The sequence below is a fragment of the Megachile rotundata genome, chromosome 7 (assembly GCF_050947335.1).
Source record: "Megachile rotundata isolate GNS110a chromosome 7, iyMegRotu1, whole genome shotgun sequence".
Classification (NCBI taxonomy): Eukaryota; Metazoa; Arthropoda; class Insecta; order Hymenoptera; family Megachilidae; genus Megachile; species Megachile rotundata.
Genome location: NC_134989.1, coordinates 5299791 through 5443969, shown reverse-complemented (window position 1 = coordinate 5443969; position 144179 = coordinate 5299791). Strand labels below are relative to the sequence as shown.

Here is a 144179-nt window from a genome sequence, read left to right as displayed (position 1 = left end):
TCTTTACACTTGGAAGACAACTTACACTCGCTGTTTAACACAATTTTAAATAAATATTTTTCGAAATCTATAGTATTATACATGCGATGTTTAAGTATAGTTAGACGCGCATAGAAGTTAATAATAGAAAATAATAATTTCAAAAAATGTAATGAAACTTTTAAGTCAGAAAGTTTTACAGTTGCTAAAGACTTTCGAGTGCGAAAGTTTAACACAGTTTCGATATGACATAGAGCAAAGTAATATAGGATTAACTGTGTTTTAGGATTAATAGTACTTTAACTATAGGTTACAATAAAGTTATTTAACCCTTTGACTTAAAGTACTGCGTTACTCCTATAACGCACATTACATGTCAGATATGGCAAATCAAAATTATATTAGCTTGATTGAGTCTGATGACTTGAGTCCTTGGCTTATAACATCCAATCAGACGCGTGGCACACGTTACAGTTCAAATATGACAAACCTAAATAGTCATAAAGATCGAGTTTTTGATATCAATTCTAATTTGTATAACTCAAGATCACTAAATCCAAAATATACCTAATATTTCAACATTTTTCATTTAGCACTGCGGTTAGGTAGATCTGATTGATATAACTGTTGAAAAGTTTGTAGAAGGACTGAATTTTTTGCACTCGAAAGGTGACTCATGCTTGCCATTTGGCTTAACTGAACAATATGATATAGGTATAATTTAATTAAATCTAGAGTGCTGGACATATGATGTACAAACGCAGTGGAACAGACACCAAGGGGAACTAATATCACAAGAATAATAACTGCAAATGATTTCATTAAGTTTGACGACAACAAATTTTAGGATTGGTTTCAATAGCAAAAACTCCTTCGAAAGGGTGTAATACCAATAATTTGCATAATCAAGAATCCTTAATTCAAAATATATTTAACATTTCAATTTTGCTTAACATTGTAGCAATAATCAGTGTCTGCAACTGCCGAAGAAATTGTAAACTTATAAGAATCAAATATCTATAATGTGTGAGAGAGTAAATTTCGATGTCGATAATGTAAGCGAAAAATTAGAGTAATCCAAGGACACCTTTGTTTGCAAATGAGAATAGATGTGGGGAGGACGCTTATGGAAAATGGAGGGCAGAGAATTTCGGGTGGAAGAATGTTTGGAAGCTGACAAGATCGGTCGCGTTTAATCGTTTCTCGTATTTGCGTAAACCGATAGCGAGCGAGAGAAACCGCTCGTTTGCGTCTGAACAACACACGATAAGGTTTTATGACCCGTCAGTCATCGCCGGGACGAGCCGCGCGAACCGAACCACCGAATTGATATCATCCAGCCAGCTCCGACTGACGTGAATTCACCGTTCAACCGAAAGGCGAAAGAAATTTACTTCGTAAATAACCGAAAGAGGTGGAGGAACAAGGAGAGAAGGCGGTTACGTTCTATTCTATATAGATATACTCTTGGCAAATAAGTCTGCGCTAATTCTCTCGCGTGAGAGATAACCGATGCTCCTTCTGATTGGTTTATTGCTGGCCAAATTCTGTTTCACGATGTTCGATTTGATGATCGTTAATATCGTCCATTTGTTAAACGATTAGTAATTGAAGACTCCTGTAAATGGTTATATTAGGAAAGCAATTTGTCGAAAATTTATTTTGTTGATTTGGATGTTCTAATTGTAACTAAAATTCAATTGAACTAATCTAGATATTGTAATTGCGATCGAAATAGATGTAATTTTTAATTTTATACATAGATATTAATTTAATTTAATTTATTTAATTTCGATGATTCGGTGATAATTCAAACTTGGTTTCATTAATTTTGATTTTCTAATGTTAATTAAGACTTGATTCAATTAATTAAAATTAATTGATATTAAGTGATATTAATTAAAATTTGGTGTTATTACTTCTGATATTGTAATCTTAGATTAATCAAAGTTACATTTAATTAATTCTGATATTAAAATGTTATTTATTTAATTTCGATATTCGAATGTTAATTAAAATATTGATTTAATTAACTCTGATCTTTTGACCTTAATTGAATTTTATTTAATTAATCCTGATAATCTATTTGGCAAAAGGGAAGCTTCTATTGTTTCTTTTGAAACAACCTGCATAGTGCTACTTCATGTGTTATTTCATTAAAAAATCAATTTTTAAAGAAATAATGAACTTCAAAAAATTCAAATTTTTAAAACGATAATAATCGTAAAAAAATGAAAATTTTCAGACAACTAAAATTGCCATATGAATGATAACTCACAAAAGATTCAAATTTTCAAAAGAACGCAAAAAATACAAAAAAGTGTAGTCTTTCCACAAAATGATAATTTAAAAAAAAGTTAAATTTCCAAAGAATAATCTTCAAAAAATTTGAATTTTCAAAAAGTTGATAATTTGCAAGAAATGAAAATTTTCAAAAAAAAATGCCAATTTTCAAGAAATTAAAATTATCGTATGAATGATAACTCGTAAAAAATTCAAATTTTCCAAAAAAAATACGACAAAAAATGTAAACTTTCAACAAAGCGATAATTTTCAAAGACAGTAACACGGAGTCGTGTTATCAGTTCTGTCTCCGATCGATCATCCATTTTCAGATTTCGCTACGCCCCCGAATGATTCGTTATATTTCGGCCAATTATGCGGAGCCGAAGGACCGGCTTGATTTTGATAAATGACGAGTAGGGTGGCAGGGGAGGTCGTGTAAGAATTTAAGGAACCGATGGTTCGGTTCGCATGCCACGCAGGAAGAATCGAACCGTGAAGGCTCGTCTTTAGGGTGGATTCTCGCGGCCGAAAGACGGCCATGCATCGACGATGCTGGAGGGTATCGTTCATCATTTCATTGCGGAAGCAAGCCAGAATATTCATAGACTACACTTGCAAGCCCCCTCGAACCCACGGCACGGCATCTTTCATCGGAAAAAGAGAACGGAATAAGGAACGAGCGAGAACGGGTAAAAGGGGTCGGTGATATATGACGGGCCAGCACGTGGCTCGTTTCACACCTTCTTACAATCTTTGTCCTCACTGTCTTCGTGGAAGGAACTTATCTTTATACCGGTCCTTGAACGTACTTTCTGTACATGTATAGCTGCATAATATGTGTGTATACACCTACGTTGTCGCATTCTTCACCCGAAGAAAATTATCGCCGTGTCGCTTCTCTTTATTTTTTTCCCCATTGTCACATAACGCCGGTTAAATAACAGCGATACCGTTGCGTATCTTTGACTTCTTTTTACGATTTCTTGCTTTATACGTACCCTTCGCTTTTTCGCGTTTAGATAAATTTTAATTCCTTGTTTATTTCGATATTAACGCAGATTTCTAAATGATTTTATGATATTCGCAGTAAGTTCTGGGATTACGCTTTTGGTTTTTAGGAGCTTTCGAAAAATGCGCAGTTGATGGATGAGGGGATCAGTTTCTGAATTTTTTATTTGCGAAATAAGAATTTTTAAGTTTTATGTATACTAGGTATCAATTCTTCAGAATGTAAATTACTCAAGTTCAGAAATTTAGAAATTCCAACGTTCTCAATTTCGTGAATCCTTAAATTTTTCATTTTTCATTTTCCAAACTTCTCAAAGGCTTTTCCTAAATTACTAAATTTCAAAATGTGTAAACTCTTAAATTTCTAGGTCACCAAATCCCCAAATCTTCAAATTTTCAGAACTCCGAATACCTCAAATTTGAAAATCACCAAATTTCTAAATCGCCAAATTGCCAAATTTTCAAATCCACAAGTTACCAAACTTCTAATAGCCCAAATTCCTCAGATTTCAAAATATCCCAAAGTTCCTAAAATCCTGAAATATCCCTAAATTCCTCAAATTCTTAATATATGCTAAAATTCCAAAATTAGCAAATTTGCAAATTCTATCGGTAAATCTAAAAATCCTATAATCCGTCCGAAACAAAGGTCTTAGTTGGGCCAATGTGTACAATCGTGTCCTTAGCTTAAAGTAACATTATTAGCTATCGTATAACGAGAGGACTAAGTATAATTGGCAACAAGGATTAGGAAACTCAACTGCGAGCATATTCTTTTTTTTTAATACTCTTTATAGGAATATTAAGATCGGTGTAAATAGGGTGGGGATAATTATTTTAGGTACAGGCTGCTTAATCCACGCCACGGTGGGCAAATTGTAATTTGCGGCATCACCTAAGCCATTGTAACTTATGCGGAGCTTCAGGTTAAATGAATTCTCCGGACCATAGGCAGACGTACAATGCTTTTCCAGTCATTATTATCCACATAAGAGATTATTAGGGGACCATTATAAAACTGTTCCTGCAATGTTCCTTCAAATCCCGTGATGATATATTACAGACTCGCTATATACTTATTCAAATGCAGGTATTTAATTAAACTTGCTAAGAGATATTTAATTTCTAAATGTATATTATTTTAAATACATTTCGAGCAATTTATTGGATTATAAAAGCCGTTGGAAATTCATATTTAATTTAAATATTTTGATTGTTAAGTTGGCGATTAAATTTGCGAACTATATAATTTTGCTGAAAGTTTCAGCAAATAAATTTAATGCAGAAAATATTATATATTCAACAAATAATTTTTGTGTATTCACAATTTAACATTTAGTAGCCTTTATGCATTAACAATTGAACATTTAGCAATTTTTATGTAATGTAAATTTTACTAGGTTCAATATTTTGTCATGCGTATTGTAATATTCTGATTTGTTTGCAGTAGAAAATATATGTTGACTTATGTTAAATAGTTCAATAAAATTATTTAGTGCCATTCTTTTAAGCTTATGTCACTTTGACGTAAGGAAGCAGATATCATTTTTATAGATTGAGAAATTGGACTGGTTTAAAGTAATGAAAAATTTACTTAATTATAAGTAAATTATACAATGTATTATGTAGTGATGCACTCATTATTTCATAAATTATAAACAAAATATTTCAAAATAACATTTAATGAATTTTTTGTTGTTCATTTTGAATCGATTTGGTACTCTTACTTTGTAATTGTATATTAATATTGCATAATATATAAATTATATATAAATTACAAACAAAGTACACTATGCATCATTACTTTCCTTTCAATGTATTTTATGTATAAACTAATGAGTAGATAGCTCATTAGTTCATAAATTATAAATAAAATATTGCAAGGCAATATTTAATGAATTGGTTGTTTGCTTTTAATTAATTTATTACTGTTATTTTATAAGTATGTATTAATTAAAATTAACTAAATCATTAGAATCATTTAATGCCATTCTCTCAAGCTTACTAGACTTTGGCACAAGGTAATATCATTTCATTAATTTCCCTAGGTCGAAAAACTCTACATATAAGACAGTATTGAATTTGCTCAACTATAAATAAAGATTCTTCTACAAGGACATGAAATTATAACCAAACATCTGCATCAAATAAAACAGTCATTAACAAAACCGAACATATCTCCTTTCAAAGCAATCGAATTTAACAGCAATAGATCCGACAACCTTTCTCTAAAACAAAAAAAGTCATCAGGAATCATCACTTCTGTTCCACCCGAAAAATCGTACGAAAGGACCAAACATTCCCTAGCTTGATCTCTCCTTCCTCGTACGATCGTTACTTTCACTCGCGGCTGGTTTCTGAGGAAGCAACGTGGTCCATACAGGACGAGATGACGATTTCGGTCACTAGAGGCACCCTGTGTCTCGAAAGTCACCAAAAATGGACGGGAACAACGATGACAACAACGGCAACGACAACAACAACAGAAAGGAACAGGAGTATCGACGAGAGACGCGCGAAGTGGATCTCCTCGATGTTGTGTGTTCGCCGGCTCCGAGAAGGACAGCGAGCTGCCATGTTGGCTCCGGTTCTAGGCGCCGCCCCGAACTAGTGCTGCGATTGGCTGCCGCGGTCACGTGACACGGTCGCAGGGTAGGGGTAATCGGTTCGCGGCTCCTCGCACACAGTCGCGGCGTATCATTCGCATGATGCTGTCACGCTTTCGCACACAGACGCATTTGATTCTCCGACACGAAGCTGTCCGAAGGCAAAAGAAACCACACACGCGAACGCCCGATTGTAGTATTGTAGCCTGGAAACATTGTCCGCGGAGAATCGAGTCTGTGTGCGCACAGTTTCTGTAGCGACACACACAGACGCGTGGAAACACCACCACCTAGATCCAAGTAATTTCGTGAAGGACTCACGGTCCTCCTCCCTTCCTCAGGGTCGAATCGAGGGCAAGAACGCGTCTTCTACTGGATAGATCGTAATTTCGAGCGTGTTTCGTGCTTCGCTTTTGCGGGTTCACTTCGGGAATCGAAAGGGAAGGCTTTTGTATTCGAAATTGCCAGTTTTTGATTTGGATCGCTGTTTCCTTCCCAGACTGACGTGCGGATTGTTGTAGACGCAACAAGACGAAGAGAAACAAACGTCGACCGCTTCTGCCTCGTACATTTTTCGCTGAATGTTCATTTTTGTGGACATCTGTGTGTCTGAGATTTGGAGATTGGCGATGCAAATTATAACCATGAATTTTTATTTTTGTGATAACTTTATTTGATCGTAACTAACTTATTGAACTTACTGCACTAATATTGTATGCCCACTTAATATGAAATTTGACATATTTTCATAATTTAATGAATTTGTTAAAAATATTGTTTTCGTTTATTACAAGTTTCCAAGTCTATTATTCTGGTTGGAGGAACACTTATAAATTTGTAAATTTTAATTTATGTTTCTAATTACATACTTTCTGATACAATTATAGTATGTTATGTACAATGGTATTATATTTAGTTTATACATCTTATGTATTATAATATATGTATTACTATAATATAATGTAAATTATCTTTGAACCTTTAACTTCTTTTGTACAAGTGTGTTGTTGTATAACGCGTAATATTTCCACCCGTGATGATAGCACAATATAATGCGTAGAGGTCTAGCACGTTGTAATTAGAGGCGGAAATATAACGCGTGGCGATATAGCGCGTTGTGATTTGATGTGTGAAAATATGAGGCGTGACATTTTCAATGAGTAATAATATTATGCGTGGCGGTATAACGTATAGTACTTTCAACATATAGTAATTCTACATGCGGCAATATGATCCGCGGTAATATATCGCATGGTAATTCCATACGTAGCAATATAACAAATGGTAATACAACGCGTTCTGATATAACGCGTGACACTTCTAACAAGTAATAATTTTATACGTGGCGATACTCCACGCGGTAATATAACGCATGGTAAAACGTAAACTAAAGCATTGCAAACTAAAGCATTGAACTTCCAACAAGTAATTTCAAATGTGGCGATATAATCCGAGACTTCTTCACGCATGACCATACCAAATTCAATGTTTTCTGCTTTTGAAAACGTATTAATTTGCAAAATTAAAAGCCTCTCAATTTAAAAATTTCAAGATTTGTGAATGCGTTCATTGGTAAACTAAAAAATTTCAAATATATTCTTAATAATTTTTTCCCATTATAATTTTTGATTTCCTCTAAAATTCCAAAATGAAAATTATTTCTACCTCTTAATAATTGATATTTCATATAACACATTTTCATTTTCCGACATATTTTAACTGCACAAATATTCATAGCATAATTGTGAAGCATATTAAACAATGCTTTTATTAATTAAAAATTTTAATTATTTATTGTTGCACTTTATGCGAATACTGCATTATAATCATAGTATCAATAAAGCAATTTCAAGTAATATAAGTATGTCAATATTTGAAGCTTTAGTGATAAACAGCATTAAAATGCATGAAGTATAAATCATAGCTTGAAATGACCCTTGTTTTCTCAAGTTTATCAAGGCTTAATAAAATTCTTTAATATTCCACAAAAAGCTTAAATTCGACTCGTTAACAATGTAATATTGACAGATTTATAATGATCGATTAAAGTGATTGATCAATACTTTTCCAAAGTTTTTACGATCATTTTTGATCAACGTTTAATTTTAGCAATTGATATATGGCATCTGTAATTAAAACCTTTTAATCCTACTCCAAAAAGTTTGTCACCGTTAATTCTGACAAATCACAGTTGTCAACTGTGATTCGTTTTAACTAGATCGTACATATGTTAAGGTCACATTCAATATATCTAGAGGTAGAAATTTAATGAAAATTTCTTTTCCTGTTTCAAGTACCTTCACAAATATAATAACTACACATTTTATGTATAATTTATTCTCGATCGTTATTAGGGAAATTCGCAATATTCTTATATTAAAGACCCCATTTTTTCTTGGAACAGCTACACAAATTTAAACTTGATTTTATTTTAATTTAAATTTATTTTAAATTTAATATAAATTTCGATAAAAATTTTACACTTTAATAATTGTAAAAAATACATTTCAGGTTTGTTATGTTTAATTAAATTTATATGTGGGAGCATTAGTGATGTATTAATTAAATTAATTTATAAGTTATGTATCAACTTACTTATATTACCATGTATTATACGATTATAATTTATTTTTTGTTTGATGATAATTATTTTAATTTACAATAAAAATTTGCATAACACACAAAGATCTTCTTTATGTATTATATATTTATATTTTAAGAAAAGATTCTAATAAAAATTCTTAAACTTAATGTTTATCTCATCGATTTATATTACACGTTATAAATCACTGTTACAGTGCATCGTTACATTTATTTTGCATCATAAAATTGAAACAAACGTCAAAAGGAAAAGTTTAACGGCACGTTAGTATTAATTTTGAAAACAATGAATGTGCAGTTTTTTTCGCCAATCCTCTTTTTTCGCGTTATTATTAGCGAAAAGGTGTAATCGTTGAAATCACTAATGCTTGCGATTTGCGTACGTTTATCATCTGTACTGACAGTTACACGTAACCGACGCGTTCCGTTCGTTTTTACTTGGATTAGTCACGTACGAGCCTCGAACATTTGCCAATAATAAAAAACTTCCTTATCTTGCACGCCTCTTTTTATCCTTTTAATCTCAAACAGCACTCATTAATCTACCAATACAATGCCAGTAATAATGTTTTTTATCAGCCATCAGTAAAGATTCGAGCAGTTCTACATATATCTTTGTTTCGCGCAATTTCGAGTGTTTGCAGTGTTTTTCCGTTTCTTTTTTTTCCATTTTTGTGGGATGGTAATTTTAACAATAAAATCTCTTCTTTTAATACCTTTGGTCACTGACTTAATTAAAAATTTTAATCCGTTAATCAACCCTCGCACGTGAACTACCGAAACACCTAACCTTAAATATAAAGTATTCTTCCGTGTGTATCTTAATATTTACACATGAATATACAAAAACTTGTATAAAGATAAATTGTTAAAAACTTTCGTTTTATTTTATAATAAAAGTGTATTATATTTTATTACATTTGTCACGAAAGTCACAAAGGATTTAATTTTCGAGAATAAAAAACTAGTACTAAATCTCGTATTCTTAAAAATACCCGACACACATTTCATGAGAAAGCAATTAGAATATTTAATTACAGAGAAAGGTTAATGCAAGGCAGACAAGATTCTTAAAGAAGGCACGATATTCGTAACGGAGAAGTAGAGAGTTCTTTGTGATTGAAAATTGATGGAGTGGAATCAAGAGGGCTGAAAGAGGTCGGTTAAGGGGATGACGGAGCTCGCGGTTCATTTATCAAAACACGCAAAGGGTGATGCCGTTTACACGTGCATGCAAAATTCTCGAATAAAAAGATGGATGGCACCGGATAAAAGAGCAGTTCCGACGCTTAAGTTCTGTGCACCTCGTTCAATGTTAGCCATTACACCATTTCACGCTCCATATTACATTTATTGATTAGAATTCAATCATACATCAGTTTTCAACAGTTAAAATGTTGTCTTAGATCAACGTTTAAACTTCAAACTAAGATCATAAATAGACTTTCAGTTGTATTAAAATAATGAGTACAAGGTTTAATTACAGAGGGGTCAAACAGGAATCAATTAACCGTAGCTTTGTGACACATTTTACGATAATTTATATTTTTATTAAAATTATGTGTACAATGTTAAATAACATAGTGGTGATCAATTATAAAAAGAAATTTTAGTAAACCATGATTAACAATTTACTTTATGCTGGTCACTATAGTTTGATAAAGTCTTAGTAATGAATACAACGTTGAATGATATAGATGCTCAATTGAGAATCAATTTTAATTAACTACTAGTAATAGTTTGATATATTTTATGATAATTTAGATATTATTGACGTATTGTATACACTGTTGAATGACATAGCAGTGATCGATTAAGAATCAATATTAATGAATTATTATTATTATGATTTCCATAATGTGTCTCTACAATATCGATATTTAATAAAATATATTATGTATATTTGCATATTATGCCAAATATTTTCTATCAAACGTTTTTATTTAATGTAGTACTCAAAGAAATTTGTATTCAATTATATTCAATTTTGTAATGTTTAACCTTGACAGTTAAAAAAAATGAAAGAATATTTGTATAATGTTTACTATTACATTTTAATAATGTTCATTATAGAAATTTATATTTAACGGTTTTGATATAGCATTAAAACCAAAATATTAAATTAAATGTACTACCTTAAAACGTTTATTTCATTAAATGTATGTCAAATGTATTAAATATTTAATTTCTTGATTAATATGATTTTTGCAATATCCCAACTTGATAGATTGTGCTCATTAAAATTGCGTCTGTAGAATAGAATCAAATATAACTTACAACTCCTTCGATTTTACAAAAGTCATAGCAGAGGAAAGAAGTTGACATTGACGTCAAAGTTCAATAAAATCATAAAACAATAAATGTTGATAACAATAATGCTGATGGTCTATTGGCACATATATGCAAATTTGACAGACATTTTTGAAGGAGTGTCTCAAGTTCCGGTGAAAATCGGCTCCATCGAAAGCTCGTTAACGAGATCGTTGACTCTAATGCCACTAAGCCGTACTATCGCCGAAAGGCTGACCGAGTAAGAAGCCAAGTTTTCGCCTACTTTCCGTTCATCTTAAACAGGATTAACCTTAAACTGGGAATAATCCTTGCCGTATAATCGGCCGGTGCAAGAATAGTCCCGGAATCGACCGATTTATTCAACGCGCCTCTGTATTTGCTCCGTAATTAATGGAGCCTTTAACAAATTAAGCACATCTGTGAACCCGTCCCATTAATTCTGCTACGCTGAGAAAAGAAAACTAGCAAAAAATTACTTTCCCTCGATCTTCAAATAAATTACGTGTAACCCGTTGCCTTACGACTCTTCCGACGATTAAACACTGTGAAATTAATTATTTACAGCTTGGATAAATGAAAAATGAACGAAGAGAAATATCATTTGATCTTGAGTGAAATTATTGTTCGAGTTTGCGAGATTCTGGAACTTTGACGCTACAGTGAAAATGGACGTATGTGGCACGGCAGATTATCGGGTCGTTTGCTGGAGACAGTACCGTCGCTAGCGCCATGGTGGATAAATAAGAAACTTACTATAAAAACTGAGATTGAAGTTTCGTACTTTGGGACTTTTTATTTATTATAATTATAGTGCGGTGTATTTGTAATAGAAATTAGTAAAGTAAATTTTAAATTATGTATTACGTAGAGTGTGGACTTTATAGACTTTATTTATTTATTATTTTATACTTTGTAGTATAAAATAATGTTATTTTATAGGAATAAAATACGTGCAGTTCTCTATAGGAATGCACGAACGTCTACAGTTTAATAATAATTAAATAAAGTAAAGATAACATAATTGTAAAGATTTACTTTAAAAAATAGTAAGATTTATTACACATTCATTTGTAATTGTTTCCTAAAATCTTGGAGGTTTTTTGAAAATTTTTTAAAGTCCTTTTGGGGTTATTAAACTTTTCCACAATTTCAAAAAATTTGTAGTCCTGTCATTATAAAATTTTTCAGTACAAAGTTTCAAAGTTTCAAAATTAAAAAATTGAAATATTCTGAAATTCTCTGAGGTTCTGAAATTTTAGTTTCGAAGTTTCAAGATTGTAGAATTTCGAAGGACTGAAGTTTTAAAATTCCAAAGCCTTAAAGTTTCAAGGTTGTAAAATTTCAAAGTATCAAAGTTCTGACTTTCAAAGTTTACAAATTTCGAACTACTAACATACCGAAGTGGCAAAATCCTGAAATCCTGAAATCCTAATATTCCAGAGACTTGAAATTCTTAAGTTCCAATGCCGTTCCACAAATTCCAAAGACCTGAAATTCCTGAGCTCTTAATTTCTGAAGTTCCATACTCTCAAAATTTTAAACCTGAAATTCTGAAGTCTTCAAATCTGCAAAATTCCAAAATTCCATAGTTTCAAAACAGCAAAATCCTAAAGACCCAAAACAACAAAATCCTAAAAATTCCAAAGCTATAAAACAGCAAACTTCCAAAGTCCGAAAACCTCATTCCCAATCAGAACTCACCGAAAATCGTTCAAGCAGTCCATTAAATTATAATACATATAATCAATTCTATTCTTGAGTCCATTCTATTCAAATCATCAAATTTTTTCAGTTGAATTATCTAATCAAATATTAGCTCCTCAGCAAACACCAAATAAATCAAAACATTAAAATTAACATCATATCCACAAGTTACCCTCGCAAAGAACTTAATTTCTTACCTCGCAACCATAAACTTAATAAAGCGATCAAAGTAACTCCGGCTGAAGAATATAGCTTCTGAAATCCGAGCCTAAAATTCTGAACGCAATAATAATAACGATAATAACCGTGCAAGGCTTACCGTGCTCGCGAAAGAAGGTGATTCGCGTATGCAAACGGGGAAGGGGATGAAAATTCCAGTCGAACGAGTGCCCGTGGACGATTACGAAATTTTTAATAAGCCAAGACACAAGGGAAGCGTTTCTTGATAGAGCCCGTCGGTGCTTGCTGTTTCGCGATCCTCTCCCCTCACGTGCAACATCATCCCCACCCGAAAGCACGCAACCCCTCTTTTCCTACCCCCAAAACGCAGGCTGAGCACGAGGGGGTTGAAAATCGCTCCGCCCAGCCACGTGACTGTCGACCAGCGAGGGGTTCGCCGTCGTGGAGAGGGTAGCTCGGACCTAACAACCCCCTCCACTATTCTCGATTTTAACCCTCTTTCTTCCTTGGTCGGCTTCTCGACGACTTTATGCCTCATAAAAATGATATAAAATTTGTAAAGACGGAGCGCCGTAACGACCGAACGGCTTCCTTCGATGGAGTGGGAGATGAGGGTAAGGCTCAAGAAGAAAGAAGACTCGCGGAGAGGGGTAACAAACGAAATCGAAGCTGAAGAAGGATCGTGTTCCGGTGTCCTTGACGATACTCGATGTGATTCCGCACCAACATACGATCGATCAAGTGTAAATTCTACTGTATCAGAACATAAAAATCGTAGAACTCTTACGACTACTTGAATCTTGTCTGACTTGGATGCAGTTGTAGATGTTGCGATTCGATATTTACTTGACTAATTTTGTGCCGGGAAGCTTGAGTAAAAGTTTTGGAAGTACTTTTCACTTATTTGTGTTATTTCGATGAATTATGCTGTGTTAAGAATTTTTTCAAAGTTTACTGAGTTAAAATTAAATCCTTAAACTGAGTTAATAAAGTTAATCTTGTGGGATTCAAATGTAGTTAATAGTTATAATAATGATGTAATTTGTAGGAGATCTTTTAGAATTTTGAATTATTGTTAGATCTCTTTATGATCACTGGCACATTTATTAGATTGCACTTGTTTATATGAAATAGGTGACTTGTATAAGATAGCTCATATCTGAATTATATGAAACTATTGACATTTTCATAAATATCTTGCATTCATGAATTTTAGTCCCTGCTTACGTGATGACATGTGGAGATATTTACGTTAAATGTCTCTTGTAAATGATTATTCATTGATCAATGATTACTAACATATTATTTATAACATATAGCTACACATAGCTAGATTATTTATAACATATAGCTAGGTGATTGTTTTATATTTATACTTTTATTGCATATACCTTTTTTATGTATTATTTATTCTTCATGTTTCTATATGTACACGGATATGTTTAATTAAGTGAAATTTATTAGGTAGAACTTTTTTATGTGAAATAATTGATATATTAATTATATAAAATGATAAATTAATTGTATGATATAATTAAAGTAATTATGAAATAATTATTAACTAATTATTAACTACATGAAATTAATTATTATTGGTATATGAATTATTAAAAATAGTTGGCGTACAAACCATATCACCCTAATTTAAACCTTCTCATACATGGTAACTACATATAGAAACATTTATATTAATGTACTTTTATCGATAGTTATTAACTAAGTGTCTATTCTCATTATTATATATAACGTTATATTTACACCTTCATTGTACATACTTGTTGTTATATGTAATTTTTATTTATGATGTCTATATACAAGGACATATTTAATTAAAAATTTAACAACAATTTCGCAACAATGTCTAAGATTTCTAGAATATGTTTCGAGCTACAAGTGTCAGATAGAATAAAACTGATTCATGCTTCACAGAATTAATATTATTGTTTATTTGTATAAATCTAAACTTGCAATGTGAATTCACCCTTAACACTTTTATTGATAGCATACGCTATGTTCTGTAAATTGAAGTAATACCATTTGTCAAAAATCAATGAATAGCTGTACTGAATAACTATCGATGTAATAAAACGTTCTCTTTTAAAAGAGGAGACTTGATAGCAATAAATACTAGATGAAAAATAAACATTTGCTTTACTATTGGAACAAACAATGCAGTATTTAAAATTTGTATTCATCAATTTTTACAATTCTGTAATTTAATAGACAACACCTTAAGTTATCTATTGAAATTGAAATTGAATGTATTATACTTTATCATTAAGAAGGGAATTTAAAGAAATATATCCAAACTAACGTTAATAATTAATATTATAAAGGAAATTGTGAACTGTTCAGGATTAACTACATCGAACAAAAATGACAAAAATTGGAAAAAGTGAAATGACAATAAAAATAGGAGACAAATTTTGTCATTAATCTTAAACTATTTAAGGTAAAGTAAGAAATAAATTTAAATTTGAAATTAATGGACGATATTTTTCGCAATAGATATTTTAATGTGTCTTGCAACGTATGGCTATTTTCACTGCGGCTGCTACGTATTGGAACTAAAGCTGACAATGATCGATAAAATTACTCAGCACATTGACCTTCATAACGTGTGTCAAGGTTATTGAAATCTGTAAAGTGAATTTTTATAACACTAATAACATAATACTTTCCATTGTTATCTACATTGAAATTTCATTGACACTTTTTGTTACGTTATGGAATTTCAGTAACTAATACGATGTTGGGATATTAAAATAAACGATATTTAAAAAGTTAAAAACGGTCAAATTAATGTAATTGCAATGGTTAAAAATTTGATGGTAGATTGTTTAAGGAACTTTCTTCTTCTGGGTGATTAAATCAGCCAGCGTGTACGAAATACGAGATCGTTAATTACGCGGCGACGGAACAAACGCGTATCTCTGTCGATGCGTTTTTATCGCTGTAAACGATGTATTTTATAATAGTGCAATAAATTAGGTATACCTTTTATCTGACAGTCAAATAATTAATAACAAAACAGCGTGAAGCGGTCATAAATTGTTCTAGCAATATTGTATCTTTCATGCGATCATTTTGTTATGAACAAGTGCTACTATAACGCTTCTAAGATTCTAGATTTATAGATTTGTAGGTTTGTGGATTTGTAGATTTGTAGATTTGTAGATTTGTAGATTTGTAGATTTGTAGATTTGTAGATTTGTAGATTTGTAGGTTTTTTAGATTTTTAGATTTTTAAATTTTTACATTTTTACATTTTTACATTTTTACATTTTTACACTTTTACATTTTTACATTTTTACATTTTTACATTTTTACATTTTTACATTTTTACATTTTTACATTCTTACATTCTTACATTTTTACATTTTTACTTTTTTACATTTTTACATTTTTACATTTTTACATTTTTACATTTTTACATTTCTAAATTTCTAGATTCTCAAATTTCTAAATTTCTAAGTTTCTAAGTTCCTAAGTTTCTAAGTTTCTAAATTTCTAAGTTTCTAAGTTTCTAAGTTTCTAAGTTTCTAAATTTCTAAATTTCTGAATCTCTAAGTTTCTGAATCTCTGAGTTTCTGAATCTCTAAGTTTTCAGATTTTTAAATTTCCAGATTTCCACATTTCTAAATTTCTAAGTTATTAAATTCAAATACTTTTATACTTTCAAATCAATGAAATAAAAAATTATCAAATTAATAAATTCTCAAATTCTCGTAGTCCAATTTATAGAAATTATTATGTCTTCAAATTCTTGAACTTTTTAAATTCTCATTTTGTAAATTGCTAAAAGTTTAAATTACTGCAATTTGTAAATTTCCACATGTCTGCATTTGAAAATTTTCAATTTCCTAATTCGTCCAAATTTAATCCTGACTTACAACAAATATAAAAAGTCAACAACTGTGAAATTATTTTAAGAAATAAAAGATTTTTATCTTTTAATTTTGATATCAGTAAGCTCATCAACAATGTTACTCATAATGAATAGCTTATGAAATAAATGCAATAATAATATTAAATTAATGCTTTATTACGTGACAATTACTAATATTCCACATATCAAAATGATTGATTTAGATCGCATTTTGTAAACGTTAATTAATTTTGAACACTCTAAAATGGATTAAAAATAAGTATAAGAGGAAATGGTATGTTAATACTAGTAAATATCAATTTCAAATGTCTACGATTCAAGTAATCAGTCAATTGTACTTTGGAATGATTGATTTCTATTTTCATTGCGTTACCAGAAATTTTTTCAAAAATATCACTTATCACAAGAGTCATAAATTCGGTCATTTTTCGACATCATTTCTAGATATCGTTGACCTTTACCGATATACTCGTTATTGCAAATGTCAAATGCGATAAGAATCCAAATAATTGATCACCTTGCAATAAATAAGTAATCAACGCGCGTGCTTATCATCCCGCGAATAAAGAAAGGAAGAATGTTGGCTCGACGATAAAAATCACGAGGTTCATTCGGAAACAAATTTCGCTTTACCTGAGAAAAATCGGGAGATTTACTAACATGAGAACTTGGGAAGACGGAAATATTAGGATTTTTTCCTAATATTCTCCTTTTTTTAGGAAATTTGCGAATTTGATGGTTTCAAAATTTGTGGATTTCGGAATATGAAAATTTTTTAATTCTGAAGTTGGGGAATGTTGGGAATTTGGGAATTTGAGAAATTGGGAATTTGGGAATTTGGGAATTTGGGAATTTGAGAAATTGGGAATTCGGGAATTTGGAAATTTGGGAATTTGGGAATTTGGGAATTTGGGAATTTGGGAAATTAGGAGTTTGGGGATATGAGAAATTGGGAATTTGGGAATTTGGGAGTTTGGGAATTTGGGAATTTGAGAAATTGGGAATTTGGGTATTTGGGAATTTGGGAATTTGGGAATTTGGGAATTTGGGAATTTGGGAATTTGGGAATTTGGGAATTTGGGAATTTGAGAAATTGGGAATTCGGGAATTTGGATATTTGGGAATTTGGGAAATTGTGAATTTGGGAATTTGGGAGTTTAGAAATTTGGGAATTTGGAAGTTTGAGAAATTGGGAATTCGGGAATTTGGAAATTTGGGAATTTGGGAATTTGGGAATTTGGGAAATTAGGAGTTTGGGGATTTGAGAATTTGGGAGTTTGGAAATTTGGGAATTTGGAAATTTGGGAATTTAGGAGTTTGGGAATTTGGGAATTTGGGAATTTGGGAATTTGGGAATTTGGGAATTTGGGAATTTGAGAAATTGGGAATTCGGGAATTTGGATATTTGGGAATTTGGGAAATTGTGAATTTGGGAATTTGGGAGTTTAGAAATTTGGGAATTTGGAAGTTTGAGAAATTGGGAATTCGGGAATTTGGGAATTTGGGAATTTGGGAATTTGGGAATTTGGGTATTTGGGAAATTAGGAGTTTGGGGATTTGAGAAATTGGGAATTTGGGAGTTTGGGAATTTGGGAATTTGAGAAATTGGGAATTTGGGAATTTGGGAATTTGGGAATTTGGGAATTTGGGAATTTGGGAATTTGGGAAATTAGGAGTTTGGGGATTTGAGAATTTGGGAGTTTGGAAATTTGGGAATTTGGAAATTTGGGAATTTAGGAGTTTGGGAATTTGGAAATTTGGGAATTTGAGGAATTGGGAATTCCGTAATTTGGAAATTTGGGAATTTGGAAGTTTGAGAAATTGGGAATTCGGGAATTTGGGAAATTAGGAGTTTGGGAATTTGAGAATTTGGGAGTTTAGAAATTTGGGAATTTGAGGAATTGGGAATTCCGTAATTTGGAATTTTGGGAATTTGAGAATTTAGGAATTTGAGAAATTAGGAATTTGGGAATTCGGAAATTTAGGAATTTGAGAATTCAGGAATATGAAAAATTGGAAAATTGGAAATTTAGAAATTCGGAGAACCGAGAGTTTGAGAATTCTTTAATTTTGAAATTTAAGAACTTTGGGATTTGGAGATTAGGAATTTGCGAATATTGACATTTGGTAGTTTGAGAATTTGAAGTTTAAAAATTTCACAGATCTTGAAACTAAAGAATTTTTAAATTTCGGAATTTAGAGTTTATCCATTTGCAAGTTTAATAATTTATGGTTTTAGAAATTCAGTAATTTAGAAATTTGCGAATTTGAGGATGCAGAATATTGGAATACAGAGATTTAAGAATGTGAACATTTGGTAACGTGTAGATTTGGAAAGATGGAAACTTAAAAGTATAACAATTTGCAAACTTAAGAATTTGAAGAACTTACCTTTTGAAAATTTAAAATTCCCCTATTATAATAAGAAACTTGAGGAGCGGTCATTTGACCTATTTGGTAATTTCAGTGTTAATAATGTAGGTGATTCACAAAGTGCCTGTAAGCTGATTAAAATAATTTGATGATGGTGTGACATCGAATGAATCTCGTGGGCAGTTAAAAAATCTAAGACTTTTGTCTTTACACGGCAAAAGTTACATCAACAATGTCTTCAACGACACAGATTCATCTTGAAGATACTTCCGTTTATATGGTCGCTCCTTAGGTCACTTGAATTCGAAGAAACTTCCCTAAGGAGAAGTGCGCTGATGAAAAGCGCATGGTCTGCCTTTCGATTGATTTCTATTTTTTTAACATGTCATATATAGTTGACATATATACGAAATAAGGGAAAATAGGGCTTGAATTTAGGAAACTAAATTGACTAGATAGAATACTTCGTTTATTCTGTGGTATTTCCACGTCTACAGAACAAAAATGCCTTTTTAACAAAATATTGACCGCGAGACCACCAACGTCCTCGCCCTTGACCATTCATCGCCCTTCTGCCCTCGAAAATCTTTCTCCTCCGACAATAAAAGCGCCCTCACAAAATGGCCATAATCCGCTTTAGTCGCATTTATTCGAAATAAAATATGGTTGACATGGCCGTGAAAGTGTTAAAATCTGAAAAAATGATGAATCGCGAAGGTTCAATATGAAAAATGGTGGGTAGCTCCTCCCCCACACTCGAAGTTCCGCGTGTAGCGCACGTTGCCCGCGGGTGTACCAATGACGCCCGCGGAAGGTTACCGCGATCGTTGGTTCTTTGTTCGAATTCCTAGGCAAGAGAGGAGGCGCGAGAGAGCACAGGTACATACAAGGAAACGTTATCGCGGTACTGATACGAATCTCGAAAATGATATTACCAGCGAAATATCGATTGTTTGCCTTACGGACGCTTTACTATCGCTAATAAAACACGGCCGGCTCGTGTCGGCGGCAATTGATCTGCCGCGGTCATAGAACTGCTTCGGTACTGATAGATCCTTTATGGTACCCGTACCGACCAACCCAGACCTGTTTACTCAGACTCTGGTATGTTAAATAGGCCATCGATACTGTTCTCTTTTTTCCGCCGTGGAAACTAGGGTACATCTTTCAACGACAGAATTTCAGTCGCGACTTCGTTTGATTTTACGAAGCGGTTTATCGTCTTATCGTTACAGAATCGTTGCTGTTGCGGTGATAAGTTATATTGTAAATGACGTATTCGCACTCGTGATAGCAATTCGGTTTTTTACAAAAACTCCGCGATAATATGGCGTTCGTGCGAAACCGAGTTAACGAGAATATGTTGGTCTTTGGTTCAGTGGGTCAGGCATTTTGTATGGAAAATTTTTGTTGTAGAAATGGACGTATTGATATATAGGATTAATTGTATGCTTTGATAATTTTTTGCTGCTATATTTTTGCGTTGTTTCGATGAATTCAGGAATTTAATGAGACGTTATATTTCCGTATGTTACAGTGCCGCGGGATATTTCACCGTGCGTTAATTCGCACGCGTTAGAATTGTGGTCAGTTCGATCCAATACGCGTTACAGTGCCACGTGTTAAATAGGCACGCGTTAAATCATTCCGAGTTAGATTTGCTAAGTATTTAATTTACCATACGTTAAATCACCACGCGTTACATAGCCACGCGTTAGATCACTACGCGTTAGATTTGTAATGTGTTCGATTTATCGCGTATTAAATCACCACGCGTTAGATCGCCACGCGTTAGATCGCTACGTGTTACATCGCCACGCGTTAGATCCCTACGCGTTAAATCGCTGCGTGTTAGATCACTACGCGTTAGATTTGTTATGTGTTCGATTTACCGCGTATTAAATCACCACGCGTTAGATCGCTATGTGTTACATCGCCATGCGTTAGACCCCTACGCGTTAAATCGCTGCGTGTTAGATCGCTATGTGTTACATCGCCATGCGTTAGACTCCTACGCGTTAAATCGCTGCATGTTAGATCACTACGCGTTAGATTTGTTATGTGCTCGATTTACCGCGTGTTAAATCGCCAGGCATTATTTCGCTACGCGTTAAATCGCCACGAGTTAAATCGCTCCGTGTTAGATCGCCACGCAGTAGATCGCCTCGCGTTAAATCGCTACATATTGAATTGCCACGCGTTAGATTTGCCATAGGTTAGAACTATTACGTTTTAGATTTGTTACAAGTTAGATCGCCACACGTTAAATTGCTACGCGTTAGATTTGCACTACATTCGATTTACCACACATTAAACCATCACGCATTAGACAACCACGCTTTAAATCGCCTCGCATTAAAATTATGACGCGTTATAGTTGCCAGGCGTTAGATACACTATGTATTAGATCACCATTCGTTAAATTGACACATGCTAAATTGCCTCGCGTTATTATAGATGCGCGATAAATCGCCACGCGTTATATAAATTAAAATATTGTTTGTAAAATAGTGTAAGGTGGCTGGTGATAGAGGAAACATGTTTGGATGCTATCAAAATTCCTTATAAAATGTTTGACTATAGTTCAGAACTTGAATACGAATTCAAAAAATTCTTGAATACAAAGTTCGCAATTTTCAAGAGATTTAAATTGTTACATTCAGAAATTCACGGTTTTTCTAGTTTTCAAGTTTTCATTTTTCTATTTTTTCTAGTTTTCAAGTCTTCAAGTTTTAAGTATTCAAGTCTTCAAGTCTTCAAGTCTTCAAGTCTTCAAGTCTTCAAATCTTCAAGTCTTCAAGTCTTCAAGTCTTCAAGTCTTCAAGTCTTCAAGTCTTCAAGTCTTCAAGTCTTCAAGTCTTCAAGTCTTCAAATCTTCAAGTCTTCAAGTCTTCAAGTCTTTAAGTCTTCAATTCTTCAAGTCTTCAAGTCTTCAAGTCTTCAAGTCTTCAAGTCTTCAAGTCTTCAAGTCTTCAAGTCTTCACGTATTCACGTATTCAAATATTCAAATATTCAAGTCTTCAAGTCGTCACGTATTCAAATATTCAAGTCTTCAAGTCTTCACGTATTCAAGTATACAAGTATTCAAGAATTCAAGAATTCAAGCATTCAAGTATTCAAGTATTCAAGTCTTTAAGTATTCAAATTATTGAATTTTCCATTTCTCAAATTTTGAAATCTCTAAATTCCTAAATTTCCAAATCTACGAATTCTCAAGTTCTACCAATTACCTCTTCAATTACCAGCCTGTAAAGTTGCCAAATTTCTCAAATATCCAAATTCACAGTATCAAAATATATCATATATGCGTACCAATTTATGAACTAACACAATGTCCTACAAAACGAGTTTCTACAAAAGGCTGGGTTCCTTGTAATCCATCTGACGAATAAAACGTCAAAGTATAGCGAGAGAGGTTCATGACAAGACACGAGATTTATGCCGTTCGAATCCAGCGATTTGTCTTCTTACGGCTCACTTTTATAAGGCCGTGCCCTGCTTCGGTGCTTGTTGGCGTATTAGGAGAGATCAATGAAATTGAATTTGTTTCGACCTTACGATCCATTGCTTTCCTGCGAACGTTTTCAAAATTGCACACGCCACTTTTCCTCTCCTTTTCATCTAAGAACATCGAAAACTCCGCCATTTAAGCGTGATTACCTGTGAAAGTTAGATGAAAGTTCAAACTGCATTATAATGTGGAACCAGACATGACCCGAACTGTTGTCAATTTGGCCACTAAAGGTACAAAATGAATTCTTTGTTATTTTTAAATATACTAATTATTGAATTATCTTCTTAAGCAATAGTAAATTACTATGTATGATTTATTAAAACTTATAGTTTTTTTCTGTATGGAATTTTATAAATAAACGTGTTGAATCTCAAGGTGTCTATAATGGGAACACCTACCCTTTTGAAATAAAAATTCTGAGTTTTCATATCGTTAAGATTTTTAGTTTTTTTTTTTCAATTTTTATCCACGCTTTAATTGCTGATCATTTGACTGCATCGAGAATTTTGAAAACTAAATTTTATTTACAGAATTAAGAATTACTGACGATTTGTCTATATATTCAAAATTTAGATGTAATATTTAGATGTAATATTTTCCAAAAATTTAGATGTCCAGGTTTGTTATTATGAATTATTTGAATTTTACACTGTAAAGTTTTCGATATTGGACAAAGCATTGCAGAGACTTTATATGTTTTACACACAATTCTGTTAAATCTGTATGGTTCTTTCAGTACAGTTCACGATAATCTTAAATAGTAATATTAAACATGAAAAGTAATCAGTAAATGCCACTTTAATGACACGAGAAAAGCTTTAGAAGTTCAAGAAGTCTAATCGTAATTTTTAAGTGTAATTATTAAATGACCCTTTCAAGTCGAATTTTGAAACTAAAGATTACAAAGTGAATACAGATACAAATGATTCATTAAATCTAACAGATATTCTATTTTGTAAAGTACAAAACTTATAAAGAAACTCTGTACTTATAAAGAAACGTGTTCGATGATATAAAAGTCCTTAAGATGACGATTTACTGTACGTATCGGTAGGTTGTTGTCCTTCATGCAAAATAGTCGGCCATTTCGCGATATTTGAACAACATACGATGTCGGTTGTTGGATGGATGGTTATATCGAAGTCTGGCTGTTAAACACGTAACCAACCATTCGTAGCTGATAAATGTCTATCTTATCCTTTTATGGCATCCCGGCAATAACCGAGTTTATGGGTATCGTTTCACCGATATCAAGCAAATGACAAGTATAAATAATAGTAGCGTTAGAAGGACAATTAGAGTTTTGATTCCTTTTTAACGAGATTGCGTTGCTTACCTTTTTGTAACCTTCCATTTTTTCGTATCAAAGGACTATGTGATATCTATGGATCTTTATTGTACTTTATTGTACTACAAGATTTGTAAGGTAATTTGACCTTAATGCAGTTTGAATTTATTGGTCAAAATAAATTATATAAAAATGTGTATAATAACATATATGTATATATAATACATATACTATGAACATTTTACTATGAAGAAGTAAAGAATGACTACGAAGAGTTACTACACTTAATACGAAGTGGTCTACTACGAAGTAGACCATGTACAGTAGACTTCTGTTATATTGTCATGGATAGAATTAATGCAATGGACAATTCTTGGGGTTGGTTGTACATTGGATTAAGAGAATATATTCGTATGTATAATTATTATTATATTACATTAAATTTATGTGTTATTAATATTTGTATTTCATTATATTTTTATACATATTTTTTATTATTATTATCTCGATTTTGCGACGGATACTGTAGATGATATTTCTATGTCTAAGATTCTAAAATCTCCAGGTAGTAAAATTCAGTTGTTCAAACAATCCTAAAGTTCTCAAGTTTCAAATTTCCAAAATTGCAATGTTACAAGAATTCAAAATTTGAAAATTCCAGAATCTCAAGATTTTATGTCGTTAAAGTAAAATGTTAAAAAATTCTAAAATTCAAAAGTTCCAAAGTTCGAAACTTCAAAATTTCAGTTTCAAAGTTTTAAAGTTTCACAAGAATCAAAAATTCTAAAATTTAATTATTAAGAAATTTTCAAATCTTTACAACTTCAATGTTTCAAAGTTCAAAAATTCGAAAGTCCGAGAGTTCCAAATTCCGCAAGTTCCATAATTCAAATATTTCAAACTCCTAAGATTCTACAACCACATAATCCATAAATTCAAATAAAGAAAAATTCTAAAATCCCAAATTTCCAAAGTTTCAAAATTAAAAAATTTGTCAATTCTAAAAATTCTAAAATCCCAAAGTCCGAAAGTTGGAAACCTCAAAATTGTAATTCCACAAAAATGTTAAATCAGCAAAAATATTTCATGTTCAATATCGCGATGGTCTTAATTTCGTGCACACTATTATAATGGCGGATAAGTGCTACTTTGCAAAACTCGATGCAAACAGAAACATCTCATTACGGCAATATAACGAGATTCTCCCACATCTTACCAATAAATGATATACAATAAAAATTAAATTCTTTCTACATTAAAAAACCCTCTGTATAGATTAAATTCTTAACTTTCCCACATTTGATTTTATACTATTATAGGTTTTAATATAAGTTTAATATAAGTTTAATACAAGTTTAATATAATGCTGGATGATATTCAAACGTCTTTGCGTCTCGGCGTCTCATAAACTTCTGCCCAGGGCACACGTGCAGGATTGCACACGTCGAATAAAACAGAAGTCTATCGCTTCGTCGAAAAGTTCCGTCGTACCTCGTATAATACATTGTATATCACATCACGAATTATGTTACATTCCCTACACTATAAATTTTATTAAATCAAAATATATTATAAAATACATAATTACAACTGCATTTGCTACTATATGACAGCCTATTTTAGAAAAACGATTAAAATAAAAATTTTTCAATTAGATAATTACTGCTCATGAACGCGTAAAGAATTATAATAGCATGTATTAGATTTTAGTTCTATTTCTTGGTAATTATAATATTGGCTTTTGCCATAAATCAAATTATATTGTCATGTATCATGGAAGCAATTATGAATAGTCGGCGACCGTGCGGCAGGCTGCATGTTCAGGTCAGCCGCAAAGCCTGCCTGTCGATCGGCTACATCCAGCGATAATCTATAATCCTTCAATTGCTGCTGCATTACAATAAATAGGAGTATCCTGCGTATTGATATGCTCCCTGTTCCTGTGTACCTCAAAATCAAGGGTTTCCTCCACTGTGTCATCGTTATTGGAATAATACAGTTTGTGCTATTTCTACTAATCACGTGCACATTTGAACATTGTTTCAAGTGACCTTTTCACTCAAATTTCGAATAAAATATTTGTGAACAAGCAATACATTTTGACTTCTAATAAAATATTTAACCCCTCAAGAGTTAACACTTAAGAAAGGTCACACTTCATCGAAATAACATACATAGCACACTGAGTCGTTTAAAACCCCAGACACTAAAAATGTTTCCTCAGCTACTATTCTAAGCTATTATTTTAATTTGAAAAAAATGATAAATTATCTTTGAAAGCTGCTTTAACACGTTTTTCAGCTGATTTCGGTAAATTTAAATGTTGAATATGAACAAAAATTTAGAAACGGAAAAATTGAAAAAATTACGGTTTTACAGAAAAATTCAGTTTTCTTCGATTGTAATATGGTGAGCTAAAATTTTAGTGAACGTTCTTGAGGTATAATAGTAGAGGAAAAAAGGAATAAAAATACCGATATTTCAAAAAAGGTATTTATTCAGATTTTCAGGATATAAAGGGACTAAAATTGAAGCTTATATTGGCTGTGGTTGTTTCCGCAGTATGACCGTTAAGGGTTAATTCGAATTGATATTCGAGCAGTATTAATATAAAATAATAATCTGAAATATCGTGTCAGAATTTTCAATGTTTCCGACGCTGCGTGTTATCGTGTCTTGCTATATACGGCAGTATCTACTGTAGTGGCGAATTATTGCGCGTTCACTCGACTGCAACATCGATTCTCTTTGGAAATCCATGTAAACTTGACAATTTCTTAAATTCTAAACTTTAATTGTTCAAGTTCACGGACTTTCGAATTTTCAAATCGTTAGGTCAGGATCAAATTTTCATATTTTATAGTTTTTGCATTTTCAAGTTTTTTAAATTTGCAAATTTCTGGCTCTTATAAAGTCACAAATATCTAATTTCTCAAATCCCCAAATCTCTAAATTACTAAAGCGATTTTTGATCATTCAAATTTCTACGTTTTCTCCTCCCTAAATCTCTAGATTTTCTCATCCCTAAGTCTTTGCATTTTCAAATTCCTAGCTCCACATATTGTTGTATTCATAAGTCTATAAATTTACAAATTTCTATGTCCCCAAATTCCTAAATGACAGAAACTCAAAGTCTCTAAATTCTTAGGTTCTCAAATTCTTAGATCCGCAAATCTTATATCCTCACATCCCTAGATTCATAAATTTCTGTGTATCCAAGTACCTATGTCGTCAAATCCTTCGATTCCTAATTCCTAGATACCCAAATCTCTGCACTTAGATTCCTAATTTCTAGATACTCCAGTCCCTGCACTTGAAAATCCCTAGATCCTCAAATCCCCAAATTTCCAAATCTAAAAGTTTCGAAATCTTAAAGTCCCCAAATCTCGAAGTCCCCAGATTCCTAAGTCCCTGAATTCTTAGGTTGCCATGTCCTAAATGTACAATTTCCCATATCAAATTCTCTCACATTTCTAAGAGTCCAAATCCCATATCCCCAAATTGCTCAGTCTCCAAATTTCTACATCCCAAAATTGTTCAGATTCTAAATCCCTAAATCGCCAAATTCGGAAACCGTTCCCAAACCTTGAAATTCCTAAAAATCCCTCAAATAGTCAACGAACGTCCACTTCTCCTTCGATTATTGTATCTTCCCTAAGTAAGCCAAATTCTTGTACGATCGTACCAAACACATTCGACTCTGTAACAACACGAGCACCACGTACAAATTCAACTATAAACGGGTCGTGTTAAAAAGTCTTCGTCGAGTGAGGGTAACTCGATGCTCGGCGGTCGCATTCTTAACAGACATCGACCATTAATTCCGGGCAGACGGCAGAGTCGTCCATAACTCGGTCGGTCGCTTCAAAAATCAGGAAACAGTGTGTACCCTCTGCCCCGCGTCCCTCGGATATCAGGGATCCCACCAGCACGGGCGTCGCTCCCACTCCGACCCGTACAAGTCACACGTACACACGGGCACAGGACGCCCACGCCGCGACGCGTAGGCGTGGCCACCTTATCATTTGTCTCCTCTACTTTTGCCCGAGGCGTTAGGGGATCCCGGGGATGGCGGTCTGTTCCCGACTTGACGTATGTACTGCCGCTACAACCTCCCTCCCTCTTCCGCCCCCTCCACCCCTTTCGCACTCCCCCCACACCCTACGTATCGTTCTTCCGTTCGTTTCCTGCGTGTTGCCCGCCGAAGTGCTCCGACTGGCCCGCTCTTCTTCTTCTTCTTTCCTGGATTCTCTCTACTTTGAACGTCTACGAAGCCTTTTCCTCTTTCGAGAGCACGGAATGATCTGCTTTGTCATTCGCCGCGTTTATCTTTTTCCCCGATGCCCTTCGAGACTGCCCTCCACACCGGCCGGACGCTGCCCTTGCTCCCTGCCGATCCATCGACGGCAATCAGTTCCTCATCGGAGTTATGTAATTGTGTTTTTATGGCGATTTACGCCGGCGCGCGAACAGCCTTGCCGTTTATGGCAGGCTGATCCGTTACGGTTTGTTCTGGGTTTACACCGGGTTTGTTCTGGGTTCCGAGAGTGTTGGTTTTCTAGGATTTTTGTTGGATAGGGAGATGTGCCGGTTTGTGACGAAGTGGATGGCGTAATGTAGTGATGAGATCTTGTAGGCTCAAGTATCATGAGTGGATGGTAAGATTTGCGTTGCTGCCGGATGCCAACTTACCAGACGCACACGGCATAGATTTTCCCTTTCTATTGTTTTTAGTAGTTCGCTTCCTTAGTTTTTGTTTTTATTTGAGATGTGTGAAATATAGTTTCGTTCTTAGTTTTATGTCAGAAATCTAGAACTACTTTTGTTCGCATCACACGAAAATAAATATTTAGAAAGTGTTTGTAGTAGTTTTTGGACAAGTATTTGCAGCTTGTTTTTATTTCATATTTAAGTAAATGTTTACTGATTAACCAGTTTTTATATTGTTCTTAAACAATTGTTTTAGCATAATGTTTATAATATAAAATACTTCTTTCCAAGCCTAAATATCATTACTTAAAAATGAATGTCGTATTCTAAGTTTGAAAATATCAAAATCATGAATGTACAAAATTGGTTAAATTGCATTTTTATTAATTTTCTATCAAAAAGACTATATATTGCTTGTGTTATTTTGTTCTTTATCAAATGGACTGAAGTTTTCAGAAACTTTTTACGTAATTTTTAAGTCTGCGAAGTCTGAATATGATATGATTTTCTTTGTTTTTGATCGAATAGTGATTTCATATCACACAATAAGTTTTGAGTTTCACATAACCTTTAAATTTCTCAATGTTCATATTACATTTACGTAATACTGTAAAAAGCAACAAGGAAAAAAACAGTTTTAAACAATGAACAAAATTATGAAAGGTAACTGTAAAATTACTTATAGTATCATTCGCATAATTATTATAAAATAGTCATCATTCAATCTATTTGAATTTTAGCGAATTTTAACCTAATTTTAATCTAAAATTTACATTTTAAATTTCAATTTTGTAATATGTAAACGGAACAGTGAAAGTGATTTCATTTCTTAAAGTTTTGTGATTTATTTATAAATATGGTGTTTATACAAGAACTAATATCAATTAATATCGAAGAAAGTACTGTTAACTATTTATAGTTTTTATAAGCAACAAGTTTCCATTTATTTCGTAAATAAATAACATTTCTAGAAATAGAAGATTGTTTTTCCAGTTTTGGCACTTGTACCTTTACTTATGTACACTTCACAATTAACGAACTAAACAAAGTAAAAAAATTGAACATTGCACAAAAATTTCATAATTTGTTAAAAAGATTATACACGTTATTTAGAAAAAAATAGTAAAAACCATGACTTAAACAGTAAACTGTCCTCATCATTTTTAACCTGTAGCTTAAAGATGCTATGAAAAATTCATATCTGTTATGATGCGATAATTTATTCATAATTTCTACGAACTCAATAGTACAAACAACTTGTCACATTGATTCAGTATTATAAATAACTTGTCACTCTAATACAACATTATAAACAACTTGTCACGCTAATACGATATTATTTGTCATATTAATGCAGTATCTACAACCTGTCATGCTAAAATGATATTTACTAATTTATATGATGTATTCCTACTCAGTTCTAATATTCTATATAAAACATATTTCTAGTAAATTCTGAAATTACGCGGTTCGAATCAAAGTGATTTCCACAAACAGGTTAGGTAGCATGGTCATCTACAGCGATTATAATGATAAGACGAATATAGATAAAAGAGTGCTCCGAAATGGACGAATTAGGTGAAACATTTAACTTCTGGAATTTTTTCTGATCTGATTACGCAAAAAAAGTTGCACATGTAATAATCGTCGCAGTTAATCGAACAACGGTATTTCGAAGATAATCGATTTAAAATCAGGTCGCTCATCAAAGAATTTTTCCAATCTCTACAAGATCTAGGAATTACCGAAAACAATTGCGAAAGAAAAAATGTTATTCCTTTATCTTCGTGTTCATCTTACAAATCCATTGCTCCGCGAGTATAAATAAAGAAAAATGAAAATTTGATCGCCTGTCGATGTAAGACCATCGTTTTGTTCAGATACGCACGAAATGCGCGACATGCTTCCGCTCGAATCGTCCAGCACAGAGGCAGAGTCTAGTTTATAAGGATAGATATTTGCTTCGACAGATAAGACAAGCGATAACTGCATACACTCGTGTCTCGAATCACGGTATCTCGAAAGAGATTTTCCACTTTATATCTGAATTTTACAACATGTAGAAAGATGGCGGACGGTAGGTACAAGCATGACGAAGCAATTTACGAAACGGTTAGCACGTATCCTAACTCCCTCGTCTTCTCGTACATCAAAATTACATGGTAGGAAATGTATTCAGAACCCTAAATGACACCTACTCGCTCAAATCGCAAGAAATCAAACCACTGCACGGTCCCAAGCGCGTCCGCCGGAGATTAAGCAGCACGCATGAGAATTCAAGACGACAAACGTCAACGAGAAGGAACAAATGATAATCAAAAGGTGCGCGAGGCTCTTGGAGCACGGGACGTATCTGAAGAGGGAAGAAGGGAAACGCGAAGGGTGCGTGTGACCGAGGGAGAGCCACGTTGGTGTGCCCGTAGGAGGGGCAACGCACGGTGCCCTGGAGGGGCGACAACGGCGAGTGGGGTGTAGATGAAGAGAGGTGCGTCGACGATACGGGACACAGGCGAACCTGTGACTGTTCCGGACAGAAAAGAGAGACATAGGCGTGAGAGATCGTGGCAGCAAGGAAGAAGGACGGAGCGTCAACCGATAGCGATATGGTAGGGATATCGGAGAGAGAAATAGCGGGTCGCCCATACAAGAGGGGAGCTGGACGGGGCAGAATACAGGCGTGAGAGATCGCGCAACGGGGCGAGTTCGAGCGAGAGACCGAAAACACGGACAAAGATAACGTTACAACCCCGAGAGAGACGAACAAAGATAACGTAACAACCCCGAGAGAGACAAAACGCGAGGAAGCAGTGGGGAGCGGTCGTGGGAGCAAGCAGGAGGGTAACTATGGTAGCCAGAGGGATGAAACGCGGGACAGAAACGCGGGCGGAGGGAGCAGGAAAGACATCGAGGGAGATAATAAGAGCAGAGTGGGAGAGCAGAAGAGAGAATGAGCGGTTGGAGGGGAGTAAGAGCAAGCGAGCCAGGGAGAGGCGCAGTCAGACAGTCAGGCAAGCCGCCCGGCAAGCAAGGAAGGCAGGCAGGCAGGCTAGCAGGCAGCCAGTGCACCAGCCAAGACCACTAGATCCGCTCGGCTTACCGACTTAGAGACTTAAGCCGGCAGGCAGTCCGAAAGGCTCAACCGGCTAAGCCTGGCGGACCCACCTACTACCGACGCGCGGCCACTACACGTTCCATCTACTACGAAAACCGGCTATACTACCGCGACCTGCAGCACCACTCGCGCTTTCTTACGCTTCCTCTGTCTGTCCCTCTCTCTCTCTTTCTCTATCGTGTTCTCTTTTACTGTCCGTACGTCGTTCCTTAACCGGCCGCCGTTAAGGTGAGAAGAACGAACTGCGACGAGCGTTGCGGCGACGTCCATCTACGACGTTCCGTTTCATCGGGATGTCTCGCGGTGACTTTCGATCGGGAGGTAGTTCGTGGCCGGTATTCGCCGATTCGTGAGACGCGCGGATAAATAATCCTTTGGTGCCGTGAACCTAATGAGTGACCACAGTCCGAGGTGTTCCCATTGATCCCGCGGGTGCTGAGCCTGGATAAGTAAGTTCTTTGTGATCTACCGACTAGGAAGTGTGCAGTGACGGGATTTACCACGTTTCGCGAACATCATCTTCGAGAACAGGCTACTTTGCCAATCGATAGGCTGACGACTTGGACGAGTACCGACGCTAACGTGGATCATCGAGTACACGAGGATTTAAGCGGTCGATCTGTGATTTGTTTAACGCGATCAGAAGTGGGCAATATAAGTAGGGGCACGCGAGGACCAGCTAGGAAGAGTAAATAACCGCGGTGTATCTACGACGACCATAGTGCTGTTTAACCTACTTTCCAGATTCTAAATCTCCCACTATTCACATCTCTTGATCTTTACGTAACGCAACGTCGCTCGTCGTCGATTCGTGGTTATCTAATTTATCAGTTGCCTGTACCTAAGTGTCGGAGCACGTGTGTTCACCTGGATCTTTTGACGGTGTGGTCGGATTCGCGCGGAATTCCATGGAAAGACACTGCGTCGACCATTATCATCCAAATCTGTTCAGACATACGTACCTTCCAGAAAACGGCAGGAGTAATTCCGTCGAGTTCGAGCCAACGCGGAGCGACGGCACGTTTCGAACGTCTCGCAAACTTGGCCTCTGACGAGCTGCCCATCTAATTACCACCGAAACTTATGACGACAACTGCTAGAAGCGAACAATTACTGGTGTCATCGAGCTTCCGTTGATTGAACTCCTCTTCGTCGACGCAAACAACGAATGTCAGCGTGTTTGATAGCGGTGCAAGCGAACATCTGCCGACGGCCGTCGCCAATGGAACTATTCAACTAAGGACTATTTAACTAGAAGAAACTGGTCCACGAGCCTTGTCCCGAGTGCCCGCAGGAAAACTCTTCGGGACGCAGCAACGTCTCGTTCGACGCGATATCACGCGGTGTACCTGGCCTCACGAAGGCCTAGTTGATCTTGCGTTGCGTTGTACAGATCAGTCAACACGACGTTAACATTCTATAGTATGGAGCAGGGGGGCGGTGGCGGGGGGAGCCTCGAACTAGCTGTGGGTGGAGGCGGCGGCGGGAACACGGATTTGTGTCTTCAGGATCTCGTTACGGGATCGACGGCCGGTCTGTCGATCCAGCATCATCAGCACGCGCCCACCTCGGCATCCATGGTTGGTATACACGGTGATCATCTCCAAGGAACCATACATCATCATGATATCCATGGAAACTCACACCATGATACCACCATGGTCCACAATTCCACCCACCAACTGCATCAGCCGTTGGAGAAACTTAAACGTGGTGAGTCGGACACAATACTGGAGCTTCCGTGACTTTGTAACTTTTGCGTCACGCGATTCGTTTGTGGGCTTTGTACACGGGGAGAGGAAACAGGGGAAATGTTTGATGCTATTGTGCTACACAGTTGAATGTTAGGTACGATGAGGATGCGAAGTCCTCCTTTCAAACTTAAACACTCGTGGTTAGGATTCCAAGGTGTAGTCAGGTTTTGGAACCGGATCGATAATTATGAGTTCGTGGGTAAAATAAGAATTGTGATTAATAGGTTTTGAGGTAATTTTGATAGTTACAATTGATAGTACAAGATAGTTTAAGAATAGCAGTGTTCAGACATTCTTATACGCGAAGACACCGAAACATTATTTTTAGCGATTGAAGTCAATTTTTATTTACTTTTTTTTGGAGAAAGGAATACCTCTTCTTCTAAAACTACGTTATATCTTTGTAACAAGGTATATTGTCTGAAAAGGACAATGAATATCTACACACATGCTTGTCATAGATATTAAATAATTAACGGAAATTACAAATTGTACTTTGCTTTCACAATAACTATGTAATTCTGTTTTTTATTTTGATGGCAACTATAAACAATTTTAATTAATAATTCAATTTTTAAGAACACGCTGTTTAATGTCTCAGACCTCAAAGCTGATTGAAATTTTAAAACTCTTACAATAATTAGAAACTTGAGTTTGTAATTACTTGTACGTTTAAGGCATTGAATAATAAATGTACTAAGATTGAGAAATCTTATCAACATCCGGAAATTTTGTTTATTTATTATGACAAGCAATCATGTATTACAGCGTTCTACATACTTATTACGTATTATAAAATAATCTAATCATTAGTATAAGTTTAACTTTTACTAATCTTCCTTCGAAACCTATAAATATTATTGCAGATAAAAAATCTATAGATAAAACACATTACTCTATTCCTTCAAATATGAGCATAAAAATAAATTGATTAGTTATATTATATTTGCTTTATCTCTAAATGAAACTGGCTGATTTAGAATCTAAATAAAAGTTCTTGGAATGTGAAATATAATTTTCCTTATCTAGAGAATTATTCAGTTGATTACAACACACATAGAAAGTTTAAAGAATAGAACTATACTATCGCCATATATGTTGATTTTGAATATCATCGTGATAAAGATCTGTGTATAATCTGATTGTGAGAATCAATTTCCTTTCTCCAGAATTTATTCGTTCTGTTAATATTTGGTACTTAATATACACGTTTTATGCGTGAAATTTTAATATTTTGCAACTTGTATTAATTATTTGAAATACTATAATGTTAACATGCAATAGTGTTATGTGCAGGTAGACTTCTTTGAATAATAATTAAAGGTGCTTGCTCTTTATAAAGAAAATCAAGTTTCTATATTTTTATATTGCTACTTTCTCAAATTTTAATTTTTCAATTTCTATATCTTCAAATGTATAAATTGGCAGATTTTTTAATTTTTAAATTTTCTATATGACTGCATTTTCTCAAATTTTAACATTTTAATTTTTATATCTTCAAATGTACAAATTGGCAGATTTTTTAATTTTTACATTTTCTATATGACTGCATTTTATCAAATTTTAACTTTTCAATTTCTATATTTTCAAATGTACAAATTGGTAGATTTTTAATTTTTAAATTTTCTATATGACATCATTAGTAAATTTTCTAATCTCTGAATTCTCAAATTCTTACATATTTAAATCTGTACATTAGCAAGTTTTCGAATCTTCAAATCTCAAGATTTTTAGATTTCCTCATTTTTAAATTATTAAATTTCCCAATGACCAAATTGTGAAATTTTCAAATCCCTAAATTCTGAAATTGTTAAATTATCAGTTCTCTTATTTAAAAATTTTTCAAATCCCAAATTTAAATTTTCAAATTCTCAAATTTCAATATTTTTAAATATTCAAATTCTCCAATTTCCAAATTTCTAAATTTCTAAATTTTCAAATCCTCAAATTCCCAAATTTCTAAATTTTAAGACTCCTATATCTTTTTGCTCCTAAATTTCCAAATTTGTAAGTTCATAAATTAAAAAATTTCTAAAACTTCACATTCGTAAATTAAAAAATTGCAGAATTGACCAAAGTCCAGTAAATCTCGAAACTCTCTCTCCCCAAGTTGCCATTTTTCCCAGAAAAACCTACCATAATCCCATAAACTTAAATATCAATCCCAGTTATCAATATACATATAATTTCTTTATTTACCATGCCTCCGCGATTTTATTAAAATAATAACACCTAAAACAAAATTGCAGCAGAAACCCACATAATTCACTACTGATTTTTACATATTTTTTATAAAATAAATCCTCATGATCAAATTAAATTTGAACTGTAAAAAAATGATTACAAAATTTCGTTAACAGAAAAATATATAAATAATAATACAAAAGTTATACACTCCTTAATTTTTAGCTAAATTGAAATATACGGAACCTAACCTCTACCGGAAACAACTTTCGGCAGCGTGACATAAACCGCACTTAATCACTCAATCGGAATTTTCACCGGAACAAGAGTTGATGTAATGCTTTTAGAAAGCTGCCATTAACACAAGTGGTTTAACTCGATTATCATTGTGTTTAAGCAATAGTAGCTTGTTTCGAGATTTGTTTATTATTTACATCGGTCAAGTTATATCCAGATTTGTTATCTGATCGCATAAATTACCGAAAACTGTTCAACTGGCGTCAATTCGGATTAATTCGAGTGCAGAATAAGCGTGTACGTGTTTGAAGAAGGCGTGGGATGTGTAACTGGTGTTCTTTTGTGTTTCGATCGAAATCCGATAAGGAGAACATTGCTTTCTCTGTGTCGTGTACAACGATAATCGTTTGTACGAGTTTGTCAATTCATGTGATTTTGCTGGCCGCGATATCATCGATATTCCATCATTCGTACGACAAATACTCGACGCCTTTTTGCTCTGAAATCGTGCACTGCGTCGTTTGTGTTATCGCGAACATCTCAGAAAATCTCGTATCGCTTGACACAGCAAATTTGCACGTACAACATTCGCGGAACAAGATTGATACGTCTACGCTGCTTTGTTTCCAACTTTGTTTGTTGCAAAATGAAAATACAAAAATTTGGTGACGAGTGCATTGTTCATTGCAAGTCGATTCGAATGCATCCGGTATGAATCACGTCCGTTGTTATAATATAGGATGAGATAAAATAAATTCAAGTGTAGCAGCCTCTTCTTTCTATAAAGTTAATTGCAGAAGTGAAGGTCGTTGGTATTGTGGCCTTTTAACAAGAAAATAATTCCGTTTGCCTTTAATGAGATTTGTTTAATTTTTTGTTTGAAAACTAAGAAGAGGAGTTTGGAATTAAGAGAGAATTTTAATAAAGAAAACTGTTATTTGCTTCGTGTTTAGTCAGAAAATTAAGAATTGCTTCTCTTTAGTAAGAAAATTCGAAATTGCTTAGTTTTTAGTAAGAAAAAAAAATTGTTTTAGTAAGAAAAAAAGAATTGAATTGGTTTTTAGTAAGAAAATGATAAATTATTTTTAACGGGAATATTTGTATCATTTCTATAATAAGATATTTAAAAATCATATTTGTGACTTATTTGTTTCTAATGATTTTTCTAATAAAATTAAAAAAGGCATTCTATGCAGTTGAATTGATTATTGAGAAGGTAGGGGATTTTCTTAGATAACGACGCTGTTGTATGATTGAACGCTGAACGGTTCGAATTTCCCGCCATTTCAGTCATAAGGTTGCAGGTACTACTCACTGAAATGTGACTTCAGCATAGTTTTCATTTTAAATAAAGACATTGTAAATTGATTTATATTGTACTATTTTTAATACAATATATCAAAATTTCAAATCGTCTAAAATAATTAAGTATCTTCTATAAGAAACAGAAACACATATTTACATATGTGGAATTACTAATTCTTTATTGAATTACGTTTTAAATATGCTATATAAAATAACGTGTTATAAAAATTCTCGTATTTTGTCAACCATAAATGAGTAGCACGTTTCATAATTAATAAAATTGTTATAAACATTTCGTATCAGTCGTAACAATAATATTTTATTGTACTTTCTCAAAGCATTGCAAATTTATAATATTATATTATTTTCTTCTAAATAAATTTGTTAAAAGGGCAATACTTTAATTTATTAATATTATTATTGGAAGTCCAAAATTGCATCTTTTTAATTAAAATACATGATTTTCTTAATTTGAAGAAAAAACTTGAATGTTGCAATAAATAACAGCAAGAAGTAATAATAATAATAATAATAATAATGAAATATTTGCTATAAAAAAATTGATATAAAGGAAAGTGATGTATCATAACCTACATCGTTTTAAAAAAATATAATATAACATAATAGTCTAAAGTAAGAAATATTTCATAAAGTTTCCAAATTGTAAAATTTACTATTTATTTATATTTGACCAAATACAAAGCATTGCTATATTATATTTTGCTTATTGCATATTCCATTATTTTACACAGTATTTGTAACAAAATACAATAAATCCATACCAATAAAAATGCACTTCATTTGTTTATATACGCTCTAAAAAATATCTTATCTAAATAAACCCATCTAAATATTTACGATCTTACTTACGTATAAAAGTTCCATAAAAAATATTGAAAACCTTTTTAATTAGACACCGCGGTTAATAACATAAATCGAAGTAGTTATATTGATTTTATTGCAATATCGTAGAACGTTGCCGTGCGATAAAGTAACATTGTACGTTGATTTTTGTCAAGTGCTGCCAAGCACAGATAAAATATTAGTACGAATAGCGTTGATAAGCACCCATCGCACCGCGCCCATCGTGTTATTCGAGCTCTGATACGACACCACGAATAAAATTTCGGGCTTGCTCTGTTAATGCACGCAGAATTAACTATTTATCTGTACTGAAATAAAACTGTTCGATGAACTACTTGATTCCCCTCGCGTGTTTATGTATTTGTGCATTTACGTTGTGTACAAAGATACTTATATTTTATACAGTTTGACACATACAAAGTAATGCTATTTTCCTTTTAATTATTAACTATGTTAACAGGAAGGGAATTAACTATGTTAATAACTAATTTCAGTTATTAACTATTAGGTCAATCGTAAGTGGTGAAAATTTTAGAGTTTTCTAAGGAAAATGGAGATTTAGGAAAGGAAGGGTTGGTTTCTGATTGATTAAATTATGAAATTTCGAACCACAGAAGATGAGAATTTGGGAATTTGGAAATTTGTGAATTTGAGAAATTGGGAATTTGGGAATTTGGGAATTTGGGAATTTGGGAATTTGGGAATTTGGGAATTTGGGAATTTGAGAATTTGAGAATTTGGAAATTTGTGAATTCGGGAATTTAAGGATTTCAGTAATCGTAATTTGGGAATTTAAGAATTTGAGTAATTGTAATTTGACAATTTAAGAATTTGAGTAATTGTAATTTAAAAATTTAGTGATCTGATCATTGAGGACCTGAAAATTTGAAAATTTAAAAGTCAAAAAACCTGGAAAGTTGAGAGTTTGGAAAGTAATGAATTTGATGATCTAAAAATTTCACAATTTAAGAATTTCGAAATGTAAAGATCTATAAACTTCAGGATTTGGAGATTTGAAAATTGGAAATTTAAAAGATATGTGGATTTATGATTTCGAAAAATGTGGGAATTCGAGAACTTGCTAATCAGAAATTATGATAATTTGAAAACGTGGCTAATTTCGAACATGGTAACTTGATAACATAAATATTTAGAAACGTACAAATTTAAACACTGCAATCTTCTATCATTAAGCACCCCGTGAACATTCAAGATCCACGTAAATACGAATGTACACCTCCTCGTATATCGCCGATATCACTAAAAAAGCCGGTCCAATAAATCGTACAGATTCATAACCAACATTCGAAGATATTCCAATTTAGTACGACTTCCCCGCTTATCTGGATCTGTCATGGCGGTGTTAGGATGTTTTTCGAACGAGAATCGTGCGCGACGGCCTAATTTTTCATTTAAAAATACAATCCACGGGCTCGCATTGCGTACGAGTTGAGACCGAGATAAAAAGCAAGGCAACGACTGCGTGAACAAACATTGAAGCCAAATTCCGTATCAGCCGACGGTGTTTCACCGGTGAAAAGCCGCTATTTCATCGGTCGTGGAAGAATTCAGCTGCACGTAGTGCTGCGACCAGAGGACGAAGACGATCTCTCAGTGGCGCCACCACCTGTTTTGTGATTCATTAACTCACCGGCTTATCGGGATAAGGCAGACTTATCCGGGGCTCGATCCCGACACTGCGGCTAAACCCGATCTTATTCCAATGGCATCCCACCTATCCCCGTTTCAGTTTCACTCCTGGAGCTAATAGTTACCACTTCCAGACCACAGGTACTCGATTCTTTGGAAAATCTCCCTATGTATTTTCCTCGTTACGTATCTTTCGATCGAACTAAATTTCATAGTTACCCAATCAGTTACCAGTTTTATAGTTATCCAATTAAGTGGATTTGAAATTAATATGCTTGCTGTAGATCTGCTGGATATATTTGAATAGCGTTGTTTAGGTTAATGCGATCGCTGCCGACGTTTAAGGACAATAGAACATGTGGTCTTATGTGGAGAGATGTGTAAGGGTTCTGAAAGATCTAAAATTTACACCTGATAAGAGACGAAGTTCTATAATGCTGATATGACATCCTAGCCATTGAGAAATAAAATTTTATTGATATATATGATCGTGATTGAAATACAAAATCTTAACCATTCTAATAGAAGGTCCTGCTGATATAAATCTCAATAATTGAGAACAAAATCAGCCATGCTAGTATAGAACTCTAACTATTGTAACATTAGATCCTAACCACTGCAGTATAAAATTCGAACCATTCTGATATAAAACCTATACTGATATAAAATCCTAATAGTTGAGAAATAAAATCCTAACCATGCTATTATAAAATCCATTGTGACATTAAATTCTAGCTGTACTGATACTAAATCCTGACTATCGTAATAAGCATCCTAATCATTGAAACCAAACGAACCATTGTTGTATAAAATTTTAAGCATACTGATATGAAACTCTAACTACACTGACATAAAATCCTAATCATTGGAATGTTAGATTTAACCATATTAATATAAAATTTTAACTACTGTTATACAAGATTCTAAAGACTGAAATGTAAATTCTGATCATTGTAGCTTAAAATTTTAACCATATGGATGTAGAATCCTAACCATTGTAATATTATATTCTATTAATATAAAATCCTAACCATACTAATCAACCAACTAATAAAATCTCAATCACACAAGATCCCAAACATTGAAATGTAAAATCCTAACCACTGCAGAATAACATCTAACCATTCACATATAAAATGCTAAAGATACATTTATACCTAACCACTAAAATATTAAATTCTAACCATCTAAAATCCTAACTCAAAATAGTCCGAATCGACACAATATTTTAAGAATTGAGAAATAAAACCCTAACCATACTAATATAAATTCGAAACAATTGAGAAAGAAAATATATAAACGTACACAAAACTGTCGAATAAAGTCTTAATACCATCACGAGGAATTTTAGAGAAAGGAGAACCCTTTCGTAAAATCTGTTATCCCTTTCGACCAATGCGAATATCCCAATATTTTGTCAACAGGCTGGCATACGGCCCGATACTAGCTTTTCGATCGGAGCCCCCGTGGTCATTAACTACCCCTTTATTATAGCTAGGTCCGGTGCGATCGGGTCTGGCAGATGCGCCGAAGTCAACCCTTGTTGCCTTCGTCTAATGGTGTTGACAAATTGCTCGGCTAGCCACTAGGTCTCCCTAGGGAAGCCACGGATAAAACTCTTCTCGCCACAGACTCATTGGCATTTAGACGTGCAATCTTTCAGATCACTGCGCCATTGGAATGAGACGTATCGAGATCCCTTCAGACACTATCTTGAACCCTATGAATTATAACCGGTGCACTGACTATGAGTAACTGAAGGGGTGTTTGCTGAACGGTGACACATTGATATTGTTTTCATACCCCAGAGCTCTAAGAAAACTTATAGTAATACTGCTAATAACCGCAAAATTAAATACAATAATAATCATATCAGCGACAGTAGAGGTTAAAATAATTATAATTACCACCATAGTGGTGACAAATGTGATAATACTGACGCCACATACATGTAGGTAGATGTATTCTAGAAGATTTATAATCTGAGAATGTAATTTTTAGTTAGATGATTGTAGTTTTGATAGGTGTACAATGATGAATTTATGTATCTTCTTTTTTTGTTAGGTCTTAATGATGTTTTAAGATCTTAAAGCATTTTATTAACACGATACAAGTGCTCGTATAATGAAAAACAGTTTTAAATCAGTTTTAAGAGGGAAGAATAGTATGCTACTAAATTAAAAGGTAATTTATAATTTCTAGTATGGTTTATAAACTGAGTGTGATTTATTAAGTGTGAGTTATGATTTGAATTTACTGGATCGTTCGATAAGTTTTTTTTGTTTAGTGTATGTGTAATAACACAGTTAAAATGAAAGTCATGATTATGATCATTTTTTTATAATTTAAGAATCATGCAATTTAAGCGAAAATTAATTTGTAATATACGATAAAATTACTTTCGTTAATATCTTAGTTCAAAACTCGTTTATTAATAAAATAGATTATTTTATTACACGAATGGTAATTATTTTATTTTTTATAATACATGAATAGTAATTTGATTGTTTAGATTATTTTTATCCTTAATATATTTCAATTGATCCATAAAGATTCATAAACATAGTTTCATATATTTTGTTTCGTTCAATCATGATATTCTGAAAGTTGCCGCCATATTGCTCGAAAATCGCGGCAAATTCAAACATAAATGAAGTCCTAACGCAATTTATATAAGGAAATATAATAAAATAAATTCCTTAGAATCACTTTGAATTACCTCTAGAGAGCAAATGTTTTATAAAAATAAATATTTCTGCCTTAGGGTGACAACTTTTTATCTATATTTTCAAATTTGTAAATTTATACATTTATAAATTTATAAATTCTGAAATTCTAAACTATTCAGATTCTCAAACTTCAAAATCCTCAAATTACCATAATTCAATTTTCTGTACGTGCAAGAAAGATGAAATTTCCAAATTCATACATTTCAAGTATTTATATTTCCAAATTCTTAAAAATATTCGAAATTTTCACATTCACAAAATCTGAAACATCTACATCTCCAAATCTTCAAATCCCAAGCTTCTAAAATATCTAAATCCCCAAATTCACAATATTTCTAAATTCCTAAATCCCCAAATTCACAATATTTCTAAATTCCTAAATCCCCAAATTCACAATATTTCTAAATTCCTAAATCCCCAAATTCACAATATTTCTAAATTCCTAAATCCGCAAATTTTTAACCATCCAAGTCCTTAACACGTTGAGTGCGGCACCGATTTGGCTATACTTTCCGCTCAGGCGACAGCGAGAGGTATTTGATGCCGGTACGAATGTTTCGTACGGGGCCGACTATCTTCCGCAATTGGTTGACTTCGGTCGGCTTGATTTTCCACGTCGTAGTAGATGGGTTGTATGACGTATAATACCACACTTTAAGAATACTACACTCTATCAGAACTCTATTCGAGGTGTCATTACAATGTTAATTTGCTTGATGTTTTCGCTTCGGTGTTCGAGGTTTTCCGCCTTGCCAGAAAGGCAAAAGGACGATCACCAAGAGATGATCAGTCGAAAAAAATCACGAAAACGTAAAGATTCACTTCAGCAGAGGGAATTTAGTTTTACTTTACTAAATTTTAATATAAATGTTTTAATTGTCATTAATAATTTAACCCTTGACAATACTAGTCTCACGCACCGATGTCGACCAAACGAAAAGTTCGAAACGCTGTCAGTCCCTAGAACCCGCGCCGCCTAAACGGAAAGTTCACTGTCAGTCCCCAGGGACTGACGTAGCACTCAACGTGTTAAATCTCTAAATCCCCAAACTTCCAAGAAATAAAACTTTCCAATTTTAACATTTTCTAATACATAAAACCTCAAATTTCTAAATTTTTACATTTTCAAATACCTGAATCCCTAAATTTCCAAATGTTAACATTCTGAAATAACTAAACTCCCAAATTTTTACGTTTCTAAATTCCTGAAGTCCCAACTTCAAGTTTGCGAATTTTAACACACTTGAAACTGTGAAATTTCTTATTAGTAGTTTGTAACATTCCAAATTTAAGAATCCAAAAATATCATATCTGCATGAAACTTTATAACCTCTCGACTTCACACACCGTGCACGCCATTGCCCGGTGAGCTGATAAGCGGGCATCCGATCTGCCCATCACCGTGATAAATCATTATTGGCCACGTGCAGATTATAGACTCGCACGAGACAGTCGAAGCGTTTGTTGAGCCGAGCTATCAAGCCGATTTTCCGGCTCGATTTTCTCGATCACCGGTGTTCTAAGCGCGACAGCAACCAAGCCGGTAGGATCAACATAGAAATGAACTGATTTCCTTCCCATTATCTCAGCTGCCGGTGTAAGGTAGAAGACTGCCTACCTCGGAGACGAGGTTTGTGTACTCAGTGGGTTTCGATTGAAGTGGGATGGCTCGGTGTTAGGGGGTTCGTTTCACCGTGGAAAATTCTGTGCGTGCCGATGTGTGAGAAACGAAAGGAAACCGTTGCCGTCGCAAAAGTTGCGCTCCTCGAGGGTGTAATCCTAGATGTGTTTCAAAATATGCCAGCTCTTTCCACGAACTCTGTTCCTTTCAAGAACGTGCAACGTCTTTTTACACTGTTATATAATTCTGAAAATTTGATCAATTTTATTTATAGGAAAGATTCATAGAAATTCTGCTTTTTTCTTGACATTGTGAGAACTTCTTGTAACGTGTATGTTTTGTTAGTTACATAATTATTCTTGAAATGTTGACAATTAACATTGTTTTAATAATAAAATATTTTTGAAAATTATTAAGACATATATAACGAAATTTATTAACGAAAATTTTGTTGAAATTGTCATTTTTCTTGGCATAAATGGATTTTTTCTTACAAATATTTTGACGAATTTTTAAATTAAATTTCCTCAAAAATTAAGTCTATATGAATAAATTTGACTATATTTTCGACTTATCTTTTTCCTGTAAAATCATCTCATTTTCGATTGCAACACTCTGCATGATATAAAATTGCAAATCATAAGTTTGATAAATATTAATTATGATGTGATGTTTGATCTTCAATATAAACAAACTTCAATCACAAAAATTTCATACATATATACATTTGCACATAAAAAATCATATTTTTACTTACACTATAACGTTATTTCCATCTATTCATATAACACAATATATAAACCCAGCTATTTTTTAAAAACGTACTCCCATCCCTCATTTTGTTCATCTCAATAATTTTAGGTTATGAACCTAACCTATAATTTCACAACAGTCAGTGTACCATACATACTCATATCAGATTCAATCGTATATTTGCTAATTGTTATTCTATTGTTATGTTACAACAATATCTTACATATGCAGATAATAATTTTGCAATTACAAAAACAAAAAGTGTTAATAAACTCTGCATGAATGTATTCATACAAAATTCAATCTCATATTTGATACTCGCTATTCTGTTACATGTGTATATAACAATTAATTAAAACAACAAAAAGCTGTGTAAAGACAACGAGGTCGTGAAATAATTAATTTTCATGGTGGTCACACAAGGGTTGCCGCAGGTAGCGCCAAGCTGTCTGAAACCCTGTCAAAGATATTCTATCCGCAGACTTTTCCGAAATGCTTGTGACACGCGTGTTAAAGTCGAAAGACACACTGCGTGTCAGATTACTTATCGGTTCCATGTGCTCGCCCTTTCTGTCGACTTGAAACTAAACAAATTGCTTGACAAGCGAACCCTATCCACGAAATTGCCAGACGTGTCAATGACGGATAAACAAATGTCCTATTTTCCTTGACACTTGTACATGGATACAAGTTTCTGGAAACAGAAATTTTGGGAAACTTGCTAAAAATTCAAACTTAAAAATTAAATTCTTAGAAATGAGTACAGTTGGAAATTGGATGAAATTAATCTCGAAATTTCAAACTTTCAAAAAGTGTAGATTTTTAAAACATTCTTAAAAAGTTTTTTCAACTTAATAGTTTAGGAATTTGGGAATTTTGAAAGTTCTGGAATTTGCAGATGTGGAGAGTTGTAAATTTGAAAACTTGGAAGTTTGAGCGTTTGCGTGTTCAGAAATGTGGGGATTTGGGAGTTGGAGAAAATTGAAAAGTTAGGAATTTACAAATTTCGGAACTTCTACAATTTATAGATTCTACAATTCAGAAAATTGACAAAGTTAATAATTAATAATTCGGAGCATCACCAAATTTGATAATTGAGAATTCAGAAATTTGTCAAAATTAAAAATTGAGAATTCGGACAATTACCAAACTTAACAATTGAGAATCCAAAAAATTGTCATAATTAAAAATTGCGAATTTGGACAATTACCAAACTTGACAGTAGATAATCCAAAAAATTTGTCAAAATTAAAAATTGCGAATTTGGACAATTACCAAACTTGACAATAGATAATCCAAAAAAATTGTCAAAATTAAGAATGGAGAATTTGGACAATTACCAAATTTGACAGTTAAGAATCCAAGAAATCTAGAATTACTATAAATATTTCTCAGAAAAAAACAAAAACAAACTAGAAGTAAATACTGGACAATATATTGTATGCATATTTTAAGAAAAGTCATACAATTTAATAGAGATAATGTTCAAATATGCGAAAATTGTACAAAAATTTGAAAACGGTCAATTTGTACTGATTAGTGTTAACACAAAAAGTGAATTTTTTGAGTCAACGTCTAAACCCTCGAATTATTACGATCTCCCTTCAGAATTTAACAAACAAGCCTACTAAAAACAATCCGAACAGCCCTCAAGTCTGAAGAAAGCTAAAAAAGAATTCTATCCCATTTAAAATCATTTTTTACATACACAGAAATATACTTTCGTGGAAACCAAAAATACCGTTGATCAACGCTTTCGGAATATTTCTAAACGTCGCAGTGTCTTAAGTCGTAGTACAAAATACTCGGGTTGGTCGTTGTCCCAATGACGAGCATCGCCCAGCACGCTCGGCTAATAAACGACTTCCTAAGGAAGCCAAGGATTACGAGATTAGGCGAGGAGACCGAGAAGCAGACTGCGACCTTCTTCTGGAGATGGTGCGCAGCTTGGTGCTCACAGGTGTTCTCTCCACACTGTCGTACTTCAACCCCTGACGTTTACCTCCCCTGTAAACGGAGGTCGCGGTAATTATTGGCCGTGCGGCTGTGCTCGTTTGTCATTTGGAAATCGCTTCGATGAGGACACGCCACACACCTCGATACGTGACACACTTCGGGTTTTCTGGACCGGGACAGGAAATGCGTGCGGTCAGCTTCTTGGGAAAGTTGCGAGATTATGGGGGATGAAGGGGATACACGATATAGTGCTGGCTTATTTGTGGCTTTGTCCAAGATCAAGAATCGTTTGTGTATAGCATTGTAACTTAGTGGACGGTTATTTTTGGTATTAGTTGAATTTTTTTAATTTAATTGTAATAGTTAATTAATTGCAATTTAATTAACTGGTGGTTGTTGAACTTTTATAAATTGGTTTTTTCATATGTTTTTAGCGGATTGGATAAGATATTTGGTCAAATATATCAAAATGATTTTTAATAATAATCGTGGTGAAAATAATTGCAATTATTTGTAGGAATAAATTTTAGTGCATCACAGTTGCATTTCGGTACGGAAGGTAATTGTTTTATTAAAATGCTTGTTAACGAGTGTTTAAATATACAGATTTTTGTGAAATAAGTTATAAGTATTTCTCAAATTATCAATTTTAATAAAAGAATTATTGTTGGCGCTTTAAAAACATTTGTATTTCATAATACATTTTTATATTCCGTTCATATTATGAAAAGGATAAATGATGATTTAGTGTTGGTTTATTTCTGGCTTCATCGAATATTGGTGTTTTTAATTAAATTTTAATTACTTGATTTATTGCTTTATTTGTAGTTTAAGGAAATATCGGGTAATTGTGAGATGGTGCATATTAAGAATTGAAAATGTGAAAGGTGTTATTGTGAGGGATATTTGTTAATCTTGTTATTTGTGAATTTGGTGATTTGAACATTTTAGTCATTTTTAAATTTGGGAATTTTAAAAATTGGGAATTTGGGAATTTGGGAATTTGGGAATTTGGGAATTTGAAAATTTGGGAATTTGGGAATTTGGGAATTTGGGAATTTGGGAATTTGGGAATTTGGAAATTTGGAAATTTGGAAATTTGGAAATTTGGAAATTTGGAAATTTAAGAATTTGGGAATTTGAGAAATTGGGAGTTTGAGAAATTGGGAATTTGAGAATTTAGGAATTTAGGGATTTCGGAATTTAGGAATTTAGGAATTCGGAAAGTTTGAAATTTGAAAATGTAGGTTTTTGGGAGATTTGAAATTTGAGAATTTAGAAACTCTGAAATTAAAGGTTTAGAAATTCAAAAATTTGAAAACCTGGAAGTACGAAATTGAGAATTTAAAAATTTGGAAATACAAAAATTTCATCACTAATAATCATTATTAAGACTGTATAGTTATAAGTATGACTTCCAAAACAAAGTACAAGAATTTCGCGCGAATGACTAATTTCGTGCGACTTTCGAAGGACCTCACAGCTGCGCAACACGGATATTTTAGCGACCCTTGTAACCCTCTTCATCGCTGAGTTACAACTCGACACGGTCTACTAAACACCCACAATTTTTACAGCACATGTCATTTTATTCATGCTCGCACATTAGCTTCTCATTGGCCGACGATTATTGACGAGGTCTCATGAGGCACAAAACATTCTTCTTTTTCGTAGTGTTCGTTTTTTTACGCTTTGTCATTAATCACAAATGTGCAATGACGCGAGATTTGCATCGCGACCGCAAATGCAGCTGCTATAATCATGAAAGTACAGAAATAGAGAAGTAGTATAGTCATTATAATTTATTCTGAAATTTCATAATCATTTTATGTATAAGTAAATTTCATTTATTGAATAATATAATTCATTAATAATTTTCACTTATTAAATAACTTAATTCGTTAATAGTTTTCATCTAGTGAATAATTTAATTTGTTAATAACTTTCATTTATCAAATAACTTAATTCGTTAGTAATTTTTGTTTATCACATAATTTAATTCATTAATAATTTTCATTTATTAAATAACTTAATTCGTTAATAGTTTTCATCTAGTGAATAATTTAATTCATTAATAACTTTCATCTATCAAATAACTTAATTTGTTAATAATTTTCATGTATTAATTAATTAAATCCGATACCAAATAATAAAATAATTTATGCCATTAAATTAACTTCCAAATATTTTCTGTAGATGCAATAGTGAAGATTTCATGCTAAAATATAAAAAGAAGAATTCCGTTATTATCCTTAAAAAGTCATTGAATAAAATTTAATTTTCACTGTAATATTTATAACAAATTTGGTATGAATTGTGTAATAAGATATAAATACGATTGTTGCCAAAAATAATTATCGGTCTTTAATTTATTTAATTTAATAATAATTTAATTAGAGTATCATATACCATAATTCCTTTAAAAGTAAAATTAAAATTTATCCATTGAATTAATATCATTTACGAGAGATAGCGTAAACGAAAACGGGAATATCGGTTTGATCTTTCTTTTTTAATCAGAGCAATCGTGTGAGCGCGGTTTAACATGCTGAGTTATTAAAACCATTAAATGAATGTGTTGGGAAAGAAAATATTACCGTAATAGTAAATCAACAAACGGGAAATGTCAGCCTTGGCCAAATATGTCTTGATCGATGCTGTGGATATTGGTCCAAGCTTTATTGCAGCACGAGTAAAATTTCCGTGTAATGAAAGCGGTACTGAAATAACTCTTCGATAATTTTGTATCAAAGATTACGATGCAGTGGCGAGGATTATGAGCTCTTGAAGCTGATTTCGTTGGCATGTTAGTTTATTCGAAAACTATATAAATTATATAAATATACTTGTAAAGCTTTTAATTATATAATTCGTTAGATTAAAATATTCAAACGTGACATTGCGTTTCATTTTGAAACATAATTTTTACGTTGTAAGTATTCGGAAATTATTAATCATTTATTGTATAAAGGAGGAAAATTATGATAAATTACTGTAAGTATAGTAATATACAGAAATATAGTAAATATTAGTAAAAATATAGTAAAATATTAAATATTAAATGGCAATATTTAATATGATATGCAGTCAGTAAATGTCTCCTTGATGACCCGAAAAAGAGGTTATAAGTTCATGCTCACATTCTCCAATTTCTCAAATTTCCGAAATCCCAAATTCCCAATTTTTCAAATTCGCAAATTCCCAAATTCTCAAATTCCCAAATTCCCAAATTCTCAAATTCCCAAATTCCCCAATTTCTCAAATTCCCAAAATCCCAAATTCCCAATTTCTCAAATTCCTAAATTCCTAAATTCCCAAATTTCCAAATTTCTAAATTTCCAAATTTCCAAATTTCCAAATTTCCAAATTTCCAAATTTCCAAATTTCCAAATTTCCAAATTTCCAAATTCCCAATTTCTCAAATCCCCAAATTTCCGAATTCCCAATTTCTCAAATTCCCAAATTCCCAAATTCCCAAATTCCCAAATTCCCAAATTCCCAAATTCTCGAATTCCCAAATTCCCAAATTCCCAATTTCTCAAATTTCCGAATTCCCAGATTCCCAAATTCCCAAATTCCCAAATTCCCAAATTCTCAAATTCCCAATTGTCTAACACCGATAGTAATTTTTAAATATATTAATTATTATAAGTCTCTTTCAAGCAATAGCGAGTTGAATTTTGAGACTAGAGGTTCTCCATGTTCTATTAAAACTTACAGATGTTCTATTTTGTATATAATGTTACAAAGATATAAAAGTCCCTAAGTCGGTAATGTACTATATGCAGTTTGTTGTCCATCATGCGAAATACCTCATATATTTATTATTAAATAAACCTTTTAAATACCTGAATTAAATACTTAAGAATCTTAATACTTAAATTGTGAAATTAGAATGAACCTTTTAATACCAAAGTGTAAAATTATACTTTCTGTTTCGTTCGCAACTTAACAAAGAAATACAAAAGTCATAAAAACTTTTATGGAGGATTCACTGAAGAGTAAAGTTCGTATATAAAAAAGAAAGCGAATTCTTTCGATCTCGACAAAAATCAATGGGGTTTATCCGAGTCGAAAACAGCACGCGGCGTCCTCGGCGTCTTCTTGGTCGACGACGTCGCATGCACAGCCGCCCCGTAAAATCCATGTGGATTAGCTGGTCCACTAATATATCCCGCTAGTGTAAAAACGCGACGAAGCAGCTGAAATATTCGTATCGTCGTCCCCGTTCCTCCGTTGCATCCAAGTCGGATATGGCCGGTTTGTCTTTGACATAAAATAACCCGAAGCCACAAGGAAAAGTAATAAATTTGTGAGTTACAACCCGTCCCTTTCGACCCACCTCTCATTCCCTCTTTCTTCTTCTTTATTTCTTCGCGCATTTTCTTTTGCTTCGATATTTGTCCTCTTCGCGCGTGCATTTCTTTCTCCGAGTGAAAAATATGGGACACGCTTTGTTATGGAAAAATGGAGGTCTTGTTAACGGTATTAGATTTGTCGGACGTATTATAGTTATCATTTTTTTTTTATTTTAGTTTTCAGACTACATCAGAAAGTTTATGAGTTTCGTTTTGTTTTTTGGATGGAGGTTTACGTTTATAGAATATATTTATATATTGAATTTTTGGGGAGTGTAGTTATCGTTGAGTTTGTAGGTTAGATTTTCTATTAAAGTTATAGGTTTAATTTGAGTTAAATATACAGGATGAGTTTTTATAGGTTAGATTCATAGGTTAAGTTGAGTTTATAGGTTAAATTTCAGATTATGTGAACTGTACAGGATGAATTAAGTTAATATGTTAAATTTATGCATTAAGTTAAATTTATAGCTGATATTTACAGGTTGAATTTAGTTTATATGTTTAATTTATAAAATAAGTTAAATTTATAGGTTAAATTTGTGTGTTCAATTAAGTTCAGAATATAAAATACATTATTGAGTTTATAATTAAAATATTTAGATTAAATTAAGTTTATAAGTGAACTTATAGATTAAGTTAAGTGTATAGGTCTTTATAGAACGAATTATATTCACAGATTAATTTTATGAATTGAAATATATTTTCAGATTATATTTATAGTCTCCATTTGTAGATTCAATTTATAGGTTATATTGAGTCCACAGTTTAAGTTTAAAAAAATTTATAAATTATTAACAATTGCAATACAATTCATCGAACATTATTAAATAAAATATACAATAAAAATCTTTAAAAAATATTAAGATAATTTTTATGACGTCGATATTGTTCAAAATTGCATAGAAACCTTAAAAGCATTTTATTTTATTTTAAACTTTAATACTGATTTTTGAGACAGCTCTTAATTAAAATCGTAGAATAAACTACATATTATTTTAATCACAACTACATATCATTTTAAATTTTAACTATACATGTATCATTTTAAACTTTAGACTCTAACTACATTTCATCAAAAGCTTTTAACTTTAACCATATGTAATTTTAACCTTATGACTTTGACAACATATCAAATCTATTTCACTAGTATACCCCAATGATTTTCTTCTGTTTCTTTAATACAATAATGAGGAAGAATAATAATTAATTTACATCAGTAAAAATATGTTCGAAGATTATTATAACCTTCGAACGTAATGTAACATAACGGTAACATAACAAGAGTCCTATTTTATGTACACAGTTTATTCGCAACACGATACAGACCGTTAAGAAATAACACCGTTTGAAAATTCGATGTCTATTTTCCAGTTAGAATTTTAATGTCAGAAACATTTCACCTGTCCCAAGGAGATATGTGTTTTTCTGGGTATTTTGCGACGGTCAGGGATCAATATACGATTTTCTCGGTAAACGGAGAGAACGAAATATCGTGGAGCCAGTGACCAATACGGGTGTCGAATGTTTGACAGGAAAGGGTGGGGTAGTTCTTGGTCGCGTTTCACCCTTCGAGGATCTTCCGTTTTCTGGTATCGTATAACTCTGCCACGAATCCATACTAGCCAACGGTACAACCGTTAAATGATACGACATCTTAAGCCTCCAAGAACTCTGCAGGGGATCCCGTGGGAACTGTATTGAAGAATATATCGGTCAAAATAGGAAGAAACTATAATGGCTCTTTGTTTCCGAACGTCAGACATCAGGAAAATGATGTTGTTATTCGTATTTAAGATTCTACTGTACGTTCAACCACTTCAGTGGAGCCTTTATTTTCTACCATTTCATTATTTTCTTCACGTGTCGTTTCAAATGTAAATTTCAATTTTAACAAATTCAAGATGTTCAAGATATTCAAGATATTCAAGGAATTGGGAATTTAGGAATTTGAGAAATTGGGAATTTGGGAATTTGGGAATTTGGGAATTTGGGAATTTGGGAACTTGAGAAATTGAGAATATGGGAATTTGGGAGTTTGGGAATTTGGGAATTTGGGAATTTGGGAATTTGGAAATTTGGGAATTTGGGAATTTAGGAATTTGGGAATTTGGGAATTTGGGAATTTGGGAATTTGGGAAATTGGGAATTTCAGAATTTAGGAATTTGAGAAATTGGGAATTTGGGAATTTGGGAATTTGGGAATTTGGGAACTTGAGAAATTGAGAATATGGGAATTTTGGAATTTGGAAATTTGGAAATTTGAGAATTCGAGAAATTGGGAATTTGGAAATTTGGGAATTTGGGAATTTGGGAATTTGGGAATTTGGGAACTTGAGAAATTGAGAATATGGGAATTTTGGAATTTGAAAATTTGGAAATTTGAGAATTCGAGAAATTGGGAATTTGGAAATTTGGGAATTTTGAGAATTGAGGAATTTGAGAATTTAGGAATTCGGAAAGTTTGAAATTTGAAAATGTAGGTTTTTGGGAGATTCGAAATTTGAAAATTTAGAAATTCTGAAATTAAAGGTTTAGAAATTAAAAAAATTGAGAATTTGGAAGTACGAAATTCAAATTCGGAAAATAAAATATATCAGAAATTATTAAAACATATAAATACAATTTTTGTATTTTTATTATTTTAGAATGTTACGATATTTCATTTTAGAATATTAGTATGTTCTATATTTTTATTATTTAGGGATGTTAGTATGCCTTATATTTTTATTATTTTATGATGCACGATTTGATTATATTTTTTTTATAGTTTAGTAAGTTTTTTAATTAACGATCAATTGATAATGATCAATTTTACATTTTGCAATTTAAATTATAGATTGTACAGTAGGTATACAGTTTTTGACATTTTATTTTTGTCTGAAATCGATAGCTAAACATTATTTATTTTCGACAAATATTGAAAGATATTTAATAATAAACATTATTTATTTACAGCAACGGTTGAAAAATATTTTTATTCAAAATTACTTAACTGTTCATACTAAACATTATTAATTCAGAATAACTTTGGTGAAGTATTTTTATTTTAAAATGAATAGCCAATAATAAACATTATTTATTAGCGAACAGTTGAAAAATATTTCTGTTTAAAATGAACTTAATAATAATCATTCTTTTTGAACAAAGTAAAAATATTTCTTATATTTTTCATAGATATTTTATTGCAATAAAATGTTTCATTACAACATTCTAAAGTATTGTGAATGTCAACTAATATTTTTTAACTACAATAAAAGACTTCGCATAAATATTGTTCAATTTACTACTAGATTTGCTATTTTCATTTTTATGTTTCTTTTACAAGAATAAATAGTCCTCCCAACAACATATAACTTCCGGCACGAATTTCCACTTACTAGTTTCAGTTTTACAAAACGTGCATAGAAACATTTCACGAGAAAGAATCAATCCTCCAAGAAAAATCGTGTTAACGCTCTGTTGAGAAGTAGAATATCGAAACGTGAGAAATAGTGATCTATAAATTTCAGGTTGCTCGAGTCCCCGGAATAACGTGTGTCGGATCAGGATGTAGATTATAAGATTAACTCTAATCTTGAAATAATATACAAGCTTCGAAACTGGGAAGCGCTAGAGGTGTACCTACACTGGTGTTTCGACAAAACAGAAAAGAAATATAGATTTTTAGTGCGGTCGCAGAGAGAAACATTGTCGTGTTCCGTTGGATAATTTCGAAATTTTACGCTGTTATTCGATATGCACAGATTATCCAGATATTTACGATGATTCGACAAGCGCGAAGAATAGAAACTACACGGGGTAATTGTGACAGAAACCCCATGGTGTTTATCATGGCACGCGTTTATTATTTTGGGAACTCGTTTCTGAAATCGAGCGGGAAACGACGTGAAAAATATACAGGTTACTTTCTTCTTTGTTCTCGATCTTCTTTGTTCTGTCTTCTAGTGGTTATTTCGAATTTGATAATATTATATTTTGATACTCCCTTTACGACGATTTTTTGAGAATCATGTATTACTGATGCGGTTTTTCGCATTTTCTTTTTGAGAAGTTTTATTATTGGGCACGCGATACCGAGTGAGCTACAGTAGGAAGGTTCCATGCAGTTTAGAAATTTGAGTTATGGAATTTATTAATTTGGGAATTTCGGAGTTTGCAAAGTTACGTATTTCGGAATTTTCAAATTTAGGAATTTGGATGTGGTGGAAGTTTGAGAATGTAGGAATTTGAATATTTGAAGATTTCAGAATTTAAGGAGCTTGAAAATTTGGAAATTGACGCTTTCAGAATTTAGTGTTTGGAGAGTCTAGAATTTCAGAACTTTGCAAGTTGATAAATTGGTAGTTTGAAAATTTTGAATTTTTGGAAATTTAGGAATTTAAAAATTGAGACACTTGATCATTTGAAATTTGGTAAAATGGTAATTTGGGATTTTGAGAATTTGGAGATTTGAGAATTTGGAAATTTTGGAAATTTTGGAAATTGGGAAATTGGGAAATTGGGAAATTGGGAAATTGGTAATTGGGGAAATTGGGAAATTTGGAAATTCATAAATTTGGTCGTTTGGAAAGTTGGAAATTTGATAATTTAGTAACTTAGTAATTTGATTATTTAGAAATTTGGTAATTCGGTAATTTGGTAATGTAGTAATTAGAGAACTAAAAAATTAGGAAATTCGAATAACTCAAGAAGTTAGGACTCTGAAAATTTAGTAATTTAAGAATTTAGAAAATTGAAAATTTTATAATTTAGAACTCTAGGAATAAAAAAATGTAGTAATATATGAATTGAAAAATTGAGGTATTTAAGTCTTCAGAAACTTGAAAATTTGTGTCCTTCAAATTCTAAATAACGATTCTAAAAATGTACTGATTATGCTTCAAATCGAACTACATCGAACATCATTTTTAACAATGTTTTATCATGACAAAACAGTAGAACATAAAATTCCCTATTTTAATCGAAATGTATTTGAAGTTTCATAAAAAAGAATAGATCTTGAAGGTTGTAATTAACGTAATACCATTGTCGGGTCGTATCGAGTCAACATTGCTTGTCCGTCTAACATCCGTTTATTTACAACGTGTTATGTCGTTCACATTCTTCTATTCCGTGAATCGTGATAAGTAACACGGAGTCCATGTTTCGAGGTTGTTTGTCGAGAGAGGCATCGTTGATAACGCGACATCAACTGCGGTGCGCTCGCTTTTCCTCGGGGACTGCCCTGGCAAACAAACCACTCACCCTCTTCAGGGTGGAAGCTTATCCACCTATGGCCATTCGTAGCTCTTTACACGTGTTCTCTATTCGGTTAACCGATCAAATAGGTAACCGATCTGTTTGCACGACGTAGATTAAGAAACTATTTCGGTACAGTTTATTTAAGGGTAGAATGTTTGGAAGCGAATTCACAGTTCTGCCAAACTATTTCGTTCTTGGGATGGTAACCATTTCCTTGTTATGCATTGTTAATGTTAACCAGTTAAGTGTGTTTGACGACTGTATCCGTTATGGAGATATGACAGAATTTTGTATCATAACGACTATATCGGTCATGCGTAAAATTTTGTTACAATTTGATATTAAAATTGTAATTTTAGCGAAAACTAAATTATATTCATACATTGTAATATGTTTAAAATGTTTAGAGGTCAACACGAAATGAAATAAGCAAATAAAAAGTGTAAATGATTTGAGATGGATTCATAAATTCTTGAGAGCTAACTCGTCATCGCTTGATTATCGCGAAACACACTGGTGCGCGCTTTGCAAAAAGATCGCCACAGTTAACTGGTTAAGGAGTTGTTTAATATGGTTTAATTAATTTGGGGAGTATTACGTAATATAGTAGAATTCTTTTTGAGGAGTATACTACTTAATATAGTATAATTCATTTTAAAGAATAGAGTACTAAATATATTTCAGTTTATTTTAAGGAATATACTATTCAATAAAATATCATGGTTGCTTATTATGGCATACCTAATTTTAAATAATAAATTTAAACAGTAAATAACATAACAAATATTATATTATTTAATATAGTATAGATCATTTTATGGAATACAGTACTTACAAGTACTTGTTAATATAATATATTTTATTTTAAGAAGCATACTATTTAATATAATGTTATTTTAAAAAATATATTTCTTAATATAGTACAGTTTCTTTTCAAAGAAAGTACTGCTTAATACAACATACTTAATTTTAAGGAGTATATCATACAATACAACATACTTCATTTTGAAAAGTGTACTGTTTAATATAGTATACATCATTTTAATGAGTATACTATTTAATATAGCACAGTTTATTTCAAGTAATTCTTTAGGTTCACTTATTATACTGATTTAGAGCAGTGATCAATAATTTGAGAATTTTTAAGTAACCTCAAGTTTAATTTTTATTATATTCAAAAATTAATTTTGCTACTAAAGAGATATATTAGTTTTGTTATTACAAATAGTACTAAAAGAATATTTGTGCGCTAGTTAGTGAATACTAAAAGAAATCTTTATTATTTGTAAACTATCCAGTAAATACTAAAAGAGAGCTGTATTATTTGTAAACTATTCAGTAAATACTAAAAATAAGCCTTATTGGTTATAAGTTACTTAGTAAATATTAAAAAGAAATTTTTATCTTTGATTGTTTGTTGCTATTCAAAGCTTGTAAATTATATAACAATAAATACATTATTATTATAAAATTCAATGTATTATTGAATATAAATATATATTTACTATGTTTAGTAAGCATAACATGCTTATTTTTGTGCAAAATTGCTATAAATTACTTTCATTGGGCTTCTAACAATAAGTTAAACGGAAGTACATTAAAATGTCCGTTGCGCGGGAAATTTAAAAACGAATATATGACAAAATTGAAGAAAGCAATAAATACCAAATTTAAAAGCGTCTTTAATTCTCGCAGTATTTGAATACCTACATTTCATCAAATTGACAACTGAATTTACGACCTCTAATACTTTACTCGAAAACAATAAACAAAGTAATAAAACGCAATACGAAATTGAATTTAAGATATAAAATTAAATTTACACTTGACAAAAAGATATTAATTCCAATAGCGCTTACCTAGATTACAGCCATAAATTATACAATTTCAATAATGAATTTTGTTTAAAATATACTTTGCAAATTCAATTGCCAACCTAGGAACATCATGTTTATAACTCTAACCTAAAAAATCACAGTGGCAATGAATAACGTGTAAAAACTAGAATTACATGAAAACTCGGATTACAAATTAGAATGTAGTAACGATTGCAAGGATCTCAACTCCCCTCTCAATTCAAAATTTTTGCACTGACAAATTTCAGCCCACAAAAATATTGTCCATCACATTTTCGAGTCCCAACTGATTAATGGCGGAGAAAAAGAGGCTCGTTCCCTCGAGGTAAATAATTTGAAAGTAACCAGCAATTTGCTACTCTGTCCGCGGTTTCTATTCTTAAAGTCGAAAGAAAATGTGGTCGAAACTGTTCGTAAATAATATCCTGCCTCGGTCCCCATACCGGGCGTTTAACAGACGACTAACATGCTCGTTAGCTGGTAACACACTTGGCAGTATCCTGGAAGAGTGACACGCGCGTCTTCGTGGTTCGCAGCCGACACTGTGGCACTAAATCAGACCGAGTTACGCGCCGACTAATTGTGAACCACGTCCCTCCTCTTTTGCCGCCCCCGTGGAAACCAAATATAACTAAACGGAGCGAAACTAAACGACCTGGCCGATTAACTTCATCGTCGCCTGCCACGGCTACACATTCTCAACACTCGGTTAACTGCGTTCGACGGATATACACGTCAATCTAATATCTTTATTTCGATGCATTTCACTTTATTCGTGTTAACGAGTTGTTCACTTTCTTATGAAAGTATGTATTGATAATTTTATTTTTATCGACTGATATCATTCTTTATTTTGCTTTCTCGTGAAATTTGAATTTTTTTTTCTTAATTTTTTATTGTAAATTATGTACTATTATGATGTGTTATAAATTCTTCTATTATGAGTTATGTGCTGTTATAATCTAACATAAATTTTTTTGGTGTAAATTATATGATATTATGTTCTTCACTTATATAATTTTCTGTTATAAATTATATACTGTAATTAATTTTCTGTTATAAATTTTTCTGTTACAAATGATGAACTATTATGATCTTCTACTATACATTTTTCTGTTATAATTTCCTGTTATAAATTTTTCTATTACGAGTGATGTGCTATTATGATCTTCTATTCAATATTTTTCTATTATAAATTGTAAAGTATTATCGTCTCCTATTAAAATTTTTCTCTTATGAATTATACTTCATATTTTAACTCGTATTTTAAATTTATAAAAGCATTTATAGAAATTTATAGAAGCAGTTAAGTATCCAAGATGAATATCGACACCAAATACCTAAATTCCTAAACTTGAAAACTGGTAATTTCATAAAATGGAAAACGCAATTCCGTATCTACTTGCACGCACCGTAGCAATGCCGTCAGTTCAACAAACACCAAATCTGCCCGTAACTACATTACATCCCTAAACGATAATATTATTCTTATACGGTCTCCCCTTTTACATAAAAAATCAAATCTCTATATATATACTTCCACTACACATATGCTATCCGTATGTATACATATCTATACATTTTGTTAACTCAAAAAAAATATACTTGACACCTCAACAACAATTGAACCTCAAATAATTTCGTATTTCACACAAAACAAACTCCTCGATTATCAAAAGTTGCTCAAATAACAAGATCGCGAGAAAATCTATATTATCTGTCTTAGTAAAATTTTTATAAGAGTAATGATTTTTGGCAAAGGGTGCGAGGGTGCGAAAAGTCCCGAATTAATATCAAAATTAATTAGTAAATAGTGGAGATTACGGTTGAGCTTAGACGACGTTGCAAGAGGGTATGATGCGTTTTGCAGTATGCGCGCAGGGCAACTTCCGGGAAGACATGAACGAGGGTTTGACAAGGCTCGATTTGACGGGTCATGGAGCTCACACCCCCGGTGGCAGCAACCCCAGTACACCGCGTGCAACACCCACGACACCCTCCAGTGGATTTTCTACCGCACAGTCCAGGTCCCGCAGGAACTCGACACACAGGCCGGATATTCGAAAAGGTAAAACACCTTGACACTTTACCACCAACTTTTCTGTATTCTCCCCAACCCCTGTTTGCGCTCTCTTTTAACTTACTGTGCTCCTTACCGATCAAATCGTGCCTTTAAATGAACTGCTTTCTGGAATTTCCTTTAGATTTTCGAAGTAGTATAGTGGTATTTAGTTGAATAGTTTGAGAGATGTATCCCGACGACATGAGTTGGCTTGTGAGGGGATCGACCCAGGTGTTTAAAGCTCCGGCTCCGATTGGTCAGTGTAGAAGAATGGACGTCTAGACTCACACATATTTTCAGCGACAGGAACAATTAGCTACAGTAAACACAGATACTAATTTCGCAAAAAACAATGACAGTTGGTAAACGTCTTGAGAGTGAATGAGATGATGCGATTGCATGATGCAGTTGTTATTGTCATTATTGTTCTTATTTGCCGAAATGTAACGCTGCAAGTGTTCACAGTAAGGATAGACGTAGCATCTTTTACTTTGGGTCGACCTCCTCACGTGCCTACTCGTGATTGACATATATAAATGAATTAAAAGTATAGAGTTTAACGGGCAAATGACTATCCATAGAGCGGTGTGTGTACGTGTGACTGACGCACACTTGGGATATTGATAGGCAAGCTACTTGAAAAGTGAAATCCTTGGAAAGGTTCCTGTTTATATGTTTGTGGATTTCGCGAATTTTCTAAATTATTAATTTCTTGAACATTGAAATTGCTGGTGGTTTAAATGTCTAAATTATACAAACTAAAAAATTTATTCGTATGACGAAAGATACAAATTCGGGCATCAATCAAGCCTGATATCAAAGAGATTTAAACGGATAGAATTCTCTGGTTATTCTCACGGATTCTGAAATCAAATGATAATAGAGAGTGTCGTCGGGTGCAACGCGAGAAAGGTGAGGAAAATGCTGCCGTCGTTTGTTTGCACGTTTGTTCGGCACTTAGCCGGCACTCTCGCAGCCGCCCCAAATCCCCTCAAATTGAAATATCTCTCGGAGTCTTACGGCCCTGGTTAACAACAAACCCCGGGGACGGATCTCACTTCACTCGTTGTAATCCCGAGACGAGGGCGAGGCCTCTCGTCCTGCTACTTACCCGGGTCCAGCACGTTCCTCTTCTTGCCGCTAGTAAAACTCCAAAGACGTTACCAACTTAAGATTCTTCATCGAGTTGAACGAGTTAGAAGACATCCTGCGAACTCCTCTCCATGAGTTCGCAGTTATTTTTAGAGGCAGACTTGAAGATTAATTTTTATTTCGGAAAGATTATCAAAGTTATGTCACGAACTTCTTGTAAAATTTCTTTATATTATGGCAGTGATATGTGAACAAGTATTAGTTTTAGAATTGAGTGATTGTATCGTAGAATTGTTGGGGAAAATATACTCTAGTGAAAAGTATATTAATAATATACATAGGAAGAAAATTAAAAATTTAATTATTTACAAATTTAAAAAATTGAAAATTCAATAATGTACAAACTAAACAAAGAAAAAATGTACAAATACTGAAACTTAAATGAGGGAAATTCAAATTCACAAATAACAAATCTAACTAACCATGAGTACACACTAGCGCACTTGCACGTGGACGTTCAGTTGCTCTCCTCATATCAATACTTTATTACTGAACAACGAAACTACATAACTAACTACCTAATACTAATTCAAAAAATAACTACTTTTAAACTAATTAGATAAAACCACAAGAATATCCAACAATTCTCTCCAGTATCTAAACTTATCCCCGAAGAAGCCAGAAATATCATGTTCTCATGAAAGTAGGTTGTATTTCGAGTATTACAAGCGTACAGATTAGGATGATGTTGAATAAATTGAAAAACATTGATAAAAAAGTTGGTCCGATCTTGTAAGTCGATATCGGCTCGACCTCATGTCCGTTAGGTACGTCGGTAAACAGACAGGGTCGTTTCGACCCATAAGATAGTTAGCGGCATCATCAGACGCAGTGATAGCGGTGCTCTTTGAAAAAGGAGGCAATCGATCACGGTGCTGTCAATACGAGTAAGGGAGCCCGGCGATTTGCTGTTGCGGAGTCAGGGGGCAAAATACCCTCACCTGTCACTGTCACGGTCATGACAAACACATTCGTGTTATTCTGGAACAGCCGGGCACAGTCTGGTAAAGATTACCGATCGAACAATCTAAACGGTCCACAATTACAGTCATAATTCGATGTCAGTAAATCGGGTCTGAACTTTCGTTTATGTACGGGTCCTATACTCGTGAACGTTTTACAAAATAAAAACGTAACGATGTCAACTCACAAGTTGGCACGTGAGGTCGATTGAGGGTCTAATTATTCATCATAATCACCATGCTATAAATTCATACCTTGCCGCATTCTTCTTGTCAATCAATTTCTCATGTACACACTGTTTAGGCCTACTGTTAGGCTTCAGAATACGAGGTCTGTCCCAAAAGTATCCGACCTTCTTTAATTTCTTCGCACCTGACAATTTTAGCGTCATTTGCCGGGTATGAGTATCAACTGCAAAGTTTTACGAACTCCCACGATATCGTAGTTTTCGTCGGGACGCCTTAGTTCATGTGCAACGTGCATTTGTTTACGAAGCGTTTTTTACGTTCGTCGCATTCTGTTGTTGTGAAAAATAAGGGAAGGATCGGAACAACGAATTTGCAACAAATTTTCCTTAAAACTCGAAAAGAGTTGTGCGGAAACCATCGATATGATCAAGAACGTATTTAGGAATGAGTATATGAGCAACACACAAATCAATGACTGGTATAAGCGGTTCAAAGATGGCCGCACATCTGTTGATAGTAACCCACGCTCTGGGCGGCCTTCCACGACAACAACACCTAACAATAGTGAACGTGTGCGACTTGCGATCAACGATAATCGTCGATTGACTGTGCGAGAACTAGAATGTGATCTTGGAATACCGAAAATTAGTTTTGGCCTCAGTTTTGGTCAAGCGGTGATTGGCTTCTTCATCACGATAATGCGCCAGCGCATGTATCGAATCTTGTGCAGCAATATTTGACGAAGCACAAAGTTATACAACTCCGTCAGCCTCCGTACAGTCCTGATGTGGCTTCTTGCGATTTTTGGTTGTTTCCAAAATTGAAAATGCCACTCAAAGGACACCAATTCGACGATAAAGAAACGGTCGAAACTAATACGACGAACGCTCTAAAGGCTATTCCGAAAAACGAGTTCCAGGAATGTTTCCATAAGTAGAAAGGTCGTTGGCAGAGTATTCTACAATCAAATGGGGACTACTTCGAAGGATGTCACCAGCCTGATGACGCAAGATAACACCAGCAGAGAAATATGAAGGAAGGTCGGATACTTTTGGGACAGACCTCGTATACCATAGAGAAGGATTAGACCTTCGGTTAGATTCTTTACCCGTAGCAGCAATAACACTGAAGGAGTCGATAATTCTATCAAGTGTTTTTAGTTTATTATTATTTACATCTGTATCAGAACCCTTAATCTTAGCAGTGGAGTTTTTCATTTACAGTTCTCTATTTATGTCAAGGTTCTTGCTTTTACTATATGCTGTGATTACTTTTTTTGCGGAAAACCTAAACGCATCGTACGTCACTTACATCTACATTTCCACCCAATCTTGTACAGATGTCAACCCACAAGTTGGCGCGTGAGGTGGACCCAAAGTAAAAGAAGGTCTATCCCTAACAGGAACACTTCTAGTGTTACATTTCAGCAAATAAGAATAATGCTAATAATAACTGTATCACGCTATTCACATTATTTCATTTATTGACTGTCATTGTTTTTAGTCTAAGAAAGTTTGAAATTTATAACATTTCAAACACGAAGGATTTGAACTTCAAAATGCTTCAAGCTCAAAACGTTTTATGCTTGAAACGCTTTACACTTGCAAAACGTTTCAAATTCGAAATGTTGAAAGTTGGGAAATTTTAAATGCAGAACTTTACTCGAAACACCTTAAACTTGAAATGCATCAAATTTAAAATGAAACTTGAAACGTTTGATCAAAACATGTGAATCTGGGAACACTTAAAATTTATAACGTTGGAAACTTAGAATGCTTCAAGCATGATACGTTTTGAGCTTGGAAAGCTTCAAACTTGAAATATTTGAATGTTGACGTGTTTGAAATTTGAAACCCTACAAAATTAAAAGCACTTAAATTTGAAACGTATATAATAAATTTTATTTGTAACGTTTACAATAAACTTTTCTTAACACGCTATGTGCTAACTTTTGTTAATAATGATAGGAAAATATCATAAAATAACACTTATGCATATCAGTTTAATGCTTAAAGTTCGAAGAAATTGGCTAGAAAGATCTTTCAGTAATGTTCGTAATGTAAAATGGCTAATCGCTAGCTTTCGCAAATGGTGACTGACTTCGAGGCACATTATTGTATGTCACGAATAAATAAGTACCTCAAAATAGTGCTCATGGCATATCAATTTGTAGATTAAAACTTTGTAGATTAAAATTTGTAGATTAAAATGTCTATTCATCCGTTTGCATAATATTCTTAATAAAAAATAACGTGTTTTGTATTGTAACAAATAATAGAGTAATCATTTCATAATTTAAAGCTGTTCATTAACGAAAATTGTACCGTCTTTTTTAAATCACCGTATATGTATATAAGGTTATGTCAGACATTTTATACTTCACAATCCGCCATTTTTTGTAACAACCTAATATTCATAACCTTTCCTTATATTGTACAATATAAAACAATTTAATAGATGATTTGTTTCAAATTGTTTTCGACATCGTTCAAATTTTGAAATCTTAAATTTAAAAACGTTACTTAGCGTTTCATGTCGCTATCAAAAATCTGAATAGTTTTCCGAATTTATTTGTTTAGAAATTAGAAATAAAAATTGTAAATGAGGTTCTGCTTTCGGAAAGGAATATGAAGTTATTTTTTATTTAATTGTTTGGGTTAAATTATTTTAAATAAGCTAATTAAATAAAATAATCCTCAGTTAAACTATTCAAATTCTAACTAGTTAAATTATTTTAGTTAAATTGTTCAAATTGAATTATTCTTAAATAAATTATTTTGTGTCAGTTAAATTACTTTATATAAATTATTGAAATTAAACTTAGTTAAATTATTTAACATAAATTATTAGAATTAGATTATTTTTAGTCGAATTTCAGTTTAATTAGAAAATGCAAGTAAACTCTACTATTAAATAAAAGTTTATTATACGGCGACAAGTTTTATTGCAATTTGTATTATCATTATAAAGATGTTACGAAAAATAAATATTGTAAATAACTTCACAATAATTTCATAATATTTTTCCATTATAATTTGTTTATCAATCAAATTTGAATATCTGTCGATGACTGCAGAGATACTTCGTGGTGGTCGATAACTCACCGATTGCGTTTCAAAATGAAATCTCGAAACGTTATTTCGTCACTCGGTTTCGGACCAATCGTAACACCGCGAAACACCGGGACGAATGGTAGCTCTAGAAAGAACGAACCTGGTGAATTTTATCAGCGATAAAATTCTTTCTTTATCATTACAGGCTAATTTTTATCGTCTGCAAGAATAGATATAATATTTATCGAATTGTTTAAGGCTCCAAGGAATAAACTCTGATGCAGCGCTTTGAACATTAACCTCAAAACTGTCTTACATAAAGTTATTATATGTACTCTTACTATACACTGCTATTGCTATTCTAAACATTTAACATGAAACTTTATGGTACATTAGGTATTCTTAATAAACGTGAGTGTTTCGTTACTTCTTTAGACTTTGATACTAAAGTCGATGATATGATAGAAAATTCTCTGGTCGATATTTCTCGTTTTATTCTTTTAGAAAATTAGAGTTAGACAAAGTATTTAATGGATTTCAAAGTTAAGTAGAGTATTTGGTGCATTTTAAGGTTTGATAGAATATTAAAGGGATTTTGGGATTAGGCAGACTTGATGGATTTTAATGCTAAGAGAAAGGCTCGAATTTTAAGGCTAGGCAGAGTACAGATTTTAGAGTTAGGCAGAGCATTTAGCAGATTTTACAATCAGGCAGAGTATTTAGCAGATTTTAGAGTTAGGCAGAGTATCTGATGGATTTTAGTATTAAGCATAGTATATGATAGATTTTAGTATTAAACAGAGTATTCGATGGATTTTAGTATAAAGCATAGTATTTGATGGATTATAGTATAAAACAGAATATTGTGCAGATTTTAGAATTAAGCAGAGTATTCAACAGATTCTAAAATTACTCAAAGCATTTAACAGAATTAAGAAGTAAAACAGTTAGCAGATTTTAGGTGTAGCATAAAATTTGTCAAGAGTATTGACAATAATATTATATTATAGTGTATGATCGAAATAATCGAGGTTGACGGATAAATGTTTTTTAGGAATAACGGTAACAAAACAATTGAATAATTCAAACAAAACTACAGAAATCAACTACAGAAATTTATGCAACAACTTTTCGGACAACGTAATACTTCAACCGTTACGACAAGACTGACCCGCGACGCCAGGCTGTTTTCCTCATTCTCTCCCAATTCCCACGTAAAAAGAAACAAATGCCATCTGATCCCTTGTCCTCTCGCTAATTTTCCGCGCCAAATCACAGTAACGCCAAATTTTCTTGGCGCCAATTGTCCGAGTCGCCCGCTCGACCGATCGCGCCCGATCGTACCCGACGACCCCCGAACAAACCGATCCCTCAATAGTATTGACAATAATATTGACAAATTTTAGGGTTACAAATTATTTGAAGCTTTCGATTTTCAAATTTCGAATTATTTGAAGCTTTCGAATTTCAAGCTTAGAAAATAATGTTCAACCCTCATAAATTACCAACACTAACAAGAAAATAGCAATAAACTTAATTGTATCAATAAAAACTGTATTATGTCAATAATATCAATCCCTTTAAAATTAAACTCAGAAACTGAAACTCTTCTCCCCAAGTATGAAGCCTTGTTTCACAAAAAGAGCAAACCCGCGTTTAAAATCGCGTATGTAGGGTAAGCTTTATAATTTTCGCGTGAATTGTTGTACTCTAACACTTTCAGGTGTTTGGACGCCGATAGAGGTGAAAGACGAATTGGGTACAGCCGGAGGGGTGGTTTCACCCAGTGCTGTCGGTGGTGAAAACGACACGGACGATAAAGATGGGAAAAAGAACAAAAGCAAAAGAAGACAAAGGACACATTTCACGTCATACCAACTTCAGGAACTAGAAGCTTTGTTCACGAGAAATCGGTATCCGGATATTACCGCCAGGGAAGAGATAGGTGTGTACACGAATCTTCCGGAACCACGAGTCAGGGTGAGTTATAATTTTATAATCAGTACATATGTAATACCTTCAAATTCAAAATTTAGTGTCATGGGCTGTTTGGGAGGGTTATTTTACTTAATTAATATATTAGTAAATTTGTATTCGAGCATAGTAGAGTATATTGCCGTTTGCATGGTATTTCACATAGTTCCTCACCATTTTAGGACGGGTTTCATGGAAATCAATAGGGATTTTCTTATTTCGTAATTTTAATTTCTGTAATTTTGTAACTTTATAAATTTTCCATTTCCTCAATTTTCTAATATCACTAGAAATTCAAATTTGTAAATTTTCAAATCCCCAAATGTTTATATTTCTAGATTTTCAAAGCCATGATTGTCTACAACTTCCAAATTACAAAATTTTCAAATCTCTGACTTTTTAAATTATCTAACTCTTAAGTTCTTGAATTTCTAGATTTCCAACTTTTCGATTTTCTAAATTCACTATTCTTCAAATTTTCAAATACCTGCACTTTCGAATTTCTATATTTTAAAATTTTTGACTTTCTATACTCCCAAATTTCTTAGCAAATCCTATACTTTCTAAATTCCCTAATCCCTTACTTTTCAAATTTCCAAAGCTTCAAAATTATAGATTCCCAAATCTCTGAAATTAGAAATTTCATAATTTCATACTTTTCAAATTCTGAAACCTCCAAGTCGCTGAAAATACCAATTTTAGAATTTCTAAATTTTCACATTTTAAATTTCTAAACTCCCAAACTCTCAAATTCCAAAACACTAAAACTCTAAAATTCCAATATTTCCTAAAATATTAAAATCCTAAAATACTAAAAATCCTGAAATACTAAAAATCCTGAAATACTAAAAATCCTGAAATACTAAAAATCCTAAAATACTAAAAATCCTAAAATACTAAAAATCCTAAAATACTAAAAATCCCAAAATCCTAAAATTCCAAATACAAAATTTATTTAAATTTACCAACTAACAACACTCTGTATACATAAAACTATTTTCATCAATCATGGCAACATACTCTCCCACTATGTATATTAAATATAAAAAGTCTGTATGTCATAAATTCATATACATATTCATTACCAAAGAAAAAAATAGAAAATTTCAGAAATTTCTGTCATTCACAAAATATCATTTAAAAACAAAAATTATTAATTACCAATATAACAATAATCCTTAAAATAAAGATCAATTTAATTTGCTGTTAGCAGAAAGAGATTAAGTTCTACGATCACCGGCAACCACAAAATGATGACTTAATTTAACGCCGATTAACGATGTTAAAACATCCAATAAACGATCGATCAATTATAATGGCACAATGACATTCAAAAACGACGATAATGATCGAAAGGAACATTCAATTGCAAGATTATACAAGTTAAAATCGATTCAGCAACGTTGGTTAGTGATGGAAGCAAATTGTGCATGTTAACGTTTCATTAAAGTGTTATTTTTCATTAAAAATAAGGGAAAATACTTATTTCGTCGCGTAAATTTATAGTAATAAATCACTTTGATCGATAACTAATCGATTTCAATGAAGAACTCTAAGTAACTTGATGCTCACCGCTTTGACTTTTCTTTTTGCTGTTTCTTCTTCGATATCGCTTGTTTTCTCGTTATCGACCATAATCGAGCATTATGGGTCTATCGATCATTATGTTCGATTTCGGACAAACAATTTTGTTACAACAGAAAATTCATTTATCTGTGTTTTTTATTGGACCGAACAGTTATGTCCGTGTTTTCAGTAGATTACATTTATTGAAGTTTATGCCTTGACACTGTTTTCTCTTTACCTAACTTGATTTGCGAACTTACATTTTAGGGTAATTTGTTAAAAGCTTCATAAACTTACACAGTTTCTGAAAAGTAATATCAAACAAAAATGAAAGTCGAATGAAATCCTGAGTGTTGTCCCGATTTACGTATATGTAATTGGTAGCACTGCAATATCTTACGATTTTCATGTCATTAATGGCACGAAAATGATATCATTATATGATTAGTTTACGTTCAGTTTAATTTAACTATTATATATTATGTAAGGTGAAGTAAGCTAAGTTCGTAAACATGCTGAGATCGTGCTGAGTTTTTCCTTATAACTTAATCATCGCCAGTTGCTTATTACAAAGTTATTAACAAGAAAATATTTATAAATATATCAATCTAAACTAATCTAACTGAATGTAGCATATTTTATAATTTAACGGTGGCACTTCATCAGAAGATCATACTGGGACGTACAAAACTCCAACCACAAAAAATATTACAAAGTATGTCTTTCAAAGAAACTACTCATTATTCTAATTTGAAAAAAATTATAAATAATCTTTGAAAGTTGTAACATATTATATAAAAAAATTTAGAAACGTAAAAAATTATGGTTTTCATAGAAAAATTATAACCTTTTTTCAATTTTAATATAATTAGTTAAAATTATATGTGCACACTCGTGGCATTTAACTGTTTGAGGAGAAAAATAGCAAAAATATCAGGATTTCTAAAAAGTTATTTTTTATGTAAAGTGGCTGAAATTAAAACTAAATTGACTGCAGTCGCATACCCCAGTGTAACCATTACGGGTTAAAAAACATGTTAAGTAAAGTTTGATTAAAATAATATTCCGGTTACACAACTTGAAATTTAAAATAATTTAAATTTGTTCAGCTTGATTTATAAATTCATCCATTACATAATTCTTGTTAGACATAGCCTAAAATACGAATCATACGGATTTTTGCTATCAGATCAAGTACAAAATCTTGATTCCTACAAATCTTTTATGGTTAACGATTTTTTAATGTACATTAAGGATTAAATTTTAGCGAAAAGTTACTCAGGAACATGTTCTTCACCCTTCGACTTATATTGTGACGCACTCGTGACGCACATTAGGGTTCAGATACAACAAACTTAAATTTGCACCATAAGTAAAATTGGTGTTTAGTACTCATCATAATTTGCAAAAATAATCAAAGATCCCTGAATCCAAAATATATTTCAGCGTTTTTCATTTATCTTAACATTGCAGTAATAATTAATTAACTCTGACTGACTACTGAGAAAATAGTAGGTTAAAAAGTTAATAATATGTGTCTAGGTCATTAGCACTAGATATAAGAACATTTAAAGATTTTATTATTATTATTATTAAGATGAAGTGGGGTAAGTTCGTAATCAGGCCAGGTGCATATACAAGCTATTTTTATTACAATATGAGCCAAATTTCTCCATTTAGTATGTTTGTTTCCTTCTTTTGTTTCACTATATCCCCTTTTATATTTCAGCTTAGAGTACTTGTTTGCAGTATAGAGTACTTGCATAATGCAGTAAAACGCATTTTATAGCAGATTTGTTGGTAATTCTGCTCTTGCCCCATTGCATATGAAATAAAGTTTCAAAGTATTTAATTTCAAGTTACGCTCTTACCCCATTTTCGGGGAAAGTGCAGAGTAGTTTACATTTTAAACAATTTCCTATCAAAATTAAAATGTACAAGGAAAATGAAGGTCCTAATTAATATTAATTAAATAGTAGTATTTGTGCAAAGTGTTCGATATCGACAGCGTTAGGTATTTACATAGCGGGCTGAAAATACTTACGTTTAAATACCAATTTTACAAAAACCAGTCTGTACCTACCCCACTTCACCTTATTGAAAAAACGATTAATAAATTGTATAACAAGATTTGTAGTCACATTTCTTCTTAAAAACGAATTAAAATTTGTTGTTCAATCGAATATTTGAATTCGTCGTTTCCCTGAGGTGAATAAAAATTCTTGATCAAGACTGATCGCGTTCGAATCGTAGTTAGACTCGAGTTGATCAAAGTAGCAACAGGAAGCTACAATGGACGCATTGATGCCTTGAAGTATCGATTACAAAGCCAACAATTCATGCTCTTTCTAACTGATACCTCGAGGACTCTCTGCAGACACGATTCGCTGCCAGAAAATGCCATTTTTTTATTTTGAATACTTTCATAATTTCGACAGAGTGACAGTTTTCGACCTTCTTCTTGCTCATGTACTTAATAAAATAATTTGAAGGTGAAATCATTTGCAACGCATAGTTTATTTAACACTTTTTTATGAATCAGTAAAACTAAACTTTGAAGAACAAACTGAAAATGAATTAATTAATGGAATCTGTGTTGGTCGATATTGATTTATGAATAACAGTGGACGTTAGTCGAATAATGGATAATAAATCAAATTTTTTAAATTGCAAGTTAAATTTGAATTTGAAATTTGAAATTAAAAGTACAATTTTATATTGGAAATTAAAAATATAATTTTTTATTGGAGATGAAAGTTACAATTTTAGATAGTAAATTAAAGTTACAATTTCATGTAGTAAGTTAGAAATACAAAAATTTTAAATAAATTCAAGAAGATATGAAATTTAATATGTAATAAATAGGATTCGTTACTTGTTATTCGAGTAACTGCACTCAACAATAAAAATAAAATTTGACAAAAAAAAATTTTAATTATAAATTGAAGTAAATATTTCACTCAAATTAAAGTGAATATTTCATTATCGAATAAATAACCATGTTTTGGAATATATAATAATTATATGATAACAAAGAATAAACTTTAGCAAGTATAGTTTCTTTAAATATAAAAATATTTATCAAGTATAAGTTTATAACTAGCAATTAAATGTAAGTATTACATTACATTTATCAAAGTTGTTGATGACTACCTCAATTAGAAAAATTGCCGACGTTCTAATTTTCGAACTTGACTATTTCGATAATGGACATAATCTCACCCTAAACACAAGCGACGGATTTCACGTACGATCTTGTTTCCAAGAGAAAAAACCCAGAAAGACATAATCTTAATGAGAAAAATCGCTCGTTTTTCGTGCGGTCATTTTTCTTTGTGTTCTCAAAAGCAACGAAGACACATTGCACGGAAAAAAGACGCTCGTGTGCATTCGGGGTAAATGGTAAAACGGTTACAAAGGGCAAAATGGCAGCATCAGGTAGAACAAACGTAAGACAAATGCAGTGGAAGTCGTTCAGGTGGTAACTACTCGTTCTGCAGTTTGAGTTGGATCAAGTTTCACGGCATGCTTCTCGACTTGACAATCCCGGTGGTTTCGTGCGTTTCAGCAAGGCCTTTAGGAACGCTCGTATCAGCAGATGAGAACTCGGACGAGGAACGTAGGAATCGGGGTTGAAGGGAAACAGGGATGAAAGTGGGCAGGTATGGGGTCACGTGGGGTTGCGCAGCTCACAAGGGAAGCTTTGCGCCGATAAGCTCCCCTGGATTTATAGGAACCACACCAGAGCATGGTACGGTGTTCCCGCCACGCTGCTATATGCCATGTACCAAAATGCTGCGGATCCCAGCTGTAGAGTTTTAGTGAAAAACCACCGCCTGGCCGACGCGACCGAGCTATTTATTGTTAAATTTAATGCGTTTGCATAAATATGATAGTCTTCCCTTTCTTACAGAATAAATTGGTGAAATAATTTATTAATGGGGTGGTTTTTTGGAATGGTGATATAATAAATGCTGTATTTGTTCATAGATGAGAATAACAAGAATAAAAATAATAATATAGCCCATATTACATATTAATAATAATATTATTGTTGTTCTTATGTATATTATATGTGATGATATTTAACAAACAAAAAAATACAATATTCATTGCATCGTTATTTTTATAAACCACTCTATTCATACAAATAAAATATGTGATTTATTTTGCAAGAAATAGATTATATCATTATAAACTATAACCTCATTGTTCTTGTTTTTACTTCAATTGTGACCAAACGGTATAACAAACGAAACATTACTTTTGTTTTAATAGTTTCTTTGACGAACCATATTCCTCTCGTACTTCAAATTTTCAAAATATACGTTTCACCAGAAAATAGGCATAATTGAACATATATTACAGCTTCTTTATTATTTTACATAAAACCTGTTTCAATTCTACCAATCACGATAGTTGTACAAGTCGTTGAACCGTAGCACAACGTCGTGTCATTCTTCTGTGAATACTTCAACACAAACTTCCGCACGCTAAAATTTACACGAAACGATTCCAACGCATTTACTCAATTCTAGTCGTTGCATTACGCTTAATTAATCCCGATGCAACATTTAATGTTCGCCGATAAATGCGTGAAAGCTTATCTATTTTGTCCACGGATTTACCGGTGTTTCGAGTAATACCTGAATGGTGATGCACAGCCAGTAATCTCGTAGCATCAGCTAACTCTACCGACAAAAGAATAGGGTCCCTGTTCGAATATATCGCATTTCTTCTTATTTCATTGTGGACGTAAATTTGTAATTCTTAGACTTAAATTATGTATTTCATAACTTTATCGAAGAAGTGAAACTTGTTTAATTTACTATCGTAAGGGATATTAGGAATAGTCGTACAGGATTGATACATGATTGATACAAGATTAACACAAGTTTAACACAAGATTAACACACGATTGATGCAAGGTTAATACCAGATTAATACAGAAGATGTAAAGAAAGCAGATATTACATATAGTTTTAAGTATTTAGGACAGGTGAATTAAAATGATTGTAATTGAAGACCTAAGAGTTCTGAAACGGCTAACAAGGTTAGGACGCCATTTTGTAGTGAAAGACATAGCGCAGTATTTGATTGAAAGAAGATGAAATACTTTAAGTAAAATATGCAAGTTGCATCAATTTTTATTTAGTTTTTGATTAACTTTTGTATATTATGATTAACTATCGTTTGATTAACAAAATATTTTGTTCATTGCTATATGTAATATTACATTAAAAAGCAGCAAATCTTTCTCTTTTATTAAAAAATAGTTTACCTTACATTTTGGTTCTAAAAATTTGGCCCTACTATCTAGAAACATAAAATATATTAATAAGAATATTCCTTAGTTTAAAAACGAAAAAACATATTAATAAAAACATCTCTCTATTTAAAAATAAACCTTGCCGCATTCGACGAGTCCGACATGTAATTCATTTAAAGTTCAGATCCTATAGATCTTCCTCAAATTAATATGCTTCATTTAAGCCTGATTACAATTTGCATAATCAAAGATCTCAGATTTCAACTTTTTGTATTTATCTGAACATTGTAATGAATGATTATTTCTGATTGACATAACTGACAAATAGATCATACAAGGAATTAATAATCTCGCTTCTACATCTCTCCTTTAAAGATATCAAATTAATTGCATTAGTAAATTACTTCATCCAAAAGTCTTAAATCACTGAATACGAAATCAACGGTTTTGATTAGGCCAAGGCATTTCCTGCGCCTGCCCGATCCGATCATACAATCTACGTATGAAAGATTCTGCAGCCATCATACGAGAGGACTGGTAGCAGAAATGGAGAAAGAGAAAGACAGAGAGCTAGTTAGAGGAAAGCAGGTAGATAGAGAGGAGAAACTGTGAGGGAAGCTAGGTACAGTTATCTGCAAAGAGGCAGGCGTATGTTTCGGTCGGTGGCAGCAGAGCGCGGCTGTCCGAGATAATCCGCCGGTGATTAAGACCATAAATCCATCGGCGGATTAGTATGGTTGCACCGCACACCGCGTGGCGGCGTCGTCGCACGAGCTTCTGGCTGCAAGCACACCCTTCTCTCTCGCTTGCACCCCTCTATCGGTGCATTCTCTCTGTTTCCGTTAGCCCCCGTGTGCCCCGTGTAGCTCCGTCTCTTTCCGACAGCCTAGCTTTGTCACACGTCGCTGATCCGTATTGGTACACCTCATAGCGAGAGGGGGTGAGGGGGCAGTTAGAGCGAGAGGGAGGATCCGTACGCGTAATGTTTAGGAGGGAGGAGGATAAGGGTTGGAGGGGCGAGCTTACACGCCATGGGAATGGGAAATGGGACGCCACGGAATATAGGTGGACACTAACCGGTATGAGAGTGAGGATTACCGGGTGTCATCCGTATTCGGCCGGGTTAGCGGCTGTCAGCGGCCAATACCATCGCTATATATCAATTATTACCTTTGCCATTGCAACGGCCGGTTGCATTCCGATGCACGCGTTGCCGCACTGCGCTGCGGTCGTCCGGATGCATATCTCTTCCGTAGGCCGATTTGCATCCGGTACGCGACCGCCTCCGCCCTTGCATTTTCCCTCTGTATATCGCTGTCCCTCCTCTCCCTTTTTCGCTAACCTCCCGCCACGGTTACACGGGTTTAACGTCGAACCCGTTGCTGCCGGCAACGCGTGCACTTGCCAGCTCGTAAGTTCTCGTGTGCACAAAGGCTCAGCCCTGGCTGTCTTCGGGATTTTAGTCGGCGAACGCGAGGATTCCGCGGCGTTATGAACCTCCACGACCGAGCAAAGATCCGCAGATTAACGGGCCAGTGATTGAGCCTGTAATGGCGGGGATATCTGTTACCGTGATACGCCGGATTTCAGGGATAAGCAACACCGGGTTCTCGAGTGCTCCGTTTCAGTCGAGATTGGCCCTCCAAGGTTTTTCTGCTTGGTTGAACTGTACAGTCGAGTACAAATATGGCTTTCGAAAGATGTCGCAGAATTGAGGCAACTGGATTGTGGCAATCTTCCACTACTTGATTATTAAAAATTACCAATGATTTAGCTTCTATAAGAAAATATGGCAGTTCTGTTTGAAACAATTGTGGTGATCTTCTATTTGATCTTCGTTGATCCTTGTTAACAAATGTGGCTTCTCTAGGGAAAATGTGGCAATTATGGTTGATGCGATTATGGTGATCTCCCACTATTTCATTTTTACAGATTTTTACCAGCAAATCTAGTTTTCCTAGGAAAATGTGGCTACTAATTGAGGCAACTCAGTTGTGACAACTCTACAATATTTTATTTTTAGAAATCTTTGAAGATTCGAAAATTTCAGAACAAGTCAAGTTTCATATTTTTAAATAATTGAAGAGCTGTAAAGAGATAGAAAAATTGTTAAAGAGTAAAGAATTAGGGAATATAGGACTCTGAGGATCTTTGTACTTAGGAATTTTAGGATTTGGAGATCTACGGGTATGAGGATTTACGAATTTGAGGGCCCATCAATTTGTAATCATAGAAGTTTTAAGATTTAGGGTTTTGAAAGATACGAATCGTTCAAACTAAATATTGATTTAGTTTATTCTTAAATATCTAAATGTATTGCAAATTACACGTAAAAATTTACTTGAAATTTTTTTAATTTACCATCATTTTAAAGTTTTTAATTTTAATTCAGTTTTAACAGCCTTTAGACTTTCATTTATATTTATAATTGCATACCTAAACATTTAGCTGTGAAAATCTTAATTAACATTGATATTTTAATAATTATCAATTTTGAGTCAGTAATTCAATATTTTTTGAAGCAGTGGATTAAAAAGTTGACGCGTAATTTTAACGTTTCACATGTCGTTATAAAATGTTTGTTATGATATATATGTCGATATATAATAAATAATATATTATATTAAATTATTACATTCTATAAAATATATTTTATTAATAAATTTTACAATATTATACACGTGGTGCAATGTATTACAATACATGTTTCTTTCACCCTGAAATGTTCTTCAGTTTTAAATATATATTCATTCTTATTTTTAAACCTTTGCACTAGATATTTTTCCAAATCTTTTCAAGCACATAAAGATAATTGACCCAGCTATTGTCATTCAAAGAATAATAAAATACATGAAGAAAATACACTAAGACCTTCATCTTTAATATACATTTCTACCTAAAAATTTCTCTTCCACAAAAATATGAAACAAATATAAAGTGGAATCTTTCTTTTACGTTTGCTTTATCCTTAACATCGCGCTACCTAACAAAACGACATCAAGTGAATCTCCGGTTCTTGCGTTTTCATCGTATACGACAACGAATTCTCGCACATGAAAAGGGATTAGAAGAAAGACTTTGGGACTTTAGAGCAAACGTATTCGTTCATGAAACGATATGATGGTTCTATCGAGAGATTTCGAGCGGCGCCGAATCGGTGGTGAGCCGGTACGTTGTAAATTTCGCGCGAAGTTAATTCCGTTGCGGACGGGGTTGGAAAACGTCGAAGGCCGGTGTGCGTGATCTGCGATATTCCGTTGCTGGATTACCATCCCGAATATTAACCTTTTACGGTGAATTGTGCACCATTCAGGAGTAACATATCGTATTTGCAAATTTATTTCGTGCCGACTTTAGAAAATATTATCCGATGTTTGAATATGGAGGAACGCTCAACTTTCGGTGACTTTGTGTAACACCGTAAAGTTTAACTTCGTCGTGCTTCCTATTTAAATTCAAATTTCTATGGTAACGGGGATAGGGATAGGGACACCATTATCGTTTATAATGTAATGCACGAAGTTTTTGTAGACAGTCTTTGAAGTTCTAAAATTGTAAATCTAAGCTTAAGGTTTTTAAGGATCAGAATTTCTGAATTTCTAAGTTTCTGAGTTTCTGAATTTCTGAATATCTGAATTTCTGAGTTTCTGGGTTTCTGAGTTTCTGGGTTTCTGAGTTTCTGAGTTTCTAAGTTTCTGAATTTCTGAATTTCTGAATTTCTGAATTTCTGAATTTCTGAATTTCTGAATTTCTGAATTTCTGAATTTCTGAATTTCTGAATTTCTGAATTTCTGAATTTCTGAATTTCTGAGTTTCTGAATTTCTGAATTTCTGAATTTCTGAATTTCTGAATATCTGAATTTCTGGGTTTCTGGGTTTCTGAGTTTCTGAGTTTCTGAATTTCTGAATTTCTGAATTTCTGAATTTCTGAATTTCTGAATTTCTGAATTTCTGAATTTCTGAATTTCCAAGTTTCCGAGTTTCTGAATTTCTGAATTTCCGAGTTTCCGAGTTTCCGACTTTCCGAGTTTCCGAGTTTCCAAGTTTCCAAGTTTCCGAGTTTCCAAGTTTCGGAGTTTCTGAGTTTCTGAATTTCTGAATTTCCACATTTCTACATTTATGAACTTTGTAAATCCCTAACGTATGGCATTTTTTAATATGTAAATTGTTAATTTTGAAGATTAAAAGTTTAGAATGCTCATATTTCTAAATTACTTGATTTCCAAATTTTCAAATTCCTACAGTTCCAAATCTCCAAATCTTCAGACTTTACATAGTACTCACAAGAAATTTTCTAATTTTCAAATATCGGAAATATCAAATTTAAGAATTCATTGATTTAGAAATTTTTCATAAGTCAAAGTTTCCAAATTCACATTTTGTCAAATTTAAAAAAGGTCAAATTTTTAAATAGCAAAATTGTCATATCCCAAAATTATCACATTTTTATCAGATCAAATTACCAAATCTACACATTATCAAATCCCAAATTGTCAAATCCCAAAATTTTTAATTACCAAAAGCACACATTTCCAAACTCTAAAATTGTTAAATTCGTTAAATTTAAATTTTGAAATATCCAAATTTTTCACATTTCTAATTTCTTATTTTTGTAAATTTCAACTCCATCAAATTACCAAACTACTAAATTTTATATGTGTCTTTTTAATTACTAAATTATGTTTCCTAATTTCCACTTTTCAAATTATCATATTTATATTTTTCTTTTGGTAAAGTGTCTTTACCTTAAAAATTCGCTTCAAAACATCAATATTTATCAAACTTTAAACTTTTCAATTTTCAAATTTTCAAACGTCCAAATACCTAATCAAATTCATAATAATAAGTTAATATTCCACAATATTCTTTAAAGTGCACGATATAAGCCAGATCAAGTAATACTTTCTACAATAAACGCTCACAAAATTAAAAATAATACTAACATCATAATTTGTCTATAATATTTTTATCTTATATAATCTCATCATCAATCAACATACTTTCATGTGGCTTTTTATACAAATATCTAGTCAACATAAAAATATGTAGTCAAAATGTTTTCTGCTAAACTACAGAATGTTATATAAAAGTGTAGATACTGGAGTAAGATCCCACTCCTTATCAAGATTCATAAAGTATCGCTAATCATAAGCATATAGATATATGTATAAAACTAATCATCGGTGTTTGAACTTTGATTTACAAAAATATTTCTTCTTGATTAATCTGCCTTCCGGGGGCAATCGTTCTACTAAATATTAACTAATCATGTGCATATAAACGCGTTGATCATTAATCACTGATCTCACTTGATGTGATTTTAAATATTTTCATTTTAATTAATGTGGTTTCCGGGATCAATCTTTCTTTGAGATATTCTCTAATCACAAATATCTACAGAATCGAATTAATCATACATTTCTGTTATTTGATTTAAAAAAATATTTCTGTCTTTCGTCACCCTTTCATAAAGTGTTATTATTTAAATTATTATTTATTATTTAAATTTAAATGATGAGAAAGTATTATTATTCAAATATTAATTTAATTTAATTTTTTGTTTATTTCTGTTAATTAATGTTCTGTTAGTTTAAAGTATTTTTAATGTTGTTCTCTTTTTATTATTGTTATTCTTGTTTTAATAAATAGGCATCATTATAATTGTAATTATTATTAATTTACTATATAGCAAACGTAAACATGTTCTTAAATTTTTGGACAAAATTTAATCTTTAAATTTATTTCAACTTGTTTATTTATTATTTTCTATCAATTCATTTAAAATACATCACTGTATTGAGCACTTTTTATTTTCCCAAATTTGTTTTGATTTTTTTGTAAAACTTTTCTGATTTTTTATATGATATGTGTCCTCCTGCAACATTAAACTGCTGAGTTCATTTTTACATGTGGCTGGCGTTAATTAATTATTTTTCATGACACCATCAACATTTTTAATAAAGCAACTTAAATTTTATACGTAATTTTTTTAAATCGCATATGAATTAACTTACGTTCAGTTTTATAAAAATAAACATTAAATACAGTGTTAATTAAAATTATTTTTATTTTACTAACAATGAGTTAGCACGAAGATCAACATAAATTAAAGTGATTCAAATAAGAAAATCGAATTAAAGTTCAAATACAAATCAAATAAAAGTTGTACAAACACAGATCAATTAAAAGTCGTGAGGACACAAATCAAGTAAATGTTATGTAAAATACAAATCAAATAAGAATTTGAAAAAGTAATAAAAATATAAATTATAAAATCTTTTTATTGTATAGTCAATAAATTATGAACCCACATAACATGCATAATAAATAACAGCAGATAGTAAACCTGTAAAAGTTTTACAAACCACACACTAATAATTTCATTTGCCGTCATACGTTTTTCTTCTATATACAATTATGATTAACTACAAAATCGTGTTTTTTTGAATAAATAATATAAACATATTTGTATATAATACATGTTAATATATGTTAATAATATATGTCAATACATATTACTTTTTAAGTATAAATAATATTGATAATCAATAAATATTATTTATTGATTCAACTCGTGACTTCTAAAATTGTAAAAACAATTTGAGCAATGAGAATTCACAAACTGCTACTTGCAACTTTTAAATTTTTCTAATATTATTAGTTCATTAATTATCATTCACGAGTGTCTAAATGTATTAATAATAAATAATATTATTTTTAAATAATCAATAAGAGATATTAAATGATATTGCTTTTAGACGGACCATAATAAATGATAAATGATATTATTTTTCAATAATCTTTAACAAACAGTAAATGATATTATTTTCAAATAACAAGTAACAAACATTAAATGATATTATTTTTAAATAACCTGTAACAAACAGTAAATGATATTACTTTTAAATAACCTGTAACAAACAGTAAATGATATTATTTTCAAATAATGAGTAACGAACAATAAATGATATTATTTTTAAGTAACCAGTAACAAACCGTAAATGATATTATTTTCAAATAACGAGTAACGAACATTAAATGATATTATTTTTAAATAACCTGTAACAAACAGTAAATGATATTATTTTCAAATAACGAGTAACGAACAATAAATATTATTTTGAAATGACAAGTAAAAAACAGTAAATATTGTATTTAAACGAAACCTAACAAATAATAAATGACATTATTTTAAACTTTTTAGCCACGTTCTACTTACTATAAGCACTTCCATCTCGCAGTATCTACAAACACTTGTTGAAAGCTCAGAACGCGATGAAATTTGTTCGCAAAGTCTGTAATAAACGATTACTCGAATTCGAAACGATGGAGAAATAAAAAGAAATCCGCGGTTCCCGTAAACCGGTTTACCGCGAGAGCGCGTTCGAACCAATTTTTGAAGCGATAGCGTTAACTACGAGAAGAGCATCTCTGCGAGAAAAATAAATAGAAACGAAACGGAGAAAGAAGAGAAGAGCGTATTAAATTGGACGGGAATCGATAACGAGTCTATAGGCAAATGAACCGTAACTATTTATAAATTACAAAGGAATGGAGGAGGCACGAGAGCTAGGCGGGACGGCATTAAAAATCACGTGTTCCGCTTGAGCTCATAATCTCGTATAATCTTTTGCAAAGTTGTTAATACTCGCGGCTTACGGGTGTTAATTTAATATCCATACAGGTACGCCAACATTGAATATCCGAATCCCACTGGCTGCAGCTGTACAGTCCACTACCACAACGATGAGAAAAAAAATCCATAAAACTGCTCACACCGAGAGCTAGCTAGCTACCCATTCCATGTCGTATGCCGGCTCATATGCCGTTTGTATCGTTCACCGTTGCTCTCCCGACCACTTTAATACAAACGATAATACTCGTTACCGTCGTTTTACCCTTTTTTTCCCGCCACGATCGTCAAAAATTCGTCTACGAGTCCCGCTTCGTCCCCATTTGCAGATTTTTATTTTTGACTAACTAACGGTGACTGGCACACAAATTAAACGGTACCATTAACAATTTTTTATATTTCTTTCCAAGTACTGACTTAGCTTCGAATACTCCTTTGTACTTCTTCATTTCTTTTAGCTATACTTTAATTTAGAAAATAGATGAAGAAAATTCTTAATCAAAGGAAAGGGGTTCTCAAATGCATTGTAACACGGAGTATGACAAATACATTTTTCATTTGTTGTAAGTAGTAGATAAATGAAAATATATTCAACCAATCTTATGAATTATTTATAAGATCCAAGAGAAATGTGATGTTGACATAGGAGTTCAAGGGGTTAATATATTTTTAATTATACTTATGGCTCGAGTGGGATGACCGGTTATTTTTCTGTTCATACTGTTCTATTTCTGATAACGATTCTATATGGGTTTTAGGAAGGTTTTATAATTGTGACACTTTTTAAATATGTGCAAGTAATATGTTCAATTGCAAATGTTATTTTTGGGTTTTTATTTTAGCATAGAAATTAATTTTAGATGTTGGAGAGTGCATTTGTTATGTAGCGATCATGAATATAAGGATCTAGGTTTATGAAGATGTAGAAATTGAGACTTATGGGGACTTAAGAATGTGGGACTGAGAAATATAAGGTCATAGGAAACTAGGAAGAGAAAATATAGGAATAAAGAGTTATAGGAATATAGAAATCCTGAAAATAGGAATATAGGAATCTGGGAATAGAGAAATATAAGGAAAGAGGAATCTAGGAATAAAGAATTATAGGGACATAAAAATCTAGAAATAGAAAAACATAGAAATATAGGAATCTGGAAATAGAGAAATATAAGAACGTAGAAATCTGGAAATAAAAAAGTATAAGAATAAAGGAATCTAAGAATAGAGAAATTTAGGACCATAGAAATCTAGGAAAAGAGAAATATAGGGACATAAAAGTCTAGAAATAGAGAGATATAGGATTATAGTGATGTTATAGATATATAGATTTCAATAGACAGAAATTTGAAGATTTAGGGATTTAAGAATATAAAAATTTGAAGCTTTAGAAATAAGCCAAACATTATGATATTGTATCAACAGATAAAACAGAACGCCACGCAATTTCTTTGATTTTAATCGTCAGAATTCCTCGTATAAGACTATTTTCGAGCTAGCAACATTGATTAAAGTCACATGAATTTTATGATCCCACGATTCTTTGGCGATTTCGGAAACGAAACTTGCGATAACGACTGAAGGATTTTATTGTGGGTAGAAAGTAGATATCACATAACCGTTTGTAGAGAATTAAATTCGAAATTAAATAGAATATGTGATTGATGGTTCTTTAATTTGTCAGCCTTTCTGCGGTTTTGATCGATATATAACATAACTTTTAATCGTTTTATGTATTCATTCTCAATTATTTTTGGTAACATTCAAATAATACTATTTTTATATTTTGCAGGGTGTCTCTGTTTTTTACTGTCAAATTTTATTAATATATTCTATTCGCAAATAATAAGAGAAGGATGTTACATCAACATAGTTTCAGACTTTTTATTGAAAAGCTATCACAAAAATATGAATTGACTGCTGTGAATGAACGGACTTTTGTGTTGCTTGATATCATATACAGAGTGTTTCAGTTCTGTTCGTCCAAAGTTACTAGCATATTCCACAAATAAAAATAAAGAAATGTTTGTATGAGTATAGGCTCTTGAATATATTATTAAAGGTTATTGAAAAATATGAAAGTCGACAAGTATTGAAGGAGAAAATCGTCCTTTATTATTTCATATATTTTTACAACCCTTCAATAAAACATTTAATAGCTTATTTTTATATAACATTTTTTAACAAAATTTTATGTGCAAGACAGGTCACACTATGTGGCATTGAAAAATAAAGCAGTTTAAAGTCATTTTGTACTTTTGTTATAACTTTAAATTGTTTGAAACCACATGCCAACACCTTGTTCTTATTTTTGTGTATGGACTGTGTTCATAAATTTTAGAGGTAAAAAAAAACTAAAAATAGCCTATATGTTGAAACGAACGTATTAATTTATTTTCTCATTGCGTTCGTTCGAAATTTCTAACATACATGCAATAATAATAAATAAAGTTTATTTTGAAGTCATTGTATCATGACAAGAATAATAAATAATTAAAAATATCACATCAAATATATTTTTGGTTATTATAACCAACTGCGTACTGTTAGCTATAGTGTTGTATGTGTATAAATGGTATTCATTTTATTATAACTGTGTTTATAATCTCTATTATTTATGTCCTTTTGTGTTGTTGAAATTGAAACCACTATATTCTGAACTTATCGAACCGCTATATTAAACCCATAAACTTCAATAAAATGCGTTTGTACCATATTTTATACAATTGCGATTCAAAGTTTCTTTAGACATTAAATTTTGTATTGAAACTACTTTTATTGTGTTCTTCGAACCGTGAAAAGTTCTTTAATAAAATTTATTCATCCGTGAATTGCTTTTCCAGCTTATAATCTGAATTATAGTTTTCAATATATTTCAACTTACTCTAACAATTTTGTATTGAACGCAATTTAATATCACTATAACATTAAATTACGTATTGAAACCAGTATTATTTCACTTTTAACACTGCAAGTTATTTTTCAAGTCCAGGAAAAAAATTTCGCATTGAACGAAATTTAATTTCACTTTAACCTTAAATTTTGTATAGATACCAATGTTATTTCACTTTTAATACTACAAGGTATTTTACAAGACCAGAAAAAAATTAAGGAAAGATTTTCTGAAGCCTCAAAGGCATCAACCATTTAATTAATTAAATGCATTTGAGTGAATATACATAGGAGACATGTTCCAATTAATACAATATTAAAACACGTAGGGATGAATACAAATGAAGGATTATAATACACGGTAATATAATATTTGATTATACATATTACATATATGATGCGTGAATTGATGAGTGTTTAAGTTGAACATGAATGTATGAATGAACATGTAAATATATATAAACGATTATATAAATAAGTGTTGAATATGAATTTAATAGATGAATCTGTCGAAGAATCTATGAAGTTACAGTGTGAGCTCAAATGATTTTGTGATTGGGTTACACACTGATAAACAGTTGAATAATACGTTAATTAACAAATAAAATAGAAACAGTTTGTACGTATTTAATTATTAACGACAAAACTAACAGTTTATAGATTTGAAAAGTTCTTTCAAGATTTGAAAAAGATGTGTACTTTTGAAAAATTCTTTTAATGCATGCTCACAAATAATAACAATTATATTCAACATTTTAGTTTGTAGAACGCGTGAAAAAGACGCATCGCAGATTCCTTATTTTAAATTACAGAAATTATTGAGACAGTTTTGTTGAAATGTATGTTAAATTTTGTCGAGATGAAGAATAATTGTATAAATTATGTTTCACCCGTCATATATATTTGTATACATACAATACATTGTATGCACACACATACACGTACATACATATATACATACGCATATACATACACAACATATACATGCACATGTATATACATGTGCATATGTGTATACACACATATACATACACATATATACATACACATACACATATATACATACACATATACGCATACATATACATATAGACATGTCGTGCTTCACTTTTAATCTGAAAGTAACTACACATTGAACATCTGCAAATCTAGTGTATTATGTACCACTAAAACTATTAAATTGGTGAAATTACCAATTACAGAATTTGTTAAAATGGTTTCGTTGAAATCAAGGTGATACCTTGAAATCTCTATTAATTTTCATGAAACTAAAGTGTATATTAATTTACGTTTCATCATTTGCTTGTATATTTTTTATTTATAATTTCGAAGTAAACACAAATTTTACAGACATAGGTTTAGCATTATGAATTGCATAACATTAACGCTTTAGGAAGTATTTGCAATAATAACAATGGTCACGCGACCGCCATTGCTCTGTCCACCCATGCACACTTCGACAAAGGTTCTCGTAATTATCAAGTTGGACCGTGACCAAAGGTGATTCCCCTTGATATCCAGTCTCGACAGTCCGATTTCTCTGTACGCAACCGCGTATTCATAGCAATCCTTGAGGATATATGCACGCGTGCGCGGCCAAGTGTACACACATGTTCACGATACAAGCACGAACTGGCTCCCTCTGCCCGTGGATGTGCCCATCCTGGTTGATCCATCTCTCCGTTATAGTGAGATTTATGGAGACAGTGCCGTTGGAAACTGAGACTGCTCTTTCCAGGGACGAGAAGGGTGAAAAAAGGAACAGTGGAAAATGAGAAGGAGAAAAACGACGGTATATACTAAAGTGTGGGGGGATATAAGCACGCGTGAATGCATGAAAAGAGGGCGGACGGTAGCCAATGTCGCAAAAAGAAGATTGCAGAGGGAACAGACAAAAGGCAAAAAGGATTTATACTGGTAGCCATGAGTTTTGCTTCTTGTCGATACTCGGTGTCGAGGAGACAAGATTCTACCTTTTATTATTTTGAGAAAGGAGTTTTTTGTTATTCGCTGTAGGATTGTAATTGGTAGTTGAATTTGATGGATGGTTAAATTGAGAGATTTTGTGATTCAGTAGTTCAAAAATATGTGGATGGGAGACTTTGGAATTGTTTACATTTGGGGAGTTTTTAACTGTGGGATTTTTGCAATTTTGGTACTTTAGAAGTTTGAGACTTTTGAAGTTTTGTGTGTTTTGTACTTTGGAAGTCTTGGAAGTTTACTGTTTTGGATCTTTGGGTTTCGGGATTTTGAATGTTTGAAACTTTGAAACTTTGGAAATTTGGAGTTTTAAAACTTGGAAGTGTAGAATGTTACGAATTTGAAATTTTAGAGGGTTGCACTTTCGAAATAGTACAACTCTGCAATTTTGAAATTTTGCAAGTTTTAGAAATTTGAAGTTTAGTGACTCCACAATTTTGGAACTTTGAAATTTGGAAAATTACGACTTTGCAATTCTGCAACTTCCAAATTTTAAGATTTTTAAACTTTAGAGCTCATAAATCTTGAATTTTTGATACTTCGAAAATATGGAATTTTGAAACTTTAAAATGTTAAGAGTGTAGTACTTAAAAACATTGAAATTAAAAATTTTAGGAATTTAATTATAGAAAGTCACTCAAAATTTCTACGAGAAGGAAAAAATAAATAAGTGCTAACTAAAACAAATTTAAACATACAATGCGTGTAAACTTATTTAATTTTCACACACTTATAATTTTACAAAATTCGTAAGAGAATAATTGCTATAATTAAGTAAAATTTTCAAATTCACTAATCAGTAAAAAAAATTTCATTGATATTAAAAATTTTGAATCTTTCCCGATACAAAAAATGTTTATTTCATAAACACAAAAAATATGTTCTAAAATGAAATTCTACAAATACGTGATATTGCAGGAAAAATTGTACAGCAAACAAGCATCACAAAACTATCTCGTTGAGAGATCTAGTTGAGTGTGAATGAAAGGAAAAAGGAAACTGTCTGCATCAAATCCTCTCGAAGCCCAGTATATCCAACCACACCGTTTAGGAACTTATTTTTAACGAAATGGTGCCCTTCCCGGTGTTTTCGCGACACGCTATAAAATCTCTTCAAACGAGCAGCCATTTATTATCGCGAACGTTCTCCAAGAGGTGAGAAACGTACAGTATATTTGCAAAAGTAAATTGAGAATCAGAGATCCAAATTGTTTGTGCAAATTCTACTACTGCATTCAAACTAAACTTTAGAGTACATATTTACATTTCTAATGCTCGATTACATTTTATTAAAATCACTGGGAATAACTTGAATAACATTCTTTATTGAAACTTTATTAAAATTTCGTTCTTTAAGTTCTTTAATAAAATTACAGATATTCAAACTTTTAAAAACATGTAATGTTTGAAATTTTTATTTGTTTTGAAATGAAATGCACTCGATTAAGTTTTATGGGAAGTTTGAAAGTCTTCTATAAACAATCATTTGTGAAATATTAAAATTTATTAATTAACTTTGAGTTTACTAATACGTTGAATTTGAGTTACCAATGATTATTTATACTTGGTACCCTTTTTCCGATACAAAAATTTTTGAATACTCAGTTTAATAATTAGAGGATCACTTGCTATTGTGACTTTATTAAATGTATAAAATACTTTGTTATTTCAAATTTTTTTAAAAACGTATTCTACTACTATTGTATACAAATAAATAATTTCATTCACTTACGACATAAATTATATTATCTATTATAAAAATTTACTGAAACTAACTGTTGTACAATAACTTTTATTAAAATAATATATGTTAATAAATAAAAAATATTTATTTAATGCATATAAAATTTTAATTTAACTTCAATAAATAAGTTTTCAATCAATTTTTAGAACACTTTTCAGTATACTATATTACGACATATTTCATTTTCAAATGGAATTGTATAGACTGCATTTATTATGGTAAATAAGATGTATTTAATATTAGTTCTTTTTATTAATTTCATTAGAAATTTTCAAAAACATGAGTAACACATTGATTTAATTTCATTAGTTAAATAACAGTTAATTAGAAAAATTCAAACACATAGAATAATTTTATATAATGCAATAAAATATTTAATGAAATAATAATATGAAATAGTATAATTATTGGAATAATAAACAATTTTAAATTGCAAAAAGTCAAAAGATGTCGCTTAATTTTCATAAATTCTCTATCAAATCTTCGAATGTTTCACATAAATCAGTGATAAAATAAATGAAAGTAAGAACGAAGGTGATAATCGTGTGGAAATGTACGCGTCGAAGATGTATACAGTTAAAAAGATGATGTCAGCCGTGGAAAGAAAAAGGAAGCAGATCCTCGCGACGGTGAAATCCTCGCGAAAACCCTGGATATCCGACAAGACTGCTCTACGGAATTTATTTTTAATGAAGTGGCGTCCCTGCTCGTTTTTGGGCCATGGAATAACTGTATCCTCTAACACGTTCCTTTACGATAGCGGACGAAAGAGTTAGAACGCTAACTTTTACTTTCTTTTTTCATTTTTTAAGAAAACTATACACTTCATGTGACACTTCATTTGACAAATTATTTTGTGACATTTTTACAGTGAATTTGTATTGATTAAAGAAAAAATATGTGCGGTTATGTCGTTGAGAAAAATAGGGATGTTGTGGAAGTTTTTTGTTCAAATTTTTTTAGTTTTGGAATTTTCAAGTTTACGGATTTTCGATGTTCGAAATTCTCAAACTAAGAATTTCTTACAATTATAAATTTACAAAGTTGCCATTGCCTCAAAATTTTAGATTTTCAAATTTATTGGCTTATAAATTTTGCAATTTGCATATATGATTTTTTAGTATAATGCTTTCATTTATTTTAAATTGTTAATGCAATTCCAGCTATTTCGCCAAAGCTTACTGCGTAGCTTATAAGAACCAATATGGCGCCCATTAGTTTTGCATACACTTAAGCCCTTGGCTAATAGAAATAATTATAGTCTCTCATCTTCTAATGATTACTGAATATTATACCAACCATAATTGTTTGATTCAGAACATTTTTAACATAAAATACTATAAAACATCTCATCTAGGAATCAAACTAGACGGCAAATCTAGAACTGTCATAAATATGAAAACATACAAATGAAGTAAAAACTAAATTAATGATTATTTAAAGATTAATCGAAAAAAATTCCACTGTAGTAAGTTTGTAATAAAATTTCTCGAATATCAATTAAAAACAGAAACACTTAGCTATGATAAATAATAGTTCATTACAAGTAATATTTGCCAAATGCAATTATTCATGATTAAGTGATATACTTACTATAGAACAAATACAATTGTTCATCTTATTAACTACTGTACTAACTATAAAATAAAAACAATTACTCATCTTGTTTAGTAGTGTGATAATTATAGACACAAGTGTTCATTTGATTAAGTAGTTTGCTGAATATAGAATAACAACAATTGTCCATTTGATTAAATAGTATACCTAACTCAAATCATCCACACTCAAATTATCCACAGCAATAATTGTACAATACTACCACTATAATTATATTAGTCTATATTAAGTAATCATACTACTCTCTGTAATAGCAGAAAATGCACCTGAACTTACTTGGTTGCACTCTCTGCAACAACCTCAACAAATGGATTTTCGATCATACTTAATTGTCCTAATTGGTCCCAATTATACTAACTGCATCATATAACAATACTGAAAGATGATAGAGATCCACACGCATTTTTTCCAGCTTCGAACACTATTAATTCTACCCATTGAACACTAGAACCATCTGTATTACATGTACATTCTCTTTTAAGTTATTAACAAGCAAAATAAATAGGCAAATACTGCAGCATACTAAAAGTATATGCAACCAATATTTGTCCTGACAATGTATGACGTTTCACCAAAACGGCGACTTTTTGTAACATAAAAGCCTAATTATCTTGAAAGGTTAGTAATTCTAATGTTAATACTGTCCGATCAAAAGTGCAAAAGAACCGAAAGTGTTCTTTACAGCCCTGAACGCTGCAAAAATTGCGTTAAATCGAGATTGACACTGAACAAAATAATTAACAAATAATATTGTTTATAACGGCAAATGTGAGGCAGGCTAATATGTTGAACCATGAGCAAATACTTTTGAGCGAAAGTGTAGATGTTGGTCCATGGGTCCCGTGGAGTTGGAGGTCGTAGGTGTGCGCATATGTCGGTTAGATGGAGGGATGGTGGATAATATAATGATGGCGTCGGCTGGGCAAGGAGGGGCGGGGCTACGAGGGGATCAATATTATCCTCCTCCACCTCCTTCTACCTCCTCCGAACCCCTCTGCTCGACGTTCTTTCCTCCATATTCCCCTCGTTCCTCCTGTTCTCCACCACCATTGACGTCTCCACCCTACAACGTCGACCTTCTCTCTCTCCTTGTTCGTTTCCTTCGCTTCCTTTTCGTCTCTCGTCTTACGAATCGAATCGCTAGGCCGTCGCGACGCCTCGCCACGCTCGATCCACATGCGTACGGGCATCTGCTCGAACAACGATTGTTTATCATGATAGAAAGCACAAACGTCTCGTTGATTGCCAGCAGAACCGACTTTTTGATGCTCGATCATGATGGCTTCAGTTTGGTCGCATATTTGTGGACCGACGGGGTAATTGTACTCGTCAGCCACCGACTGTTTGTTTCATTCCATCGAAAATGACTGGTGATCTATTAGCTTGAAATACGGAATTTAGACACTACAGAATTGTTCTTTTATTGTAGGTTTGTTGAAAAGTTGGAAACATAGACATGTTTAGAATGTTTTGTATACAATTTTTGTTCATAGAAACTTGTTTAAGATGTTTTATATTTTTGTTAATATTATTTTTGGTAGAAACTGACGTGTTTGGATGTTCTATATTTTTATTTATTAATTGCAGTTTTTGTTAGTACACGTGGAACCTCTACGTTCGTATCTCAGTTTGACTTAAATTTGTTAACTGAACTTGACAAATGTTAACAATAATCTGAAAGATTGACGCAACTTCAAAAATTAAATAAAAATTCTATTTCTTTTTTATAAACATGAGAATCCAAACTGGTGAATCGAAATATCGATACACATGGATTGCCAGAATATTGAGACTTCGTCTTTTCAGCGATTTCGCAGTCTTTGTTTGTCCACAGCAAGTGGTATTGGATGTACCTGATCAGACAAACGAAGTTGCTTCCGAGTCAATTCGATCTCCTGAATTCAGTAGAATAAGTAAAGAAAAATATTCGTCTCTGCGATATTTCTTATGTTTCAAAAGTATTTTACTATTAAATTGAAAATAAGATGCGAGAAATCATGGAATAATTTAAAATTTGTATTAGAGTAAAACAAAAGAATTAATAGCTTCTTACATTCTTTAATATTATACCATTATTGATAATTTATAATTTTGTAGTTTAAAAAATAATACTTCGATAGTTTATTACTAAGTGCTTATTTCAAAATTTTTATTACGAAATGCTTAATTTAAAATGTTTAACATGACATATTCATTGAAAATATTTATTTCTAAATCATTACTACAAAATACTTATTTCAACATATTTATCGTAAAATATTTCTTTTAAAAATATTTGTCATAAACTTATTTTAAAATCTTAATTATAAAATGATTATCGTAGATGTTATTTCCAAATAATTATTCTACAATGTTTTAAAAAAACTGCTTATGCGATAATGTTTATTTTCAAATGCGTACTATAGAATGCTTAATTTAAATTATTTTTTAAATACGTTCATTTCTAAATGTTTACCACAAAGTGCTCGTTTCAAAATATTTTCAAAAACGTATTACAATAATTACTTTTAAAAACTATCACCAAAAATGAAGATATTCTTTGACCGCCCAAAACTTCAAGAACGATTTGCATGGAAAGACAAGCTTTCACGGCTATTAAAAATAAATGAATAATGGCATTGTGTAACAGTTGCACAAAACGAATCGCGTTGATCGGATTGTTCAGTGACCGTTGTTAAATCGTGGGATTACGTTGCATGGGGCAACGTTTTCGGTCCTTTTCTGTATGTATAACGTTGAAACGTATACGTGGCAGAAAAGAAGACCAAGGGAAACGAATGGTGCACGAACTGGGGAAGTAAAAGTTGGTCAGGGTGGGGGCTTGATTGATGAGGTAGCCCCGGTCACGGTCTCATTACATTTATATAAGCTTTCGTAGATTGAGCCGTGCACGGAGGCTTACGCGGTGGCGAGGGGTCGTGATTTGATGAGGTTTTATTGCTTGGATGACGTGACGGGAGCCATTGTTCAAGCGGTTGTCGGGCGGAAAACATTGGATTCGATTTATCGTGTCTGCTGGATTCGCTCGGATGCTGGAACGGCATCGCGAATAACTTCCATTTAAGTATCATTCGATCAACTAACCGCTCATGGAAATGGCCGATAACTTCGGTAATTGCATTTGATACTGCTGATTTCGTTTGACCAATATGTCACTTAACTACTAAACGCGTTATTTTTACATAAATAAAACACTTTCGAACTGTAAACGATTACAGAGTTCTTAGCTTTGGAAATTAACCCCTTGCTCTATGATTTATTTGTTAGGTGCGTCAGTCAAAATTAATTAATCATAGCTATAATATTAAAACGGATAAAGAAAGTTGAAACATTATGTCAGTTCGGTATTATGAAATCGTTGACTATGCAAATTATAATTGAACTCCAAATTGAAGCGCATTAAAAATACGAACAAAATTGATCACAGCTGAAGTATGAGTGCATCACGAGGCAGACTCATCAAAATAGTGCAGAGGTTTAAGATCTGACTTTGTGTAAATACCATAGGAAATATAAAGTATTACCAAATTATTAGTAATAACAAAAAATGTTTTCTTTTTGAATACATTTTTTACATTACATTAAATTAGATATATAAATTAATTATAAAACGAATAAACGTAAAAAGTAGATTTGAACATTGTTTATGTTCCTTACATATGAGGTTAGGTTTTTTCTTGGTTCCTCCATAATCGAAAGCAAATGGCGGACTCTTTGCTCTACTCTTATTCTCTGCTTAACAGAAACCTACAGAAGACTATTTATTTATTATTATATATTATTATAATATTGCACTATATTCAATAATAATGTTTATATATGTTTATTATAATATTCGGTCCATTTCATTTAATGATAATATTCCTACATTATGTTTATTATATATTACATTATATTATACTTATGGCTATACTATTTACTGTTATTAATTAGCCCATTCATTTTTAGTCGAATTTAGAGCATTTTGCTCTAGACACCACGATTTTTCAAGAAAACAATTTCACAAAATTGAATAAAGATTTACAGGTCTTACAGATTTTATTTAAAAAAAAAGACATTTTCACAAAATATAATATTTGCAGAGGTAGTACTAAAATGGATTTAATAAAAGAAAACACTATAAGATATCTTGTAGTTAGCACTTTCGTCAGAGACTACGATCTCGTAGTTGATGAATGAGTAAAAATAAAATATGTAGGATTGCACCCATATTCAGACACTATCCATCGATCAAAAAGCAAGTAAAGTCTTCTCCGAATTCCTAGCGCTCATCTTGTGGCTGGCGCACAAAGGTCGCCGAAAGAATCCGTTGACTTCTGTCGTTTTGTTGGAATGTCCGTTCATCAAGTTTATGAACCACGAATCGTGTATTCGGGTTCCGGCAGAATACCTCGTAGAGATTCTGCGATGCTGTTAAAGTTTATGGGCGCGGTCTTGTGTGTATACGAACGACTAGCGCGCGCCTTCCGAGAGTTTATTGATTCTCAAGCCACGGCATCTTTCGCCCGCCGTACTACCGTTCTGTCCTATCGAGTTTGCTCCCCTCTTTGGTTTACCGTCGCCCCGTGTCATGTCTACACGGGGTTGCTTCGTGAAATCCAACGATGTTGCTCGCGAATGAAACTTTGCTTATACGCGGATATAGCCGTGAACGAACGGGAAATATTTTCCGATTCTGTGGCTTTTCCGACGCTCGTATCCGCATTTTACGCTGTTGAAGCGGTCCCACCTTTGAATTATTGTTGATCAGACTTTTAATCGTGTGACGAATGACCTGGGCATCGTGCAACGGTAAATTTTAGAACGGAAGTTTCAGAGATTTTGAGATTTATACTAGTAAAACACAAATTTGAGTACATGTAGAGATAATTCTACAGATATAGAGGTTATGTGAATATTAAAAAATGTTAATTTGAAAAATTATTAAGAAGAGAATACGAAAAGGGATCTATTGATTTGGTGGCTGAAATTTGAATAGGTTGTGATGAATGAAATAGTGAAGCTGAAGCGAAGGTTGGTTTTGAAGATGTGGTGTACACTGATAAACATGGTAGATCTCCGTAGACAAAATGGCGATGTAGGAGATAAATTTAATCACATTTTAGATGGACATTCAAATTTAGAAATTTCTAAATGTGCAAAATTGGCAGTTTAGAAATTTTGAAACTCGATGAGGAAAAAATTGAAAACGTAGGGAATTGAATTTGGAATCGTGAGAAATCGAAAATTGAAACATTTAAAAATGTATAAAATTGGAAATTAGAAATAAAAAATTGGAACGTAGAAATTTGAAAATGTGGTAAAGGGAAAACATAGAAATTTGGAACTGTGAATAATTGAAAACTTAGAAATTCGGAAATAGAAGTTTTCGAAATTTCTTCAAGCTTGAGGAATTTATAAATTTAAAGGAGTTTGGAAATTTGTCCACAAGTACAAGAACCTTATTTACTTTGCAAACTTTGATATACATAAATTTATCGTAACTTGTATTATAAATACATGAAAAACCTCTGTGTAATCTCGAATAATAATACGATTACACCAGAAATACAGAAAGCATAGATCAGTAAAACATAAACATCTCCCAAAAGAAATCCATCGCAATCTCCGTTAAAACCATACGTGGAAACCTGTGACCGGACATATCTTAAGATCGCAAAAGGTCAAGAAGCGTGCGATTACACAGCGTTTTCAGAATAATCGTTCCTGGAAGGGTATTATTCTTCATTAGCCAGTTTTCTTCCCCTCTTTCAATGACTCGTCGCGCCTCTTAGCGTTTCCACGGCGCGATCGTGGGGCCATCCATCTTGCGAAGGATCCTCCAACCACCTCCGTCGTTGTTTCTCTCCGATATCATCCTTCCTTCCTTCCTTTTTTGGCTCGACTACCCCTCGGATAGCTCTTTGCTCGATCCCTCGGGGTACGCGACGTTCTACCGCTCGTTGCCTTACAGTTACGCGAGAGCGACGTGTATCTAAGTGCAACCACCCGTATAATTGTTGGGGGCGAGCTGGTTGAACGTCATGGAAAAAGCAACAGGAGGAAACGAGACGGCGAACGAGGGATGGCGTCGAGGTTGAAGGGCGAATGAGAACAGGAACGGGCTGGAAAAGGCTGACGAGGTTCGCCCTCGCTCCCTTTTAGTAACAGTATCGAACGCGAGAGAGGGCCGCCTTGAATTAACGCCGTCATATTTCAGGATGGAGGAGTTCGCCGGGGTTTTCTTGCCATTTGTCTCGAGACTTCCTTCCAACGTCTTTGTCTCACCCTGTTTGTACATGAATAATACCTGGACGCTGCGAGAAATCTGGTGAAAAACAGACATACGATCGGTTGCTTCTGCGAAATACAGGGTGCTTTATAACGTTATTCGGTTTGCAGTTACTTGGTGCCAGCGATGCTCTTTTAGATCAAATGACATTCTTTTCGATCCAAATGAAATTATTATTTTATATAAAAATTATGACAACGAATAAAGAGATGCTCAAACAAAAAATACTATATATTATTATAAACAATATTCAAAATTGACAGACATAATAAACAAAGTAATTTATAAATGTCGAGGTAAACGTAATTTAAGTGAAATGATAATTGTTTCGTAATTTTGGGTGATGGTACTTCAAAATGTCGGCAAAGCGGTGAGAAAGCAAGTTGTACGATAAATGGTGGCGGGGTTTGATTAAATAAAATGATTTGAGTGGGCGCGGTTTAGATAGAGAAATTTTTTGGAAGCACAGCAATTGCCTTCTCGGCGGGACGTAGTTGTTTCGTGACACTGATAAGATAAGATATTTGCCAATAATTGATATACTTAGGTTTCCTTTGTATGTATGTCGGATTTTTTCCCTCGAAAATGTCCAATTTACATTTTATTCCTCCATTTTTGATTTTTAAACATGCAGCATTGTCTTATGCTATTGTGAAATATCACCAAAATAAGATGTACATATATAATTCGTGTTTTAAAATATTTTATAAATGATACAAAACGATCTCTGAACTAATATTCACAAACTTCAAATTCGTGATTGTTTAAATTCTAATATATGATAAATTATATTTTTGTGATGTATGCGTACGTATAATATCACTTTTAATGCACGCTCATTTAATGCATGATAGAAACACCCTTCATTCACAGAAATTATTATTTCCGTTTTACTCTGTCGGTTAATGTCACGTCCAACCATTGAGTGGTCTGAGTTTTAGGGTTCTAAAACGCCATTACAGATTTCCATATCACTCACAACGTTACTCAATCGTTTACTATAATTTCAAAATGAATAAGGGTATGAAAAATACGTAAGAATAATATTCTAATTACTATTCGTCAACATAAAATATTCAAAAGAATCTCAATTATCCAAAATACCAATTCATATTAATTATTTAAAATATCATTTAAGATATTTTCGCAAAGTACATATCTATTCACATTCCTCCTCTGTAGTCATAATCCCGAATCATACATTAAACAAACGCGTACTATATTGCCTTAATTTACTGAAATATCAGAAACCGGTACTCCTTTATGAAATTTACCAAACTTATTAAAATAATGTTCATAATAAAATATTAAGGCACCACAAATTATTAACAAAAGTTTCAATTTCTATCAGAAATCAGTAATCTCTAAATCCCCAATCTTCAACAACTTAACATTTAGCCAAATATAGAACAAAAGCTCCATTACAGTAGATCTAACACAACAATTCATACGCGTGTTCGCAGGTATGGTTCAAGAACAGAAGAGCAAAATGGCGGAAGAAGGAGCGCAACGCGAACGCGGCTGCGGCAACAGTGGACTTCAAGATGGGCTTCAGCGCGGCAAGTTTGAACGGTTTCATCACTCAGCCATTCCCCGATCCAGACGCACTCTATAGTTCGTACAGCACGTACAACAACTGGGCAAAAGTGCCCTCGCCCTTGAGCAGTAAAAGCTTTCCATGGGTGAACACGCTCGGCTCCGTGGTACCAACGGCGTCGCACCATCACCATCACTCGCAAGTGAGCCCGGTGAACTGTTTCAACGCCTCAGCGACGTCCGTCGCAGGCAACCATATGGACGGAATGCCTGTCTCGGTGGGCCAGGCTGCCACGTCGATGTTGCCAGGGATGGGATCGGGCTTAGCCGGCTCGCCCGTGGCAGCGTCAGGTGCCGCATGCCCTTACGCTGCGCCCGCAGCGCCACACCACCCTTATGGACCACCGGTGTACACGCCACACCATAGGACAGCGTCGGCTCCTGAAAGCTGTACCGTGATGACGTCGAGTAGCATCGCCTCGTTACGATTGAAGGCTAGGCAACACAGCAACGGGTACAGCCTAAGCGGTAGTTCCTACAACATACACAGCACACCTGTCTCCGCTGCGGGCAGTCCGGTCAGTTCCAGAGCGTCCTCCGTCGGCGGAGGCCTCAGCGCGTGCCAGTATGCCCTGACGACCACGGGTGAGGCGAACCCACACTCGCCAAGCAACGAGACCCACGTGAACGCCACCAGCAGAGCCCAGGTCTGAGGTGAAGCGGGGGCTACTTCTAGCCCCCATCACCACACTGTAACCGCGAATTCTGGAAGCTCCATGGCTGGATCCAGGAGTTCTTTAGGAGGTGGCAGTCAGGTGGTACCAGTGGGAGCTGCAGCTGGCGTGTCAGCCGGTCAGCAAAGCGACAATCAACTCAGGTCGCAAGAGTGACCCACGCCTAGGTCCGCCGCCTCGCCGACCTTGTCGACGACCCCTTCGTCGACCGCTTCGCAGCCACCTTACCTTATGTACGACGAAGACGGGACCACGGCGGACCAGAAAATGGAGGACGAGGGAAGCGTGATGGATACAGGCGGCATCTGCGGCGAACAGGTTGTCGCCACACACGGAGGCATCGGTGTCGGTGTCGGAATCGGGATCGGTGGTTCTGGTGCTGCCGCTGGTGGAACCAACGGGTTGGCCGGTTACTGGCAGCATGCGACTACTGCCACTGGTTACTGGCCTTCTTTACTGGATTGCTGGACGCCGACTATCGCTTCCGGTTCACAAACCCTCTCCCTCCCGCGGGACGAGAACTAGCGGATCTCGTCATGGTGGTAACGTTGTCCTCGCAAATGATACGTTCGAAATTCGAACTTTCTTTGTTCGGTTTGATTTGGAAATTTCAAGTGCTTGAGCTTTCGCGGAGACTCGTGACGATCGACGATGTCTGCGTTTGTTCTTCATCGCGATTCACGTTTTCGCGTTTAACCATCCACGTTTAAATTCTTCTCGGCCGACTGAATGAAAGGAGTTAACGCTGTACATATGATTGTAAATGCACGGATGAGGGAATGATTGTATCGATACGTATTTAATATTTCGAGGTGCGTGGGAGGAACGTTCCCGAGGAAAGGATTTTATGTTGTTTAGGGATCAACTGAAATTAATCCTTCGTTGCGTGTTTAATAGGTTACTTGTAATATACAACAAAATCTGTTTACTTTGAAAAAAATATAAATAAGTTACAAATTTCATTGTTCATTACATTAATGTTTAAATTCCATTCTTTAAATAAATTTTTAAATTCCATTCTTCTTAAAATAAATATATTAATAAAGGATACTAGTTTATTCTTATTTTACTTGTACGGGTTAGAAAGTTAACTTTTTAAAAATTGAAAGAAATCATGCAACGAAGGGTTAATATTTTCATTGTGCAAAGGACATCTCTTAGACAAATACTCGAGCCAAAGTGCAATAATATTTTCGATTATGAACGTTTCTCTAGAATACAGTCGCTCAAAATTGTGACCGATCGAGCTTCATATCCTGAGAAACAATATTGCTCACGTGTTTCTCGTTTCGTTCCCGTGTATGTCACAGAATAATCGTGCGTTACGAAACAGACAGTCTTTCACGACTCGCGCGATCTGTTAGAGAGGAAGAAACGAATGAGACGATTAATAAGAGATCCTGCTGTGGATTATGTACTCACTATTCTGTAGATACATGTATAGTAGACGCTGATTTTATGCGGTTCGTAAATATCTTTCAGAATTGTTATATTGTAACGATAATAATACCATTACCTAAGATGAATACCAAAAAAGAAATAAAGATATACAGGCTGTAAGTAAACGAAAGATGGCCGTCGTCGCGAACGATGCTTTGTACAGTGAACGAGAGAAGAAATCAATTTATCGATTAGCTATAAATATTATTAATATTACTGGAGTAATTAATAAACTGTATTCGATATCTTTACAGGGCATGTGTAATGGGACTTTTGAAGTCCGTCGATTCATCCTCTTCGATTTTACCTAATAATGGTTCGTTAGAACCATTCGATCATACGAAATTGCGATCACTGACGTTACAAAAATATCGTCCGTTCGGAATAAAACGATAGAGGATATGATTTAATATGAATCGATCAACTTCGAAAGTCGATGCAGACATAACGCTATAGAGAACAAATAGTGACGTAAGCTAGACGTAAGAGGCGACCGCTATTTGTCGTACAAATGTTCATCGTAATCACATATCCCAGTTCCCGTGGTGAGTGATATGGAAATGCCCGCAAAAGAATGTTCTCATTCCCGTCGTTTCACTCACTACGTGTAAACGTTCCTACTGGGCGATATTGAGCGCCGTAAGGCCCCGTTTGTAATCTAGTCACAATAAAAAACAATTCTATTCTAAGTCGTGTTAATGTTTCACCGTCTCCTGTTTTATTCTTACATAGTTAATTTTCTTTTGTTTATTATAAATTCTTAAAGCTACATCTTAGGGTTATTACAGTCCAAAGATTATAACAGTAAACTGTTATTAGTTGACACCTAAAATTAAACATGGGGTAATAGATGTGACTTGTAAGATTGGCTATCATCACAAATTCTTTTATTTTATGGGATTATCATTACCACCTTTTTCTTTTATTACGAAAAACGACAAAAAAAATGTTGTCAAATATATCGACATATTGTTTTAATTTATATAGGAAATTTATGAATTTGCAAGATTACAAATTGTTGAAATTAAAAATTTGTTAAATGCTGATATTTTTGAATTGTCAAATTGTTGAACTTTAAAAACATCAAATTTCTAAATTATAAAATTTTCCAATTATTAAAAGTTCAAGATTACAAAAAACACAATTCTTTAAAGTTCGATATCTTGAATTTCCAAATTTGCAAATTCTCAAATTCTCAAATTTTCAAATTCCCAAATTCCCAAATTTCCAAATATCCAAATTGCCAAATTTTCAAATTCTCAAATTCCCAAATATCCAAATTGCCAAATCTCCAAATATCCAAATTTCCAAATTTCCAAATTTCCAAATTTCTAAATTTCCAAATTTCCAAGTTTCCAAATTCCCAAATTTCCAAATTCTCAAATTTCCAAATTCCCAAATATCCAAGTTCCCGAATTTCCCATGTTCCCAAATTTCCAAATTCCCAAATTTCTAAATTTCCAAATTTCCAAATATCCAAATTCCCAAATTCCCAAATTTCCAAATTTCCGAATTTCCAAATTTCCAAATTTCCAAATTTCCAAATTTCCAAATTTCTAAATTTCCAAATTTCCAAGTTTCCAAATTCCCAAATTTCCAAATTCTCAAATTTCCAAATTTCCAAATTTCCAAGTTCCCGAATTTCCCATGTTCCCAAATTTTCAAATTCCCAAATTTCTAAATTTCCAAATTTCCAAATATCCAAATTCCCAAATTTCCAAATTTCCGAATTTCCAAATTTCCAAATTTCCAAATTTCCAAATTTCCAAATTTCCAAATTTCTAAATTTTCAAATTTCCAAGTTTCCAAATTCCCAAATTTCCAAATTTCCAAATTCTCAAATTTCCAAATTTCCAAATTCCCAAATTCCCAAATTCCCAAATTCCCAAATTCCCAAATTCCCAAATTCCCCAATCCCCAAATTCTCAAATTTCTAATTTTCCCTATTTTCAAACTTCAAAATCCCCACATTGAAAAATTTTCAAAAGTTCAAATCTCAAAACTTCCCTACTACCTAACATAAATTCACATCAAATTTAATAAAAAACAAATAAATTAATTTAGTAAATGTCATCTGGTAATTCTCAGAACAGCTGGAATACACTTCACGTTTCTACTATTTTTGTTATCTTTAACCAGGTTTGCTTAATGTGGAAGTCGTACTGGAATCCGTCATCATCATAATAGGTTATCATGATTTATATGTCACAAATGTAACTCTTCCTTGCTGTTTTTATTACGTTTGAAAAACCTATTTTCTTGCTTTACAATGTTGGTAACCAATATACCAACCTCAAGGTACTACAATGCTTTTCTACCTAAATTAGAAATCAGAACACTCTTGAAAATCAACTATTTCATTCCAAGTATCTTCTTGCTATTTGTTTAATTTATATGTATTTTTATGCTAGTAAGTATACAAACAAATTTCTTATCTGATTTCTGAATAATCGTTTATTAATTATAAATTATAATTTATCGGTTGAAGTATGATATAAAAATACTCTTGATTATTACATTATCAAGGTAATAAACGCTAATTTCTGTCGTTCAGTGCTGATATAAGAACTTGATTTACATATTCATAAAATAACAATAATAGAAACATTGTTCTTTATGTTATAAATAAAAAACAATTAAATTAACAAAAAATTTGTAAGGTATGTATTTTACGAACCATGACTCACATATTTAGCTTCGAATTTAGTTCTCTACAAACGGATATGTGATATCTACACTCTGCCCAGAATAAAATCCTTCAGTCGTTATCGCAAGTTTTGTCTTCTAAATCCCTAAAGAATCGTGGGATCATAAAATTCATGTGACTTTAATCAATGCTAGCTCGAAAATAAGAGTACTGACGATTAAAATCAAGGAAGTTTAGCGTTAAAACACTGAGACAAATATCAGTTTGCATGATCTATAAACCACAATTCAAAATTTCTTGATTTTCAACAAAATGCAGTCCGATTCAGCGTTCGATCATTCAGGATGAGCTTCATTTTTTCTTGTTCGCTTAGGTGTTCTAATTACGCTTGGTCGATATTGAATTAAGACGGAGGCCCACAGCAATGAATTTCGATCAATGATTAGACTATTTATCGGCAGTTAGGCGTCCCATTATACCCTCTCGGACATTGAGGGAGCATCGATAACCTTCGGAATCTACATGCATAGCAAGCATGTAACGTGTTGCATTATGGTGGTCGGGAAAAGCGATAAATTATGCACCCTAACCCCGAAGGGTCGCCGCCTCGCAACCCCTCGTCTCGCTAAACTAAACTAAACGTATATTACGATGATCGTCGTTGTACCATTAATGGTATGGCAGTCGTAAGATATTGCAGTGCGTATGTTACCAATTATACGCAACATCGGTATAATATTCATGATTTCACACGATTTCGAAACTATTGGATTGATCTAAGGTTTTGTTATTTTTTAAGTAGATGTTCGATTACAAATCTAAGATCTTGTTATACAACATATTAATTGTTTTTTCAATGTATAATACTCAAAATGTTGGGTTTCTCAAATTGAATCGTAGGACGATTGAAAAAAGATAACAAACATGATACAAAGTTGTAGATAGTTTCAAATAGTACTTAGGTTATTTAATTCTAACAAATAATTTTTCAATTTTTTTAAAATATACCTTCAACTTTTTTAAATAAGTTCGATGAGAATATTAATAAATATCATGAATCTTGCAAAGTAAATCCTTTGGAAATATTTATACAATTTATTAGCATGATTCATTTTTATTTTTATATCATATTTTTTGGAGATTGATTAACTAATCAGAAACTGAGATTACGATGATGAATCTATTTTAATATCATTAGAAATGATTGAACCAATCGTTTATCGTAGATCTTGATAATTTAATGTTTTGTAATGAATAATTTATCACTTACGTAGCATGAAAATATTCGATTAAATAAAAAAAGAGAAAAAAAGAAGAAAAGGACAGTGATTTATGCAATTAGCATATCAACCTAATCGAAATTTCGATAGAAAGCTTGAAACATCTTTTAATTACAAGTCCAATGTTCAAAGACTATTTTATCTCTCTGTAACTTATCTTCTTCCGTAATCTTATCACCTAAGTGGCGCACGACACACTTAAACCAAAAATTAAAGTGGATTTTTTACAAACATCGTTATACATTTCCTTTCTATTTCTTGGTATGCGTCTCTTGAGTTTCCTTTTTTTCGATTCTTAACAGAAAGAAAAGAAAAATGAAGAAAATATTCTACTCATTTCTTGATTTATCTGAAAAGCGGATAAATAACGTTAAGGTAAAAAGTACAGGCTTGTATCTGTTATATCAGTGTTAGATTTCCAATAATATGATTATTAATCTTTGTTAACAATAAGTTGATCAATTGATGCTGATATGAAAACTTATGAATCATAAATTGTTCCTTAAATTACGAGATAATTGACCTTTGTCATACTTTTAAATATTTTAATTTTTAAATTTTTTGATCTTCAAAACCTCACACATATTTGCAAATTTTTTAAAATCTCTTCAAAGTCGAGATCAAATTTTCAAACTCTCAAATTTCTGCATTTTTCATTTTCAAACTTTTCAGTCTCTCAGATTTTTGTTTTTTCAACTTTGCAGTTTCTCAAGCTTTAAATCGTAGTGCAAAGGGGTAATAATCAACTAGCAGCTGAAAGTATGAAGTATAATAGAATTTTACTCAAATTTTTAATTTCTCAAGCTTTAAGTCGTAGTGCAAGCGGTTAATAATTGTCTAGTACCGAAAATTATGAAACATAATAGATATTTACACAGATTTTCAATTTCTCAAGCTTTAAGTCGTAGTAATATCAGCATCTGAAATTATGAAACGTAATCAAATTTTACCCAGATCCATGCCTCAAGATAAAAGCAAAATGTTAAAGTACTAATATTTTACAATAACCTTAACTAAGTGTAATATGTTTCTTAATAATAATATTAGTAAGTAAGCACGGTAAATTGCGCCCTTCCGTTTGATTCTCCGTCAAGCAACTTCTTCGTCTTCCTGCAGGATCAGAGACAAGTAATTCGAGCATTCGGATCCGGAGGCAACATTTGGATAAAGATTCCTGGCGGAAAGTAGCAGCCTATCAGGACAGAGCAGTGTCCTTCCACGTCGTTTCGACGAGGTGTCCCTCGCCCGTAAAAAGACTGGTCGGAACCGTCGTCATCGACGTCGGCTTAGGAGGAGTCGCAGTAACTCCCAAAACTTCTCTGCCTTTTCGTTCGACTGCGTATCGAGAACTGCAGACACGTGGAAGAGATTCCAGGCCCGTTGAGATTCGAGGATTTAGCGACGGAATAAAATCCGATACAGCCTCGTGAATATGTTGCTACAGTTACTCCCCCGAGGATCCAAGGAACTCTGACGTTCGACGACGAAAACAAATATCGCGGCTCGTTCACAGACATATGATCGCAGATAGTACCAAAAAAGTCGATCGTATGCATTTGTGCTATGATTGCATTTGTTGGATGTGGGGAGGATGTTTATTGTAGTGGTGGACAATCGAGAAGTGTGCAATGGTGAGGCGATGGTTCTGGTTTCAAAATTGGAAATAATGAAACAGTCAGATGTAGACATGTCACTCAAATTTGTTAATTTTTTTAGATAATTTTCGAATTTGTTAATTTTCTGGATTCTCAAATCTATAAATAGGAGAATTTTGAAAATGTGCAAGTTATCAACATTGCAGTTCTCTTAAATTGTTCAATACTGCATAAATCCCAAAATTATCAAATTTTTTAAATACCTCAATTTCCAAAATTTACAAACCCCTAATTCTTCAAATTATCACATCCCTAAATAGTCAAATTTATAAATTCCTCACATTTTATAAAAAATTCTCACATATTCACAAATCTCAAAATTCTCAAGTTGCAAAATTTTCAGGTTCCTCAAATTCCCAAATAACAAATGACCAAATTCTCAAATTTCCAAATTCCTAAATTCCTAAATTCCTAAATTCCCGAATTCCCAAATCCCCCAATTTCCAAGTCCTCAAATTCCCAAGTCCCCAAATTCCCAAGTCCTCAAATTACCAAGTCCCCAAATTCCCAAGTCTCCAAATTCCCAAGTCCCCAAATTCCCAAGTTCCTAAATTCCTAAATTTCCAAATTCCCAAGTCCCCCAATTCTCAAGTCCTCAAATTCCCAAGTCCCCAAATTCCCAAGTCCCCAAATTCCCAAGTCCCCAAATTCCCATGTCCCCAAATTCCCAAGTTCCTAAATTCCTAAATTCCCCAATTCCCAAGTCCCCAAATTCCCATGTCCCCTAATTCCCAAGTTCCTAAATTCCTAAATTCCCCAATTCCCAAGTCCCCAATTCCCAAGTCCCCCAATTCCCAAGTCCCCAAATTCTCAAGTCTCCAAATTTCCAAGTCCCCGAATTCCCAAGTTCCTAAATTCCTAAATTCCTAAATTCCCAAATTCCCAAGTCCCCCAATTCTCAAGTCCTCAAATTCCCAAGTCCCCAAATTCCCAAGTCCCCAAATTCCCAAGTCCCCAAATTCCCATGTCCCCAAATTCCCATGTCCCCAAATTCCCAAGTTCTTAAATTCCTAAATTCCCCAATTCCCAAGTCCCCCAATTCCCAAGTCCCCAAATTCTCAAGTCTCCAAATTTCCAATTCCCCGAATTCCCAAGTTCCTAAATTCCTAAATTCCCAAATTCCCAAGTCCCCAAATTTCCAAGTACCCCAATTTCCAAGTTCCCAAATTCCCAAATCTCCAAACCTTAACATTATTTATTTTGTCCAAATTTTGCAGAAATTCAAAAATACGTAACTTCCATACGATAATTTATGAAAATAAACCAAGCACGCGTAACTGACAGTACAACTACAGGGCCACATAAGTCGTTTATATAATCTTAAAATATCAGTAATGGAGACATCAGAGCAACCGTACATATCATTAATAATCCTCCGGTAAACATTCAAAGTCACGCTTAAAAACTGACTTACTTAAAAACACAGTGGGGCCAATGTTAAATAAACATTACTTCCCAAAAAAAATCAGCAGATGTTATTAAAAAAATGATTATCTTTCGACGATAACATTCTTTCATCTTCAATAATTGATTCATTTATCTTACATGCTTCGCACATTTCCAAAATTCCATAATTCTTTTAATTTCTAGATTGGCTATCTTTTGTCAATGATGTTTTAATTTCTTCTCACGTTCACGAATGAATTGTCTCTACTATACGAATTATCTACTATATTAATTCATTGTTTCTACTATAAATAAAATTGTTAGTACTACACACACTTTATTGGAAATTTCACATAATTTTATTGGAAATTTCTTAAGGAATTAATTGTAACAATAAAGTAAAATTGAATTCATATGACACGCTTAGATTCCATCATCTCGTTTTTACAGAAGTAAGTCTATCTTTATTGCCTTTTATTTTAATTGTCATTTAACAGTGTTCAATGAAAATGATCGTGTCTTATAAATCCTTGAAGAATAAACATGGCCGAGTACATAGACATAATTTGTCGAGAAATGACGAGGGATGCAACAAAGTTAAAGACGTTTCCAGCGGCCGTAAAACATTTTGAGAGATCCTCAGTTTAAATTAAGGTGCGTTCGAGGAGGTTGTCGATGGAGACACAGGGTCTGTAAACAGCCGGTGAAACGTCGTCAAAAAGTTTGTTCTCGAAATTCGAAGGTCTAGTTCCGTGCTGGTTCAAGCGTCGTAAAATTCGCGAAGATTACTTCGTTCGAAATATCAGGCGTCTGAGCAAGATAAAACGGCAATTAATATTAACTTGAGCAACGTGTCTCGTGTAGGGTAATAAAGATACCGTGCCATGGTATCTCCGCTAACATCATCCAGAGACATTATCGTTGTTAGCAGCCATTGGCGTAGCCTCTGGTCGCGTTTACACGACCTTCGAATGGTTTAACAATGTCTTTGCAAATCGGGTTTGACCAAGGTTAACGCATTAATCGTCATAGTGGTCACCAACTTGCGTTCAATTAGCCCTTAAAATCGTAGGTGATTTGACTGTTTGCAAACAGCAACTTGAAAACTTACTAGTTAACCTCTCCCGTACTTTGACGAGTCTCACTCGTGACCCACTTACAGCTTAAGTGTGACAAACCTTACTTAAATTTTGAATACCCTTCAACTTGAAATTTAGATCCAACTATAAGTTGCATTATCAAGGATCCCTGAATATACAGAGTGGCTCACCACATTTTGCCATCTAGATTTGCATCATTATTATTACTCATAGCAAATAATGTTTAGATGAAGTTGAATAGTTTTGAGGGGGGCATATGCTGGTGGTATATTTTTTTTGTAGGTAGACGTGTAAAGGACATATGAAGGTCATTAATATTTTTTTAAATGAAATCATATATTTTTTATTGCATCAGCTGATACTCCTTCATATTCTTTACAAAAAAGTATTAATCTATTTATGTGAAAAAATCATTAGTTTAGAAAACATTTTAATTTTAATGTCTATTTACATAAAAAGTTCAATGTGGCGACCATTTGCATCAGAATCTTTCTGCATTATAATATTCAGTATAATCTTTCTGCATGTGTAGCACTTTTCCCAGCTTCAAAATATACTGATAACATGTTTATCTTTTCTTCTTCAGAATACTTCATTATGAAATGATAATTCACCGTATCGTCGTGTCCACCTTATTAAAGACGTAATAGAGACTAAATTTCACTGTTACTGCGTAACAAAAAAAAAACAAAAACTCACAATTCGTTTGGTGACACGTGACCTCTCAAAGCGTGTAGAAAAACATTTGCTGTTCAGTTAGGGCAATTCATAATATTGACCAGAAAGTCACGATTTCCTAACAAGTTAGAATTAAAATATCTCCTAAACTAATGATTTTTTCACATAAATATTAGGTTGGGGAATAAGTTCGTGGCGTTTTGACATTTTCTTTGTTTTACAGCGATATTTTGCAATTTGCAAGGGGTTATAATATTCATTCGATAGAGCTCTTTCTGCTCTACAAAACTGTGTTAATCGTTTTCTTCAGTAGATTCATTCGTCATTACTATTGAGGCTCAGAAATGGTATATCAAGAAGGTAAAAAGCAGCATTTTCGACACCTGCCCTTCTTCGCTTTTCATCGCGGCCAGAAAGTCGTGAAAAGTTGTGAAAAGTTGCTGAAACAGGCCGGAATATTTGCAATGTATACGGAGAAGGTGTCATAGGTGAGTTGACAGCACGGAAATGGTTTGCAAAATTCAACCTAAGGTTGGGCAATAAGTTCGTAGCGTTCACTTCGTGAGGCACCCAGACTCCCAATTTTTCGACAAATCCCATTGAATGGAGATGATTGAGAATAGTTTTGTGGTTACAGTTCATTTTTTCGACCAATTCACGACTAGTTTGAAGACCATCCTGCTTCACAAATTCTCGGAGACGCTTTTCGTCGAACTCAGAAGGTCTTCCGCTGCGGGGCACGGAAAAAACATTAATGAACTTCATATGTCCTTTACACGTCCACCTACAAAAAAAATATACCATCAGCATATGCCCCCTTCAAAACCACTCAACTTCATCTAAAACATTGTTTGCTATGAGTAATAATAATGACGCAAATCTAGATGGCAAAATGTGGTGAGCCACCCTGTATAATACTTAGAACTTATCAATTTTCTTTTTTCGTTTTCATGTTATAGTCCTGAATAGTTAGTCATCTGACAAATAAATGTCACGGGAAGAGGTTAAGAGGTTAAATGAACTCTTTTGGGGTTATCGTTTCTCTACTAATAACTTTCACTATTGTTTGTTTCACTATGTTCATCACACGTATCATATTATAGAATCAGTTAAAAAATGCTTATTTCAAATTATTGTCTTAAGTAAAATGGTGACTGGTAAGGGTAAAATGTCACTGGTAAGGGTTAAATTAACCCTTCAGAAGATGACTCAACGTTGTGTTTAATATGACAATTAGGTATAGGTATTTTTTACCTAAATTTATTATTAGATGTATCATAGACAACTAATAGTAAAAAGATAACTTCAAAAGAATTAACTTTTCTACTAGAAAAGTTTGAGTTGCTAACAGCAAAAATACATTCGAGTGCAAAGAATAATTTATAGGTAAAACGAAAGAAAGATTTGTGGGATCTAATATTGACAATGATATTTATTAGAAGATGAGATTGAAAGATAAGTGACCTTGTTCTTAATAATCTGTATTCTAGTGTTTGACCTCAGACGTGAGTTTTTATTATGGTGGTCAAGAAGTTAGTAAAAGGTAAGACAAGTAAAGTAATAACAAGTTAGTAATGTCGAACTTTCTTCAATTTGTGAAGAAGACAAATCTTCAACCTCTTCTTTCATGAAAAACGGATTTGTACTTGTTTTAGGACTTTTCTGGGTGAAATTTAGTATTATTGGAAACTGGAAAATTGGAAAATTGGAAAATTGGAAAATTTAGGAATTTGGGAATTTAAGGATTGAGAAATATAGATAATAGAAACATGGAAATATAGATTGAGTGATACTGGAATTTTTTAAATTTAGGAATCTAAGAATTTTGGTTCTAGGAATTTGAGAAGCTGAACATTTGAGGATTTGGGGGTTTAGGAATTTGGAAGATTGGGAATTTGGAAACTTCAGAATCTGGTAATTTGGAATTTGGAAACTTGAGAATTTGGGAATTTGGGAATTTGGGAATTTGGGAATTTGGGAATTTGGGAATTTGGGAATTTGGGAATTTGGGAATTTGGGAATTTGAGAATTTGGGAATTTGGGAATTTGAGAATTTTGAGATTTATGAGTTTGTGAATTTGGAAATTTAGGAATTTGAGAAATTGAGGAATTTGCAAATTTGAAATATGAGAATTTGGATTCTCAGAAATTTCAAAATTGAAATTTAAATATTCTATAATTTGGTCTTTTAGAAATTTGAGAAACTCGAGAAATAATTTCCCTTCCCACCATTGTTCCTCTTTAATTGTACCATACCTAGTAAATAGTCCGTGATACTAATATAGCAATATATGCCTATAAAATTAGCATATAATTCATAATTTAATTTTTCCTCTCCATCTTACAGCCTCATTGGCAGCAATATAACGAGTGTCCACTATAAATGTCTGTTTAAAATTAAAACGATCGTACTATCGACAAACTTCGAGTTATTCCGCTGAATTAAATGCTATCGGCTTTGTTATTAAGGCGCTTCGTTTTAATCGAGTTAATTCCAGTTTAATCAACTTAATCGAAACACCCATCGGTTCCGTTTTATACAACTCACTTATTGGATTCCATTTAAGTTTCCTTATTAATTTCATCGGTGAACTTTCATTCATCCCGCTAATTAAAATGACTATATTCCTGGTCACCTCATTTTATTGAACACCTGGCTTAAATATTTATCAGACCGATATCGATTAACTTGCATACAGATTGTTGCTTGTTCTCCTTTTGCTAATTACTTAACTTGTATTATTTCATTATAAATATTCTTGTTATAATATCGTGTAATTGTATAAGTTTTATACAATTTTTGTTTGCAGTTTTATTAATCATTTGATTGAAACAGAGGCGATTATTTGATTAAATTATTTTCAACCCCTTTTCAACACATTTTCAACGTTCTAGTAATTTTTTTCTGCGTAAAAAATGGTATAGTATTTTTGAAAAAGTAATTAATGTGTTTATTTCTACAGAATGTATGAATTATATTTATAGCGGCTTTATGTGTTTTGCACCAATATTTTTACAGCGCTACACGTGTATTAAATACTGCATCAGCTAATCGATATGATTTAATTATAATTAAACTTACTTCATATTTATGAAAACTTCACAGGTGTTATAAAAAATATATATACTTACACTAATTTATTTTTAAATACTCGACAATCTTAACAACCCTTAACAACTTCTAAAATAAATTATATGAATATTATTGCCATGGCAAGCACGTAACAATATTTTACGTCCTTATTTTAATTTCTTCCAACACCTTAACTGCAGCATATTATTTTTCAAATAATTAAGATTAATATCTTTTCTATCTTTCCTTTCATGTTAACTAAATTAGTGATTCAAAATTTATAGCTTAAAATTATAATTTTCATGCATCGTTATTGCAAATATCCAAGTTATGATGGTCTTTAATACTTCAATGTACCTCGTTGTCAAATAATAAAAGTTCCCGCAGTTTTCCTTGATTTTTTCCCACCCCCTTCGGTTCTGCCCTATACAAGTTATGCCATGGTGAATCCCGTATATATACCTTATAGAGTGGATCTCGGGCAGCTCGTTATTTATTGCCGGTACGCCAGCTTGATTCGAGCCAAAACCAGCCAACAGTTCTTCTTCTTCCACCCGTTCAAATTTGTTTATAACTACAACATATAACAAGTCAATCATGCTTAAAAATTGAACAAATACATTGAAATAGATGTCTGATTAAATACATTAAAATGGATCTGTAATTAAATAATTGGAAATAGATCTTTAATTAAATACATTGAAGTAGATATTTAATTAAACACATTGAAATAGATACTTAATTAAGTAGACCAAAATAGATATATAATTAAATATATTAATAAGGTGATGATATACATATTAAAAATAAATACACTAATTACCATCATTAATTTATTAATAAAGGTACAGATTAACATATCTCTCTTGAATTGACATTGCACTAGAAATAAATAGTGAAGAGTAACACTCATCATTATTTTTCTAATAATTATTTTAAAAGTACAATTATCGATTTCGTTGACCTTGAAACAATAAGTTGTTGAGATCAATATTTTAAGTAATTTTTATTGTGTACATATTTCAAGGACAAAATGATTAGCGATGAATACATTAATCTGTATCATTTATGGTATTTTTATATTCCATGGAAATTAAATTGTATATGCAAAGTAATAGTTAAGTGACGTAATTCAAAAGATAAAAATTCGTTTAAATTTCAATTATTTCCTCCGAATATTTTACGAACAAATTGCACATATAATTCATGTCATATCTTACGAGTAAAAAAATGACGTGAAAATTTGAGGTTAGCTTGAAGTAGATCATAAAATTTGCAAAAATATGTTACTATAAAATAGGAATATTAAATTTCAATATTATACATCACTATTTATTAAAATTGAATGCTCCTATTTGTAATTATCAACTAATTAGTATCAAATTCTATAACACGTTAATAAAAATATATTATTGTTATTGTACCTACGTATTGAAACTTATCACATGTTAAAAGTAATTTTCTCAATTTTTCAGTTTCTCAAAGGGGTTAATAATTGTCTAGTACCTAAAATTCTGAATCATAATAGATATTTACTCAAATTTTTAATTTCTCAAGCTTTAAATCGTAATTCAAGGGGTTAATAATCAACTAGCAGCTAAAATCATGAAGTATAATAGAATTTTACTCAAATTTTTAGTTTCTCAAGCTTCGAGTCGTAGCGCAAGGGGTTAATAATTGTCTAGTACCTAAAATTCTGAAACATAATAGATATTTACTCAAATTGTTAATTTCTCAAACTTAATTTCTCCAATTAAACGTAATCTATTAACAATGTTTCTTAGTTTTTATTTCTAATTTTAATTATTAATAATAGAGCAACAACCTTCATTTGATTCTTGCTGAAAAATTGAACGAACGTTCGCAGCCCTAAGTGCTATACCGTTTTATTTCTTTCAGCAGTTACGATGCAACGATTGTTCTCCATTTAATACGCTAGAGTCGCAATCAGCGTGAGTGCAAAGCGTGATAGTACTTTGCTATGCACGCTAGTATAAAACTTGAATGTGTTCTTAAATAAAGTGGCTACGAGCTTGCATTGTGAGCAATTGATTTAATAGGGCGCCGATATTTTGCTATATTTTATCATTAAATAGACAAACGTCGTTATTGTCGTATAATTCTATTCTACAAATTGTTATCACAAATTTTTCTGTCTATATAATATTTTTATATCTTATAATATCTAATATAAATAATATTTAATTACATAAGTTATTTAACATAATTATGAACGAGTGTGAGATAAGTAATATCTTAATTAAGTTAACATTTTGTAAATCCGAAGAAACGTGAAGATTACAAGAATTAAAGATTGTGATGTTTAGAGATCTTAGAAATGTGAAGATTTCTAAATTTAAAAATATGAAATATAAAATCTCCTAAACTTCTAAATTGTTTAATTTTTAAATTTGTAAGTTTAAATACACCTTAACTTAAAAATTTTCCAATTTAGAATCTTCAAAATTTCTCACAATCTAAAATAAAATATTTAGAAATATATTCTAGAATCCAAAATATTCAGATGTAAAAATCTCTACATTTGAATAATTGTCATCCAAAAATCTCTATACATGAAAAGTTGGGAATTTATAAACGGCGATACTGTGTCCGAACATTAATGCGATCTACAGGGCAGTCTCGATTCGGAAAGCGTTAATGCGCGCAATGGCTTACACGGTTCGCACGCGTGAGCGCACGCATATTTCAAGTGTCCCCAACGAAAGTTTGCCAGTGCTCGAGATTAGTTTTATCGTCTTACTTCGAAACGTCGTTTCGTAAAAACTTTCGGAAAATTATGCGACTACGGCCGCGTGTGCCCCGACGCGCAAGCAGCCTTTTTAACTTTCCCTGAAACTTTGTCGAGGCCGAGCTAAATTAATATCTACACGCGTCGCATTCGCAACGATCGCGTCCCCTTAACGCGAGAATAATTCCCACTTTCCTAATTTCCGAATCACCAAATTCCTTCATTTCTAAATTTAAAATCTCCCTGAACATTCGAGCATGCAGGTGCCAATGAACTCAGACACTCGATCCCCTTACTAATACAGATCCATTAATCACGCATTTTTCTTTAATTTTATGTTTCGATGAATGAAGTGGGTTGAAGAATTTCATTACTGCAAATTATATTGTTTGAACAATATGTAATTTTGTAATTATGTAATTTTTGCATCTAATTGTAAGTTTCGAAATGCACTTCATGTATTTACGTTAATAAAATTTGTTTGATGGATGATTTTGTAATTTTGGCAATAAACTGATGCATATCAAATTTATTATTATTAATACACCAATATATTACTATTTCAATTCTATCAATATACCAAGATATTGAAGACACTATTTTAATTGTATCCATGGACTAGTATGGCAAGGCTATTATTTTAATTATATTAGTACACTAGTATATTAAATTTATTATTTAACTTTTATCATTATACTGGCATAACAAGTTTATTATTCAAATTTTATCATTGTACTAATATATCAAAATTGCTTCAATTTTATCAACATATTAGTATAACAAGTTTATAACTTAAATTTTATTAATGTACTGAAATACGAAATTTATTATTTCAATTTTATCAATAAATATTTATTCAAATATATTTATCTACTTAGATACGAAATTTGCAAAATAAATATTATAACCTACATATACTATGAAATAATCTGCTATAATAATTTGTATATATTGTGAAACTCATAAATCACACAATTTATTTATACTTTGCAGTACATAAACATTACATAAACATCAGTAGCCTATTTACCATCAATTTCAATTTAAAAGCGTTCACAGAGCGCCCCGTATTTAAACACGATGTCCGAATATTAACGCGGGTCACCATACGTGTTGGTACAGGCGTTCCTCCGAGTTACTATGCCTTCGCAGCCCCATGCATAGATGCATACGAAGATCATCTCGGTACTACATAATGCATAGTCGCGATTCTCTCCCTTTCCGCGACTGTATCTATCCCGCATATACGGCATCGACTAACGTGTTTCAAATGGAGCCCTTTGTGACCGTGGTGGCGGTCGAGATTGAATATAAACGCGGGAATAAGAAAGCCGTTTTATCACGCTCTCCGGTTCAGCTTTTACTCTAGTGAAATTGAGGGCTTAGGGTCCCCGGGACTTAGAGTATCAGGCGAATTCCTTCTCCAACAGTTTCGTTCGCCGCGAAAATGAAATGACACCGGCCGTTCAAGATGGCCGCGCGGCTGCTCCTCTTTATTCCCGACGCTCGTTTAATTCTCATGGTAATCACTATTCGTGCTTTCGAATTTTCCGTCCCTGCACGCGATCCTCTACCCTCCCTTCCCCCGTGTCCTTCCCAAGCCTGCCCTGCTCTGTGTAGCCCCGTAATTGAGTATTTTCGCTAACCAAACTTTCCAGTTGGTTAATAGAATCGAAGACTTAACCTTGCATCCCTTCGCGGATTATCTTCTCCTTTTAATCGTTCCAGCAATCCTGACTTTTGAACATCTTCTCCTATATAGTTCGCTTATTATGAACGTTCGTATTCATGCATCACGTATGTTAAAAAGTACCGATGTTTATGGACATTCGCATGTATCCATTAGTTTTTTCCAATTCAAAAGAAATGATTTAAAATAGAACCTAAATGAAAACGACAAAAGTGAAGGTTTTAAGTGACAGGAGTAAAAATGCTCGCTATCAAGGCATTTTGTTTAGTATGTATGAGAAAAGGATAAATGCTGCAACAATTATTTGTTTCAAGATAATTATATCTTCTCAAGATAGTTGTATTGGATATTTATTAGAGTTTTTCCCTGAGTCTAAATCATCGTCTTTGAATCCGGTGGACTATGCGAGGTGTTTATTATTTCGTCCAACCCTTTTCGGAAAGGGATCGGATGAGTCGACACACGCACGATATCGTTAAATGCAACTGACGCATGATTCAACGTTCTGTCGTGGAAGAGGATCCGAAACGGAGAGCCCGCACCTGCAGGGCACTTTGAAGTAAGGTAGGTAATCCCTGCTCGCACGACGGCTACTAAGCCTCCATGATTTAGAAGCTCTTGGAGTATTTTAAGAGTCCCCTTTGCTCTGCCGCCCCCGAAAACAGCCGCATACAAATACTCGGACTCACGATAGGAATGCAACACCGAAACCAACGTCGTTTCTGATTTCTTAATCCCCGCCGTTCTGTATCGGGTAGTTCATCGAAATTGTTCGGTACTGCTCGGATGATTGAGTACTCGGAGGACTGCTGCAGTTTGAAGCCGAAGATGTAGTGTGATATTATGAACATTTGTGTGATTGCTACGTCGGATCATTGGAATTATTCTAATTTATTATTACAATGCGGATGTTTGGGCGTTTATTATTACGTTGTGGATATTTGGGTATTTGTAGCATACCAGAGTGTGAAGTGGACTTTATGTGAAGAAATGGAGTATTCGGTTAATTTAAAATATGCAAATTGGGACAGTGTTTTAAATCACTTCGAAAGCGGAGATATTAGCATAAGAAAAATATACATTACTTGTATTATATTAAATTATTAATTAGTAAAATAGATGTTGCAGTAAAAATAGACTCTTGTAGGTACAATGAATGACTGGTGTAATATATGTATACATAGAACGTTTTTAATGTAATAGTGACGTTAGTAAGAGCTGACCATCTTTTTTAATTGTTCCATTATCTGAAATTAATAGACAAATTTTTAAAAATTTGAATATTTAGAAAATTAGAAATCTGAAACTTTGAAAAATAAGAATTGCAGGATTTAAAAGTTTACAGATTTATAAGTTTGAGAATTTTATAACTTGATAATTTGAAACTTTTAAACATTGTTATCAATTAACAAACAAAACTAATAAAGCAATCAGTTAAAAATTGCACTAGCAAGTTTGAAGAAGCAAACTGAAGTATTAATATATTAAAAAGTTGATTTGTATTTCTTGCAATTTATATTATGGTGTATCGTAATAAATATGGCTGCATCTACTGCAACACCCAGCGTGTTCGTATTAATCATCCTGTCTGACCACGTTAGGATCTACTTGCAGCAAACTTTGAAAACGAAACTACACACTTCTATTAGAATTAATTAAATAATTGCAGTTGGGATCAGAATAATGCTAATGTTCCAAATATTATACCCAGAAGTGACCAGAATAATTCCATACATTTCGACTTTAGTAGATTGGACCAGCGGAAGAACGTGGCTCGAAATAGAACTTGGAGAAGCAACGGAAACGTGAGCAGAAACACAAAGACTTCATAGACGGTCTCGGAAAATGAGCCTGTTCGACGAACCATTGTACGAAGTAACTAAAACTTACTATATATACAGTGTATCCAACCTTCCAATAAAAATAACGTTGCTGCTCCTTCGTATGCAATCGGAACATTTCTGTAATACAATCCGAAACAATCGATGAAAATTAATTTTTCGATTTTATTTCCTTTGAGGTAATTTTGCCTTTACTGTAGTTTCATTTATTTTAAATATCGAGGGTGGTAATGAAATTGTAATTTACTGTTATTTAACACTAAATGAAAAGTTATCTTTTACGAGTAAATCGCGTGGGGTGTAATTTCTCATTTGAAAGTCAAACTTTACGAATTTTAGTTTTAAAGTCTCAAATTTTCTAATTTGTAAATTTACAAATTTGTAACGGGTTAATTTATAAATTTCTAATTTTCAAATTTTTAGATTTCAAAATTCTCACATTTTTAAATTCCCGAATTGCTATAATTCTTAAATATTCTGCAAATTTCTAAATTTTACAGTTCTGCAAATTCCTAAATTTCTAAGTTGCATAATTCTTCCAATTTCTAAGTTTTTATATGTTATATAATTTTATGTGCAGATAGAAAAATGTGAAAGAAAAAATATCCCTAACAATTTTCATCTACAACGGAACGTCATCAAAGAGATAGTAAAATCACCTCATACCCCGTGTCAATCTGCCAAGAATTAATTTAATTTCCCGTTGCTACACCAAAAGTATCCGAAGCTAACAATAGATTTCACCTAGTTTCCTAATCCCCGATCAGTAAATAACCGCGCAAGAGAACAAAGAGCAGGGGGATGATCTCCGCGTGCCACACGAGTCGACGGACAATTTTTCTAAACACAAACGGTGGCCGTAACTCAACGTTAAAATCGCGGCTTCATATTTGCCCAGAAAAATGTTTAGCACCTTCTAGTCGGATTGTCGGATTCTCAAACAACATAATCCACGGACTTCTTTCGCGACATTCCGTGGCAGCCACGTCAAAGGAACACATATTGTAGGTGAAAACGAGTAAGGAAGAAGGAGAGAGAATGTGGACATCCAAAGGCAATGGCCTTCTTCAGTAGCGTAGCTCGAGAGCGAGCAACCCTCCTGGGTCACCACCACCTACGAACCTACCCACCGCCTTCCCTTTTCGCTCGTTGAATCTAATTACACCCGCCAAGACCCACCCGCTCGAGAGGGAGACACGTAAAGCTGGTAAGAGGGACTGAAAGAAGAGCCCGTAGGACAACCGGAGCAAAAGGGACGAAGCAAGGCGATGCCGGGGTGAAAGAAGGAGAGACACCGAGAGGAGCAGAGCGTTGCCAAGCGACGGGAGCCATCTTGGAGGGTTGCAGCCACTAATGGCCTAATGAATTTAATGGAGGCTTCCCGGCGTAGAGTAGCAGGAGAATTGAGAACCAGAGCTGGAGAATAAGAGGGACAGAACAAGAAGTAAGAGCCGAAGAACGAAGGAGAGACAAAGACGAAACCGGGAACTCGACATCGTCGTCGTCGTCGACATCGTTGTCGTCCTCTTTGTCCTGTGCGTCTCTAATTCTCCGCTACGGCGACCGGTTCTGACGAACGAAACGAAAAGAGAGGCAAAGATAACGGGACAGAAGGAGAACGAGATAACTGGCTACCTAAGGGTCGGGGTTTGCTGCTAACCGTACCCAACGCTTGGAAGACCGAGGCTGGTCTACCTTACGACTCTTGGATTTTCGCAATTAAGTAAAGGGTGAGTGGATGTCGCTTCCTCGAGAATGAACTTACACTCCTGTCGAGGCAGATCGGTTAAATGTACGATTGTAGTTCGACGTTTTTAGGAATTAATTTGTGACTTGGCGTTTTAGTAACGTCATCTCGGAGATCAACTATTCTCAATTTCTGCTTTTCACAGTTTTTGATTATTCTTCGCGATCCTTGAATACCGATTTCGTTCAAACTTCGCAAAGTTGTGAAAGACGGTAGAAGTAATAATTTTGCAAAACTGTAGCGCGCAATTCTGAAAAGTAAGGGAAAAATTTACATTTGAAGTTCTTGTGCTCGAGTTCAGACTGAAAATGAATGCGTTTGATGATATAATGTAGAACATAATTCAATATACAATACTACATAAATTATTATTCTGTAGAATGTTACAGAACATAATTCTATGTACAATGATCTAGAAATTACAGAATTTAAAAATTACAGAAAGTAATTTAATGTACAATATTACAGAAATCATTGTACAATGTTATAGTATAGAATTGAATGACATAAATCAACTAAAGAAAAGATTATAAACAAGATTTTGTATTAATGCAAAATTAATGCTTCACTATTTATTACTTGATTTTTGTAATTTATAAAAGAAATACATTTTTGGACTTTCAGAAGTAAATTATGAGAAAATAATAATAAATAACATGGATTTAATAGTCCCTCAAGGTTCAATTCATTCAAGGATAAATATATTTGTTTCCTCGAAAATAAAGTTTTGTATATTAAAATTGTACCACTGGTTGAGAACCTCTGAACTAATATCATGAAGTTTTTACATCAATTTAACCTCACATGAAACATCAAGTATCAGTAAAACTGAAATTCTAATTCCTGTTGTTTTATTAAGTAATTCTTATTTTTTATGAAACAATATTTAATATTTTAAAGGTTTTAGTTGCTGCTAGTAGATTAATAACAATTATTATTAATTATAATAGAATTATCTATTGTTAATTAAGCTGTAGAATCTAATAAATTAGCATTAATTATTTTAATCGAACAATTAACAACGACACTACAACAATTATTTCTATTAAAAAATAGAATAATTAAATCTATAAAATATTAATAATCTATCTTTCTTAAGCATCAAAAAATAGATTAAGTTTCCATTATTAATAAAAATCTTTCTAATAAACAATTACTAAACATGAAGCTTTGATTATTTCTTGAAAATATACATGTCACTTCCAATCTTATATTTTACTTTCTAAAAGGTGAAAATATAAAATGGCGGCGGTCGAAATACTGAAATTACCGAAATGTTTGTTCGTAAATAATAACTTTTAAAATAAAGTTTTTAAACAATTGTATTAATTATGGACATGATTACGATTCGAGAAAAAAAATTCCATTAAAAAATTGTTTAATATACAATAAGCCGTCATAGTGAAAATGTACGCATGTAATAAAACATATTGAAGCTCCAACTATTGCAGACACGAATATTTAATTTCAAGCTTCTAATAATGATAGTGTATTAATTTGTTAGTATAATTATTATTAATTATTACTATTAACTGTTAGTATAATAGCGGGATTAGTTTTTAGTATAATAGTATTACTACGTATTTATTAGAATATGGCTACATAGTAGTATGGCTACATGGTTATTAGAATAACAGTATGACCATGTAGTTGATAATATAGTAGTTTGATCATGTAATTGATAGTGTAATAGTATTATCATGAAGTTATTAGAATAATAGTATATTTACAATAGTATAAAAGTATTACCATATAGTTATCAGTATAATAGTATCATTATACTATGTTATCAGTATAATAATTTTACTATGTAGGTGTCAGTATAATAGTATGTCTACAATAGTACTGCATGTAATTGTCGATATAATATTATTACTTTGTAGTTATCAGTATAATAATATTACTACATACACATAATTGTCAATACAATACTATGACAACTTATCAGTATAATAGTATAATTTCCCTCTACCTAGTTATTTGATTCTAAGTATCTAATTAAAGAGGTGTTTTGACAAAAGTCCTCGTAATCTCGCGAAACTTATTAGATAAGCCAGAATTGAAACACGCGCAATTGACCAGCCCTCGAAAGGGTTTACTCGTTGATAACCAACGCATACGGTACATAAGATTATTGTAAAGATACGAAAGGTACAGTGACAGTTGTAACATATTTTACCTACGCGTAGATAATGTAACGAGAAAATCGGTGTTTTTATCTCTTTAATTATCCTGCTCACCTATTTACGCAGCACTCATGCTACTCTTCGTACAACCTAGTTTTAAATAAATATTTAAACGACAGATGATTACATTCCCCTGAATCACCATTTTTAATTTTGAACCTCGCGATTGGTAACCATGCAATGATTACGTTCGAGTATGATTTTATAAAAACGAATAAATACGACGTGATTATGATTTCCAAGCTAGTATTACGAAGAACGGATGAAAGTTCATACGTTTGTTTAGCATAAAGGCGCAACAGTTTCGCTTTAATTTAATTTCTTTGACGTATATTGCCTTTTATTGGCACGGTGGTGTTTGCGCGTGCGTGGATGAACTATAGGCGATCAATTGCGAATTTCAGAAACCCTCCGTAGAGCTTTACCTTAAAAGCCAAAATTGATAAATTATGTGACAAATTTTATTTAGGTAATAAACGACTATTGTATAAAAGATAGGTTTTTGTTTAAGTGATTATAAATTAAGAGCGGTATACGTAATCGAAGTTGCGGATTCAAATTAGTGAAATAAGGGAACAAATATTCGAATATCGATAAAATTGCATTGGTAATTTGAAATGGTAGATCGAAACGTTAAGTTAGAGATATTATTTTTGATATCTTCAATAGCATTATGTTATCGAGTGTCCAATTAAATATGGATGTTTCTACTGTTAAATTGATGTATTCTACTTATTACAGTAATAGGGATAATTGCAAGAGAATATGTAGTATGACATACTGTAATGTGGATTAATATTAATACGTTGATTGTTATGATAAAATCTGAAGTATGTGGTATGTTATATATAATCAAAATATGTATTTATGTAATTAGTTTATTCAATGTTTTAATTTGTTTTGTATATCCCTTTTAGTATTGTACCAGATTTTTAAAATAAAGGTTGTTTGTCTTGTATCGTTAGTTATTTTATTTTTGTAATTAAAAACTGATGAATTTCCATGAATTTCTAATTTATCAAGAGTTTAGATTTCTAGATTTCTAGATTTCCAGATTTCCAGATTTCTAGATTTCCAGATTTCCAGATTTCTAGATTTCTAGATTTCTAGATTTCTAGATTTCTAGATTTCGACATTTCTAGATTACCAAATTTCTAAATTTCTAAATTTCTAAATTTCTAAATTTCTAAATTTCTAAATTTCTAAATTTCTAAATTTCTAAATTTCTAAATTTCTAAATTTCTAAATTTCTAAATCTCTAAATTTCTAAATCTCTAAATTTATAAATCTCTGAATTTCTAAATCTCTGAATTTCTAAATCTCTGAATTTCTAAATCTCTGAATTTCTAAATCTCTGAATTTCTAAATCTCTGAATTTCTAAATCTCTAAATTTCTAAATCTCTAAATTTCTAAATCTCTAAATTTCTAAATCTCTAAATTTCTAAATCTCTAAATTTCTAAATCTCTAAATTTCTAAATTTCTAAATTTCTAAATTTCTAAATTTCTAAATTTCTAAATTTCTACATTTGCCATTTCAAAACGTTCAAACTTCCAAATAGTTCTAAAATTGCTCAAAATATTAAAAATAATCTAGTGATAAATAAATAGAACATCAAAAATCGAAATATTTAAATGAGAATATTTAAATTCGTGTTATCAATCACCAACAATCATGCACTACAATGAAAAGTGCAACCCTCCAGACGAAAATGCAAAAGTCCCTATTTCTCAAAGGAAACATTAATCACTACTTCTAATAGTAATAAGCACTTGTACTTAAAATCCAATAACCATTTATTGCATAAATATAAATAAAAAATCTGAGCAACAGTCAAGTTAAGTACAAATAAATCATCTCATGCAAACAGTCAAACAAAGTACATATAACTCATTTCATCAGTACAATTAAATCAAATACAAATAAATCACTTTAACAACAATCAAACCATGTACAAATAAATCACTTTATTAACAATGAAATTAAGTCAAATAAGTCATTATATTAACAATCAAATCAAGTACAAAAGTCCTTGATTCTAACAACGATCAAAATACAAATAAATCGATTTATCAGCAATCGGACAACGATATCTGAAGATGGAGCCTCTCGTTTGATCCAGTCACACCGTGAAAGACGAGCGTACCGGAAGAAGTACGTAAAGAATGACAAGTCCCATCTCTTTCCCGACACGGAGAGAGTCACGGGTAAAGATGGGTCGAAAGTGGGAGGCATTGCATCCGGAAAATAAAGGAAAGTAGCGGTGGTAATCCAGAGCGCAGGCCAGGGTCTTACCGAGGCTTCTCCGGATGTTTATTGAGTCGGTTCGCGCACGCGCTACATGCAACACTATCATCTCATCTCATCTGGTCTCGTCTCATCGCCCGTGTACCTTGGACCATCTCTTTCTCCTTTTCCTTCCGATTTTTCTCGATTTTCCTTCGCCCTTCTCTTCTTTTCCTTTCTTCTCTTTTTATAACGTTTCCGTCTCTTCGTTCCTTCGACTCCATTTTTATAACCTTCGCCTCTTCGTTTGTTCTTAGGACTCTATTTTTACCTCCTTTTATCAACCTTCCTTTCTATCACCTCTGCTACCCTCAGCGTTTCTTTTACACCCTTATCCCGCTCTCTGTGTCTATTCCTGTCTCTTTCGCAGGTTAATAGCCTAACCTTTTGCAAGCTGACGACAAAGAGCGCAGAATCGAAAGTGCCATTTTTATGTGGCGTCCTTGTGCCTCGAATTGTAAATAACCGAGGACGTGATCGAATTGGTAACTGGTTGGATCTTCAGAGAATGTTAGTTAACAGATTAACCATTTGTGCTCAAGGTGACTCACATTCACCATTCGGTTCAACAAAATAAATTGAGATAAATATTATTTAACTGATATTATATCGACATATAATATCAAGCATGGGACGTATAGTGAACCAGACAACAACGACAACAGATCAGTTAACATTAGAAAAGTAATAATATCAAAAGAGTCCATGAAATGTTTCAATTAGAAACTTTTGGAATTATTACCCGTCAACAACAAAAATATCCTCGAGTGCAGAAGGTTAAAACCTTGTGAATTTTCACATCAAAATTAACTATATCTTGAGTCACATTGAAATGTAACATTGTCATATTTCGAACTAGCTCTTCGGCGAATTTATTTGAGGGAATATATTTTGTCACATTAAATTGAATTTGAAAATTCGGGACAGTTTGCTGTTCCGATAGAACATCCCCAACGGGAACTTCTTCCCTCGAGTTTCCACGCAATCGTGCGATAAATTCACGAGCGTCCCTAAATTATCGTAGCCAGGCCAAGGACTTCCCTCGTTACAGAATAAGAGTCCAGGTGAAAATGTTTGAATGTAAGAGGAGGTTCGCGATGATGAGTGGTGCAGGAGTAAACGGAGAATAATAGGTAAGCAGGAATGCGAAGTAGGGTGATTCCGTTGGGGTCTCTAAGCGGTAGGATTAAGTGCTACGTAAATTCTTACGGAGACCGGCTCTTTCTCTCTGTTTCACTTCAGCGTATCGCTAACGAAGAAAAAGCGAAAGTTCTTTTTCAGGATCTAAAGGAGGCTTGTAACGTTTCCAAGAGATAGTGTCCATAGATACGTTCGTTTACCAACAAACTATCCTGATTCAAGTGTTCACAATTGGGACATTTTTTGAATGTTTGCACTCGACATTTATTTGCACGGACACATATGTGTATATTTCAAATTGGACAACTAGTGACTATATGTGTGGTCATACTCTTTTTATTATGTATTACTAATGATCTTGCGATCATTTTTTATTTAATTGTGATATGTGTAAAATAAATAAAATATAAACGCATTTGAAAAATCCGGAAGAGTTAAAAATAGAAGATTCGCAGTACATAAAACAAGATATTAAATGTACTTATATTTTTTGTTTCCTTAATTAAAACAGTATCGCTAGCATAAAGTATTTTGTAGCTTTATATTCCGAAATTTATAAACAAATTGTAACAAATTATTTGATTGTATATAAATTTTAAGCTGATGTTTTAAAAATGTGAGATTAAACTAACATAACACAAAGTATAAAGTTCATTTATTCATTATTTAAATTCAATTTAAAGTCATATTGCTTTTCCATTTACGTGAATTATTATGCATAGATAGAATTTAATTTAAGTCAATAACGAACTTTACTTGCTTCACCATTAAAGATTTATAAATATCAATTACGATATATTCACAAATTTCAATTTTATAAAGTTCATCTCGAACTGAATCGCCTCGCCATCTTTTAGCGACTAACGACAAATATTTACATATTTTGAATTTAAAGTACCAACAGCAATTAATGAATAGTTACTATATCTGCAAAAACGTGGAATAATTTTAAAAATTTCAAATGTGTTGTCTTTGAAGTGAGTTTTATTTTTACGTCATAAAAGATGCGATAAGAAAAACCTTCATAAAAATAAAGACAAAATTTTAAAAAACCGTCATGCTGTCGATCAAATTTTGCAAATAAGCTCTGATTTGCAAAAGAAGATATCTTTGAGAATGGTTTTTGGTGACTCAAAAAAAGAATTGTTATCATTCTTATGTCATTCCCTATATCATCGACGCGATACAGTATAGTGTACAAATAGTTCTGAACATATAATCCGCATCTTCGGACCCACAAAGTACATTGCAAACAGCATAAAATCAATATTAATAAATGTATAATAAATATATAGCATATTAATCAATAAAATGGATATTAATTAAATTTTTGCAAAAATGGAACAAGTGGCGCCATCTATCCGACAAACCGATTGAACTACACACTTTTGAAACTGTAGTTTAATTAGTTCTCATCTTCTCCCACTAGATGGCGGTGCATAAGACAAAATTGTGGGGACTGAGGTTCGTGAAGGAGAGCCCGGTGTAGGAAATGACGCACGACGACTTTTCTTGCTATTTGCAAGTATTGCACTTTTTATTATTTCGCGCACGTGTAGACTCTTTCGATTTCGTACAAGAAGTGGAAGAACGACGTTCTTCTTTTTCGCGCCGCGTTCCTTATAAACTAGTCTTACCAACTACTATATACAACTTAACCTAAGAAATAAAAAGTAACTAAAAATAGGAACTGTCCAGAGGGCACATGTGTCGCTGTCGGTACAGTCACCACAAAATTGTGGTGATCATCAGAGTCATCGTCGATCAAGAGGAACTCTATTTTCAAGCCGTCGATAAAGAAGATTTTTATTTGTATTTGACATTAAATTTTATTTATGTTCAATTGTATTGTTAAAAGAAAAACGTTCGTTATTCATTCCATAATCAAATCGAAATTCAGCAACACGCATTTCAAAATCAATATCAATAAATCAGTCATTTTTGGAAGTTATAATTTATTGACTAATTTTAAATATAGAAAACACTCTCTATAAAATCCAGTAGGCTAATTCGGATTTACATAAGAATGTTTAAAAATTGATAATAGTTTAGTAAAGTAAGCACAATTCGAAATTGATTGACCTTTCACTCCAATGCAGTTCGATTCATATTAGAGTCGATTAAACTAATAAAATTAATTATATTGAATTGAATCCAAAATGACACGCGTGGCGCCATCTGGCGGCAGTGTGTAAGAACTAATGAAACAACAGTTTCAAAAACCTGTAGTTCACCCTATTCGCCGAAGAGATGGCGCCACCTGGTTCGTTTTGTGTGAAAATTCAGTTAATATTGATTTTAATGGCTTAATTTACTATAATATGCATCAAATTACCTCAGAATCCAAGATTAATTAACTTCGGAATATTTTAACTTTATATACTTTAATCAAACTATTAGCAATTTGGGCTTTTCTTTGGAAAATCATCATACTCTAAATCACATCAAACTTTACAAATAAACTCCTTTTAAGGAAAAGAATGGTCTATGAAAACAGTTTTTGATGACTCGAGTAAAAATTGTTTACCATTTTGATATCATTCTTTCTGAAATTGATGTCGCGTGTAATAAATGTATTTGCATGTATATGCATATGTACATATATGTACATAAAATTCATGTAGTTTATTGAATACTGTTACTGCGTGTGCTATCTATATGAAAATACTGCCTGAGAATATATGATGCAGTTTTTGATTGAGGAAGCAATAAATACTGTTGATGTATAATCAAAATACTGTTTACAATGTATTCCGTAGATGCGGATTATGTGTTCAGAACAGTTCGCATACTATACTGTGTCTCGTCGGTAATGCAGAGAATAACACTGAAAAGTTTTTATAGATGTGTCCTTTAAAAAAGAGGAATTTATTTGCAAAATTTATTTAGAATCAGAACATGACGATATTTCGAACTTTTCCCATTTTTTTCTTTTTTATTTACAATTCGCGAGTCCTTTTGAGACACTTTCTAAACATTGTACCATTAGCGTTATCTAGTAACGAACGGCAGTGTCAATAAAGTATAAATATTGACTAAAGATATAACAGTTCCCGATACAAAAGTAAACTGCCGTTAAGATATTTCTGTATATTACACAAAATACTTTCAGTAGCACTAGTTAGATGGCAATAACGTTTGACATTCTGGCGGTCTTTTTAAAACTGACACATTTCCCAATCATTTTAATTGATCGAACGTTATTGATATTACATATACAACAAAAATATTCGCTTATCTATTGTACGAATAGAAAAAGGTGTTCCACATAACTAATATGATAAGCAGTTAATTAAAGCTGTAACGAGCTAGACAGATTAGAATGTATCAAAGCTGAACTTTTTTTAAAGATAAACTATTGCATAATATCATTACGCAAGAAGTAAAAACAGATACATATTAATTAAAAAAGACTTCTTCCCACATAATACAATAACAATTTCCAATCAACAGTATACAAGTCTTGCAAAGATTTAACTATTTTTAGAAAATCAGTTGCATAATATAGTCATGATATTTAATACATCAATTATATTTGTCTCAGTAACTACTGTTACTTAACAATTGCTTTGTATTGTCATACAATCTGCAAATGTTTTTACAAGTATTTATTTAGTAACTTTGCAGTTGAGTGATATTAACAGTTTGTAGTAAAAATATTAAAATAATGTACACAGTATATTTTATTTTGTGATAAAAAAGTAAATATGTATTGAAAAATCAAAAAATTGTTTCTGCCCGGGATCGAACCGGGGACCTTCCGCGTGTTAGGCGGATGTGATAACCACTACACCACAGAAACTGTGGTACAGCGACGATTTTTGACTATTCTTACCTATTTATTAATTACTTTCTAATAAAAAACTTTATATGAAACTTAACAACAGAATATCGTTATTTATTTAATCAATTAATTAAAGACACTATAAATATTCAACCATAAAGCTGAAATTTAAATTCTCTCTACTCAAAGCGTTTGATACATAGGATTTCTTTCAATCTTATTCAAAACTAAGTTTACTCATTCAGTTTTTACGTTTTACTGGAAAAATCTGGAAGAAACTACGAAACTCTTCTACCATCGCTTCGTTTTTATCAAGAAGATTATGCTCAAAGTATGAAAAAATAATGGTATATAGATACACGAATTGTGTAACGGTTAAAAATGTTTTAACTGACGTTAAAAAACTTTATTAACTTAATTAAATTATTAATTAATAATTAATTATTAATTTTTGGCTAAATTTATATATTATATTGGTCAGTAATTTTTAACGTGGAAAAAAAGATAAAAATTGAAATAACGGTAAACTATTAGAATGTTTAAAAAATATATCAGGGAATATAAAATAGCATTTCAGGAGCATACTTCCGTCCAAAACTTCCGTCTGAGATTTGAAACCAAACTAATTTAAGACTGATAACAATGGCAGTATTTACTAATACTTGGCCATGCGTTCATATGACAATTCTGAGTAACATGTGATAACGAATGTACGGCTCATCTCTGAGTGCGATTCATGTCATACTCTGAATTTGAAAATGTTGAACATTCAATACGCGATATACAGATACTCACCTTAAAAACATTGTGATGTTTAATAATAAACTCTCACGCGATATTATTATATCAGTATATATATATATTTTATTTTCCAAGCGAATGGTTACCAAGACAGTGAAGCTTGAAACGATAATCTAAATGTAATAATTTTATGTTATAATGTAATTAATTTCTTCTCTCTTTCTTCTCCTTTTAAACGGAAATTTACGAAATAACGTTAAGAATAAATTTGGGAGGGTTTCAAATTAATTCTGATTAAATTAGATAAATTGAAATTTGTTAATTAAATGTTTCTTATCAATCAGAACGCAGATAAACGCATTGGAAACTACAAGATAATATATGTGCATATTAAAATTAAATTGAACTACAAACATTTTGTACATATATTAAAAAAATACTTTGTGATATAACAACAAAAATTCTCACGTGTCACGAACAAAAATATTTTTAAAATTCGACATCTAAGGATCGAAAATTTATTTATATCTTTATTGACGCAAAACATTGGAACAAATCAAATTCGAAACACACATTAAAAACATACTAACCTATTTCTAAAAAGTAGAGACGCAAGAAAACTTAAAATTGAAAAATAATTCTTTTGAGTTTTATATTATGTACAAATTATAAATTAAAAGTTTTGTGTTATAAATTAAAAGTTTGTAAAATGAAAAGTAATTGTATTATATAAAATCTTTTATTTTATGTTCAGATGTCCCGAATGGAAGTTGTCAGTATTAATATTATGTTTTATTCCTTTCAGGATATTAAATTATGTTTGCGGTACAATCTGTGATATTAAAGGAATGCATGAAAGTTATTTCTATGCTCAGTTATGTAAAACAATAAGAAGTATAAGATCGTGATTTCGTCTGTTAGTATTCATATTTCGCTACAAAGGAATACACGAGAGCAATCGATCAAATGTCGTTACTTTATCAGTAATTCGTTTATCTGTGGTCGACACATTAGTACCGTACATAATTGCGCACCGATACCAATTTTATATGTATTATGTATAATAACGATACGGTCATTGTTATTCTCGTTCTTTTTCCACCACACTGTGATAAATTTCATCTGCTCAACAGCAACGTGAATCGTGATTAGAAAAAATAAAGTCGTGACACCATGAATAATCAAAGTTTGTATTAACTGCAAATCTTTCACGAGTTACACCGATAGATGACACCACAATTACAATCTGACACGGCTAAAGTCAGTTCTACATTAATTAAAAAATAAAATCATGTCTAATTTCTTTCAGGAAAAGTTATGAATAATTTAATTTCTACTTCGACGAAATTTTATATAGTGATGTCTCACAATTTAAGAATGTATCAACGCGAATTATCATTTTCCTTGTACGGTAAATCAGTGGTTCACAGTCTTTTTTCGATTTACGACGTTTTCAGTACGTCACTCAGTAGAACGCAGACTGTCATCTGTTAATATGGAGATATAACGCAGGACCTTTGTAGTCCTGTGTACGTAAAATTTATCTGACATCAGCTTCACAATATGACCAATTTTTGACAAATAACAAAGTCCCAAAATACTACAGTCAAAATTTGAAGATCCCAAAGCTCAAATTTCAAAATGCCAAACTCTCAAAATTCGAAACATCCAAATTCTCAAAATCCAAAAATTCCAATTTTCTAAAACTCAATAATTCCGAAGTCTCTATTTTCAAGTCCTAAAATCCCTTCCTAAAATTTCAAAAACACAGTCTCAAAATTCAAACGTACAGATTTGAAGTCTCGAAATTTTGAAGTTACAAAGTACGAAATTTCAAAGTTACAAAATCCCCAAAACCCCTTGTCTACAAACTCGACAAAATTTATAAAATCTCCAAATTGCCGAAAGTCCTAAAGTCACAGTTTCAAAATTCTAAAATCTGAAAGGTGTATTTTAGTTGAGCTGAAAGTGTCACTTCGGTGAACTTGAAGCACTCTAATAAACTAGAAACGATTCATAATTTGAGAACCGCTGCCATAAGCGAAGGAGAGGCACATATCACGTGAGAATCTTGCAACGTTGTCATTGGCTGTTGGATATAGCAAAATGCGAAGGAAAGAGAAGGAATGAGTCAAAGAATGCGTATAAACGCTAATAACACTCACTTGACAGTAGCGCCTTGTGGAAAGCCGTTGAACGATTTGTCGATATTCTGTTTCATTACGCTTTCGGGAACCTGTTAAAAGGGTGATTGCACGTCATCGTTAAACAGTTTTGTGGATAGAAAAGTAACAAAGAATTCGCGTAATTGATATTTCACATTTTTGTTGGTATAGATTCCAACGAAATTAGAAAGTGAAACAGCAAAAATGAAGATTTACATCGCGCTCTGCGCGATTCTTGCTGGTGCGTACCTGGGTTATTATGTATTTAATTGCCCTGTTTCTTTGTTCATACACGACATTGCTTTTTTATATATACAATATGTTATCCGTTTTTCTGCGTTCCAAGTGCGGTTATCCGTATCTTACGTAGAGTGACTTTTGCGCTACCATTTCTGAAGTCGTATTAAAAGATACGCAGTATTGTTATTGGGTCTCGACACCGAAATGTTATAGATATTGCTTTGTTTAAAGAATAAGTCATCGCTACAGATATATAATTTCATAAAATGGCAAAAGATTTTCTATATTGCTGCATCTAATTATCATGTTGTCTTTAGTCACAAAAGATAGGAATTGCTTATTCAGATGAATGAGATGAGTCAGTAGTCAACAATTACCATGGAATAGTTTGCTATGAACAGGATATACGTATGCTTGTATGCACAATCCTGTTAGCTATTTTTTTTTTTTCAAATGAAATTATTTAATTATTTAAATTATTTATACAATCAATTTATTCATTATTTATAAATATAATTTAAAAGTCAAGCTTTATTGACATTTGTATTTAATAAATTTGTTGATGTGTAATGTTATGTGGTATCAGCTATATTATTATAGATTATTATAGTATTGCATAATGTATAAATATATAATAAATGCTAATAACGTGTTTATTGCAGTATGTACAGCAAGAGTAGTAATTAATGCTTATGATCCATCTGATCTTCACCTTTTGGGGGCTGAAGAATGTACATGGGGACCTTCGTATTGGTGTGAAAACATTAAGTAAGTTTTTAAATATATAAAATATAATGTGGAATAAATTATCATTTTTTGTCAGTCTAATTATATTTTATTGTTGAAATGTTACTGTTGCTTTGTATGGAATTCAAAATTCTATAATTTATATGTATGAATGTATAAGTTAAAATTACTGTTTTATCATTTATGTATTAACATTATATTAAACGCAACGAAAACGGCTAACGCATTTTATTCTGTATAAATACAGAACAGCTGCAGGATGTAATGCAACAAAACACTGTATTAAAACAACATGGAAAGATATGGAAGTGCCAGAAGATAATGACAGTGTTTGTACCATTTGCAAAGATATGGTTCAACAAGCTCGTGATCAGCTAGAAAGCAATCAAACACAGGAAGATTTAAAAGCAGTTTTTGAAGGAAGCTGTAAATTGATACATATAAAACCAATTGTACACGAATGTATAACAATTGTAGATCAATATATTCCCGATCTTGTTGAAACATTAGCATCGCAAATGAATCCATCTGTTGTTTGTTCTGTTTCTGGACTTTGTAATTCTGCTCACATAGATCAACTTCTATCAGAGCATGAACAATCTAAATCAAAGGTAATTATAGCATAAAATTATTAATTTAATGATGAAATATTTTTGTTTTATCCAAATAATAAGATAATTACTTGCTTAATCTTTATTGCAATGAATGAGCAACACTTCAGTAATTTATTAATCTCAATAATTAGAGTGTTAAATTGTAAATTTATGTATTAAACTATGTCATAGTGATTATTACATTTTATATAACATATTACATTTTAGATTGACAAAGTAAAGGCTCGTTCTTTGGAAAAAGATGAATTAGAACCTGATGAATGTTCAAAATGTTACACAGTTGCAACGCATATGGAACAAAAAATACATCAGACTCCTCGTGATAAAATGCTAAAACACATGTTTCATTTATGTGGAGAACTTAGTACATTTTCGGATGCCTGTTCAGCAACCGTTTTAACATATTTTAATACAATATATAATCATTTGCAAGAAAATTTCAATGCTCCAAATATATGCCACTTATCTGGCCAGTGCAGTGATAAATTCCACAAACATGAAGATATAAATAAGGTAAATACATTTAAATCATGTGAATTTATAACACAATAACATTTAAGATATTGTACTAGTTCAATTATACTGCTTATATTGTAGACGTTAAATGTAGAGATTAGACCATTATCTAGTGTGGGTATGGTTGATGTGAGCGATGATCTCCCATGTAAATTATGTGAGCAACTTGTAGGGCATTTAAGAGATCTTTTAGTAGCTAATACTACAGAAGCAGAATTTCAAGTAGTCTTGGAAGGATTATGCAAACAAACAAAATCATTCTCAAGCGAAGTAAGAATTTGAATATTTGTTTACATACTTATGTACATATTATTTTATTTATAAACTAATTTATTATTGATGTAATGTTCTATTTAAGTGTACTGCAATAGTTGATGAATATTATCCACAAATCTATGAATATCTCACAAAAGAATTAGATAGTAACTTTATTTGCCAAATGAGTGGAATATGCCCTGGTCCTGATAAATCAGTGGAGGTTAGTATCTTTCTTTTACCAGTATTATGTATATATATACATTAAGTAATTATTATAAATTTCACATTGTATAGGATGCACCAATTTGGCCTTTAGTACCTAAATCTGCAGCCAAAATAGGCGTACGTATTTTCCAAAGTGAAAACAAAGATTTGGAAACTGACAAACAAAGTGCAGAATTGAGTAAATCCGAAGTGGAATCGATGCAATTGCCCATTGAAAGATTAATACCTTTCCCTCTATCAGAAGTTTCGTTAGACGTTACTGGAACAGAAAAATGTGCTCTATGCGAGTATATTTTACATTATATACAGGATAAAATGACAAATCCTGTTACAGAAGTAAGAGATGCAAAAACAAATTTATTTTACATATTTAAGTGACGTATAATACAATTGTATTAAATGAACTATAATTTTGTATAGGATAAAGTAAAAGATACATTGAAAAAAGTATGTAAGAGATTGCCAGAGTCTATAAAAGATCAATGTACGGAATTCGTAGATACCTATGGAGACGCCGTAGTGGCCATATTAGTTCAAGAAATTGATCCGTCACAAGTTAGTATTTATAACTTATTTTATGTCATTTATTGAAGTATACATAAGAAGTTTTAATATAATGATTTCAGGTGTGTCCAATGCTGCGATTATGTCCATCTGAAAAATTAATAAAGTTTTGGAACAATATTCCAAAAAAATTTACACTCGAAGAAGAAGTACAGAATAAACCGAATTGTCCACTATGCTTGCTTGCTGTCTCACAAATTTATAACGTTATAAAAAATAATAAGACTGAGGTTATAATATACTTAATTTACATCTTTTTTAAATGTTTATTGGTCTGTATAATATTAAAACTGTGTGTGTTTCATTACAGGCAAACATTCAAACCGAGTTGAATAAATTATGTTCGCATTTACCAAACAGTTTGTCTCAGGAATGTGAAAGCTTTGTGCAAGGATACAGTAAAGAACTTATAGAATTGTTACTTGCTGACCTAACACCTCAAGAAATATGTGTATACTTTAAATTATGCGATCCATCCAAAAATCATGATCCAAGCAGTGAATTCGTTACTGACAAAGATGGTGAAATTAGTATGTATTGATTCGTATTGTGTTTGTTAAACATAATAAAGATGTATAGAATTCATTTGGTATTTAAATTTGTTTCAGTGACTAATGAAATACCAGACACGTCGGTAGCTCCTGTAGCCGATAAAAGTACATTTTGCGTGGTTTGTGAGTTTGCCATGCATTACGTTGACAAAGCACTTGGCAATGAGAAGGAGAAGAGTAAGGTTGAAAAGGCAGTGCATACTGTTTGCAATCATCTTCCAAAAACTATTTCCCGAGAATGTAACCAGTTTGTTGTCAAATATGGTGATGCTGTAATTGATATTATTACAAAAGATGTTAGCCCTAAACAAGTTTGTACCATGATGGGACTTTGTTCAGTATTTGAAAAGAGAGTGAAAGGTACGCCGACATATATTCAAAGTTTTTATTTTTATATGAAATGTACATTCGAAGTAAAAACACTATATTGTTATTTTCTCCCATGTTTATAGCATATGTAACTGAATGTGCTGTATGCAAATCAATCATATCTGTGATAGACGAACTCATGGATGATTCTAAATATGATAACAATATTGAGCAAGCAGTATCGAAAGCTTGTAAATATGTACCAGCAAATAAACAACACAAGGTAACTTTTATTGATATCTAACTATTCACTATTTTTGTATAGTTGTATCTTTACGAACATAAATATAAAATTAATTTTTAATTTTTTACAGTGTGTTTCATTAATGGATATCTACGAACGAAGCATCGTAAATCTTCTCACGCGCAATGAAACTATGCATACAGTATGCAACAAAATAGCTCTTTGTGCACCTAATGATTTTACAGCAGCAGTGTCTTTGGAAACTTCTCGAATTAAACGATCGTATGAAAAAAATCGTATAAAGCACTGCACATGGGGACCAGTTTACTGGTGTTCCACCAACGAAACAGCTCGCGAATGTAAAGTAAGTAAATACAATTTAAATTCAATGCACGTAAATAATTGCAATTTGAATATGTATGTATTTGTTCTTTTTTTTTAAGGCTGTCGAACATTGCAAAGAAAACGTGTGGAAAGCTGATTTTGCTCCTCCAAAACAAATCACTTTGAGCGAGGCAGAACCCAATATTTAACTTTGTAATAAAAAAATAAATTGAACTATTTCTTAATACAATATTCTTACGATCTTTAAAATGCTTAATCTTATGAATTTCATATTTCTTTATGATATTATATGAATGATTGTTAGAAATTCATTTTTAGGGTAACCTAGCGCACTACACTTCTGAGGTATAAAAATGTGATAGCACTGTTGAAAATTTGTAAAATGTATAATCGAAAATTATTGTGTGTAACCTAGAAAGTACAGGTGTAAGTAAGAGATAAGCTTTTTACAATATTCATAGATCTATTGCCGTCACATTAAGTTCATATTTTGTAATAATTACTGTAATTATGAAACTTAAAACATTAAAATACATTACAACATATAACTACATATTCATATGTATATATATATATATTTCTTAGTGGTTATTAATATACTTCTCATTAAGAATGTGTTGCATTAATGTTAACTGTGATAATAAATGAAAAGTTGTATTGAAATTGCTTTATTTTGTTTATATCGTTATCTGAAGACTTAGAACCATGCTATATGAATATCTATTTACATCTAAGGTTTTATTGCTAAGGAAAGGTAAATCTGACTTCCTTTGAGTAAATGGTAATCAAGAGGAACACTTCAATACTATCTACAGTGATATCAGCATAATAGTACACATTTAAAAAGAAACATATATATTACATAAATTTGTTATAATTTGCAATATAAATTATATAAAATATTTATTGCATAAATATTACAAGTTTTGAAAGTACATACCTTTAAAGTTGCCTATTGCGCACTTTATGTTTCTAGTAACTGTTTTGAAAAGTCAGTTAAAATTTTATTCTAACTAAAGTTTACATTGAAATTTACATTTATAACGGAAATATCGCGGTGATTTATAATGTACACAATATATAAAAGATAATAGCTTATCTCAAGTAATCTAAAAGGATAGCAGCATTTCGGAAAGACTCATAGCTACACGTATTTTGCCATTTATATTTTCGCGCGTTTCAGCTAGAAACAAAACCTCTGGCGGTCATATTGGCTACTATCTAAACAAAAAATTCGGAAGAATAATAGGAAAATAATTCGTATATTTCTGTAGGAAATATTCCTATATCTCTATAGGAATTGTTTTCCTATATTTTAATAATCAATTAATGATTAATTTTGCAAAATAACTAATTTTATCGGAATTGATTCTGAATTTAATTTTAACACATGTTCTTAAATTAAGGTTTGATTACAGAATGAATAGCAAACGATTTTGTTTTTTTTAAATAAAATTGAATATGATCAAACGACGATAGCTATAAACATTAATCATTTGTTCACAAATACAAATCGAACTCTTCTTGATGGATGACTTTGGCAGCAGAACTCTTTTTCACCGACGACTCTGATGATCACCACATTTCAGTTTTATGCGCCGCCATCTAGCGACAGAAGATGGGAACTAATTAAACTACAGTTTCACTTATTCCATTTTCGTAAAAATTCAATTAATATCGATTTCTCCGGCATAATAGACATTGACATACGTCAAATTATGTCTAAAAGCGACTCTACTTAATGGTAGAATATTTTTCAAGTACTAATGTATCGGATAAGTCTATAAGCGTAAAAATTATATTCGAAATCTAGTTCTATTAGTTCCGACTTCCTATCGCTAGATGGCTAAGTGTTTTGAGGTAATTGTTTTTTGTGTAATTAAAAAAATCTCCAAGTATAAAATTTCGAATTCATATTTCAAATATTTGTCTGAATTCATTGTGTTCGTAGAACAATTTGAAATCTTCAACAAAACATGATAACCCCTTTTCAAGAAAAATATGATTCTTTGTTTCGGTAGTTCGACACGTGATTGCAAGATGACGGTAGCGCGCGCATTTCCAGATATTGTGCGCGAAAATATTTATTTCAAAATACGTTTAATTATAAGGTTTTTAAAATGCATTCAATATTTTATATTAATTACTTTACAATGAATGGTTGTTTTTTACAATAAAATTTCCGTCCTACTCCGTTAGAAATGTAAACTTGACTGATTGTAATATCTGATATACCTATAATGTTTCTAAAATATCAAATTTGTAGTAGAACCGCTAATTTTTATAATAATCCTTTACTTACAAAAACTCTAACTTACGAAAATGTCTCTAATTGTGATAAGTTCAAGCAATAAACGTGCATGTAATTTCATTAAAATTACAAAAGGCTCAAAGAAGTTGAAATGCAATCTCAATTTTGACAAATTGCATTCTTTTAGAGAGATGAAAGCACATTGTGTGATAAAGTAAGCATTATATCTTAAATAATACAAATATTAAGAAATAAACTGAAATTTTATAGTTCAACGTCCAAGAAAATTACTCTATTTTGAAACATACGTGGACACTTTTTACAATGATTGCATTTCTCAAATTCGAACACGTATTTCTCTCAATGTTAATAGTAAACAATTTTTTGATAAAACACGCTGTTTGATAGATATAACAGCGCTATTGTTTAGCAACGATATATGATACACGTATTAAAAATGGTCAATATTTTCTTGTCAAAGGGAATCCGCGTAGGTGTCAAACTTGTCTTCGGTGAGAGAAACCCGTTGTGTACGGTTGAATTTTACCGATCCCCCTTGTTCGTTCCTTAAATTTATTCGAACCCCAGCCTAGTGTCGTTCGTAGAGATGTTGCTACGATATCGTAACGACAATGCCGTTCTCGTTGTGCACAGTTTCGAGAATATAGGGTACTGTAGTACTTGTTCGCGTCTTTCGAGGAGAAAATAGTTTTCGAATAAGCCGATTCGTTGTAGACTGGATCGTGTGTTACCATCCATTTTCACTCGTATATCGATACTAACTTTAGGTTCAATTCTTTGCCTCAAAATTTTGTAGTAAACGATTCTTCTTATGATATTTTGTAATTCAGGAATTTTCTTTATTTAACAAATTTTCAAACAGATTATGAAATTTTGAATTGTTAAATTGTTAAGTTGTTAAGTTGTTAAATTGTCAAACTGTCAAATAGTCAAATTGTTAAATTTTTATGTTGTTAAATTTTCAAATTTTTAAATTATCAAATTTTCAAATTTTCAAATTCTCAAATCCTCAGTTCCAAATTTCTACATTTTTAAATCCCTAGATTTCTTAAATCCTCAGTTCCAAATTTCTAAATTTTTAAATTCCTAAATTCTCAGATCCTCAATTCCAAATTTCTAAATTTTTGAATCCCTAAATTTCTCAAATCCTCAGTTCCAAAGTTCTAAACATTTAAATCCCTAAATTTCTCAAATCCTCAATTCCAAATTTCTAAATTTTTAAATCCCTAAACTCTCAGATTCTCAGTACCGAATTTCCAAATATTTGCATTTCCAAAATTTCCAAGTTCCTAAATTCCTTAATTCTTATACTTCCAAATCCCAAATTTTCAAATACCTAAACTTTTAAGTTCCCTAACCAAATATAAAAATTCGCAAATTCCAAAATTCTCCCAACAGATTTTCCAGTTACATCAATGATAATAATGGAAACGTTCAAATTATAGAAATAATTTACTTGCACAATCGAGTAATTAGACTTTCAAACTTTACTACATAATCTAATTTGAATTGTGTGAATGAACGGATTAATTTATTCCATCTTTATTGTTGCTATTATATTTAATGCGTTAACGGTAGATCACGTTACGTTACGGTTTTCTACGGTAATTAAGCATTTACCTGCAACTTGTCTCACAATGAGCCATGAATATAGAACATACGTATACACGTTTGAGATTCGTCTCACCTTATCCTCTTCTTCCGGTGAAAACTAGCGAAATGAGAGGAATAGGAGGAAGAGGAAGAGAAGCTCGAGTCGTCTTGTTCAGCACGTAGAGGCGTGACGAGCCAAGACATAAACCTGCCTGCCGGTCATGAAGGAAGGCATGACGACTCTGGTTGTTATTTCTGAACATATGCTATGAAGAATGTACGCTGCTTCAGTCTTGTTCGATGATTGTCCAGTATTTACGAGTTTATTATCGCTGTAAGAAAAATACAGATTGAAAAACAGTCGAAAGTAAACTACATCGGTGCGAAGTTTCTGAATTTTTTCATTCTTAACTTTACAGAGTTTGTAATTTTCAAGTTCTTAGATCATTTTCAAGTCTTTGCTCGTTTTAGTATATGCGTATTAAAATGTTTAATTTACCAAGTTTTTGATAGTTGCATTTTTAAGTTTAGAAATATTTGAATTTTTAAACTGCTAAATTTACAAATTTTTTCATTTTAAATTCATAAATAGTAAAATTCGTCAAATTTTCAAATTCTTTCACTTTTAAGTTAATAAATATTTAAATTCTATAATTGCCAAATTCTTAAATTCTTAAAATTCTATATTTTTGAATTTTTAAATTTTGAAATTTCCGTAACAAAATTTCTCAATTCTTCAATTTTCTAAATTTTAGATTTTTAAATTTCCAAACTTATGAATTTCCAAATTCTCTAATTCCCTAATTTTCTAATTTCATAAATCCATAATTCTCAAATTTACTAACTTCCAAAATTCCATTGTTTTAAAATTTTCCAAATTTTATAAATTTTCACATCCTCAAATTCCCAAGTCTTTAATTTGTAATCTTCCAAATGTAAAAAATTCCCAAGTTACAGCTTTTCATAAGTCCAAAAGTCCCAAATCTCTAAAATTAATTTAGAATTCATTTGAATTAATTAAATCATCAAAATTACTTAATGTAGAATCCATCTAAACTAATTTAGAACTCATCTGCATCAATTTCGAATTCACTCAAATTAATTTAGAATTAATAAATTAATTAATGTAGAAGTTATTTAAATTTATGTACAATACCTTTGAATAATTTATAACGCATCTGAATCAATCTCAGTTCATTCAAATATATTTAGAATATCATCTAAACTAGCCTATTGACATAAATTAACGTAGAATTCATCTAAAGTAATAATTGTAGTTATATAAATCAACGTATAACCCGTTTAAACTAATTGAGTATTGGTCTGAATCAATTTAGAATTCATCCAAATTAATTTTGAATTCATCTGAATCAACCTAAGTTCGCGCAAATTAATTTTTAGTACATCAGAATGAATATAAATTCATCCAAATTAATTTTGCATTCATCTGAATTAGCCTAGAATTTATCGAAATAAATTAACGTAGAATTCACCTAAATTAATAACTGTAGTTATATAAATCAACGTATAATCCATTTAAATTAATTTAGACTTCATCTGAATCAATGTAAGTTCATACAAATTAATTTTTAGTATATCAGAATGAATATAAATTCATCCAAATTAATTTAGAATTCATCTAGAGTAATCTAGAATGTATCGAAATAAATTAATGTAGAATGAACGTAAATTAACTCCTCCTTAAATAACTCGTGCGAAGTGGCCATTACCGATACTATAGGTTAATACGGTCCACTGTACGTCACCATATTAGTCTCGATAAAGGAGGTTCCACCGCTAGGTACATCAATAGTCTGAGAAGTCGATCGTTCATCGGAAGTAGGAGTGACGAGCCCGTCTCGTAAGTTTCATTCGAGGCAGCCGGGTTCAGCTTTCAATGGCAGATAAATATCGGGAGGTCCTTGCACCTCCTTTAGCCGCGTTGGAGGAGCGTTCGAGTTTTCTTCGAAGTTGCGTGTGCTGCAACGTGCGGGTGTTTGCCCACGCACGTGCGGTGCCCACGCGATTCTTAATACGAGCCGCGTCAGCTGCGTAAAGAGCCTAAGGCGAGTATGTGCACACACCTATGTGTTTACGTGTTTATGAACGTGTGTGTGGGATAGTCATGTACACCCCCATAGCCTTTGTCCAGCAGGATAATTGTCCACGCGCCGAGTATCGGTGTGATATTGGTGTCGGATTCTGCCACACCTTCGACCATTGTAAATCAATCGGTGCTCTTCGATAGGGAAGGATCGAGTACATAACTGCGTGCTTTGCAAGACTACAGAAATTTATAAATTTTTTAACTCTGAAACTTTAGAATCTTCAAATTATTGGGTTCCTAACTTTACGAATCTTTAAATTATTGTGTTCTTAAGTTTTCGAATACTCAAATTCCCAAATTCTCAAATTTTCAAATTTTCAAATCCTTAAATCCTCAAATCCTCAAATTCTCAAATTCTCACATTCTCAAATTTTCAAATTCTCAAATTCCCAAATTTTCAAATTCCCAAATTCTCAAATTCTCAAATTCTCAAGTTCTCAAACTCTAAAACTTTCAAACTCTCAAACTCGCATATTCTCAAGTTCTCAAACTCTCGATCTCTCATATTCTCAAGTTCTCAAACTCTCAAACTCTCAAATTGTCAAATTGTCAAATTCTCAGAATCTTAGAATTACAAATTCTCAAGTTTCCAAGTTTTCATGTTCTCAAGTTCTTAAGTTCTCAAATTTTCAAATAACCAAATTTAAAAATCTCCAAGTCTGAATTCTCAAATTATCAAACTCTCAAATTATTCACAATGTAATCTCAAATTTTCAAGTATATCACGCTCTTAAAATTCCTATATTCCTTAATTGCTAAATCATCGATTCTCAAAATACTATAATAAATTCACAAGTTCACATATTTTGAAATGCTAAATTCGAAAATATCAGATTTTTCAAATTTCGCAATTCCCAAATCCTTGATTTTTTAAATTTCTAATTTCAATATTTGTAACTATCATCTTTCTAATTATACAATATCTAATTCCTAGATTTCTAGCCTATCAAATTCCCAATTTTAAATTTCTAAAGTTTAAAATTCTTAAAATTCCTAAATTTTGCTAATATTTTCAAACTCCCAAACTCAGAAATTCTCAAATATTTGTATTCCTAAATCTTCAAGTTTTTTAATAATCATATTGTCAAATTTCCAAATTCTGAAAGTTTCAAACCTTTAATTCCCAAATTTCTAACCTTTCGAATTTCTAAGTTTCAAATTCGTAATATTTTTAAATTTTTAAATTCCGAAATTTTCAGTGGCGTCTGGTTTCAATTATCACTGTGTTCTGCCACACCTTCGCCCATTGTAAATCAATCGGTGCTCTTGGATGTCGAAGGATCGGGCTCTCTTCGAGTACATAGCCGCGTAGTTCACAAGAT

At 32.5% G+C, this 144179-nt stretch overlaps 3 protein-coding genes and 1 non-coding gene across 9 annotated transcripts; 3 read left to right on the top strand and 1 right to left on the bottom strand.

Annotated features, from left to right (window-relative positions):
- Positions 1-29843: 29843 nt before the first annotated feature.
- On the top strand, positions 29844-98663 carry Ptx1 (pituitary homeobox homolog Ptx1). Of its 5 annotated transcripts, none has more exons than XM_076533309.1 (4): positions 29844-33255; positions 59924-60121; positions 67213-67451; positions 97878-98663. In XM_076533309.1, exons 1-4 carry the CDS (start codon positions 32967-32969, stop codon positions 98661-98663), a joined length of 1512 nt encoding a protein of 503 aa, XP_076389424.1. In that variant the 5' UTR covers positions 29844-32966. The 5 variants fall into 5 exon arrangements, with proteins under 5 accessions (XP_076389424.1, XP_076389426.1, XP_076389423.1 ...); XM_076533308.1 differs by having other exon boundaries at positions 30493-33255; positions 67195-67451; XM_012289194.2 differs by having other exon boundaries at positions 30542-33252; positions 67195-67451.
- Positions 98664-98915: 252 nt separating this feature from the next.
- On the top strand, positions 98916-100813 carry LOC143264758 (uncharacterized). The gene has a single exon (XM_076533312.1). The coding sequence runs from the start codon at positions 98916-98918 to the stop codon at positions 99207-99209; it is 294 nt and encodes a 97-aa protein (XP_076389427.1). The 3' UTR covers positions 99210-100813.
- Positions 100814-129311: 28498 nt separating this feature from the next.
- Positions 129312-129384, bottom strand: TRNAV-AAC (transfer RNA valine (anticodon AAC)). The gene has a single exon. It is a non-coding gene; the product is annotated as a tRNA-Val (tRNA).
- Positions 129385-132254: 2870 nt separating this feature from the next.
- On the top strand, positions 132255-137438 carry Sap-r (prosaposin). Of its 2 annotated transcripts, none has more exons than XM_012289193.2 (15): positions 132255-132513; positions 133175-133280; positions 133507-133870; positions 134081-134386; positions 134471-134659; positions 134748-134867; positions 134942-135208; positions 135293-135427; positions 135499-135666; positions 135747-135966; positions 136045-136347; positions 136440-136579; positions 136671-136904; positions 136984-137077; positions 137204-137438. In XM_012289193.2, the coding sequence occupies exons 1-14, from the start codon at positions 132477-132479 to the stop codon at positions 137071-137073; spliced, it is 2679 nt and encodes an 892-aa protein (XP_012144583.2). In that variant the 5' UTR covers positions 132255-132476; the 3' UTR covers positions 137074-137077; positions 137204-137438. The 2 variants fall into 2 exon arrangements, with proteins under 2 accessions (XP_012144583.2, XP_012144582.2); XM_012289192.2 differs by having other exon boundaries at positions 132260-132354; positions 132444-132513; positions 136984-137438.
- The last annotated feature ends 6741 nt before the right edge of the window (positions 137439-144179 follow it).

Coding starts and splice junctions, on each gene's coding strand:
- Ptx1 (XM_076533308.1), top strand. CDS start 32,967: ATGGAGCAGGGGGGCGGTGGCGGGGGGAGCCTCGAACTAGCTGTGGGT. Junction 60,122..67,194: donor CAGGCCGGATATTCGAAAAG/GTAAAACACCTT, acceptor TAACACTTTCAG/GTGTTTGGACGCCGATAGAG. Junction 67,452..97,877: donor TTCCGGAACCACGAGTCAGG/GTGAGTTATAAT, acceptor GCGTGTTCGCAG/GTATGGTTCAAGAACAGAAG.
- LOC143264758 (XM_076533312.1), top strand. CDS start 98,916: ATGTACGACGAAGACGGGACCACGGCGGACCAGAAAATGGAGGACGAG.
- Sap-r (XM_012289193.2), top strand. CDS start 132,477: ATGAAGATTTACATCGCGCTCTGCGCGATTCTTGCTG. Junction 132,514..133,174: donor GCTCTGCGCGATTCTTGCTG/GTGCGTACCTGG, acceptor TGTTTATTGCAG/TATGTACAGCAAGAGTAGTA. Junction 135,667..135,746: donor TAAAAAATAATAAGACTGAG/GTTATAATATAC, acceptor GTTTCATTACAG/GCAAACATTCAAACCGAGTT.